The sequence below is a fragment of the Peromyscus maniculatus genome, chromosome 5, assembly GCF_049852395.1.
Source record: "Peromyscus maniculatus bairdii isolate BWxNUB_F1_BW_parent chromosome 5, HU_Pman_BW_mat_3.1, whole genome shotgun sequence".
Taxonomy (NCBI): Eukaryota; Metazoa; Chordata; class Mammalia; order Rodentia; family Cricetidae; genus Peromyscus; species Peromyscus maniculatus.
This window is the reverse complement of record NC_134856.1, coordinates 20,919,668-21,040,256: the sequence shown is the minus strand read 5'-3', so window position 1 is coordinate 21,040,256 and position 120,589 is coordinate 20,919,668. Positions and strand designations below refer to the sequence as shown.

Here is a 120,589-nt window from a genome sequence, read left to right as displayed (position 1 = left end):
TCTACTCTCCTCCTCCTCTCCTCTCTCCCCCGCCCCTGTGTAACAGTTCTAGCTGTCCTGGAACTCGCTCTGTAGACCAGGATGGCCTCGAACTCACAGAGCCCCGCCTGCTTCTGCCTCCCGAGTGCTGGGATTAAAGGCTTGCGCCACCACCGCTAGGCTAAAGAAATTGAGTTTCTCTTTCTTTAGGTGCTCTAAGGCTGAGCCTTGTCAGAGTTCCTCCTCCTCCTGTGCTGGGAATCAAACCATGTTCTTGTGCATGCTGGTTAAGTGCCCAAGGCTGAGCCTCTGTAGTCAGACTTTCCTGTGGGCCGCCAGCTCACAACAAACAACACAGAGACAACTTATTAGTTAGGAAAGCTTGGCCTTAGCTTGGGCTTTTTCAAACTAGCTCTTATAACTTAAATTAACCTGCTTCTATTAATCTACATTCTGTCACGTGGCTCAGTTACCTCGTCTCTGTACTGTACGTCCAACTTCAGTGCCTTGCTGGCGTCTCTGCACACTCAATTCTTCCCGAGTTTCTCCCTCCATGGAAGTCCCACCTATTCTCCTGCCCAGCTATTGGCCGTTCAGCTGTTTACTAAACAAATCACAGTGACACATCTTCACACAGTGTAAACAAATACTTTCCAATAAGCCACTGTCACTGGTGGATTCTAGGCTGACAGTCTACCTGCAAAGCATGTCTCCTACTCGCCTTTCATGGGTTTATCTCCATATAGCTCTTGAGTTTATTGTGGGCACACCTTGCCATTCATTTTCCTGCCTCTTCACACACACACACACACACACACACACACACACACACACACACACACACACAGAGAGAGAGAGAGAGAGAGAGAGAGAGAGAGAGAGAGAAAGGAGAGAGAAAGCTCGACCCAGCACAAGAGCTTGAGTTTGGCAAACCTGTATGAATAGATGGGCCAGGTAGACCTCACCTGCCATCAGGTGGACTCAGGTTCAAGAACAAAAGTCACAGATGTACCTGGAGACAGGACAGGTGAGATTTCATTCTAGTTCAGAACTGGCCACTCTGCTGGGGCTGGGACCGGCCCCAGGGTTCTGTGACTTCTGAGGATTGCAGTTCTCATTGCTGGGGGAGCCTAGCAGAGCTTTATTGAATTACTAGTCTTTGCAGCTCCCTGGGAGAGCTGGGATGGCTCCCAGCCTCAGCAGGACTTGCAGAAGGGCAGAGTGGAAGGAGAGCTAGGTCTACGGAGCCCCACCCAGCCAGCAAACAGTCTGCCATGGCCGGGACAGTGAGCATGGATGCTGTCCCCCCCATCTTGTTGGCCACCCCCATTGAGCAGGCCATTGCCTTGGTTGGGCCAGTGACCTTTGGTTGGGCATAGCCTTGCATGAGTTTGGCATGGAATCTAGAGAAGGTCAAATGTGGGGCCCAAACTGAAGAGTGCTGAGCCTCAATCCACTCTCTCCTGGACTGATAAGAAAGTGCTCAGGGGCTGGAGAGATGGCTCAGAGGTTAAGAGCAGCCAGTGCTCTTCCAGAGGTCCTGAGTTCAATTCCCAGCACCCACATGGTGGCTCACAATCATCTATAAAAAAAAAAAAGGAAAAAAAAAAGAGAAAGTGCTCAGAAAAGAGGGTCATGGTATTGCCCAAGGAACAGGGCAGAGCTGGGCATCTTCCCAATTTTATAGCTCAGGAGGCATGCCTGAAACAGACTGGGAGACCAGGTTGGAGAGGGACGCGGAACCAAACATCAAGTCTGCCCTCTGTAAAAACATAAAGATAGGGGCAGGTACAATTGCTCAGTGGGTGATGGTGCTTGTTGGCAAGTGTTACTGCCCAGGATCCATCCCTGGGACCCACGTGGTGGGAGAGAGAACTGGCTCCTGCGAGATGTTATCCAACCTACACATGCAAGTGATATCTGACCTACACACACACTTTAAAAAAATAAAAATGTAAAAGATAGAAAAGTCCCTATTATGAAATACCAACTAACATACAAAGAAGGAATGAGGAGCAAGAAACCACCACACAGGCCGGACGGTGGGACACGCCTGTAATCCCAGCACTTGTGAGGCAGAGGCAGCCTGGTCTATAGAGCTAGTTCTAGGACACAGAGAAACCTTGTCTCTAAAAAATAAACAGAAAAGACACCATGACCAAGACAACTTATAAAACATTTAATTTGAGCTTACAGTTTTAGAGGGTTAGAGTCCAAGATAGTAAAATGAGGACATAGTGGCAGGAACAGCTAAGGACTCACATCTTCATCCACAAGCACAAGTCAGAGAGGGAGAAAGGGACAAAAGGAGGGAGTGTCTGGGGACAGTCTGAGTCTTTGAAACCTCAAAGCCCCCCAGTGACACACCTTCTTCAAAAAGGACACACCCTAACCCTAGCCCTGATCCTTTCCAAACAGTTCCACCAATTGGAGACTTTTTTTTTTTTTTTGCTATTGTTGTTTTGTGTTTTGAGATAAGGTTTCTCTCTATAACAGCCCTGGCTGTGTGTTGGAACTTGCTTTGTAGAACAAACATCAACCTCAGACATCCGCCTGCCTGTGCCTCCCGAGTGCTGGGATTAAAGGAGTGTGTCATCATGCCTGGCAGTGAGGGAACCAAATATTAAAACATGAAACTATGGGGGTCATCCTCATTCAAACTGCTGCATCCCATTCCCTGGCCCCTATAGGTGGCCATATCATAAACAAATGCATTCAGTCCAATTCAAAAGTCCCTATAGTCTTTCACAATCTCAGTACAGTTTAAAAATCCAAAGTTTCTTCTGAGACTGAAGGCAATCTCTTAACTCCTACACCAAACCCTCTGTAAATTCAAAAAGCAGATTACAAACTTCCAGCATACAATGGCACAAAATATACATTACCACCCAAAAGGGAGGAAAGGGACATAGAGAGGAAACACTGGACCCAAAAGACCAAAACTCAGCAGGGCAAACTCAAAATCCTGTAGTTCATATCTGATGTCAAAGAGTTCAGGTAGAGCTGGGCGGTGGTGGCGCACGCCTTTAGTCCCAGCGCTGGGGAGGCAGAGCCAGGCAGATCTCTGTGAGTTCGAGGCCAGCCTGGGCTACAGACTGAGTTCCAGGACAGGCTCGAAAACTACACAGAGAAAACCTGTCTCGAAAAACAAACAAACAAACAAAAAGAGTTCAGTTAGATCCACCCTTCCAGCTTTGCTGCCTGCAACAGTAATTCTAAATCCAGTCAAGCCGACAAGGAAGACCAGCACAACTCCATCTTTTCTCAATGTGACACCAAATTACAGCACACTAAGTAGTGACAACTCCACCCTTGGCCCCTAAGTCTCCTTCATCTCATATTGCAAAACTTATTTAGTCCATCTCTAAAAGGCCCTTAAACCTTCAAAGTTCCAGCTCTGTTAAAAAGTCCAAAGGGTCCTCTAGGACTGAAGCCAGTCTCTACTGTGAGCCTCTTGTGGTTTGAATGTGAAATGTCAGCCATAGGCACATGTGTGTGAACACTTGGTCCCCAGCTGGAGGTGCTGTTTGGAAAGGTGGTGGGACCTGGCTGAAGGAAGCATGCCACTGAGAGCAGACTTGGGATTGGGTAGCCTAGTTCCACGCTCTCTGCTGCCAGACCAGGGCACTGTGACGGCCAGCACATTCCTGCTGTCATATCTTCCTGACCATGATGGAGTGGAACTGTGGGCCACAATAAACCCTTTCTCTCTCAAGCTGTTTTTGACGGGGTGTTTTATCACAGCGACAGAAACTAAGACAGAGCCCCTGTAAAATCCAGTCAGTACGTAGGATGCACGTTAGCACAGCGTGAACATTGCCCTTCCAAAAGGGAGGAATGGAAAGGTAACAAGCAAAGACTGGCTCAGAGTGAATCAAACCCAAATCCTGCAGCATCTGGGCTCCGAAGGGCTTGGGTAGCCCTGCCTCTTCAGCTCTGCAACCTCTATCATGCACCCTCTTCTATGGGCTAGCCCTGCTCCACACTTACGGCTTTCCTTGACTGACGTCCCACAGTCCTGCCGTCTCCCATATTCTGGAGTCTCCACTGCAACTGAAGCATTACTTTCCCAGCTTTACGCAGTGGCCTCTCAAGGCTTCCTTGCAGAGAACCAGATTGTGCCACACAGTTCCTGCCCTCGGTAGCTTTCTGTGACCTTGGTCAAGCCTCTGTGACCCACTAACTACTATATTTTGCATAACCATTAAACCAGCAGCATGTTGATAATGCTGCCAAGTTCCAATGCCAGCTTTATATGCCGCCTGTCCCTACACCGTGGCTAGACCATGATGACCACAGTTGCTTTGGCCTCTATGCGCCCTCCAGGCTGACTCTGAAGGAACGCTTCCCTGTGTGGCCATTTGGGAACAGGGAACCCATGCGTCTTAGTTACTGTTCTATGAATGTGAGGAGACACCATGACCATGGCCATGCTTACAGAAGAAAACATTTCACCGGAGGCTGGCTTACAGTTTCAGAGGGTTAGTCCATTATCATCATGGCAGAGGGCATGGCAGGCATGGTGCTGGAGAAGGAGTTGAGAGCTACATCCTGATCTGCAGGCAGACAGAGCGACTAGGCCTGACATGGGTTTTTGAAAGCTCGAAGTCCACCGCCAGTGACATACTTCCTCCAACAAGGCCACACCTCCCAATCCTTTAATCCTTCAAATATATGAGCCTATTCAGACCATTCTTATTCAAACCACACAGTGAGTGGCAGTATGGGCTCTCTCTTTCCAAAAGAATTTGAGTTTTCAGAAGTTGAAGCTTTCCGTTGATAAGGCCTTTCCCTGAAGGTCTACCAGTTGTCCCGGTGTAGACAGGAGCGGCTCTTCAACAGTGCTAACCTCTTTCTACGAAGAGCTACAGCCGTTTCCTCTGCCTGCCTTACGTGGGACTTTGAAACCACTCCACTCCCCGTCAAAACGACAGTCCTTGTACATTTCTGCTCTGCTTCCTGCTCTTTCTCACTGTAATGCTGGGTAAGAGCAGTGAACGGAACCACGCTAACCACAGCGTGGACGCTAGCCAAAGCGTGGACGCTAGCCACAGCGTGGACGCTAGCCACAGCGTGGACGCTAGCCACAGCGTGGACGCTAGCCACAGTGTGGACGCTAGCCACAGCGTGGATGTAGTGTGATGTTATCCTGGCTTGACATTTTTTCAGCTAAACACATTAGATGATTACATTTTAATTCTATCTGGGAAAGCACAAAGCCAGGCAGAAGGCCGTATCCAGAGTCAGGATGCACCGAGGACAGCACTCTGCGTGTCCTTTCACCAGACCGGATTCTATAGCTGTGTTCTGACATGCAAGAACAGTATAAGGAACAAAGTGCACTTGGGGTAAGAGGCCCACTGCCCTTTCTCCTGGAGCCCCTCTAAATCGAGAAACCTATGGAGTCTGCTTAAAGGGCAGAGGAATTCATTAGGGGAGACAAACTCCCTGTGCAGAACAGAATTGTCGCAGGCTCTGGAGTGCTGGGTCACAGTCTCCACTGTTCTGGCCATCTGAGTCAGTCCCGCATCCAAGGCCCACGAGGGAGCGAAAAGAGACTGCCTACGTGCATCTCAGGTCTGAAGGGTAGCCTCGAGGCCACGCCCCAGGGGCATGTGCTTCAAGGTCATAGGACAGCTATCCACTGCGTCTCTCCTACAGTTCCCCAAGGCATTGTTCAGCATGGGTCATTCTTTTGACCATGTCCTCACAGTTGGTCACCCCCACAGCTTTTGCGCCCCTGTTGCACCATCGTGTCCTGCAGGCAGATCATCATTGTAGGTCAAGGGGTTTGAGTTGGACTGGTGTTCACCTTCCTCCTCTGGTAGCACGAAGAGTACCTTCCACTGCCATGAACACCTGTCACAAGGGGTAAAGGATCTAGTTGGTACCAGCTCAACTTCTCTGTGTTCAATGAGATGTGAAGGTGTTGTCTTCAGCAATAAGGTCTTCTCAGTTTGTGGACAGCAACCAAGAGCCTTGGCAATAGCCTGATTGTTTGGGGGTTTCCATGGGACCCTTTTGGTTAACGACTCAATTAGATAGAACCTATTTCTGGCCCTGGAGATTTCACTTGGTGGTGAAAGATGTCTAGCTGGGACATTGCTTGCCCCATTATTTGGTGACTCCATTTAGATTTTGTTTGTTGTGGGATAATCTTTTTAGTACACTGAAAGATGTGTCTCTGCCTAAGGCACCTTCTGATTGGTTTAACAAAGAGCAGAATGGCCAATAGCTAGGCAGGAGAGACTAGGCAGGGTTTCCAGGGAGAGAAAGGAACTCGGGAAGAATTCAGGCTTGCCAAGACACTGAAGAAGTCAGACCTACGATACAGAGGAGGGAGAGGAAACCGAGCCACGTGACAGAACATAGATTAATAGAAACAGGTTCAGTTAAGTTATAAGAGCTAGTTGGGAACAAGCCTAAGCTAGGGTCAAGCTTTCATAATTAATAATAAGTCTCTGTGTCTTTTTTTGAGAGCTGGAGGCCCAAAGGGAAGTCTGACTACATTTGTTCATATGTGTATATATTTTCAGAAGCTTCTACAGTAGTAGGTTTCTCCCACAAATGGCCCTTAGTGTACGTTTTTCCTTCCTGTGTTCACTCCCTTAGCTTCCTCTTCCCTCCCAATTTAATCTTGCTGCCCCAGTCTCACGCCTGTCTCTCCATAACTATATGTTCTATTTCACTCTCCTGGGGAGATCCCCACTGTAGTCCTTTACTCTGTACATAACCTCTGTGGTTATATGGATTCTAGCATGCCTATCAAAGGCTTAACAGCTAGCATCCACATATAAGAAAACACACAATATTTGTCTTTTGGGTCTAGGTTACCTCACTTACAATGTTTTCTAGCTCCATCTATTAGCCTGAAAAATCTTGATTTAAAAAAAAAAAACATCTAAATAATAAACCATTATGTAATTGTACCACATTTTCTTTATCCATTAATCTGTTAATGGACATCTAGGTTGTTTCCAATATCTGGCTATTACGAATTGAGCAGCAATGAACATGAATGAGCAATTGTCTCTGCATTAGTATGTAGAGTCCTTTGGGTGTATGCTCAAGAGTGGTGTAGCTGGATCTTGTGGTAGATTGATTCCCAGCTTCCCGAGGAACTGCCACACTGATTTCCACAGTGGATGTACAAGTTTATAGTTCCACCAGCAATGGATGAGTGTTCCCCTTACTCCACATCCTCACCAGCATGAGTTGTTTTATTGATCTTGGCCATTCCAACTAGTATAAGATGAAATTTCAAAGTACTTTAAATCACATTCCCATGATGACTAAGGATGTTGAACATTTCTTTAAGTGTTTCTCAGCCATTTGTGTTTCATATTTTTTTGTGTGTGGTTTTTTGAGACAGGGTTTCTCTGTGTAGCTTTGGAACCTATCCTGGAACTCGCTTTGTAGACAAGGCTGGCCTCGAACTCACAGAGATCCGCCTGCCTCTGTGTTTCATCTTTTGAGAATTCTCTGTTTAGATCTATACACCATTTTTTAAATTGGGTTGTTTGTTTTCTTGCTGTCCAGTTTTTTCAGTTCTCTACATAATTTAGATATTAGTCCTCTATAAGATGTTTGGCTCCTGAATCGTGGAATTGCTTTGAGTTTCTCTCTGTTTAGGTTGGTGTTTGCGTGGGCTTTCTGTAAATTGCCTTTAGTATGTTGAGGTATGTCTCTCCAGGACTTGTTACCCTGAAGGGATGTTGGATTTTGTCAACAGCCTTTTCTGCATCTAATTAGATGATTTGTAGTTTTGTCTTTAAGTTTGTTTATGTGGTGGATTATATTTACCGATTTACGTATGTTGAACCACCCCTGTATCTGTGGGATGAAGCCTACTTGATCATGGTGGATGTTATTGGATTTTGTTTGCAAGCGTTTTGTTTCTTTGTTTTGATTTTTGAGACAGGGTCCTGGCTGTCCTAGAACTTGCTCTGTAGGCCAGTCTGGCCTTGAACTCAGAGATCTGCCTCTGCCTCCCGAGTGCTGGGATTAAAGGCAAATACCACCACCACCAGTGGTTTGCAAGTATTTTATTTAAAAAAAAATTGCATGTATGCTCATAAGGGAAACTGGTTTGTAATATTTTTTTATTTTTTATTTTTGATTTTTCGAGACAGAGTTTCTCTGTGTAGCTTTGGTGCCTTTCCTGGAACTTACTCTGTGGTCCAGGCTGGCTTTGAACTCACAGAGATCTACCTGCCTCTGCCTCTCGAGTGCTGGGAGTAAAGGCATGCGCCACCACTGGTAGGCCCTTAATTTTTTGGGGGGGAGGGTTCTCGATAGGTGCCCTTAATTTTTAATTATTTATGTGTGGTGGGTGTGGGTACATATGAGTGCAGTGCCCAAGGAGGCCATAAGGGGGCATCAGACTCTTTGGCTCTGGAGATAGTTGTGTCATCTGATGAAGAACAACACGTGCTCTTAACCCCTAAGACATCTCTCAGTGAACCCCATGTTGTTTATGTTTAAGATGGGTTCTCACTGTGTACCTAGGCTGGTCTCTAAATCCTTAGCTGAAGCAATCCTCCTGTCTTAGACTCTTTGGTAACTGGGATTTCAGATGGGTACCACTCTACTTGACTGGAAGAAAATTCTCTCTCCCTCCCTCCCTCTCTCTCTCTCTCTCTCTCTCTCCCTCCCTCCCTCCCCCATCTTTCTCTTTCTCTCTTTCTTTCTTCAGTCAGTCACTCTGTCTGTCTGTCTTTATTATGTATGTGCACATGGGCACAGTGCATGTTGTAGGGAAGGGGCAGAAGTCATGGTGTACATGTGGAGGTCAAAGGACAACTTTTTGGAATCCATTCTCTCCTTCCACCTTAACGTAATGGGGTCTGAGAACAGAACTCCAACTCCAGGCTTGTGCAGGAATCATCTCTACCTGCTGCTCCATCTCCACAGGTGTGGAAGGAAACTTGTGATTTCAGTGTAATGCAGCTCATGTATTCCCTGGTTTGAGCCACTGAGAATATTCCCGGCTAGTGGGGGCTGAGGGACGGGCAGCAGAGCGCGTGCCCTGTCGGCACAAGGTCTTCGGTTTGATCCCTAGAACCCACATGAAAGCCCCCAGGCTTGTGAGCAGTGGTGGCGCACACCCTTAATCCCAGCACTTGGGAGGCAGAGCCAGGTGGATCTCTGTGAGTTCAAGGCCAGCCTGGTCTCCAGAGCGAGATCCAGGACAGGCACCAAAAGGAAAAAAAAAAACAAACAAAAAACAAAAAACAACCCAGGCTTGGTAGTGAAAGCTTGAAATCCCTGATAGTGAAAGCTTTGAAATCCCAGCACTGGGGAGGCAGAGACAGGCAGAGCTCCAGAGAACACCGCTGGACTGCTATACACCTTTCCCAGACCCTGTGACCTACCAATCAGTTAATTTGTGAGTTATGCCATTAAATAAATATTCATGTTGGGCGCCAGATATTGGTGAAATTATTTTGGCCACTCCACGTAGTTAAAAGGATATTTATTTAATGGCGGTGTTCTCTGGAGCTCTGCTCAGTCCAGCTCCACCGTTCAGCGTCCCCCCACAGAGAGCACACAGAGAGAGTGCTGGCCCATCCAGCTCTCAGGTCTCCAGGCGCCTTCCCTGGCCCTGCCTCGTAGGCGTGACAGTTGCCAGAGTCTCAATGGGGTTGGAACTTCCAGATCCAAGCTGGAATGGCTACCCACTACAAGACCCAGCTGCCAAACTGGGCTGAGGGCACAGTAAAGGCTGTCATCATGCTAGAAACCCAGTAGACGGCATCCGGTATCGGGCCTCAGTCTGTGCCAGGCTCCATGCTGGCCGCTTCTCACGAATCTTCCCACAGAAGAATCCCAGACTCCTTAGGGTATGACCTGCCTCCCTTGAATTACACAGAGAGGGACTCGGAGACTCAGAGTGAGTAAGACACACGAGCGTGGCCTCACTTCAGTCCCTGCACCAACAGGGGCCGCTGAGGAGTGAGATGGACCCAAACTAAGACACGAGGATGGTCCAAGAAGGGACGATGCCGAGGGATGCTGCAGTGCGGGGGTGAGCCCACGCCCACCAGTGCTGACAGCAGAACCCGAACTAAGGCCTGCTCAGTGTATTCTCTTCCGTTGAGCTGCACTCCCACCTAACTACGGTTTCCGTGCGCATCACAGCTAGCTAGCGTTTGCTTGTGACTGCTGGTTTTAGGAAGCCCTGGGAAAACCCGGCAACAGTGGAGTCCACACTGTCTTCTGCAGAACCACGGGAAGTGCAGGTAAAAATGTTAGTAGAGTGGCAGGCGTGGCTTAGTGGTACAGCACTGGCCTAACATGCGTCAGTCACCTAGGCTTGATCCCTGGTCACACACACACACACACACACACACACACACACACACACACACGACAAACAAAAACACCCCACAAACAAAGAGAATATATATTTCAGTGGTTAAAAACAAAACAAATCTCATCTACTCGGGAGATTGAGGCAGGAGGATAGTAAGTTAAAGGTCTCTTTGGACTACGGAGTGAGTTCAAAACCAGCTTGGGCTATTCAGTACGATCCTGTCTCAAAATAAAATGGAGAGACGATTCAGTGGTTTAGAGCACTTGCTGCAGGTGTGTGTGGTGTGCACACCTTTGATTCCAGCTCTTGGGAAGCAGAGGAAGGCAAATCTCTATGAATTCAAGGCCAGCCTGGTCTACAGAGTTCCAGGACAACCAGGAGAGAGAGAGAGAGAGAGAGAGAGAGAGAGAGAGAGAGAGAGAGGGAGGGAGGGAGGGAGGGAGGGAGGGAGGGAGGGAGGGAGGGAGGGAGGGAGGGAGGGAGGGAGGGAGGGAGGGAGGTTGAGATGGAGGATTTCCACCCCTCACATGCCCCCCAGCTCATCCCAAGACTCCCATACACACATCTTCATCTCAACTTCATGTCTCTTCCTCTTCCTCCTGCTTCTTCTCAACCCACTGAGTACAGTTGCCGCTTTCAATATGTGCATGGATGTGGGGTCATCGGTATCCTACCATGGGCCACATCCCTGAAGAAAACTGACTCCAAACTGCCGGGCCAAGCTGAACGGTGCTGTCTCCACAAAGGAAAGGTATGGCCAAACCCCGGGCCTGTGGATAAGGGCTGCGGCTTATAACCCACCAAAACCTCTTCAATAGGGTTGGGACCTGGGAAGCCCTCCTCTATTCACTCCCAACTATTCAACAAGACTTCACATATCCTTTCTTAATCCTTGATTACCCCCTGGTGCCCCTCGATTCCTGCTGTGCCTGGGCCGGCACAGCCTCAGTGCTTTCCCCGCGGCCACGAGAGGGCGCAAGGGAGCACCTGCTTCTCGCCCGTACTCCACCCAGGTCCTCCCGAGCTCACACCGGCCCAGAGCCGGTCTCTGCCCGCCACCCTCCGCGCCCGTGTGTCCCCGATGTGGTCGCGATCTTCCCCAAGTCAGAGCACCTAGTCCTACCGCTGCGCAGCGGCAGCCGCCAGCCCGGCGGGTAGTTGTGAGTCCTGTTCTTTGTCCAGGCCTGGCCACCCACCCACCTGTCATCGACGCGGGGCAGCGTGGGCCTTGCTGCCTCTGTGCCCTTTACGGCCAGAAGCCCAAGGCTTAGAATGTCAGGGGCCATTCTTGCACCCTGAGGACTCTGTCTCTCTGCCTGAATACCTAGGCCTTTTCTCTCTCAGATCCCTCACCCCAGGGCCCGTGGATAAAGGCCTTGTCAGACAAGTGCATCATTCATGCAGTCATGGAGTTGTGAATTGGATGTGTGTGCACATGTGCGTGCAGGTCAGAGGATACTTCCAATGTCAGTCCCCATGCTCCATCTATGTTGCATTTTGATACAGGGTCTCTGGTGTGCTGGAACTTCCCAGGTGAGAGTGGCTGACCATGGAGCCCAGAAGGCCTCCTGTCTCCCAGAACCTCAAGACAAGAAATTCAGTCGGTGCTGCATGTTTTTGTTTGATTCTGGGGTGTGTGTGTGTGTGTGTGTGTGTGTGTGTGTGTGTGTGTGTGTGTGTGTGTGCATGTTCATGTGTGTGCATGTTAGCGTAGGCCAGAGGCTTCCTTGACTCTGAAGATACAGCTCAGCCCTTACTTTTATATTTTTGGGGATAGAGTCTCAACATTTACGCCAGTCTCACCTTAAACTCCCCATTCTTCTCCCTCAGCCTTTGTGCTCTACTGAATCAGGTCCAAATTTCTGCTTTAAAAATGGTTCTTTGTTGTTGTTGTTTTTAATCATGTGCATGTTTAATAAATGTGTTTGCAGGTCCTCTTGGAGGCCAGAGGTGGTGGTTGTGAGCCACCTGAGTGGGTGCTGAAAGTTGAAATGAGGTCCTCTGCAAGAGCAGTACATGCTTTTAACCAAGCCCGATCTCCAGCCCCTGAACTTCTGCTTTTCATACCTATTTTGTGAGAATTTGTTGTAACTTTGGGAGACTGAAGCCTCGGGGCTGACTGGACGATTCAGCAGGCAGAGCACCTAAGGACCTGGATCCCTGGAGCTCCATAAAGGTGGAAGGAGAAACCCCATTTCATAAAGTTGTCCTCTGACCTCCACACTGTGCCGAGAACTCCAGCACACACATCACACTAACAATAAGAAGCAACTAAACCCTTGTTTAATCCCGCAAGTCTGCATTCACGAGACACCCCAAACCACCAGGCCACTAGATGTGCCCCTCAGGACCTGTTTCCTGACGAAACTCACAAAGCCCCTAGGGTGAGAGGCTGTCCTGGGGCCGGAGCAACGGCCCACCTCACCCTGGGGACGGGGAGACAGGCCCTGGGCTGCTGTCCCTCCGCGGCACCCTCCATGACGTGGGAGGCCGAGGGACAGACGCACATGCTCTGCTCTGAGTCATGAGGTTATTTGGTCACTCAACAAACACTCAGGGGTCAGTTCTAGGCCAAGCACCAGTGAGCCCGTAAATGCGTGGTTTATTAGATGGCATGGTTAGTGACATCATAGACATGTGGTTGGTGACATCATAGACACGCGGCTGGTGACATCATAGACGCGTGGTTGGTGACGTCATAGACACGCGGTGGTGACATCAGGCATGCGGCTGATGACATCATAGACACGCGGCTGGTGACATCATAGACGCGTGGCTGGTGACATCATAGGCACACGGCTGGTGACATCAAGGGAAACCCAGTTTGCTCCAGGAGGGGGAGGGCCTTTCTGGACTCTCCTGAGTGCCTCTCTCTGCCCCTCAGGCCAAAGAAGCAGGTGTTTGCTAGGTGACGGTGGCGCACGCCTTTGGGAGAGCAGGTGGATCTCTGAGTTTGAGGCAAGCCTGGTCTACAGAGCGAGTTCCAGGACAGTTAGAGCTGTTATTCAGAGAAACCCTGTCTCCAAAACAAACCAAAAAAACAAAAACACAAAAACAAAAAACCCAAAACCAACCAAAAAAAAAAAAAAGAAAGAAAGAAAGAAAGAAAAAAGCAGCAGCAGCATGTATTTGGCTGAGCAACTACAGAGTGTGAGAACTCAGAGAAAGTGGACTCCAGTCCCCTGGAGCAAGCATGAGCTTGGCAGGCAGTGAACACAGGTATGGGCCTGTTTGAGATGAGTGCATGAGCTTGAAAGCCTACATTTCCCCACTGGGTGTGTGTACGTGTGTGTGTGTGTGTGTGTGTGTGTGTGTGTGTGTGTGTGTGTGCGTGTGACGGCCAGAGGTCAACCTCAGGAGTCCTTCCTCAGCAACTGTTCACCTTGGTTCTCGAGTCAAGGTCTTTCAAGGACCAGCGGCTTGCTGATCTGGCTAACCTGGCTGGCCAGTCAGCTGTAGGGAGCCTCTTGTCTCTGCCTTCCTGGTGCTGGGATTCCAAGTGTGTGCCACGATCCACAAAAGCCTACTACATTAAACATTTTTTGCTTATAATTTACATATTTAAAAATAAATTTTAACTTATTCTGTGTTTGTTTTGTTTTGTTTTGGAGACAGGGTCTCACTGTGTAGTACTGGCTGGCCGGCTAGGAACTCACTCTGTAGACCAGGCTGGCCTTGAACTCAGAGATCTTCTGCCTTGAGAGCGCTGAGATTAAGGGTGTTCAACACCATGCCTGGCTTTTTTCCCCCTCGCTTTCCTTTTTTATTTATTCTTTGTATCTTTCACATCATGCATCCCAATCCCACCCATCTCCTGTCCCCTCCCTCTGCCCTCTGCCCCCGAAACCTACCCCTGACAAAATAAAATTTAAGATAAAAAAGGGGGAAAAGGAAGACAGGGAAAATCTCATCAGGGGAGCTGCAGCGTGGCACAGTGAGTCATGCATAAAGCCCTTTATCCACACATCTTTACATGCAGGCACCCCCGAGGCCCCTGCTCTCTGCTACAGGGTAGACACTGGACCCTCACTGGGACTCTTCCTGGACATCCCCTTGCTGCCTTGTGTTGTGGAGATCCTGTAGTCCTGGGTCCACAGGACCACCCCCCCCAACACACACACACACACACACACACACACACACACACACACACACCGTGCTCCAGCGGATCACAGATGGGGTGGATGTTGGGGTGGGCCAACACATAGCCCTGGCTCTGGGCCTGGGTAGTTGCCTTGGGCATGCTTGCCACACCTGGAAGCCTGTATATTAAGAAAATAGTCTGCATTCTGCTATCATGATTTCAAGGTTCTGATGACATGTTTCAAAGACCTGAAGTTAATACTGCAATAAAAAAAACAACACCAGGTAGGGTGGCTCAGTGGGTAGAGGTACTTTGGACCAAGCCTGAAGATCTGAGACCTACATTGTGGGTAAGAGAGTACTGGCTCCCGGAAGTTGTCCTCCGACCTTCACATGCGCATTGTGCCATGCGCCCCTGGAGCCCCTGCCACAAGCCAATGAAACCTGAAACAATTCCTAACCGTCAACCCCAGCAAGCTACCTCCTCACAGGAAGTGCCCAAATCTGTCCCGCAGCCCACTAGGACTTCGTCATATGCCTGTACCCTGCAAGTCTCCCTCTGCTCTGCCCCCGCCCCCATCCTCCTGTCTCAGGGCCTTTGCACAGCTGCTCCTCTGCCTGGGTGCTCTTTTCTGTGTCCACACAGCTCCTCTGCGCTCCCCTGGTCTTTGCTTAAATGTCACCTTCTTGGCAAGGGACGCGCTGCTTTTTAAAAATGTACCCGACACCCTCCACCCACTGCTCTCTAGCAGCTCGGCGCTCGTTGATTTCTGGCATATTGGATGCTTTATTTATATGTTCTTGCTTTCATCTGCTCCCACCTGACCACCAGCCCCACAAGGATAGGGATTATTAATTTCTTTATGGTAGTGCTGGGCGTGGGGCCCAGGGTCTCACGTGTGCTGATGGAGTTTTTCTTTCCCGTCCTCTTCCCTTTCCCCTCCGTCCTTCTTTTCCTTGATGGATCTGGAGCCCAAAGCTTCCTAGGTGCTACACAGACGCTCTGCCACTGAGCCAGAGCCCAGCCCAAAGACAGACACTTAAAGTTTTTAAATGTTTATTTTTTATTTACTTATTATGCTTGTATGTGCATGCCATGGCACTCTAGTGGAGGCCAGTGGACAGCTTGAGGATGTTGGTTCCCCTCCACCATGCGGGTTCTGGGTGTCAAACTTATGTGGACAGGTGTGGGCACGGGCACGTCTACAAAGCTGAGCTTTCTCACCAGCCCAGCTCCTGTTCCCAGCACCAAGCTCAGGGTTGGAACACGGTGGGTGCTCACCATGTGACTGTCACAGCGAGTGACAGTTAAAACAGAAAGCAGCCTTCTGCTCAGCCTGAGGAACTGTCTCCTTTCCTCTGGCTGCCATGCTGGGGATCACAGCCACGGCCTCTTGTGTGCTAAGCACATGGCTCTCATTGACCTTCAACGTGACCGAGGAGCTGGGTTGTGTTTTTTGACAGAGTAACAGGCCCCCAGACCTTAGGATAACTAACTCGGTGATGGAAGGTACCATTCAGGCCACGGAACCCAGCATGTAGACAGCACCACCTGCCAAAATTCGAACAGAGACCTAATCCATCAAAGTCCATAGTTCTGGGAAAGTCCCTAAATGGACTAACCTTGCTTTTTGGCTTCTGTAGTTTTGCTTCTGGCTAACTGTTCTTGTTAACTGAAGTGTGTCAACTTAGGGTGTGGTTTTTGTGTGCTCACCCTGAGTAAGGCTCAGGACTCCATCAGGGTCCCAAACACCCAGTGTGGTAGCCAGCCAGCCAGCCAATGAAGACTTCTGTTGCCTTGAACCTGTGTCTGAGCAGTCTTCCCTGGTGGATACCTCATAAGATGGCCTCATCATGTAGCTAAGGGTGTCCTTGAATTTGTGTCCTTTGTGCCTCAGCCTCTGAACGATGGGGATTGTTTTTCCTTTTGCATGTATGTGGTGTGTGTATTTGAATGTGTAGGTGTATGTACATGTGTGTGAGTGCAAAGGCCCCAGGTTGACATTTCTCCACCAGAGTCTTTGGCTGAACCCACAGTTCCTAGTTTTAGCCAGTGTAGGCAGCCAGTTTACCCTAGGTATCCACTAGGTTAGAGGCAGCCTGCCATTCCCCCAAACTTTTATGTGGGAGCTGGGAACCAGAAATCCAGTCCTCATACCTGGGTGCCAAGCACTTGACTGACGGAGCTAACTACCCAGTCCCAGAGTTCAACTTGTTTTTTTTTATTATTTTAATTCATATGTAAGGGTGTAAGAAATAATGGATGAATCTTCTCTATCAAAGGCTTAGGAATTAAAATCTTTATCTCTCCCACCTTGTAAACCTTTTGTGCAAATGTTTTAATCCCCCTCACCTGATAAAACCTTTGTTTATACAAAGGCCACCTGCTGCATCCCAGGAATTTGATGGCTGAAGTGACTCCTGTGTCCCCTTCCTCCTTCATTACCAGTCAGCTAAGTCTTTTCAGACTAGCCAGTAGGATAAGACTGTGAGGATGGGTCCCAACCAACGGGGAGAAGATGCAGTCACAGAGTAGAATAAAACCAAGAGCATCCTGTCTCTTCTGAGCTGACCCTCTTGGTCAAGCACCGTCCTCCTGTCCAGTTGTTGGAGTGGTGGCTTCTTTCTTTGGGTCCCTGAACCTTCTTACGCTGGCTGTTTTGCCTGTCTCTATGTCTGTGTCCCAGGTGCTCAACTGGTGCCCACTGAGGCCAGAAGAGGTCCTCAGATCCACCAGACCTGTAACTAGTTACAGCTAGTTGTGAGTTACAAGAGTGCTGAAAATCAAACCTGAACCCTCCACAAGAGCAGCCATGCTCTTAATCACTGAGCCATCTTTCCAGTGTTTCCTCGACCTTTTGGGAGAGGGTCTCACTATGTAGCCCAGGCTGGCCTCTGCCTCCAGAGTGCTGGGATCCAGTCATTTCTTCCATTTTTCAAAGACCACTGAGAGGAGCAGAGAGTGGAATCACTATGCAACAGCACACAGAAACAGTGTTGGAGCTAGGATTCAATCCCGGGGCTGCCCAGCCTTGGTTCCTATTTTCTGCTGCTTGTCCAGAGGTGGCAAGGGAGCAGGCCTACTTTAGCTGTGGCACCTGCTTCAGTAGACCTCTGAGGTCAGCAATACATCTGGGTTTGGTTCCTGGCACTTGGCAACAGCACTGATGCAGGAAGTCTGTCTTTGGGAAGGTGTATGGGTGGAGCTGACATACAATACCGCTCTGTCAGTACCTGCCTGCGGTGTGTGCCACTTACACATGGGGACATCTTCACATACCTAGAAGAGAGGCAGCTACACGATTTTATACTTTTGCAGTACAGGGAATAGAATTCAGGTCTTGTGCATGCTGGAAAATCACCCTATTGCTAAGCTACACACAACCTTTTTTTTTCCCCCCTATGGGGGCCGGGTGTCTCACTATGTAGCTCTGGCTGTCCTGGAACTCACTATGTAGGCTGCTGGCCTCAAATTCAAGAGATCCATCTGGCTCTGCTAAGTACTAGGATCAAAGGCATGTGACACTATGCCTGGCCCCTTTTTACTTTTTAAGGATTTTAAACTATGAGTGTTGTGTGTGTGGGTCTGTGTGGGTATGCACATGTAAACACAGGCACCCTCGGAAGCCAGAGGGGGCTTTGGATCCCCTACAAGGGACCTGACATGGGTGCTGGAAACCAAACTTGGGCTTTCCACAAAATTTTTAAATATATATTTTAAAGATTTATTTATTATGTATATAGTGTTCTGCTTTCATGTATCCCTGCACACCAGAAGAGGGCACCAGATCTCATTACTGATGGTTGCTAGCCACCATGTGGTTGCTGGGAATTGAACTCAGGACATCTGGAAGAGCAGCCAGTGCTCTTAACCTCTGAGCCATCTCTCAGCCCCTGGCTTTCTACAAATTTATGATTCTTGACCACCGAGACACCTTTCCAGCCTGACTTTTATTTTTTGTTGTTGTTCGAGAAAGGGTCTTAATATGTAGCCTTGTCTGTCTTGGAGCTCACTATGTAGACCAGGCTGGCTTCAAACTCAGAGATCTGCCTCTGCCTTCTGAGTGCCAGGATTAAAGGTGTGTGCCACACTCAGTTCTTTTTACATTTTTGAGACAGGGCCTAAGTTTCCTAGGCTGGTTTTGACCTTGCAAGTAGCTTAATGTAAGACACCATGCTCAGAAAAAGGTCCTATTGGGGCTGGAGAGATGGCTCAGAGGTTAAGAGCACTGGCTGTTCTTCCAGAGGTGCTGAGTTCAATTCCCAGCACCCACATGGCGGCTCACAACCATCTGTAATGAGATCTGGCTCCCTCTTCTGGCCTGCACGGATACATGCAGACAGAACACTGTATATGTAATAAAGAAAGAAAGAAAAAGGTCATATTATTATACCCATTTCACAGCTAAAACATTGGCATAATGAGGTTAGTTTCCTTGTCCAACATCATACAGCTTGAAAAAGGTATGGAATTCAGACCTGGAAGCAAAACTTCGAGCTGGAGGTAAGTCATCCAGTAACTGGAGCTTTATAACTCCACCTAGTTGGAGCTAATGAGATAGAGACGGAATTTTTAAAACAAAGCAGCTCTACTGCCCTGCTATCCCTAGGAAGGGGCAAAGCCTTGAAGAGATAGAAGCATTCTGTGCAGCATCTCAGAAGCCCTGATAGAACAGAGCATTTGGTGGTGGTGGGTGAGGTTCTGTGAGCCCTTTCCAGTTTCCTAGTGTGCTAATGGCAGCCAAGAAAGCAAACTGAAAACTCAAACTGCACTTACTTAAGCACAGGCACAAGCTTATGAGTTGTGCATGTTTGATGCCTGACTTCAGCCAGAAGAGGGTGTCAGATCCCCTGGAACTGGCGTTAGAGGTGGATGCAAACCACCACGAGCTGCTGGAACTGAACCAGGGCCCTACACAGGAGCAAGTGCTGACTACTGAGCCCTTACAGGCGCTCTACTGAATGCACAAAAAAGCTGTTTCTATGTCTTTGGTGCTCAGGGCAGGCCCTGCTCCCCTCTCAGACCATGTCCAGGGCTCTGAGGTACAGGGCCTCACTCACACAGACCAGTCCTTTGTACTGCTGATCCATGTGCTCTGTCCTTTAATAACAATATGCACCCCAGAGAATCTCCCTCTCCCTAGGGTGCTGGCCAGACATTTGTGGGTTTCTAAAACAGTATGACTGTGGACATTGTTTTGTGGGTATAATAACACTTCCCTGCCAAGTTCCCAAGGACATGTGCAGAAGCTGATGACATGACAGGTCATCTCTTTAGCTATCATTTTTGGTGGACAGCTTGCAGCCACAAGCATGTGTGGTAGCACCTGGCAACTGGAGGAGCTATTTTAACTTTATTGAATAAAAAAAAAAAAAAAAAAACATTATGGAATTCTCTTTGGTTGTTCTGACTGGGACTAACTTGTCTTGGTGGTGAGAGAAAAGCCGCTTTTAGGTAGATTTGCATAGGCTGGACCAATACTCTTATTATAGCTTAGCCATATTCCCAGCTCTTTGTAACCCATCTGGCCTTGAACTCTATTTACTGGCTCAGTCCTCTCAGAGCTGACTTTACATCTGGCTCTTGGATGGACTTTCTATGCAATGTTATTATTTTTTTCCTGAGACAGGGTTTTACTATGTAGCCCTGGCTGTCCTAGAACTCGATCTGTAGACCAGGATGGTCTCAAACTCACAGATATCTGCCTGCCTCTGCCTCCCTGAGCACTGAGATTAAAGGTGTGCACCACTGCCAGGCAGTTTTCTTTAAAACAAGTTTTACTTTTGAGCAGTCTGTAGCATGCAGTAGCTGTAGTTAGCTTAGAGGACAAAACCCTGGGGTCCATTACCAGCACCACAGCACAGAAACAAAACCAACACACTCCTGTAAGTCTATGTCCCATCTGCTTTATATTTTATGCAGTTCTTTAAGGAGATTGAAGTTCCTAGGAAGTTGGGACAGGAAGTAGGTTTTTCCCCCCACTTCTCACAGGGCAGAACAGACCCTGGGTTACCTCCAAGCAGCTAGCCTAACATCCTAGCTCTGGTCTAGCCAGACCTACCTAGTTGGCAGTGGGGATTTGGGCACAGAGTATTTTAATCTTTAGCCCTGGTGGTCCCCAGATGTGGCCAAGAGCCTTGCAAGGCAGAAAAGGCGCTCAGGGCAGGCCCTCACCCCAACCTTCACCAGTGATGCTGGGGTTCAGAACGGGGAAACCTCCATGTTCCAGGAAGGGAAAGTTTTCTCTAGATGAGGACTCTCACCATGCCTCCCCGCCCCAGCAAAGCCCTCAAACAGAGTCCAAGGACTGCTCCCCTGAGGTTCACCATCAGTCTTTAATGCTGTCACACTGCATAATGACAAGTCACACACTTTGGTCTCGTGTTGGTAGTGGCAACTTACAATGAATCGAATGTCAGAGCACCGGGCTAGCTTCAAAGAACAGACACCTTCACTCCCAAGGTCTGACTCCATCACAGCCCTGGACAGACAGCAGAGGTTGACAGCTTTCATCTGAGTGCACAGCAGCTTTGAATGGAATTATAAAAACATATTTACAGACGTTCCACAGTGCTCCTTTCATCAGAAGCAAAGACCCTTTCATATAAAGGGATTATATCTAGGGCTGTGCAAAATTCAAAAGGATTAGATCCTTTTGAGAGTTCAGAGTCCATTACACACACACAAAAAAAAATCACCTGGGCCTGAGAAGTCCCAGGTACGGCCAAGGACTACCTTTGGACCGACTAACAAATACTGTGGCCATAAGCCAGCCATCTGACTTCAACAGAGCCAGAGGTCCAGGGGATCTCCTGGCTGTCCAGGTCCCAAACCTAGAGGGAGGTGGCAGTGAGATTTGCTCACCTGAGGCTGGCCCTGTGGTCCTGCAACCAGGTATTGCTTGTGCTGCTGGTCTGGCAGTCCTACTGAATTGGTCTCAATTTGAGATAGCCAAGACAAGACAGGGTTCTTCTGGGGAGGAGGAACAAGGCATGGGACAAATACATAATAAAACAAGAACCTCTCACACAGTGGAGACTGACTAGTTAGTGCACAGGTCTGCCAACAGAGATGCTGGGCCACTGCCACATGACAGCCAGAAACTAAGGACAGCATGGGGGGGGCGAGTCCAGTTGCAGGCCTGCCTCACACCCTTGGTCAGGAGCTGGGATGCAGAGGGTGGGTCCATTCCAGGAGGGCTGTTCTTCCCACCGCCTGCCTAGCGCTCGAAAAATCACTGTAGTCTAGTGCGCGACTTTGAAAGATTGTAATATATTCTGTGGAAAACATTCGGCAGAGCAAAAGCCCTCCCTGGGCCCTCCCGCCGTATGCAACCAGTAAATGGTCCGGAAATCTGCAGCTCTGGAGAAGTCCCTGGCTCAGTCCTTGGGGAATGCAGGCGGCTATATGGGAAGAACCTGCTCCAGGACGGTTCTGGAGGTCAGGGGAATCCTTTCGGGGAAGATGACTTCAAATTCGATAACAAGGTCCCCACGTTTCTCGGGTGTTTTGGGGAGAGGGAGGCCTTCTCCAGGAACTTTCCGCCGCATGCCAGGCCTGATGACATCTTTGAATACAACAGGGATGGTCCTGCCGTCCAGAGTGGGGACATTTACAGTGCAACCACAGAGAGCCTAGGAAGGAAAAGGACCGTGTCAGACGGAAGCTGGCTTAGGAAGCGGGACTCCTCCAGGCCACCCAGACCTGTGCAGCTGAGACCCGACCCTACATCTACCCTTGCTGCTAGCCCAGCAGAGACCCAGCCTGTCTCCCCCACTGCTCCTCATAGCAGTCATCTCCTCTCATGATTCCTCCCACCTAGTGCCTTACCTCCCGAAGGCTAATCCTGGCTGGATAAATGACATCGGAACCATCTCTCTTGAAGATGTTGTGTGGCTTGTCCTTTAAAACAAAGACGATGTCAGCTGGAATGTTGTTGGAGGTCTGGTCCCCTTCCTTGGGAAAGGTGATTTTGGTCCCTTCTTTCCAGCCCCTCTTCACTTCGATGGTCAGGATCTTATCTTCATTTCGAATGCTCTTTCCATCAGGGTTCAGCCGCTTGTGGGAGATTTTCATCTTCTTGGTACAGCCGCTGTAGATCTCTTCGAGGGAGACCCGGAGGTCATGGGTGACTGGGGGATCTTGCTTCTTTCGGGTGGGCTCTTGGGCAGGGCGGGCACGTCCGAAGTTCACATTGGGGAAGCCACCCATGCCCATGGGGAAGGCAGAGAACGGGTCATCGATGTCCATGCCTTCCTCCCCGTTGCGCTGCCCAAAAAAGGTATCAAAGGGGTTTCTGCCACCAAAGAACTCAGCAAACATAGCATGAGGGTCTCCATGGAATGTGTAGCTGAAAGAGGTACCATTAGCACCACCACTGCTGCCACCACTGGGGCCACCACCCTTCAGGCCTGGAAAACAAAATCAGAAGTCAGGGTCACTGGAGGAGAGTCAGGGCCCCTGGTTCCATTTCCAGCACTGCAGTAAATTAACATTTATAAAACATAAAACCCTTAAAATAAAGAGGCCGGCATGGTGCCGAATGCCTCGAACCCCAGCACTCCTGAGGACAGGAGCAGGTTGACCTCTTCAAGTTCCAGACCTGCCAAGGCTTCAGCACAAGGTGCTGGAGGTGGCTCAGAAGTTAAAAGCACTTGCTCCTCTGGCAGAGGAACCATGTTCCATTACTAACTCCCACATGGCAGCAGACAACTGTCCAACTCCAGTTCCAGGGGATCCCACACCCTCTTCTTCTTCTCTCAAAGCTTGTGCATGGTGCACATACATACACATATTCTCATATACATAGAAATAAAAATAAATTAAAAAGACTAAAACCTGAACTACACAGTGAGAGAGACCCTGTCTCAAAAGAATAAGATTCTGCATGTGTCACTGTGGTGCTACATAGCACCTGAGCTTGCTCAGTAGTCCAAGGTTAGCCTCGAGGCAATCCTCCTGACTCAGACATCCCAGAGCTGGGCTTGTCCCTACGTCCTGTTCTTTTGGGAACAGGAGCTCATTCTGTAGCTCAGATCTGCAGCAAATTCACAACAATGCTTCCACCTCTAAAGTGAGGGTGTGAGCTCCCGCACCCGGCTCAACAAGTTTTGCTTTTAGTAAAAAAACCCCGGGAACCGTAGTGGGAGGGGTTATATCCACATTTTTAAAGCTTGTTTCCAGTAAGTGAGAACTAATCTCAAGTCTTTAACTGCCAATGGCAGCTGGAGCAGGAAACACATCCCTCCCTTTTACTTCGTGACACCAGTAGTGAGGCCTCCGGCTGCGGGTGCCGCCAGGTCGACCTGACTGCCCCATCCTCCCAGCCATGCACAACACCTTACAAATAACTTCCTCCGCGCTGCAACCAGAAAGGCTCAACTCGGGGTTAAGCACTGAGCTTGCGGGCTAGCGGGGCAAGAGAAACAAAACACTCGGGCAATTTCCAAATTCTCACACCCTTGGCGATCGCGACCGCCGCCCTCCGTCCGCAGCGCTCCGGCGCTGTGCAGGCGGCCGGCCGGGAGGGGCTGCGACAGACGTGCTAGAAGCTTCTGTGCGAGCGGCGCGCCCAAAGCTCCTCCTCCCGTGCGAGGCCGCCGATCAGAGGGCGGAGGCGGCACGGCCGCCGGGTCGTCTGTTCCCGGCCGAGGCCTCGGAGAGGCCCCGGGTGCCTCGGTTTCCCCGCCTGTCAAACGGCGGGTCACCCCCGGCCGCGCGCACGCGTACCTTCCTCTCCGTAGCGGTCGAAAATCTCGCGCTTGCGCGGGTCGCTGAGCACGTCGTAGGCCTCGGCGATCTCCTTGAACTTCTCCTCGGCGCCGGGCTCCTTGTTCTTGTCGGGGTGGTAGCGCAGCGCCTGGCGGCGGTAGGCTCGCTTGATCTCGTCGTCGGACGCGCCGCGGGCCAAGCCCAGCGTCTGGTAATAGTCCTTGCCCATGGCCACCGCCGCCCAGCTGTCGCCGCCTCCGGCTCCGCAGCTGCCCTGTCCCGGACTCTATATACCCGTCCGGCGGAAGCTTCCAGATCCCGCCAGCCCTCCAGAACCTTCCGCCCCTCCCGCCGCGCCGCGCCACTCCGGCCAATCGCTGCTGCCCGCTCCGTGACGCAGCACATCCGGGGTGGGACCGGGCTGCCAACGGCCTTCCGCGCGGGGCCACGCCCCTTCCCGCTCTACCCTGGTCAACGCCTCCCTGGGGCGCGCGCGCCCCGCGGCTGAGGTCCCGCCTCCGCGGCGGAGACAGCCAATCGCGGCCCGCTTTCACTGCCGGCCGGTGACATCACGAGGGAGGGGCGGGGCCACAGGGGCCGGTCCCTCCGGAGCGCCGCACCCTGTCCCTGGGTGCTGAACCGGCTGGGCGGTCCTGCCGGTGACTCGTAGCTGCCTGACTCGTACGTCCAAGTTCCCCTGCTGTAGCCGCGGGATAAATGCACGCACCCCGCCCTCCTCTGCCAGGGGTCCCCGTACGGGCCGATACTGTAAAGCGAGGTGAGGCTGATCTGGCAAGAGATCGCCCCAGTGCGGCTACCCAGGCTTGTCTTCCTTCCTACTAATTCCTACTGGAATCAGCTGTGTTCTTGGCGTCGGTGGTAACTGTCACCTCCTTTGCTGTCTGAGTTTACCGCCAGAGCAGGGATCAGATTTTGCTGCGTGGGTTTGCATCGCTTTCTAGACCCACTAGGTGCTCATAAATATTTCCAAATTCCTTGACGTGGGTGTTTTTTGCTGGGGGACGACGACGGAGGACCTCTGTTACTGGAATCTTTGGCTTTTCTAAGTCTGGGGTGATGGCGGTCAAGGACACAGCTGAGTGCGGAAGGCGAAAGTGCTTCTGGAATGGCAAAGCTTAGAAAAGGCTGGGGTAGTCGGTGGTGGTTCCTGCAGGGAGAGGAACTGCCTGGAAGTCAGAGCATGAAAGCCTGACTCTGTAGCTAGAGAATAGGCTTCCTTCCAGATCCCAGCACTTCCTGGCTGTGTGACCTTGGGCTGGTAAAGCAGCCATTCTGGCCTCAGTTGTGCTCATCTGTAAAATGGGAATGGCCAAGCCGGGCGGTGGTGGCTCACGCCTTTAATCCCAGCACTCGGGAGGCAGAGGCAGGCGGATCTCTGTGAGTTCGAGGCCAGCCTGGACTACCAAGTGAGTTCCAGGAAAAAGGCGCAAAGCTACACAGAGAAACCCTGTCTCGAAAAACCAAAAAAAAAAAAAAAAAAAAAAAAATGGGAATGGCCGCTGTATATGGGAAGTTGACATTATTCCACAGCTGTGAAAGTGCTCAAGACAGACCAGGAACGAAGGAATGACTATTCATCTTGTTTAGTGGACAACGCTGACGCCCCCTCTCTGCCAGACCTGCTGCACAAGAGCCCTGATGATCCTTGCCTTCCTTGGTTAGCCTGAGACCCCTGAGAAAGATGACCTTAGCCTTCTGTTGATGGTTGATCAGGAGTGGTTGGGGTGGGTGTTCTGGTTTTCCTGACCACACTGATCTCAAGATAACTGAAAAGGACTCCATCTAAACACAGTTGAGTCCCCCACCCCCAAGATGGATTCGGGACTAGGGAACCCAGTAGCTTAACAGAGGGTGTCCTGAACCAGTCACTGGGAAGTAGTTAATGTTACTTAGAGAACAAGAGACCCTGGCACAGTGGCACATTCCTGTAATCCCAGCAGGAAGCTGAGACGGGAGGAGTCCTGTGTGAAGCCTGCCTGGTTAACAGAGTAAGACCTTGCCTCAAAATAGGTGAATAGAAATAAAAAGTGCATAAAGAACAGAAGAGCTGTCCTAGAGGGAAAGCCCAGAGCACGAGGACTTCTTCCCATTTCCAGTATGGCTTTAGTAGAGACGTGCAGATGTGCCTCTGGATGGGCTTGCTTGTCTGGGTTTTACTAAGGTCTGTTGTGCATAGGAAATCTTTGTTTGGGGACAACCTGAAGGCTGGAAACATCCCGCTCTTTAAATGATGAGACATAGTCAAGAAGGTGTATTTTAGTTACTACTGTGAACTATTTTTTTTATTTTTTAGACAAGGTCTTACTCTCTAGCCCAGACTTGTCTTGGACTTAGGTAGCCCAGGCTGGCCTTGAACTTCTGATTCTCCTGTCTCAATCTCCTTAAGTGTTGAGCTGACAAGCACCAGCCACCATTTTATTAGGAAGTTTCAGTTGTTTAAGAACAGGCATGGAAAACAAAGAAACACAGCCTGGTGGTGGTGGTGGTGGTGGTGCACACCTGTAATCCTAGCACTAGGAGGCAGAGGCAGGCGGATCTCTGAGTACCAGGCCAACCTGGTCTACTGAGTGAATTCCAGGACAATCAGAGCTATATAGTGAGACCCTGTCTCAAAACACAAACAAACAAAAAAGACACAGGGCTAAATAATGGATTTTAAGCCAGGAGGTGAGGTGGTAGCGCAAGCTTTTAATCCTTGGAAGGCAGGGGCAGGAGGATCTAAGTTCAAGGCCTGCCTGTTCTGCAGAGCAAGTTCTAGGACAGCCAGGGCTACACAGAGAAACCCTATCAAACAACAAACAAACCAACAAAACCCGGGAGGACTGCTCCTAAGGAATAACACCATAAATCCTCTGGCCTTCATATACATGTTTACGTAAATGTGTGTACCGCCCCCATGCCTGCCTCCCTCCCCAGAGAACAGTGAATATGCACACACATACACAAAATTGTTTTACATTCATGGGGTGTGAACTTGGTATGGTGCCCATGTGGAGGTCGGAGGAGAACTTCCGGGAGTCAGTTCTTTCCATCATGTATATCCCAGAGATTGAATTTAGACTTTAAGCTTGGCAGCATGTACCTTTACCTGCTGAGCCATTTTGCTGATCCCTACACACAAAATTTTTTTATTTATTTTTAGTTTTTAACACTTCTTGCTATATAGTCTTAGCTGGCCTGGAACTCATAAGATCTGCCTGCCTCTGTCTCCTGAATACTTGGATTGAAGCTGCGTACAACCTCACCAGCCTTATACCCTACAGTTTCCTCCTCAGCCAGGAACTAAGCAGGTACATTTGGACCCAGCTGTCTATAAAGTCAAGACCTGCATCCTATACTGTATAAAATGGAGATAATAGATCTTACCTCCTAGTGTTGCAGTGTGGGTGGTGCGCAGGGGGCTGGAAATGAATGTGTCGGAGGACTAGCTCAGCTGCCTCTCGGAAGGCAGTCAGATGTGCTGTGGAATCATCCTTCTGTACACTGTGAAGATGTGTTGCTCTCATTGTTAAGAAAAAGCTGATTAGCCTGTGGCTAGGCGGGATTTTTGGGGAAGAGGGGTGGAGACTCAGGAGTCAGGAGAAGACACCATGAGAGGCAGAGTGAGCAGGATGGGAAGTATGTAGATAAGTAACCGAGCTTCAGGGCAGCACACAAATTAATAGAAATGGGTTCATTTGAGTTAGAAGAGCTAGCCTAGGCCACACAGAGAGTAAAGCATTCAAGAGCTGCTGTACTGGTGTGTGACGTGGCTCAAATGTTGGTAAAGCCTTAAAGAATGTTGCGGCATTAGTGGCGCACGCCTTTAATCCCAGCACTCGGGAGGCAGAGGCAGGCAGATCTCTGTGAGTTCGAGGCCAGCCTGGGCTATAGAGTGAGTTCCAGGAAAGGCATAAAGCTACACGGAGAAACCCTGTCTTGAAGATAAATAAATAAATAAATAAATAAAACCCATAATGTAAACTTCTAAAAAAAAAAAAAAAAGAACGTTGCTGTTGCCGGGTGGTGGCAATGATCCCAGCACTTTAACACCTCTAATCCAGCACTCAGGAGGCAGAGGCAGGAGGATTTCTGTCATTTTTGAGACCAGCCTGGTCTACAGAGTGATTTCTAGGACAGCCAGAGCTACACAGAGAAACCCTGTCTCAAAAAACAAAACAAAGCAAAAAACCAAATTAAAAAATAATAATAATAATTTTACTGTTGCTCTCCAGCGTCTTACCTGTCCATCCCAGATGTTCAAAATCATGGCAGCTCTATTAGCCACCACTGCCATTCCTGGGGGAAGTCTATGTGCAATAAAAAGTTATATTCAAGTTGGGCATGGTGGCACATAGCTTTGATTTTAGCACTAAAGAGGTTGAAGTAGGAGGATCTCTAATTCTAGGGTAACCTGGGATGCATAACAAGATACTGTGTCAAAAAAAAAAAAAAAAAAAAAAAAAGCCAAGGAAGAAACAAAACAGATACCCTATGTTCAGAGGCTGGCAAGACAGCTCATCGTGTAAGGATTCTTGCCTGAGGATCTGAGTTTGATCCTCAGGACACATGGCAGAAGGAGAGAACCGGCTCCCTGAAGTTGTCCTCTTACCCACATGCAAACTGTGACGTGTGCACCCCTCCCACACGCACACAAAGTAAGTATAATTTTGTATTTTTGGTTGTGAGCCTAGCCTTTAATGGCTGAGCCATCTTTCCAGTCCACGTAAGTATAATTTTAAAAAAGTTAAATGAACTTAAGTTTATGTAACAAACGGTATTTTATTTTTACTGAGGCTTTATGAATAATTACCAACAGCTACTAGAAGTTGAATGTCTTTCAGTGGCTGAGTGGCTATACAAGTTGTGATCCATCCACACAATGGAATATTATTCAGCCATAAAAAGAAAAGGACCATGAATACAGGAAACAATGCCAGTGTACTTCACATGCATTATGTCAGTGAAAGAAACCAGGCTCAAAAGGCTCTGTGCTTCTCTTTTCTGTGACCTTCTAGAAAAGACAAAAGTATGTGAGTAGATCAGCAGTTCCTAGGGAAACTGCTGCAAATGGGGTGCACGGGAATTCTTTGAGGACGAAAGAAATGTTCCCATTATTTTAATTTTTTTTTAATTTTTTTTTCCTGTTTTGTTCTGTTTCCAGACAAGGTTTCTCTGTGTAGCCATAACTGTCCTGGAACTCACTCTATAGACTGGCCTGGCTTCGAACTCAGAAATCTCTCTGCCTGCCTTTGCCTCCCAGTGCTGGAATTGAAGGCATGCGCTGCCTCCCCTGCCGCCAACAAAGCCTAGGCTGGCTTTGAACTTACGTTCTTACTGTTTTAGTCTCATGACTATTTGGAATTACAGGTGGGCGGGATGGGTGGGGCTAGGGAATCCATCAGAGCTCTTGACACAGCAGAAAGTGACTAACTAGCTCTAGCATGTCTAAGCCTGGCTTCACAGCTTCCTTCAGACAGCTCTGTGCCAGGATCACACACTCTGAAACAATGTGGAGCAGTCCCAGGAAGATCACCACCTGCCTTACCCTGAGTGGGAAATCCCACGGCACTGTGAGAGCTGTCCTATTGAAGTCAGATTCCTGCCATCCAAGTGACCTTGAGTTCTCCAAAACTCAGGTTAGAGGAGCCCCTGCTGCTTGGCTGCTTGGAGTTAGCAGCAAGTGACAATGGGTGTACCCACCGTCATTAGGAATGAGTCAGCCCCTGCTGGGCGGGCAAGGGCGCAGTGGGAAGCTCTGTCTACAGACAGGCCCTGACAAAGCTGCCGCACAGCGAGAGGCTTGAACAAAGTGACCATTCTCCACTCAGGGCTGGACCTGCTGTCTGCTGATGGCCTGCTTACTGGAAGCCAGGCAAGGCGGACAAGGGATTCCCAGCACCAGCAACCCTCATCCAAAACAGGAAGCCAGGCCCGGGACTTCAGCCCTGCCAGTCTAGCTGCTTAGGAGACTGAGGCTGGAGGATCATAAGACCTTGCTGAGAGTCTCCCTCAAAGAGCCCAAGCTAGGAGCTGGAGAGATGGCTCAGTGGTTAAAAGCACATACTGTTCTCAGAGAGGACTCAGTTCAATTCTCAGCACTCCTATTGGATGGGTCACAAGCACTGACACACCATGGTCCTGCCCTGCTCCCTGTCCTCAGGGACACTACTTTTAAGGACTTCGTAACCTACATCTGTGAACTGAAACAGGAAGAAGATGAGATAAAGGTCTAGTTTCTGTTTGCTCCCTTCCTCTACTGAGCTAGCTAGTCCCCTCCCGCCTCAAGCTTGTGCCAGAAATCAAACCCAAAGCCTTTCACTGGAAGGATTCTGCCACTGATTTTCTTTGTGGTTTTTCTTTTTTGTGGGGGAGGGGTTATGAGCTGGCTACCTAGCCCAGGTTGACCTTGAACTTATGACCTTCCTGTTTCAGCTGCATAACTACTTGGAATTACAGGCTGGTGGTGTGTGTGTGTGTGGCTGTGTCTGTGTCTTGTGAATAGAAGTCAGAGGTCAGCCTCAGATATTCTGGAGCTGTCCACCTTTCCCCCCCCCCCCAAATTAAAGTACAGGGTCCTGGAAAAAGTGGTTCAACTGCTAAGAGCACTTGCTGGTCTTAACAGGACTCAGACTCAGTTCCCAGCACCCACATCGTGGCTCACACTTATCGGTAACCCCAGTTGCACGTAATCCAGCAGGCATGTATGGGGTGCACCTGCATGCATACAGCCCAAACCCTCACACACATAAAGTAAAAAGTATCATTACATCATTTCCCTCCTTCCTCTCCCGCTTCCAGAATGTTGCATATCCTTCTTCTCAAATTCACGGTCTCTTCCTTTAATTATTATTGTTACAACCCACTGGGTCCATTTTTTTTCCTTTTTGTTTTTTTGAGACAGGGTTTCTCTGTGTAGCCTCAGCTTTCCTAGAACTCGCTCTGTAGACCAGGCTGGCCTTGAACTCACAGAGATCTGCCTGTCTCTGCCTCCCAAGTGTTTGGATTCAGGGTATGTGCCACCACCACCTGGCCATTTTTTTTAAATAGACTTAATTTACTTTATTTTTATTGTATAAAAACCTTTGGTGGTGGCCACAGCTGGAGCCTGGGTCCTCTGAACAGAGACTCTGGTGTGGGTTTTTACAAGATGGTTGGTGAATTCCTGGTTAGGAGACATGTGAACACTGTCTTTTTCCAGAGGTCAAGTAGCTGTAGGCTTGGAGATGGTATCAAAGTTGGCCCTGGCAAAGTTGCCCAGGTTGCAGCTCCTGGATGATGTGTAGCAGTCATCAATATCAGCCATTATTAGAAGCTTCTTCCAGGTGGTGGTGGCGCACACCTTTAATCCCAGCACTCGGGAGGCAGAGGCAGGCAGATCTCTGTGAGTTCGAGGCCAGACTGGTCTACAGAGTGAATTCCAGGACAGACTCGAAACTCCAAAGCTACACAGAGAAACCCTGTCTCGAAAAAAAACAAAACTATCGGGGACTAAGGGTGTCCAGCCCCTCGATAGTCCCCTCCCAGGGTCCGGGAAGAATCTACAACCAGCTGATAATTAATCTGTGATGAAAAGAAATGAATCTATGTACACGAAACTCCTTAGTTCATACACTTTATTATTCTGTGATAGTTCTCTCTCTACACAGCTTCTATTCTGCTCTCATGTCTAGCTCCTTTCTTGCCTGATTTCTCTATATCTACTGTCCCTTCTAGGTTCTATCTTAATTCCTTCATCTAGTTCTGTCCCTTCTAGGTTCTCATCTATCTAGTTCTTTCCCCTATCAGCTCCTCTCCAGTCTCCTTCTCTCTCATCTGGCTCTTCCTCATCTTGTTCTTCCCCATCTGGCTCTTCCTCGTCTTCCATCTCATTCTTCTAGTCCTTTATTTTAGCCCTTCAATCTAGTTCTTCCCCATCTCAGTTCGTTCCTCTCAAGTTCTTACCCATCTAGTTCTTCCATTCTCTTTTCTCTTCTCCGTCTTGTGCCTCGGAAGTCCTGGTATATAAAGGGAGGGTCCGAGCTAAATTGTGTAAAGCTATTACTTAACGTCCACCTCTCCTAGGCGGTGTCTCCTTGTGGAATTTACCGTAAGTCAGGAGACTGCATGTGGGCTGTTATCACTGTTAGTCCTCGGAAGTTGGGTGCCCCCCCCCCCCGGGTGGTGTTTCCTCTAGTCCTTGAAAGTGGCTAAGGGAGATAATCTGATTCCAGAGAAAGCCTTTCCTGAGGCTGTTCTCCAAATACCTGGAATGTGTATGTCCAGAGAGTGATCAGTCTACACTGTTAGTCCTTCTTAGGGGAAAGTCAATTGGAAAAACTATGAAGGCACACATGATTTTCATAAAAGAATACAGCTGATATATAACAAGCCAAGTAACACCAAAAACTCCTTGGAATTTGGCTTCCTCTGGAGGAATTCCCTGATCCCTCCAGGTAGTGACTTTGCCATAACCAGCTGAGTTCTTATGATATTCCTGCGGCCTGCAGCACAAAACAAACAAACAAAAAACAAAAAAAGAAACTTCTTGGGCACACAAGCAGAGACGATGCCAATGCCTCTGGGGACAGGGATGAGATGCATCAACACAGAGCCACAGCAGCCTGTCACTTTGTGGGGCTGGCCAGTCTTGTTCCCCCAAGTACCTCTCCACACAGGGACAGTGGACAGCTTGACCAAGATGATGGCTCCTTGGATGGCCATGCTACCTCCTTGGAGCACTTAACACCAAGACCAACATGACCATTGTAGTTCCCAATAGCAAAACAAACCTTGAACCTGTTTTCCTGGCCAGCCCGAGTCTGCTTCTGGACTGGCATGATCTTTAAACCTCATCCTTTAGGGATTTGCCCAGGAAAAAGTCAGTAATCTTGGATTCCTGAATAGGCAGGGAGAACAGGCAGATCTCCAAGGACTTGATCCTCATGTCCTTAACCAGGTGGCCCAACTTGGTGGCAGGGATCCATCCACTCCTTGTCTTTGGCTTTACCTCCATGAGCCCAATGGCCTTGACCACGACCAAGACTGCAGCCCCAAGATTGCTACTGAATCCTCCGAGGGAGCAACTGTGGCCTTCTAATCCTGGCCCCCCTAGGTCCTCCTGCTGTACCAGTGCCCCATTTGGTGATTTCACAAAGAAGAAACCATTGAGTCCATTTACTATTGCTTATATGTACATGATTTCAGGGTTGAACACTTAGTAGTGGGTAATCAATGAGGGGGCTCATTCCTGGGGAAGACTAATTCTCTCAGAATCTTAAGTTGTCTGTAGTTCTTTGTCTAAAGGTGTGTGTTGGAGGACCCTATGAAATTTCCTCTTCCACATTAGCATGTAGTGATGATGTCTTGGTGATGTCATTATTCAAGTCTTATTTAGGCAGCCATATTATTGAGGTACCATTGTGGGTCCCTGTCATTTCCCAGGATACACAATCACACAACAGACTTCCTGGTCCTCCGACTCATCTTTTCATTCTCTCTTCCTCAATGTGGGGGTTGTGTTTTAGATCTCTCCACTGGGTCTAGGCACCCCAGGATCAGTTGCTCTCTGCATTTGGACCAGCTGTGGCTTTTTATAATGGCCTCTGTTTACCACCCAGAGAATCTGCTTCTTTGATGAGTGAGAGCCACACTTGTCTGTGGCATAAAGATAAGTATCTATGATGCAGTTGGGAATTATGCAGGTTTAGTAAAGAGACAATAGCAGGTTCTCTAAGATCCATGACCTCATTAGCTACCTGGAGTCAGTTAGGTTTATAGTACTAGACGTGATTTCCTTCTTGCTGAGCAGGATTTAAACCCAATTAGACAGCTGCTTTTACTGCTAAGGTATAAGTGCACCTTCAGGGATCCACTGGTCACTGCTGCATAGCTTCACACACAGCTGGGTAGTGTTAAGTTTCAAACCTGTACAAATGGCTGAGGTGCCTGTTTAACATATCGAAGCAGACCTGGCCTCGGGTTCTCCCAGCGTTCCTCAGTCCCTACCTGTTACAGGGTGTGGCTGGCATACCCTGCCCTCTGCACTGGACTCTCCAGCCCAGAGACTGAGCTGCCCTTCCCCCAGAGGCTCTTTCCTATCTAATCCAGACATGTGGGTTACCCATGCCTTTTTGTACCTTTAGCCTGGCTGCTGCGCTCGGGTCCCTCTCCCCACGTTTGGTCATGTCCACTCTGGACTCTCCCAGATGTCCCTGACTCTGCCCACACTCTCCCTCTTATCTACAATGAACTTTCTCCTCCACCGCACCTAGTTCAGGTAGGACTATTGGTTTCTTCCCTCGGTTGACAGCTAGCACAGCACCTTCTGTTACTATGAAAGCTGGTCCTCAGGAGGGAGGTTCTCGGCTCAATCCAGCTCAAACCCTCTAAGTCCTGTGTCTGAACTGCATGGTGTCTTCAGCATCTCTAGCTGGGAAGTAACCAAGGGCAACAGCAATAGTCTGTATTTTGTTTTGGGAGTCTTGAAAAAGGGTTTCTGGGGCTGGACAGATGGCTCAGGTTGAGAGCACTGGCTGTTCTTCCAGAGGTCCTGAGTTCAATTCCCAGCAACCACATGGTGGCTCACAACCATCTACAATGAGATCTGGCGCCCTCTTCTGGCCCGCAGACAGAACACTCACTGTACACATAATAAATAAATCTAAAAAAAAAAAAAAAGAAAGAAAGAAAGAAAAGAAAAAGGGTTTCTCATGCCTGGCACTGAGGTTTCTGTCAGCTAGGGTATCTGTTGCAATCTTGGAGGGTGCATTAGTTTCCCAGCTGGTACAACTTCACTGAGACTATATGTACACTCATTGTATTATATATAATTTTAAGTAAGCATAATATGATCCACTATGGCTTTTTCAAACATCCTTAGAGTTATTCGTTTCTCTTCCCTCTTTCTCATTCTGTACTGACATTCCTTCCATCCGGAAATTAAAGCCACCCCCATTTCCCCATTGTATCCTTCCTATCACTTGGACCCTGTTATTCCCCTCTCTAGACCCCCCTCCTCCTGCCATGGTTCTTTTTAACTTTCCAAGTTTCTGCAATTGAGATTATGGACTCGAATCTAAAGGTTTGGAGCTAGGAACCTCAGTTTGGGAGAAGATGCGGCATTTATCTTTCTGGGTCTGGGTTATTTCATTCAATAGGATCTTTTCGAGTTCCATCCACTTACCTGCAAAGTTCAAGATTTCATTTTTCTTTACAGCAGACTAGTTCATGGTGTGTATGAACCCCATTTTCATTAGCCAATCATTAGTTGAAGAACGTTTAGGTGGTTTCTATTTCCTAGCTATTGTGACTAGAGTGGCAACAAATATGGCTGAGCAACTAACTATCTGTGGAATGGGATGGTGCCACGGGGCAGTATGGCTGGATTATATGGCAGATTTTGAGAGTTCTCATACTGATTTCCACAGTGGCTGCACCAGTTTGCGTTCCCACCAAAAGTGAATAAGGGTTCACCTTTTCCCACACTCTCTCCAGAATTTGTTGATGGTTGTTTTATTGATTTTAGCCATTCTGACTGAGGTGAGATGAAACTTCAAAGTTACTTTAATTTCTATTCTCTAACTCTAAAGGATGATGAATACTTTGAGATATACCTTATCCTTTTATATCTCTTCTACTAAAAACTCTTCTGTTTAGACCCATAGTCCTTTTTTTAATTGGGTGATTTGTTTTCTTGACTTTGTTTTTTGCGTTCTTTGTATTCTCTGGATATCAATCCTCTGTTAGATGTATAACTAGCAAAGATTCTCCCTACTCTCTGGACTTCCTCTTCACTTGTTTGCTTAGTTGTACTGAAGCTTTTAGTTTCGTGAGATCCTACTTGTCAATTGTTGGCCTTGTAGAAAATAAGTTAGTAGAGGAAAATAGTAAAACCTCAAAACAGTGAGAGAGAAAACTTGTGTTGTTTGAGAGGTTGGTACCTCCAATCCCTGCAGCTCAGTATCCAAGGATATGGAAGGATAGGCTGTTCAGGGGCTGAGAACGGTGTTTGGAGGGAGGGAGGGAGGGAGGGAGGGAGGGAGGGAGGGAGGGAGAGAGGGAGAATGAGCAAGAGAGAGGGGGGCATGAGCAAGTGAGAGCTAGAGAGAGAGAGACACTGAGAGAGACAGTGAGAGAGAGAGTGAGAGAGACACTGAGAGAGACAGTGAGAGAGTGAGAGAGACACTGAGAGAGAGACAGTGAGAGACACTGAGAGAGACAGTGAGAGAGTGAGAGAGACAGTGAGAGAGAGACACTGAGAGACAGTGAGAGACAGTGAGAGAGAGACAGTGAGAGAGTGAGAGAGACAGAGAGAGACAGAGAGAGACAGTGAGAGAGAGAGACAGTGAGAGACACTGAGAGAGACAGTGAGAGAGTGAGAGAGACAGTGAGAGAGACAGTGAGAGAGAGACACTGAGAGAGACACTGAGAGACAGTGAGAGAGAGAGACAGTGAGAGAGAGAGACAGTGAGAGAGTGAGAGAGACAGAGAGAGACAGAGAGAGACAGTGAGAGAGACAGTGAGAGAGACAGTGAGAGAGACAGTGAGAGACACAGAGAGACAGTGAGAGAGAGACAGTGAGAGAGAGACAGTGAGAGAGAGACAGTGAGAGAGACAGTGAGAGAGACAGTGAGAGAGACAGTGAGAGACACAGAGAGACAGTGAGAGAGAGACAGTGAGAGAGACAGTGAGAGAGAGGCACAGTGAAAGGGAGTGAGAGAGCCGGGCGGTGGTGGCGCACGCCTTTAATCCCAGCACTCGGGAGGCAGAGCCAGGCGGATCTCTGTGAGTTCGAGGCCAGCCTGGGCTACCAAGTGAGTCCCAGGAAAGGCGCAAAGCTACACAGAGAAACCCTGTCTCGAAAAACCAAAAAAAAAAAAAAAAAAAAAAGAAAGGGAGTGAGAGAGACAGTGAGAGAGACAGTGAGAGAGAGACAGTGAGAGAGACAGTGAGAGAGAGACAGTGAGAGAGACAGTGAGAGAGAGACAGTGAGAGAGAGACAGTGAGAGAGACAGTGAGAGAGACAGTGAGAGAGAGACAGTGAGAGAGACAGTGAGAGAGACAGTGAGAGAGAGACAGTGAGAGAGACAGTGAGAGAGAGAGACAGTGAGAGAGAGAGTGTTGGGGGACCTGGTGAAGCTAGGCCCAGAACTGCTTTTCTAGATAAACTGTTTTGAAACTGCAGAGTGGGGTACGTCAGTTGCTGCTTCAGAGCTCCAGGATGTATGAGAGGGTTAGCTGCTTCCCAGGATTCCATGGGTGGAGGTTTCTCGAAGCCTTGGGGCTGTTTTATGGCCTTGCTTTTGGGGAGGGGGTTCCCTTTTAGGCCATAATTTCTGGGTAAATGGAGTCCTGTTCAGAAAATCCTTTCTTACTTGTATCCTGTAGAGTCTGCCTATGCTTGCTTCCACAGTCTTGGTGTTCCAGATGTTCCAGCTTTCCTTCACATCTAGGTCTTTGATCATGTTGGAGTTAATCTTATGCCAGGTGATAGAGTCGAGTGTAATTTCATTCTTCTGCTTGTGGACATCTGTTTTTCCCAGCATCATTTGTTGAAAATGCTCCCTTTTCTCTCGGGTACGTTTGGGGGCATCTTTTCAGCTCTCAGATGGCTGTGGACCCGTGTTGCGTCCCACCGATCTTCGTGGTTGTTCTTGGTGCTGGTGTCAGGCTGTTGTTACTGTTCTTCTATAACATGTCTGGGAATCTGGAGTGCTCTTCCTGAACCCGCTTCGTCAGTGATTTCAAGTTTCCATTATGGCGGTCTTTCACTTCCTTGGTTACATTTGTTCCTAATTATTTTCTTTTCTTTGAGGCTATTGTGAATGGGAGTGTGTTCATCATCTCTTCTTCAGTGTGTTTATTGTTGGTGCATAGAAAGGCCACTGATTTTTGTAAGTTGATTTTGTGTATTGCCCCTTATTCTGGTCAGGGTTTCTGTTGCTATCATAAAACACCATGACCAAAAGTAAGTTGGTGTCTTTTTGTTGTTGTTTTGTTTTTATTTTTCAAGACAGGGTTTCTCTGTATAGTTTTGGTGTTTGTCCTGGATCTTGCTTTGTAGACCAGGCTGGCCTCGAACTCACAGAGATCTGCCTGGCTCTGCCTCCTGACTGGGATTAAAGGTGTGGGCCACTGCTGCCTACATAAATTGGTGTCTTAGTCAGTGTTCTATTGCTGTGGATAACATGATGGATTAACACCATTAATACCATGACCAAGACAACTCTTATAAAAGAAAGAATTTAATTGGGGCTTGCTTACAGTTTCAGAGATTAGTTTGTTATCCTCATGGCAGGAAAGATGTCCGCATGCAGGCAGACATGGTATCTGAGAGTTCAGTGTCTGGATCTGCAGGCAGCAGGAAGAGAGAGCCACTGGGTCTGGCTTGGACTCCTGAAACCTCAGTGCCCACCCCCAGTGACACACCTACCCCAACAAGGCCACACCTCCTAATCCTTTTAAACAATGCCACTCATTGGTGACCAAGCATTCAAATCTGTGAACCTATGGGGGCCGATCTTACTCAACTCACCCGGGAGGAAAGGGCTTATTTGGCTTAACACTACCAATTGTAGTTCATCACTGACGAGAGTCAGGACAGGAACTCAAGCAGGGCTTAACCTGGAGGCAGGAGCTGATGCAGCCTACTGGCTTGCCCTCCATGACTTAGCCTGCTTTCCTTTCTCCTTCTCCTCCTCCTCCTTCCTCTTCCTCCTCCTCCCCCTCCCTCTCCTCTTCCTCCTCCCCCTCTTTTTTCCCCCCTCAAGATAGGGTTTCTTTGTGTAGCCTTGACTGTCCTAGAACTAGCTCTGTAGACCAGGCTCACTTCAAACTCACAGAGATCCACCTGCTCTTCCTTCCAAATGCTGGGATTAAAGGTGTGCAGCACCACAGCGGGCAGCATCCTGTGTCTTTTTTTTTTTTTTTTCCGAGACAGGGTTTCTCTGTGTAGCTTTGCACCTTTCCTGGAACTCACTTGGTAGCCCAGGCTGGCCTCGAACTCACAGAGATCCGCCTGGCTCTGTCTCCTGAGTGCTGGGATTAAAGGCGTGCACCACTACCGCCTGGTGCATCCTGTGTTTTAATGAGCTTTCCTAAGAGATGGAATGTTATATCCTAGAGGAAATGGCTACACAACATTCTCTCAGGCCCACATGATGGAAGGATAGAACCAACTTCTGTAAGTTGTCCTCCCCACACATGTACATACATATGCATAAACACACAGCCACACACTAAAACATAATAATAAAAAAGATTAAAAAAAACAAATAAAAATCAGTCAATCAAACAAATACCTCAAAGGGCTGGGTGTGTCATGGAAACCCTGTGTTTAGTCTCCAGAAGCACAACAAAAATAACCAGGGCAACTGTTTTTTTTTTTTGTTTTTTTGTTTTTCTCTGTGTAGCCCTGGCTGTTCTGAAACTCACATTGTAGACCAGGCTGGCCTTGAATTCATAGAGATCTGCTTGCCTCTGCCTAGGTTAGAGTGCTGGGATTAAAGGCATATGCCACCACTGTTCAGCTATTTTAGTGTTTTATCAGCAAGAAAGGTTGCAAGTTTCTTCTTCTTCTTCTTCTTCTTCTTCTTCTTCTTCTTCTTCTTCTTCTTCTCCTCCTCCTCCTCCTCCTCCTCCTCCTCCTCCTCCTCCTCCTCCTCCTCCTTCTTTTCTGAGATGGGTTGTTCTGGAACTCACTCTGTAGACCAGGCTGGCCTGGAACTCACAGAGATCTGCCTGTCTCTGCCTCCAGAGTGCTGAGATTAAAGGTGTGCACCACCCACTGCCTGGCTATTTTCTTCTTCTTAATGTACACATTGTGTGTGTGGTCCTGAAGATGCAAGCTAGACAGGCACTTTAACAAGTGATGATATTCTCAGCCCTGAATTGTATACTCTTTATTTATTGATTGATTTTTGTTTTGTTGGATTTTTATGAACATAATTTTTTATTGATCCTTTGGGAACTTCACATCATGCATCCCAATCCCACTCATTTCCTAGTCCCTCTGTATCTGCCCTTCCCCCCCATAGTGCCCCCCACCAAAAGAAAAATAAAAAACAAATAATAAAAGTAAGATAAAAATAAAAAATGCAGGCCGGGCGGTGGTGGCGCACGCCTTTAATCCCAGCACTCAGGAGGCAGAGCCAGGTGGATCTCTGTGAGTTCGAGGCCAGCCTGGGCTACCACGTGAATTCCAGGAAAGGCGCAAAGCTACACAGAGAAACCCTGTCTCAAAACAAACAAACAAACAACAAAAAAAAAAAACAAAAAAAAAAACCCCCAAAAAAACAAAAAAAATAAAAATAAAAAAATAAAAATGCACATGAGAATGTGAAAACAAACAAACAAAAACTAAATAAAGCAAAAAAGAAAAGAAAAATCCGCTTCACTCCTCCATCTTTCCCGCCTCTCCATCCCCTCTTCATTCGTCTTGGTGGGGCTGGGAGCTGCTGTGTGTCATGCAGCACACCCTTCTGTCCACACAGCTTTCCTTGCAAATGTTCATTGTGTAGTGTGTTGTTGGTCAGGTTCAAGACCTCTGGCTTCTGGTACGTCATCAATGCTGGACCCTCATCTAAACTCCTCTCCAAAATCCTGTCGTCGTCTGAGTCGTGGGGACTCTGGCTGTGGCTCCAGAGGACCAGTCCTTTATGTGCCCCAGCAGGTCACAGGTGGGGTAGATGTTGGGGAGTGCCAACTCAAAGCCCTGGATGTGTGTCTGGGTGGTATCTGGGTTGTTCTGGCCCTGACCAGGCAACTGGGACCACCCCCTTTTGGTGAGTGGCGGAACCAGCTTTCCCAAGTGCCAGGTGGGGGTGAGGGGGGAGGCGAGGAGCACAGCTCTCATATCAGGGGGTGGTCTAGCTTTTCTCTGCCAGGGTCATGGGGGTCCATTATCCCAGGGCCCTCGAGGGGAGGGTCAGCACTCCTGTGAGGTGGGACGGCTCTTCCCAGCCAGTGAGGGGCAGAGTCTGCTCAGTGCGGCCCAGCCCTTGTGCTTCAATTCGGGTTCAACACATGGTCCACATGGGCCCCTGTGGTAACTTGGTTTTTAGCGGTGCTCTTACCCTGCGAGGAAAAGTCACAAAACACGACAGAATCCACTAACAAGAGTTTTATTTTATTTTTTTTTTTAAAAAAGGGGTTTTATTAAGATGCGGAGAATAGGATAGATGTGATCGGGCCTGCTGAAAGGACAGGTGTGAGAAGGGGGGGGATGGGGGGCTTTTTTTTTTTTTTTTTTTGGTTTTTCGAGACAGGGTTTCTCTGTGTAGCTTTGCGCCTTTCCTGGAGCTCACTTGGTAGCCCAGGCTGGCCTCGAACTCACAGAGATCCGCCTGGCTCTGCCTCCCAAGTGCTGGGATTAAAGGCGTGATTTTTAAGATTTATTTATTATGTATACAGTGTTCTGTCTGCACGTATCTCTGCAGGCCAGAAGAGGGCACCAGATCTCATTACAGATGGTTGTGAGCCACCATGTGGTTGCTGGGAACTGAACTCAGGACCTCTGGAAGAGCAATCAGTGCTCTTAACCTCTGAGCCACATCTCCAGCCCGGGAGTCGGCTTTTAAAGACCAAGCAGCACCTGCCACACAAGCCCACATGGCTACTCCACGCATGCACATAGACCACGTGTTTGCACTGTGTGCTTTATGCAACCACGCAGCCATGCAGCCATGGGGTCATGAGTCATGAAGGAAGTATGATTTAGAAATGGCAAAGTGTCCCGCCGGGCATGCGCGACCGTGGGGGGCGTGGTGGGAATTTCTATCAGTAACAGGGGCAATGGACATCAACACAGACCCCCAGCTGCAGCAGGACTATGGACCACAGCTCTGAGTAGCAGCGCAGATCTCTCAAATTGGCCTGGGCCCAGCAACAGCATGGTCCCTGGCCTCCAACGTGGCTCCAGGTGGCGGCCTAGGACCCACCCCCTCTCTGCAGTTGCAAGGCTTTTCAGTGGTTAACAGGCGCCGTGCATATCAACAAATCGAGGCTGTGGCAGGGCCATGGACCCAAACATGGCCTTGATAGCAGCCCAGGACTGGATGTCACCATGGCCTCTCACATCAGCCTGTTCCTCACTGCCTTCAACTCTTCAGATCTTCCCCTCTCAGGGACAGCACCCATTTGGCCTCTCTCTGTCTCTCTCTCTCCCTCCCTCTCTCTCTCTCCCCCTCTCACATACCCCACCATGTATTTGCACCATAATGGCACCTGACTGCCTTGGTGTCTCCAGGCAAATGCAAATGGCTCTGGGCGGTTGTGTGTGTGTGTGTGTGTGTGTGTATGTGTGTGCCCATCTCCACCCACTCACTCCTCCTGCCCCTGAGCAGTCTTGTGGATTCTCCCCCATTTTGTTTTTTTGAGACAGGATCTCTTTACGTAGCCCTGGATGTGGCTACGTACATCAAGCTGGTTGGAATTACGAAGTACTGGGACTAAAGGTGTGTGTTGTCACATTTGGCTGCAGTCTGCTTTTTTAGCCAGGCGTGATGGAGCACATCTTTAATTCCAGCACTAGGAAGGCAGAGGCAGGTGGATCTCTGTGACTTTGAGGCCAGCCTGGTCTACAGAGCGAGTTCCAGGCCAGCCAGCACTGTTACACAGAGAAACCCTGTCTCGAAAAACAAAACAAAATAAAAAGTTACATTTATTTATGAGTGTGTTTGCACATGTGCCATGGTGCCTGTTGGAGGTCTGGAGAGAACTTGCCCAAAGTTGTCCCGGCCTTACGTTTTGTGGGTCTCTGGGGTGAATTTAGTTCGTTAGACTTGGCAGCAAGTATCTTTCTCAGAAAAAGCCATGACATCGTCCTCTGCGCTGTTCTCTGATGTCATGTATTTTAGACAGGCAGCGCCTGTCATTTTGTATTTCAAGGGCTCAGTAGCTACGTGTGGCCAGTAGTAACCGTACTGTACACCATCACATAGGCAGAGACAAACGTGGTCTTTGCTCTTAGGGCCAGCTCCACTGACCCGGGCTGTCTGAGGAAGGGCAGTGAAGCCGCTGCAGAATGCGGTGCAGGCTTTCTTTCCCTTCCTCCAGAGTCGTGCTGCTGATATCTGAGGTCTCCTCTCTTAGGCGTCTCAGCCTCTCAGCACCTTGGAAGTCCCCCCGAAGTGCTGCCAGCCCTGTAGCCACAGCCCTGCAGGTCCCTCGGCGCTTTGCTCTGGTTCTGGTGCATTGACCTAAGCCTGGCTTTGCTGCATTTCCACAGCGCCACTGCAAGGGGCGGGGCCAGAGGGCGCGCTGCGCCGAGGCTCCCTCTTGATTGGTCGGTGGCCCGGTTTTAATCTTGCCTGCCGGGATGAGAGAGGGGGTTAACCCCCCCGTCGCTGAATCTCGGGCGCTGATTGGTTAGTCATGTGGCGCGAGCGGTGGGTGCACCCCGCGCTGATTGGCCGGCGGGACGCGCGCGTACGGAGGGGCGGGGCCGCAGCTAGGGGAGCGCAGCTCGCGGCGTGTGTTCCAGGCCAGTGTTTCCTGCGGCAGGGCGGCACCTGAGCTGCAGCGGAGCGGCGCCATCCTGTGGGGGAGCCATGAAGCACTACGAGGTAAGCAGCGCGGGGCCCGAGCCGTGGCTGCGGCAGACAGACCGCACAGTCCCCTTCAGGGCCTCGGGACTTTTTTTTTTTTTTAATGGTCTGGCTCCCCGCCGATGGCGCAGGCGCAGTGTGCCCGGGGCCTGCTGGTATATCCCATTGCGCATGTGCAAGGAGATATTTATGCTACCCAGGGCTTTTGGAGGGGGAGGGGGATGCCTTTTCTTAGGGTCTTGCAGGGCCTGGGAGAGGCTTGCAGCTTTTTTGCAGCATCCTTGGTGGCCCGAGTGGCAGGTGTTCAGAAGTGCAGTGCGGAACACTTGTTCTTGGTGCGAGCGACTCTCTTGCACAATCCTTGCACAATGTCAGCGCCTGGGGCTCAGGAAGGGGCTCTGCAACTGGCCTGCCTCTTCCGACCTTCGCACCCACTCCTCGCTGTAGACGCCTGGGCGGAGTTGGTTCCACTGTCAACAAGCCCGTGATCGCTGGGGAAGAAATCTGAACGCGCAAGATCATTCTGGAGCTTACGTCTTCTCACTCAATCTTGGGTCCCTTTTCCTCTAAAACGATGCTCTTTTTGACCAAACTGATTATTAGTTTCGTTATTGCTGACTTTTAAGTAACTATCATAAAACAGTAACCGATTGCACACATTCGTAGTAAGAATGCGTTAGTGAGGGCTGACTGACGTTTTCCTGAGGTTCTGTTATCTTCTCCTCGAACTCATGGTCCTGCTGAGGTAGGATGCTTACTTAATCGCTTCCTGATGATGTATGTGAAAGTCAGAGATATCAAGTGAGTCGTCGAAAGATCCCAGCTAGTATCTGCAGAACACAGAGGGGGAAGGAAGATACCACGAGCCATGCAGTTCTGTAAATGAAAGCTAACAAACTGAGAGATTGCTTGTATTTCTCCCCAAATTTTAAATTTGTAATGAAATTTCCCCAGTTTTCCTCGGTAGTCATTTTCACTCTATAGTTCAGTGTTATTAAGTCTATTCATATTGTTCAGATGTCACCACTGTCCATCTCCAGCCTTTTTAGACTAGAGTGAGGTTAGGTTGTTTTCTCCTGCTCCCTCCCTGCCTCTGCCTCTGCCTCCTCTACTTGTAGAGCCAGGGATGGAGCTCAGGGCCTTGCTCCTGCTAGGCAGGCCTCTTATGACCTCCATTACACAGTATCTCCTTATTTCCCACAGTCTTAGCCCCTGGCAACCACTGATTGTCTCTGCAAATTGCAATACTTTAGGAATCTCCAATGTGTGGGAGATAATTTTATTAATTTATAATTATTTATTTGTGGTTTTTCAAGACAGGGTTTCTCTGTGTTGCAGCTCTGGCTGTCCTAGAACTCACTCTGTAGACTAGGCTGACATAGAACTCACAGAGGTCCGCCTGCCTCTGCCTCTCCATTTGTCACCAATTCCTGGCTGATAATTTCATTTTTATGACAAGTTGAAGCCAGATGGCGGTTGCACACACTTAGGAAGCAGAGCCAGGTGGATCTCTGTGAATTCGAGGCAGCTCTGGATCTGCAGAGCCAGATCCAGGACAGGCACCAAAACTACACGGAGAAACCCTGTCTCGAAAACAAACAAAAAAACAAAACAAGTTAAATACCGCTACTTCTGCTCATCATCTGTATTTTGATTATTTTTTTTTTTTTTTTTGGTTTTTCGAGACAGGGTTTCTCTGTGTAGTTTTGCGCCTTTCCTGGAGCTCACTTGGTAGCCCAGGCTGGCCTCGAACTCACAGCGATCCACCTGGCTCTGCCTCCCGTATTTTGATTATTTTTATATGTAATAAGTATAATAATATAAAATTAAAAAATATTAAAAAATAATAATACTTATTTCCCCAGGTCCTTTGAAACCTTTAATCTAGAAATTATCCTTTTTAGCCTGGTGACAAGAACTAGGAGGTGGGGATCTAATCCTTATGCCTCCTTCAGCTTTTTACTTTCAAAAGGAAGTTTTTTTTCTGGTGTGCTTTCCCCATTCATACCTCCTCTCTTGTCCTGAGGAAAAAGCCATGTTCAGTTTGAAAAGCAGAGGTAGAAGATGGAATTTTCAGTCAGTCATTTTGGTGTGCGTCAGTCTTTTCCTTGCCGCAGTTCTCAGAGCCCCATGCCTGGGGGTAGTCCAGTGTCAGAGCCCATGGCTGGGGTAGTCCAGTGTCAGAGCCCATGGCTGGGGTAGTCCAGTGTCAGAGCCCATGGCTGGGGTAGTCCAGTGTCAGAGCCCATGGCTGGGGTAGTCCAGTGTCAGAGCCCCATGGCTGGGGTAGTCCAGTGTCAGAGCCCATGGCTGGCGTAGTCCAGTGTCAGAGCCCCATGGCTGGGGTAGTCCAGTGTCAGAGCCCATGCCTGGGGTAATCCAGTGTCAGCCCTAAGAGCCCTTGTTGAGCATGCAGGGAGGCTCTGGGTTCATCTCAGCATTGCACAGCAAAGGCAGAGAAGACCCAACCTGGGGGACGGAGATGCAGTTCATTTGGTAGAGGACTTTCCTAATGTGCTTGAAGCCCTTCTTGGATCCCTGGCACTGAGTAAAGCCAGGCAAGCTGGCACATGCCTTTAGTTCTGGCTCTTGGGAGATGGAGGCAGGAGGATCAGGACTTCAAGGTTATCTTCAACTACATAGTGACTTTGATGCCAACATGGGCTAGAGATCCTGTCTCAAAAATCCAAACCAAACGAAATAGACAACAAACAAACAGAAAGCCAAGGTGACCTTGGAGGGAAAAGTTGTTTCCCAGTGTTTTGTTATTCTCTGTTGACATTTGTCCAGTGCCCACTGAGGTCATCGTTTTAGGATGGGAGCATCTATTGTCCTCTAGCTCAGTTTGCGGAACTGTTGGTGCAGACCAATTAAAGTGGAAGCGATCCTTTCACAGTTCAGCTCTGGGGGAAGTGTCGGTTCTCCACATCAAAGAATAGATTTCTGAAGTGTTTGACTGGCATGCGGGCGGCCCTGGGCTCCATCCCCAGAGCTGCAGAAGCCAGGCCTGGGGGCTCATGCTGGGACTCCAGGACTTGCAGGGAGGCAGTGGGATTAGAGGTTCAGAGTCATCCTTGGCTACCCGGCGAGTTCCAGGTCACCCTGGTAAGACGGCTTCGTGAACCAGCGCCCACCAGTTGTCCTCTGACTTCCACACACGTGGTAGTAGCACCAGTGTGCATGTAGTACAATAAAAAAAAATGTGATTTGTTTGAGACAGGGTTTCTCTGTGTAGCCCTGGCTGTCTTGGAACTTTTTCTGTAGACCAGGCTAGTCTCAAACTCAGAGATCTGCCTGTTACCCCAAGAGCTGGGTTTAAAGGCATGTGCCACCATGCCTGGCTAAAAATGTAATTTAAAAAAGCAAAATAATAGATACCTTTGAAGGACTGAGTCCATCCTTTGCCCCCAGGCAGCATTCAGTCCACTGGAAGGCCCCCCTCTTTCAAAAGACTTCCTTGGAGACAGATATCTCATCTGGTAGAGGCACTTTTTGAAGGCCTGCTTGAGTTTGATCCCTAAACCCCACAAGGTGGCAGGAGAGAACCAGTTTCTGGAATACCTTGAATTAAAAAAGAATGACCTTTTACCCATAGACAGATACCTCAGATAGCGTGATGCACACTGATTGTTTTTGGACTTCGTGGTGCTGAGATGGAACCCAGGATCTTGTACATGCCAATCCAGCTCTCTGCACTGAGCTGCACCTCCAGCCTGAGGGGCAGTTGACGGGATAGACAGACTTGGTGCTCAGGGGCTGGAAAGATGGGTCAGAGGTTAAGAGCTCTTCCAGATGGTCCAGGTTCAATTCCCAACACCCACTCGTGGTCTAACTCATCTGTAACCCCAGTTCTAGGGGCTCCAGCACCCTCTTCTGTCTTCAGGGCATTGCATAAACTAGGTGCACATAATAGATATGCAGATCAAGAACCCTAAAATGTCATGCTCAGAAAATTCAGGTCATCCTCTTTGTCACATGGTCAGTTAGTGTCACAGGGAAGACCCAAGGCACAGTGGACAGGATTCCGCCTGGAGGAGAGATTGTGGCTTTTTGATAAGTTATCAGCTCAGTTCATAGCTTATTTAGCAGGTAAGAGAACCCCTTCCAAGGCCTAGGCCTTGGAAACTTCTAGAACAGGTTGGCCATGGGCTTGGTGTAAAGTCAGCAGGGTTGGTGTGAGAGCTGCTTGTCCTAGGCTCAGGTCTTTTTTTATTAGTGTTTTTCCACTGGAGATGACATTGGAGATGATCCCTGTGGTAGCTGTAGTCGGCTACTGTGCCTTGTAAATCTGCCTATGAATCTCACGAGAGTCTGTCCGTGTAGAGAGATCCTCTGTAGCCCCAGGCTGACCTCAAGCTCATGGAATGGTGTGAATCACTATGCAAGCTGTAAAGGTACCCATCTTATAGATCATTCTAGACCAATTTATTACCTCAGGCAAGTTCCTGCTTGGCTGGCTCCCTCTAGGGATTTAGTATGAAAATTCTGAAAGTAGAGTGTTGGTCAAGAAGCATTAAAAATGATTGTTTTTAATGTTAGACATTGGAACCCAGGGCCTTCTTATTGTGCTGAACAAGTGCTCTACCACTAAGCAGCTCCTTGATTTAAAAATTAAAACAATTATTATCATCATTGATATTATCTGTTTGGTGTACATCACACCTGTGTGTGCATGGAGCTGTGCAGAGGCCAGAGGAGGGTGTCAGTGCACTTTATTATTATTGGCCTGAGTTTTGAAGCAGGGTCATTTCCTGAACCTGGAGCTAGGCTGGAGGCCAGCAGTACCTAGGACTGCTTCTCTGTCCATCACAACTTGGGATACAGGGGTGTGCTGTTATGTGGGTTCTGCCTGTAAACCACTGTGCTGTTACTCTGCCTCCGGAGTGCTGCTGCTGTCTTACCACGCTCAGCTCCCCCTTGGATTCTTAGACAGGGTCTCACTACGTTACCTAGGCTGACTTAAATTTGTTCTTCCTGCCCTGGCCTTGATTATTGGCATTACAGGCATGTGTCATCATGCCTGGTGCTCTGAGGCAATTGTTCAGAGGCAGAAAACTGGTAGGTGATAGGTGAGAAGAAAGTAGACCTGTGTGCAAGCACTGAGGCCAGGCCTGAGGCTGAAGTTTGGCATGGCCCTTTGATGAAATGGTGGATTGGCTAACTCTAGCTTGTCTGTGCTTGCTCCTTGGAACAAAACCTGCTTGATGGTGAAAGACCGTGAATATTAGTGAGCATTCTGATGAGGCTGGAAATAATACCATCAAGGCTGTGTGTGCAGGAGAGGGTTGTGTGCAATGCATTTAGGTTTTGTTTTTTGTTTTTTTGAGATACTGCTCTTAGTCAGCTTTGTCCTGGAACTCACAAGAAATCTGCCTGCTCCTGCCTTCCAAGTGCTAGGATTAAAGTCACGAACCTCTACGCCTGCCATACTTCTTTTTAGGTTTGTGTGTGCACGCGCGTGCGTGCGTGTGCGTGCTGGTACAGGTGTGTGCTGTTGGGTCTGGCTGCTGTGAGCATTTCACATTTTTCCTGGCTTAGCATGCCTCAGACCATGATCACGGGTGTGGCTCATGCCCTGGGCGGGGAGTGGCTCAGTTTACACATTTTCCCTCCAGAGTCCTTAGCTGTGCCTCTGCTCAGCATACTGGGGCAGGTGACAGCATTGTTAACAACTGCACTACACACATGGGAACTGACCCTGGACAGGGGCTTGCCTGTATTTGTGCTGATTCTCTGTCCTGGGAAGACAGCAAGACTTTCAGGCTTTGCAGCAGAGCTGGATTGAGATCCTTCTCTGCCTCTGACAGGGGTGAGAATTAAAAAAAAAAAATTATTTTATTTTATTTTATGTGTATAGGTATGGGTGTTTTGCCTGCATGTATATATTTGTGCACCACATGCATGTTTGGTGCCTTTGGAAGCCAGAAGAGGGCATCAATCAGATTCCCTGGAGTTGGAGTTACAGACAGTTGTGAGCTGACATGTGGGTGCTAGGAATTGAACTTACTCCTCTGGAAGAACAGCCAGTCCTTAAACTGAGCTCTCCAGCTAGCCCTCATGGACATATTTTTTAACTTCTCTGGCCTTCTCATCCTGAAATGACATAATGGGTTTGAAGAATGTGTATTGGCTCTTATTGCATTTTCAGGGACATCAGGTTGGCAGCTTAATTGGCCACTGTGGGGCTGTTCATGCCTTGAAAAGGGGCTGGTGCTGCAGCCAGCTCCCTACCTCCTTGCCTGCCCTGACTGCACATTGATGAGTACCAGGATATTGATCTCTACCTCCTGCTCAAGGCTTTGGAGTCAGGCAGAGCGGAAAGAAGAGAAGGGAGGAGGCCGAGACACAGGAGCTGAGCTGATGGTGGTGATGTGCACTTGTTAGCTCAGTTACTCTGTGGGCAACTTAGAGCCCCCCAGAGCCCAGCAGAGCCTTGCCTCACTGACTCCTGAGTAGAGAGAGAGGAGCAAGTGGCCTGCCCACACTGGCCACTGCCTAGAGCTGGTTCAGAAGAGACTTCTAGTTCTGATAACATTGTTGGCTTTGGTAGGGAGTCCTGCCCTTTGACAGGCAGGTCTGGCTGGGTGGGAAAGCTGGTTGGTCAAGTTCAGGTCTTAACACCTCATGGTGCTATTGATAGTGACAGATGAGAATGTCTTAACAGCTGGGGATGCTTGCCCCAGCTATGAGAGTGTAGCTTGCCATCATGATCATGGTAAAGCTGTGCTAACGTGCGCATGTGCTCAGTGCCTTTAGCCTCTCTTTTGTGCCGCCCTCCCCCGCAACCCCTTTTAATAGACAAGGTTTCGCTATGCATCCCTAACTAGCTGGAACTCACCGGATAGACCAGGCTGGCCTTGACCTCACAGAGCTCTGTCTGCCTCCTGAGTCCTGGAATTAAAGGCTTGCACCATGGCATCTAGCTTACCTTTTTCTTTCTTGGTACTGGGGAGGAGCCCGGGGCTGGAGCACACAAAGCTCACTCTTTCACTGTTGTCCACTCCGGTTCTGCCCGCTCTGCTGTGGTCTAGCTTTAAAATATGTGAAGCAGGTATGGGTCTTATCCTCGACATATGCGGAAGCTGAGCTGTCACGTGGCAGAGTTCAGGTCAGCCTTGGTGACCATATACCGAGGAAGGAGTGGGCAAGTGATCGGAAAGGACATGGCCTGTGGGGCCTGCCCTGTCCTAGGGCACTTAGTTTACTTAACGTTTCTCACGTAGGAGGCCGGGCTGAGGGATGGTGAGGTGCTGGGCACTCTTCCTGGCTGCAGCTAAGTTCCCGGTTATAAATGGTCAGGTAAAGGCAAATTGTGTCCCTGTGTGCTGCCTGAAGTGCCACCTACCTGTGCTCCATGCCCTTTGTGACATTGGGAGCACACCCAGGGCCTGGAACAGCCATGAAGGTTCTACAGCAGCACCCTGACTTTTAATTTTTTATTTTTGGCTTTTTGGGACAGGGTTTCTCTGTGTAACAGCCCTGGTTGACCTGGAATGCACTCTGTAGACTAGGTTGCCTTGAACTGACAGAGATCCACTTGCCTCTGCCTCCTGAGTGCTGGGATTAAAGGCTCTGTCACCACTGTGCCCCCCTTTAAAATTTTGATTTAGTTATTTATGTGTATGAGTGTTTTGCCTGCATGTCTTTATGTCCACCACATGTGTGTCTGGTGTCTGTGGAGGCCAGAAGTGGGGGTTGGATCATCTGGAACTATAGTTACAGGTGGTTATGAGCCATTATGTGGGTGCCGGTGTATTATTTTTATGTGATTGTGTGTTATGGCTCACATGCTGAGGTCTGAGGACAATTTTCAGAAATTGATTTTCTCCTTCCACTGTGGGATCCTAAGAGTGAACTAAGGTCACCAGGTCTGCCGTGGAAGTGCTTTTACACTGAGCCATTTGCTAACCCTTTTCTGTGTGTGTGTGTGTGTGTGTGTGTGTGTGTGTGTGTGTGTGGTGGGTGGTGTCAAGACAGGGTTTCTCTGTGTAGCCCTGGCTGTCCTGGAACTTGCTCTGTAGTAGACCAGGTTGGCCCCAAACTCACAGAAATGATCTACATCTGTCTCCCAAGTGCTTAGAGGTATGCACCATCATGCTACAGTTTTCGTAAACAAAACACAAAGCCCATCTTTCTTTATTTATGAGTGTCTGTGCACATGTGTGTGGGAGCCAGAAGAGGCCATCAGACCCCTTGGAGTTGGAGTTACAGATGTCTGAGTTACTTGACATGGATGTTAGGATGCAGATCAACTATTGACCAAGGGGCGTGATCAAACAGCGATTGCTCTCAGTCACTGAGTTATTTCACAGTCATCTCTTTCCCTCCCTCTTGGTTTTTTTTTTTAAAGACAGGCTGTCACTATAGCCTTGTCTGTCCTTGAATTCACTGTGTAGACCAGGCTGGCCTTGAACGTACAGAAATCCTCTTGCCTGTCTCCAGAATGCTGGGATTAAAGGTGTGGCACCACATCTGGTCCTTAGGTTTTTTTTTTTTTTTTTTTGCCTGCACTTCACTGTGAAGCTCTTACCAGCTGGCTGGCCTTGAACTCACAGAGCTCCTCTTGCCCTCCTGTCTGAGGTTAAAGGTGTGGCCACCAAGTCTGGCCTATTTTTTTTTTTTTTTTTTTTTTTTTTGTCATTTGTACTTTTGAGAAACCACCTTTTTATTTCCCTTTTATTGACTGGATGACTACTAATTTTGGAGTTTGCGTTCTTTATATTCTCTTAAGTGTCAGTGCCCTGCTGGCCAGCATCCTGCAGTACTCTGGCCCCAGGTTTGGGATTGTCATCTCTGGCCTGTCCTGTGGTCCCAGTCCTTACTCTGAGCCCGCTGAGACCGCAGACACTGTCTAGGGCCGGCTTCCCTTGTGGGAGGCCTGTGCTGACAGGATGGCCGGGCAGGGCGTGATTTTGTAGCTTCCCTAGGGACCTGTGGACTTTATGCCAGGGATGATGAAACTCTTTTACCTGTTGATTTTGTTTAATGTGTTACTATCTGAGGGCAGTTTATTTTTAAGTCCTTGGGGGCCCTCACCTAACCATTGTATTGGAGAGGCACAGGGCCACTGTTCGTTATTTTCAGCCTCTCCCAGCCTTGCTTGCAAGAGAGAAAAGTACTGGAAATAGCTAGGAGGCTTGCATAGCTTTCGCTGCAAGCAGAGCTTATGTCCTTTTACAGGTAGCCCTGGGGAATGCAAGGGCCTGTGTCCTTCCTGGTGCCTTCAGAATCCTGTTGCCCAGGGAAGGGAATACAGCTTTGGCTGGGGTGTGGGGATCTTGGTCTGTCAAGTCAGGTAGGGAAGGAAGGAAGTATGGGCATCAGGTAGCCTCTGGTGCTGGAGGACCCTGCCAGAGTCTGACCCATGTGTGCATGTTTGTGTGTAGATGGTGAGTGGAGCTCTGGTGAGGAGGAGGATGGGGAAGGTCACTTTGAGGGGTGCTGTCAAAACACAATATCAGGGCTGGAGAGATGGCTCAGCAGTTAAGAACACTGGCTGTTCTTCCAGAGGTCCTGAGTTCAATTCCCAGCAACCACATAGTGGCTCACAACCATCTGTAATGAGATCTGGTGCCCTCTTCCGGCCTGCAAGGATACATGCAGACATTACACTGTAAATATAATAAATTTAAAAAAAAAAAAAAAGATTTGTTTAAAAAAAAAAAAAACACAGTATCAGAGCTGGGCAGTGGTGGCGCATGCCTTTAATCCCAGCACTCGGAAGGCAGAGGCAGGCGGATCTCTGTGAGTTCGAGGCCAGCCTGGGCAACAGAGTTCCAGGACAGGCTCCAAAGCTACACAGAGAAACTCTGTCTCGAAAAACAAAACAAAACAAACAACAACAACAACAACAACAAAAACCACAACAAAACTAAACACAGTATCAGAATCTTTAGGGCTAGGCATAGCAGAAGCATTACTCTGTCACTTGGTGTCCTGGGGGATTGGTTCTAGCACCCCTGAGGGTGAAGAACAAGTATTCTCAAGTCCCTTCTAAAGCTGGTGTGATCTTTGCATGGGGAGTGTGCGGGTTTTCTGTAATGCCAGGGAATAAGGACAAGGAAAATGTGTCCGTGTTCACTGTAGATGTGAAGTCAGGCTGTTGCCTGTTCATGCTCTTGAACTTGTGATTCTGTCTTGGGCTCCTGAGTGCTGAGATTATGTCTGCTATATACACATGCCTTTTCACACAGGCTTTCATGTAGCCCAGGCTAGCTTTGAATCCATTTTGTAGCTGAGAATGACTTTGAACTTGTGGTCCTCCTGCCAGTGACTTGTGTGCCTCTGTGCAGCGTTTGTTTGGTGCTGAAGATGGAGCCCTGGGTTTGTGCTAGGTAAGCACTCTGCTGAGCCACATTCCCAACCCAAATGGTGTCATGTTTTAGAGTAACCCTTTTTCTTCTCTCTCTTTCTCTTGATCTTTTTTTTCCTCCCTAGTGTGTGTGTATGTGTGTGTGTGTGTGTGTGTGTGTGTGTGTGTGTGAGAGAGAGAGAGAGAGAGAGAGAGAGAGAGAGAGAGAGAGAGACAGACAGACAGACAGACACTGACTGACTGACTGACTGACTGTATATCTGTGTGTTCTGTTCTGGCTCCCTGCTAGTTTCCAGCTGACCTCAGAGCTTTGGGATCTCTTGATGATGTGAGGGTCTGTTTCTGGCCACTGACCCACAGAGCACAACAAAGGCGAGCTCTGTTGGCAGCCACGTGATTCTAGAAGCCCACCAGAGAGGAGAACACACCCCCTTCTGGCCTCAGAGGGTATGGCTCAGGGTTGGGGTGCGTGGCCGCGCTGGCTCCCGCCCCTGTGAAGACAGTTACGCCTTGATTCAGTGCTCTGTGGTTTGCCATTCCTCCCGGTTTCTTTCCTTTCTTGCTTTTCTTTTCATTGTTAGAGCTGGAGGCCAGAAGGGGACATTGGTCCCTCTGGGGTTGGAATTACAGGACATTGTGAGCCGCCATCGTGACTTGGACACTGGGAGTGGAACTCTACAGGAGTAGCAAACTGTTTGTTTTTTGAGACAGGGTTTCTCCATGCAGCCCTGGCTGTTCTGAAACTTGATCTGTAGACCAGGCTGGCCTCGAACTCACAGAGTTCCACCTGCCTCTTCCTCCAGAGTGCTGGGATTAAAGGTGTGTACCACTGCCCGGCTGCATAAAAGTTTTAGTGTTAAATTGGGAAGCATCTTATAATCAGCTTAACCTTCCTATTGATGAGGCTTTCCTGGAATTTGGTATCCCAGTATGGCCTTGAACTCATGCTGATTCATTGTCTCAGTGTCCTGAGTGCCAGGATGACAGACATGCTTCACCTTGCTTAACTGACATACACACTTTGTTTTTTTCTGAAAACTGGTGGCATGTACTAACTAGTTAGTGGTGTCCCAGAAGCCAGGAAAAAGGTACCCTTCCCCCAACTCCTCCTCTATACCCTCTTAGTCCAGGGCCCCTGATCCTTTCACCCTGTCTTTGTAGCTACACTTGCTCCACTGTTGTCCTCCTCCCCAGATCCAGAAGGCTCCTAAGAACCACACCCGTCCAGGTACTACAGTAACTTGCTCCCGATAGTCCCAGACTGCTGTGCTGCCCATCTCCATACTTCTCCCAGGGAGCCGCCATGGCTCCGAGCTCAATTTGCAGACCTGGTTCCCCAACCCTGTGGCCTCTGGTTCTCTGCCCTCTCTGGTCTGCTCTCTTTCCCCTGCTGAGGGGAAGGGTCTAGCTTCTGGGGCTGTGGGGTTTTTCTTGCCTAGAATTATCCTGAGGAGCCCTGGAAATTAGGTTACTGAATGAGGCCACTGCAGTAAGCCTCAGACAGCTGAGTGGTGCAGTACCAAACACAGCCTGCATGGCCTGGCTGACCCTGCAACTGCCATGGGGCTGGACTGGGACTTGAGCCCAGATTGCCCACTATGGCAGAGTGATGTCATCCACCCACCCATCCATCCATCCATCCATCCATCCATCCATCCATCCATCATCCACCCATCCACCCATCCACCCATCCACCCATCCATCCATCCATCCATCCATCCATCCATCCATCTCTATTTCTTTTTCTTTCTTTTTTTTTTGAGAGAGAGTCTCAGTGACCATCAGGTGACAATCCTGCCTATACCTTAGTGCTGGGATTAAACTCCTGGCTTTCCCCCTGTAGTCTTAAGTCAAACTCAGGTCCTTGTACTTGCCAGCCTCTTAGGTTAGTTCTTGAGATAGGGTCTCACTATTGTTACCTAGGCTGACCTGGCAATCCTCCTGCCTCAGCCTGCCAAGTGTTGGGATAGCAGGTGTGCACCCGTGGCCCTGACTGTGGACATCCCCATCATAGATGAAGCAGGGCATCCTGCAGCTAATGCAGCATTCTGGGCTGAGGAACTGGGGTAGTTCATTCAGCTCTGTTTTCTTTCCTCTCCCTCCCCATTATGCCTGTGATCACAGCTAGTGTTTACATTAAGACAGAGAAGACCCTGCTATGGTGGCAACATCCTGTCGTCTCTGCACAGCAGAGGCAGGGGGTCAAGGGCCTGAGCAAGCCTGGCCTACAGCAGATCCTGCCTCACTTCGCAGCCTCCGTTTGATCAGCAGGGAAGGCTGGCCTCTAGTTGTGACTTGCTGCAGGGTGCTGGGGTGGAGGGAGAAACTCAGCCTCAAGGCAGATTACAGTAGCTTCTTTGGAAGCCACTGATGCTACTGCCTTAACCTCCTGAAGTATCCACACCACACCCATTCCTGGCTTAGGTTTGTTTTTTTCAAGACAGGGTTTCTCTGGAACTCACTCTGTAGACCAGGCTGGCCTCAAACTCAGAGATCTACCTGCCTCTGCCTCCTGAGTGCTGGGATTAAAGGTAATGATGTATTAACTTACTGTTTAGCTGTTATAGACTAATAGAATCCCATCAATGTTTACATAAAATGTTCAGTGCAGTAGTCTAGAGATGATGTCATTTACAAGTAACTTCATTCTGAGGTAAAAATAAGTTACATGTCAACTTTAAATGGTGCTGGTGGTGGTAGGGGCTGGAGAGATGGCTCAGCATTTAAGAGCACGTGTTGCTCTTACAGAGGACCTGAGTTTCGTGTTCACAACTATCTGTGATTCCAGTTCCAGGGGATACACTTACACACACACACACTAAACAACTGAAAATGAAGACAACTCCCAAACTACCAAAACAAAATAGTATGTCCAAACCTGAGTCCCACCTTCAGCTTCCCTCCCAACCTCAGTGTCCTCTCCTGTTTAATGGCAGGCCGTGCCTTTGTGCCTCCCTCTCCTCGGCCACTTTACTGTCCCTCCTTGTCAAACGTGAGCACGCCCCTTCCCTCTGCCCGTCTGGCTGCAGACCTCCCAGAGTGGTAGGCTAAAGCCAGGCTGGCATGCTTGGTCTGAAGAGGGCCAGGATCAATCTGCTAGGCTTTTTGGGCCTGGCCCAGCAGCCCTTCCTCAGGTGGGCTCCTGAGGCACAGGAGCCGCTGGGGTGCCAACTGGCAGGCCTGGTGGGGTGTTCCAGAAGTCGGCGTGTGGACCTAGATGTTGGAATTCCACTTGCATACATGTGTCTTGAAACAAATCAGTTAAAAATGTAAAATTCAGCTAGGCAGTGGTGGTGCACACCTTTAATCCAGCATTCCAGAGGCAGAGGCAGGCGGATCATTGTGAGTTCGAGGCCAGCCTGTCTACAGAGTGAGTTCCAGAATAGCCAGGGCTGTTAACAGAGAAACCTTGTCTCGAAAAACAAACAAACAAAAAATGTAAAAGTCGTTCCTGATTTTATAAAAATGTGCAGTGGGGCCAGGTGTAAGCAGCCTGTCATCCCGGCACTCTAGACGGAGGCAGAAGGATGGACATTTAAGGCTAGCCTGGGCTATATAGTTAGGTTTTTGTTGTTGTTGTTGTTTTGTTTTTGGTTTTTTTCCCCCACAAGAACAAAAGTAAAACAAAAGCAACAATGAAACCCCAGTAGTGGCCAGAGCTGGCCCGTTAGCCAGTTTCTTCACCAAAGCCATCATTTCCCACCCTAAGCTGAGGGAAAGATTTTTTTTCGTTATTATTTTCTTCCTCATTGCTGGGATGGTACCCAGAGCCTTGTGCCTTACTCTTGAGCTGTACCGTCAAGCTCCAAAGTAATTTCAGGAACACACATGCATAGGACTTGAGGGAAATACAGTGTAAGAGTTTTGAGATGTGGTTTCTCATCTGGAGTTACCTCTATGTACTACCATGCCTAGCACCATTGGAATTTTGAGGGAATTATTTTCTCAGCCTTGAGCTGGACTCTGTCCCCAGACTGATTTTCAAAAGGATCCTTTAAAAACCCAAGCCAGAGCTGGGGGTGGTGGCGCAGGTCTTTGATCCCAGCACTCAGGAGGCAGCAGATCACTACAAGCGTGGCGTATAGAGTGAGCTCTTAGGTCAGACAGGGCTACACAGTGAACCCTGTGTCAAAAATCAAAACACAGCATGCAAAATAAACTCAAGTCAGGCCCTACCCTCTTCTGCCCAGAGCTCTTCAAAGCTCCCACTCACAGTAGAAGACCAAATCCTCACCAATGCCTTGGGCCCGTCTGCCACGTCACCTCCTGTTCACACCTCTCCATTCTCTCGTGCACATGACTCTAGGCCACAGTGTGAGCACCTGCTAGGCTTCATTTCAGGTCTGTGCACAGCTGCTCTTCCCTTGAGGATGGCCGCCTTTAGGCTCTTTACTCCTTCGTTATGGCAAGGGAGGCATTTCTTGACCACTTTATGTAAAAATCTACACTTGCCTCATGCACAAAACACACCCCTTTCTCCTTTTCATGCTTCATTTTGGATGTCCTCTTACCTTCTTATATATTATATAGAACTATTTACTATATTCATTTTCCTGCTGCCTCTCTTTTATACTGGGGTTGAAACGAGACCTTATATATACTCAGCAAGCTTCTCTCTTTCCATGGCTGAATCTCCAGAGACCTGAATGTGCTGTGGTTTTTCACATACAAAGGGATCACTAGTAAAGAAGAAATCTTTCTTTAAGAATGAGTTGTGAATAAGGATCCTAGAGGGCTGTTTGGCAAGCTGAGCTCATGGACAGACTCACCTGCCTGCTGGCTTGGGTGGAGTCAGCAGTGGGCACAATGGGCAGTGGCCGATGAGTCAGTCCTTCCTCAGGTTCAGCGTCTTTGGCTTCCTTAAGCTTCCTGGCTTGTCAGAGTCTTCCTGTAGTGGAGAGAGGCCTGCATTAGATCACCAATTGCAAGAGGGTAATAGGTGTGAGGGCCCAGGAAGAGGACAGGTGCACCTCTGGAGGAGGGCAGAGGGTACCCAGGCTGCTGCTCCCACAGTGAGGGCTCATCCATACTAAGGAACAAACTCAGGCGAGGTCCAGCCCTCTGAGTCCTCAGCCTTGTCCTGGGGCTGGAGACAGCTCCCCAGCTGCAGTTTCTGCTCACTAGGGTGACAGTCTCACGCCAGCAGCCTTGTGAGAGCAGCAAGGCAGATGTGCATACTGCCTGGCCATGCCCTTGAGGGAAAGAGGAGGAGAGCAAGGGAGTGACTTCTGGGCTTGGGGAGACTTCTGGGCTTGGGGAGACTTCTGGGTGGGCCACATCAGCGTGACAGGGGTGTTTGGAGATGGCTGCCCCATCCGGCCCTGGGAAGTGCTGAGGATAAAATCCCTGGCCTTGTACACAACTAAGCTCCTGCTGTCCACGGAGATATAGCCCAGCCACCAGAAAGATTTTTTTTTTGGGGGGGGGTAAGAATTGAGTTCAGAGCCTTCTGCAGGTGAAGTCTAGGTCTCAGCCCTTCCTTTGAAACCGTAGATGCCAGGCAACTGTTAGACTTCCGGATTCTGGCAACTAGGGCAGGGTTCTTCCTGCCAGTCCACTGGGTGGTGCTATAGCAATCTTTTTATTCTTAATTTTATTTGAGACAGTATTTTGCTGTGTAGCCCAGGTTAGCTTTGGATGCAGCTTCCTCTGCCCCGTGACCGCCACACTTGGCCCACAGCAGTCGTTGTGAACATTCCCATTTGCCTGTCCGACCTTACCTAGTGTTGGAGACAACTCTGCTTTCCCAGGCGGGAGGGTAGCCTTCGCCTGCCATTGGAAAACATGGAGTTGTTGCTTCACCCTGCCTTTGGCTTCTCTGGTTTTAGAAGGTGGTCTGGCTATAGCCTCACTGTGCCAGGCTGGGTTAGCAGAAGTAGGTACACGGGGTTCTGGTTCAGCCCTTGGCTCCTCTGTAGCACCCACATGTCCTGTGTAGGCAATACATTCTGCATGCATTTGAAAATGGAGATTGGCCCTTGCAGGTAAGCTGTGTTGTAGTGCTGGTGTCCATGTGTGTGACTGTGTGAGTTGCCTTCTGGATAACTGGGTCGTGGGTGTCCCTTTCTTCCTTCCTACCTCTGTGCCATGCTGAGGATGTAACCTAAGAGCCTTGTATATACTAGTCAAATGCTCTACCATTCAGCCATACCTCACTTTTGTTTATTTTTATTTAATTCTTTGTGATGCTAGAGGTCAGTGCAGCTTTTTGTTGCTTTTTGAGATAGGCTTTTACTCTGTAGCCCTTGCTGGGCTGGAACTCACTCTGTAGATTAGGCTGGCCTCAAGCTCACAGAGATCTATCTTCCCCTGCCTTCAGAATACTGGGTTTAAAAGTATATACTGCTATACCCAGCACAAAGAAACTTAAAAAATGTTGTTGGGCAGAAGCAGAGGCAGGTAGATCTTTGAGTTCAAGGCCAGCCTGATCTACCTGGCCAATTCCTGGCCAGCCAGGGATGTACAGTGAGATCCTGTCTCAAAAACAAAACAAATAGAAATCCCCAACAGAAAAAGAAAATGTGTGTGTGTGTGTGCACGTGCACGTGCATGTGCGTGTGCGTGCTATGGTGTGCATGGACATCTGTGTGCTTGCATGGTGCAGTCAGAGTACCTTGCAGTAATCTGTTCTCTCCTTCCACCATGTGAATCCTGGGGGTAGAACCTTGTCATCAGGCTTGGTGGCAAGCATCTACCTGCTGAGCTGTCTCTCCAGCCCAGTCTTCCCCCTCTTCCTTCCCCTCCCCTCCCTATGTCTCAAGATGTCAGCTGTCAGCCAGTGCTCCCCACACCCTTCCCTCCTCCACTTCACTGCTGTGGCCTCTGCACTTGGTGCCAGTCCTGACTTGAGAGCCTGTGGACATGGTGTTCAGACCCTGGCTCCTGTCATGTTGCCACAGGGACTGGAGACAAGGCCTGGTCACAGGCCAAGTATAGGTGGCCAGTGTCTGCTGTTCCTGCCCTGGGCAGCCTGTTTCCCACTACTGTCCCCGAGAGAGCCTGGTAGGGAAGGAATGCTCCCTTGCCCCTGGTGCGCCTTGGAGAAATGAAGTCAAATGCCAAGACCGCTAGGGAAGGGCGAGTTTGGGTTATAGCAGGTGCAGTCTGTTCTGGTTTTCTGGCAGCTGCGTCCCAGTCATCAGCTATCATAACATTATTAGGGTTACTGGGTATTTCTGGAAAGTAAAAGGGAATGGCAGCCAGAAAGATGAGCTGGAGTCAGGTGAACACGGGGAAGCTGTCTGTCTGTGACTGGTAAGCTTCCTGCACCGTGCTTAGGCCAACAGTTGGGCCAGGTCTCTGTTCTCTGGGCTCAGCAGTAACCCTAAGAAGAATGTACATGCCCTTATGCCTTATGAGTGCTTGCAACAGCTGGCTGAAGGACCACAGAGGTTCTGGTAGCATTGAGCAGAGAGAGCATGCTGCTCTGCCCCATGGAGGTGCTGGCTTTATGGCTGGGTTGTCTTGCTCTCTGCGTCGCTGTGAACTCATGGCCGGCTTTGGAATTGTACATGGCTGACATCCTGGCTCAGGCATTCATTCCCAGGTGACCTGGTTGTGCTTCAGAGCTTGTGGACCTTGCTTCCTCATCTGGGATGTGAATGTGAAGCCTGCTGTGGTTGTTTGAATGACAGTAGCCCCCACAGAGTTACATATTTTACTACTTGGTCTCGAGTTGGTGGAACTGTTTGGGAAGGATTAGGAGGTGTGGCCTTGTTGGAGGTGTGTCACTGGGGATGGGCTTGAAGGTTTCAGAAAGCCCTCATCATTTCCAGTTGTCTTTCTCTGCCTCATGTTTATGTTTCAAGATGTGAGCTCTCAGTTACTGCTCCAGTGCCATGCCTTCCTGCCTCCTGTCATGTTCCCTGCCGTGAGGGTCATGGACTCTAACCACTGGAACCATGAGCTCCAAATTAAATGCTTTATTTTATAAGAAAGCCCTGGGCATGGTCTTGGTCTTATCACAGCAGTAGAAAAATAGCTAAGACACCTACAGTTCCTGCTTCCTCGGGCTACTGGGGCTTGAAAGGAGAGGCACTTGTGAAGCGTTTGTGTCAGGCAGGGTTGTAACAGCCAGTGTCCCCACCTAGAGTCACTAAGCAGGTCCCATAGTTGAATAATACCCAGAGTTGTAGGTGCATGAGTGAGTGGCTGACCTGGAAGACTGGGTGGCTGCACCAACCTGGCCTATGACGTGAGGCCTGCAGCCATGGTCTTGCTTATCGGCAGAGAACCTTGAGGCATCAGGGCCCGCACATTTGTGAAGAGGGGCATGCATCTTGAGTCCTTGTGGCATGGAGACATTGCAGACCCCACTCTTCCAGCCTGGCCTTCATGGGGCTGCTCCTTCCTACTGGGCTCAGCAGGTCACACTTGCTCCTTCATCCCTACTTTGAGACTATCTTGAGTCTGTTGTTTCCCTGTCCATCTGTCTAGAATCAACCATTAGGCACCCTCTCCCATCCCTCACTATCTCCTAGGCTATGTCTGCCTCATCCCCTCACACTGTTCCACCAGCACTTGAAAGAGACTGTGTCCCTGCTCTGCTCAGAGACTCTCTGTGAGTCCCATTGGAGCCCAGGTCAAAGCCAAGGTCCTCGCCATGGCCACCAGGCCATGTACAGCTGGGGCTCTCCCTGCTCTGGCCTCCCATTCTTGCTCATGTTGGCCTCCTCCCTGCTCCTCAGGCATGCTGCACACAGTGCAGCCTTAGGGCCTCTGTATTTGATTTGCTGTTGCCTCTGCTTGGAACTTCTTTCCCTAGATGGGTGAATGGCTGTGTCCTTCCCCAGTGGCCCTTTGCTCAGGCAGGTCTTTCTCAGGGAGGTCTTTGCCCGCCTTCTCGTTCCTTTACCTTGTTTTTAGCTCTCTTTCTTCTTCTTCTTCTTCTTCTTCTTCTTCTTCTTCTTCTTCTTCTTCTTCTTCTTCTTCTTCTTCTTCTTATTATTATTATTATTATTATTATTATTTTATTTATTTTTTTTTTGAGATAGGGTCTTTCTGACTAGCCTAGCCTTGAACTCTGGGTGGTCTTCCTACCCTGCTTCATGAGGGCTAGGATTACTGGCATGAGCTACCCTGACAGCTGCAACTGTCCCTGTCCTCTGCTTCTCCATCTTGGTTTCCTGCAGCTCTTGGTGACAATTTGACAGGTTGCTGTGCTTTGTTCTTCCCTTAGACCCTGCTCCCTTGACGGAGGCTAGAAGTGAGAGAAAGGTTTGGTAGTGTTGTTCCCATGTCTGTACTTAGAGCAGTGCCCGAGGCCTGGGGAGGGAGAGAGAAGAGAGGCAGGTGGTAGCTCCCCAAGGTCTCTCTGATGCAAGAGGCGGCCTCGGGCTTTCTGGGTTCCCTCCTGCACCCCAGCTGTTTACTTGGCCGTGATGGTTAGGACTGTGCGGCCTATCCTTCCCCCTGCTGGCACAAGGGGGCAGTGGAAAGTACTGCAGCCTCTCCTGGCTGTCACCGCCCCCTTTCCGTCCCCTACGCCCACATGGCCCCTGTTGCTTGTGTCAGGCTCACTGCCACCAGCCGGGTGGGGCATAATTCTCACAACCCTCTGACCTTGGGTCCTTCATGGATACAGTCAAGGTCGCAGGGCCAGGGGCCCGAGTGCTCAGCCAGTGCCTGGCTAGCTGCCTTGCACATCTGCCACTGCCCGTCTGCTGCAGTCAGTCCACTAATATGGTATTCTCGTGCGTTCCTTTTTTTCTGAGACAAAATGTTGGTTTGTAACTCCCATTTTCTGATCCTCCTGCCTCTACCTCCCAGTGCTGGGGTTAAAGACCTGTGCTGCCATGGCTGGCCCAGTGTTTGCTTCTGGTAGCATTTACTCTGGATGGGGGATGTTTAAGTGTTCCTGTGCTTTGCTTCCTTTCTTTTTTTGTTATCTCGAACTCCTACACTAGCAATGGGAGGTGGCAGGTGGAAAGAGCCCCCCCTGCAGCTGAGGAAGTGTCAAGGCCACATACATGGGAAGTGGTTTTTTTTTTAAAAGCTTAGTGTCCAGGGAATGTGTGTTGCTACCTCTAGGCCACGCAGAGCCTATCAGCTCTTGGGTCACCATTGAGGGATACCCCCGTTTCTTTGGGGGCTGGAGCCTGGTGAGCTGATCCATTCTCTCAGTGTAGGGTGCCTCAGAACCAGGGTGCTGTATAGGTTCAGAATCATCCAGGGAGCAGGAGGCTCCTACCAGATGGCCTTTGATGTGGTTTTTGGAGAGACAAAGCTCCTGCAGAGGTGAAGGAGCAGCCAGGGCGGGGGTGGGGGGGTGGGGTGGGGTGGGGTGGGGGTGGGGGTGGGGGGGCTGTGCTGGGACCTCAGGCCTGACCCTGGTGACTTTTCCCTAGGGTTATTGCTGAGCTGTGTCCCCCCTGGGGTCACTCTGGGGCTAGAAAACAGCCAGGCCCAGGACAGGTGATGAAGGGCTTCTCTGTCTTTGTGCTGCCCGCCAGGCTGGGACAACCTCAAGATTGCTACCTCCGAGTCCCAGAATAAGGGACAAGCGTCTCTCTATTGCATCAACCTTGATCTTGCCACACAGTGGAGTGCCAAGGCCACCCCCCATCCTTTAGGGTGGGCTTCTTCCTGCCTCTCAGTCTGCTTTGCTGTCCTTGACCTTGGGCTAGCAGGAGCTGCTGTTGGCTGGGTTGGCCTTGTTATCTCAGTCTCTGGGTGAGAATTCTTTACAGACTAGTGGAACTGTCATCGCAGAACCATCATGGGCGCCCTGTGCCAGGGCTCCTGCCCTTGTCTTTGACCCTGTCCATTGCACATGCTTTCAGCAGCAGGGGGTCCCCCAGCCTGAGGACTCAGGTTACCCTCCTGGACTACCTTATCTGTAGCTGTCCTGTGGGGTTCCCTTCCTAACTCAGCTGTGCTGCTTTCTCCCCAGGAGGGGCCAGAGCCTGCTGGCTGCCTGCCCTCAGGGTTCAGGACCCCTGTCTGGGGGGCTGCCCGCCCTCAGGGTTCAGGACCCCTGTCTGGGGGGGGTGCCTGCCCTCAGGGTTCAGGACCCCTGTCTGGGGGCTGCCTGCCCTCAGGGTTCAGGACCCCTGTCTGGGGAGCTTGCCTGCCCTCAGGGTTCAGGACCCCTGTCTGGGGGGGCTGCCTGCCCTCAGGGTTCAGGACCCCTGTCTGGGGAGGCTGCCTGCCCTCAGGGTTCAGGACCCCTGTCGGGGGGGCGGGGGCTGCCTGCCCTCTGTCTGGGCATCTTTCAGTACCCTGCTGTGCTCTGACTCCAGACCTGGGTGCCCCTCAGGGTTGTACTTCAGGCTGATCCCAGTGTGTGTGTGTGTGTGTGTGTGTGTGTGTGTGTGTGTGTGTGTGAGAGAGAGAGAGAGAGAGAGAGAGAGAGAGAGAGAGAGAGAGAGAGAGAGACAGAGAAGTACAGGGTAGGGGTAGCAGTGATTGAGGGGTGCAGTGTGTGTGTGTGTGTGTGTGTGTATGAAGTACAGGGTAGGGGTAGCAGTGATTGAGGGGTGCAGTGTGTGTGTGTGTGTGTGTGTGTGTGTGAAGTACAGGGTAGGGGTAGCAGTGATTGAGGGGTGCAGTGTGTGTGTGTGTGTGTGTGTGTGTGTGTGTGTGTGTGTGTGTGTGTATGAAGTACAGGGTAGGGGTAGCAGTGATTGAGGGGTGCAGTGTGTGTGTGTGTGTGTGTGTGAAGTACAGGGTAGGGGTAGCAGTGATTGAGGGGTGCAGTGTGTGTGCGTGCGTGTGTGTGTGTGCGCGTGTGTGTGTGTGCGTGTGCGTGTGTGTGTGAAGTACAGGGTAGGGGTAGCAGTGATGAGGGGTGCAGTGGGGACCGAGGTCTAGGGTGCACATGGATTTCCCCCGGTCTCCTTAGTCGGGAGAGAGCAGATCCTATCCTACCGCTCCCTAGAGCTATGTTGTCTTTCCTTTTTGCTGGACACTTTGTCTGTCTGTTGCTTGTGGGGGCTGGGGTGTAACTCTGGTACAGTACCTGCCTCACCATGTGAGAGCCCCTACTTACAACCCCAGAGCTTTTGGAGTTCCTGTGACTGTAAATAAAAGTGCACCGTTCGAGTGGGTGTGGTAGACAACTAATTCCTCAGCACTTGGGAAGCTCAGACAGTGTTCGAGTTTAAGGATATCATGGGCTAAAGAGTCAGAGTCTTGCCCCTGAGTGCCACCCCCACCCCCAAAAGTACACACCCAGTGCCATTCAGCACATTCCATTGTGCAGCCCCACCTCTGTGTCCGTACACCTTGGCATCACTCACAAAGAGCATCTCCCCCTGCTGCCGCCCCCTCACCCCGCCCCGCAGGGGGCACCAGCAGGCTGCTGTCTGCCCTGGGCTGGTCCTGGCCACTCTCAGCTTGGAAGTCTGGCTTCTTTCACCCAGCCAGCCTCTTTGTACACTTAACATAGCTTTTATCCTGCTTTTGATTTTGAAATAATTCTAGAGGCTCAGGGAGTTGCAGAAACCGCATCTAGAATGGCCTCTGGCCCACTGGGAGAAGACGGCTGTGGGGACCTGGGGCCTGGGCTGGACGAGGCAGGCCCTTGACTCACCTGGTTCAGGCACTCCTGTCCTTGTCACAGGCTTGGGAACCGCTGTTCAGTGTGGCCCCTCTCCATGCTGCTTTCCTGCCACCCACTTGCAGCCAGTTGGTGCACAGGGCTCCTGGCCTTGTTGCAGAGTCCAGCTGGGGGAGAGTAGGGTTTCAGCCCTCCCCGGCGGCTGGCCCAGTAGGGAGAGGGGCTGGTTGTATTTTAAGCTATTGAGTGGTTCAGCAGGAACTCCGTGGCCTTCTCTCCCAGTGGACATTGTGCTGCCTTCCTGGGATTCACATGGACTCTGAGCATGTGCACAGTGCTCATGGGGTCCAGCAACTATTAATACATCTGCAGCCCAGAGCCCTGCCGCTTAGCCCCTTCTAGCACACTCCTCAAGTACTCATTCCCTCTCGATTCTCTTTAGTGGGGTCCAATGTATGACTCTTGGTCTGGTATTGCTCTTGTGGGGTTCCGTCACCTGCCCCTCAGGCCACAGGGTAAGGCAGAGTTTGCAGCTGATAGCAGGTGATCTCTGTGCACTCTCCTGTGCTGTGTCCAGGGTGTAGGCTCTGGCATCGATGAGCAAGCCGGCTAGGGTGCCACTGGCCGGCATAGGAGCCTTGCTCTCCATTCAGGCCCTGGCCCTGCAGGGCTGCCTCACTGTGTAGGGTCACCTTCGTGGGGCCTCCCACCACATACATGCACATACTTCCCTCTGCCAGCTTCATGTGGGTCCAGGCACATCCACTCAGGGACCCCTAGCAGGCCAGGCTAAAGGACGGGCCCTAGGACTCTGCTGTTGGGAGCGTGCAGGTGGCAGTGGGCAGCTTCTCTGTCCCGTGATGCCCCCTCCTTCAGGATGAGAAGTCGTGGATCCCCATAGGGCCCTCAGGCCTCTTCCAGCCAGCGTGGGCAGTGCCCAGCACCATGCCAGCCAGCAGCCTCCTCTGACCTTCTGGGGCAGATGGCTCAGATCCCCTGGGTCTGTGTCCTTACTCTGTTCCTGTGTACCACTGTCTAGCTCTAGTCTGGGGGTTTCTCCTTTGGGGGCTGTGGACCCCAGGGGTACAGGCAGGCCGCCTGGGTTTTGTGTTGAAGGCTTTGGAGCAAGACTCATTCATGGGTGAGCACATTGATGTTAGCCTGATTTGGTAGACTGCCGTGTGTAGGTGGTTTTGAACCAGGTGTGGGTGGAACCGGTGAAAAGTGAGGTGGGTGGAGAGAGGGGTGGAGGGCTTTGCTCACTCTTTCCTCTCCATACTTAGGATGGGTATGCTTCACCAACAACTCCGGAATTTGTCACCTCCCTGGGAACACAAATGCACAAGGGAAATAATCCAGTGTCTCTTACAGCTTAGAAGTGGAAATGGAAGCTCTGTCTCACAGATTCTCCAGATAGCTGGCATTTCCCCAGGCCCAGTAACCTGTCCTCCAGAGCTGGGCGCTGGCGCTGGGGCTGGGGCTGGGCTAGCCACCCCCTGCCACTGCCTGGGGTGATCTTCCTTCTCTAGGAGATCTTCCTGCCCCTGGCACTTTTGAGGACCTGTGTCCACCCAACTGCCTCTATGAGGAGAGCCCCCAGGGGAGGACTGTGGTGTGGCTCCTTTGGGGGACTCGGCTGGGATGGTTTTATATTTAGCCGGGCCTGGCCCTGGTGCCACTCAGGTTACATTGGCATTGAAGCTGGCTGGGCCTGGTCAGACACAGGCTTCCTTCCAGCACCGCGGCAGAATTTGATCATGCTGCCCAGCCCAGCTCAGAGCAGCTTTTGTGAGGGGAGGTCGGAGGTGTGGGGGCTGGCGGCTGGCAGTGGGCATCACAGCCTGGTAGGCAGAGCAGAGGCCGGCAGTGGCATGGATATCAGCTTGAGCATGGCGGCCCAGGAGGCCCACCAAGGCCTCGATGCTCTTCCCATGCCCATGCCCCACAAGGTAGCCAAGAAGCATAAAAAGGCGGTTCTCTTCTTTGAGGTGGAGATTCTGGATGCGAAGACAAGGGAGAAGCTGTGCTTCCTGGACAAGGTAGGACTGTGACCCTGGTGGTGAGGCGCCAAGAGCTGTAGGGCTGTGCAGACAGGGGCAGCCCCTTGTCCTTCAGAGGGCACACAAGGGGTGTCGCCTTCATCGACAGCTGCAGTTCTCAACCTGTGGGGCGCGACCCTGCATACCAGACATTTACCTTAAGATTCATAACAGTAGCAAAATTACAGTTACGAAGTAATAACGAATTAACTTTATGGCTGGGGTCACCACAACGCGAGGAACGGTATTAAAGGGTCACAGCATAGGAAGGTTGAGGACCACTGAGCTAGAGTGAGCAGCCATGGCCCTGCATGGGGCTGGAAGCTGGCTGCCTGGTAGGGAACGGACAAGGTGCCTGGAAGGGCCCTGTGTCTGTGAAGGAGGTGGAAGCTGACGATATACCCACTGAAGCCAGCCGGCTTGATCCTGACCAGCCTGTTCCTGGCACCCCTGCCCCAGATCCTGGGTTTAGGCTCCTGTGGGGCTGATTCTGTTTTCTCTTAGGTGGAGCCTCAGGCCACCATTGCTGAAATCAAGAACCTCTTCACCAAGACACGTGAGTCCAGGCACCTACACTTCTGTCCCCATTCCTGTCACCCTTCTGATGGGACCCGGGCTTCCTTAGGGGCTTGTAGAGGCGGCCTGTCAGCACACTGGAGTGTAGCCGGGCCGTCGGACTGCGCAGGCTGCCCCCGTGTGGCCACCAGCAGGAATGCTCTTGTGTTATCCAAAGGACAAAATCCTCTTGCTGTTTGGCCCTGTGTCCTTGCACAGGGTGGGAGGAGCCGGGGGTCCCAGAGTTAGGGTGGGCAGACTGAACCCAGCCAGACTGGGTATTGCAACCCCTCACCTTCTCCTAGCAGACCCGCAATGGTACCCTGCCCGACAGTCCCTCCGCCTGGACCCCAGTGAGTACAGCTGTCCACCAGCCTTTCCCTTGGGCTCCTGGGGTCCAGACACCAGGGCAGCCCCTGAACACTGACTCATTTCTGTAGAGGGAAAGTCGCTGAAAGATGAAGATGTCTTGCAGAAGCTTCCTGTGGGCACCACAGCCACACTCTTCTTCCGGGACCTGGGAGCCCAGATCAGCTGGGTGACGGTGAGCTCTGACCCCTTCCCTGGTCTCTGCCTTCAGCCGCCCTGGGTGGCTCCTCACCTTGTCTCTGGGCATCCCCAGGTCTTCCTGACTGAGTACGCTGGGCCTCTTTTCATCTACTTGCTCTTCTACTTCCGGGTGCCCTTCATTTATGGCCACAAATATGACTTCACATCCAGTCGGCACACGGTGGTGCAGTGAGTGGGGTCCGCAAGAGGGGGGAGAGGGGAAGGGGAGGGTGGCCCCAGCCCCAGCTGAGTCCGCTATCTCCACTAGCCTTGCCTGCATCTGCCACTCATTCCACTACGTCAAGCGGCTGCTGGAGACGCTCTTCGTGCACCGCTTCTCTCACGGAACCATGCCCCTGAGAAACATCTTCAAAGTGAGCACCTTACTCTGCTCTGCCCACCAGCAGCACCTGCCCACCCTAGGCTAACACATCTGCTCTCTTTCAGAACTGCACCTACTATTGGGGCTTTGCTGCATGGATGGCCTATTACATCAACCACCCTCTCTACACACCCCCTAGTAAGTGGTCTCAGACAGTGCCCTCACCCCGCGACCCCATCATGAACCTTCCTCTTATGGGGCTCTCCCTTTTCTGCAGCCTACGGAGCCCAGCAGGTTAAGTTGGCGCTGACCATCTTTGTGGTAAAGAGGCTGGGATGGCAACCACGTGTGGTGAGGTGAGGTAGCTGGGTGGGTGAGGCCAGGGGCTCTAGACTGACCCTGTTCTCTTCGATAGATCTGCCAGCTTGGCAACTTCTCCATCCACATGGCTCTTCGGGACCTTCGGCCAGCTGGTGAGTGGCCTGCTGGGGCTGGGTGAGCTGGTAAGGAAGGAAGGGGTCTGACTGACTCTCGTCCTGCACACCAGGGTCCAAGACCAGGAAGATCCCATACCCCACCAAGAACCCCTTCACCTGGCTATTCCTGCTGGTGTCCTGTCCCAACTACACTTACGAGGTGAGGGCCTGCCTTCTTCCTCCCAGGTTTGAGTCCTCCATGAGGTAAAGGGTGGGTCGTGGGGGAGTAAGACAGCCTGGATTTGGGGAGACTGCTGCCTCCGTCCCCAGGGATACGTGTGACCTGGGCTTGCCTCTGCCCTCACCCTGCTGTGCTCTCCACAGGTCGGGTCCTGGATTGGCTTTGCCATCATGACGCAGTGTGTTCCAGGTGAGTCCTTGTTCCTGTGCCGTGAGTTCCTGGCTCCCTTCCGGCTGGCTGGGCGTCCCTATTCTGATACCCCATTCTGCCCGCAGTGGCCCTCTTCTCCTTGGTGGGCTTCACCCAGATGACTATCTGGGCCAAAGGCAAGCATCGCAGCTACCTGAAGGAGTTCCGTGACTACCCACCCCTGCGCATGCCCATTATCCCCTTCCTGCTCTGAGCAGTTCCTCGTGGGCTCAGCCTGGTAGCACTGTCTACCCACTCCCCCTGACCTGGGGTGACCGTGGCTCTCCAGCAGCAACAATAAACCTGCTTTTCCAGCTGGACTCGGGCTTTGTGTGTTCTTTAGGGGTACAGGGGGCACACTGTTCCTCCCACCCTTGAGGCAGTACACACGAGGGTTAGGCAGGTGACCCAAAGCTTTTATTTCACTGTAGGTCCAGAGGCAGGTGGGTTACCCCTAGAGGGCCATCTCAGGGCCCACCTCTCCTTCTCCCTGGCCTTGGGCTATCCGCTGCGCCTTCTCTTCCCTCCGCTTCTTCCTCTGGAGCAGTCGCCGTTCACGTTCAAACTCCTTCATTCGCTTCACATAGCTGAGGGCAGAACAGAGAGGGTCTCAGTGCCACAGGCCCTGGCCCGGCTCCATTCCCAGCCACCAGGAAACCCTCCCCCCCCCAGCTGGAATTCTGGCCTGCCCCTCAGGTGGCTCCAGCCCCTCGCCCCTCCCTGTGGGGTGCCCGCAGGGGCAGGGGCAGGGGCAGGGGCAGGGGCAGGGGCAGGGGCAGGGCAGGGCAGGGGCAGGGGCAGGGGCAGGGGCAGGGGCAGGGCAGGGCAGGGGCAGGGGCAGGGGCAGGGCAGGGGCAGGGGCAGGGCAGGGCAGGCTCACTCCAGGTGCTCGCAGTAATCCCAGTCGTGCTGCTCATGCTTGCAAGCCACGAAGTTGGGGAAGCTGTCCCGCTTGCACTTCAGCAGCCGGATGAGGTAGTGGGCGCAGTAGTCACGTTGCTGCAGCGTCAGCTGGGCATCGTTCATCTCCTGTTGCGTGGCCACCATCACTGTGGGGAGTGGTGAGGCTCTCAGCACCAGAGCCAGCCCCCAACTCCACCAACCCACTCCACCAACCCCCAGGGTGCACATGGCACAAATGAGGCCACATACCAGGGTGTCCCTCATGGGCTTAGCAGAACCCATTCGGATTATGGCCAGGCCCTGGCAGAAGGGAGGGTGACTGTTCCTTTTGGGCATCTAAACAGTACAGAGGGCTCTCACATCCCTTCCTCCAGTGACGCTATCTTCCAAAAAGTCCCGAAGGAGGTGGAGCTCAGTGTTCACCCTCAGCCCCTGCTTCCCCACCACAGAAAGATGCCAGTTCCAGCATGGACATGCTGCCAGGCTGTCAACTAAGCGAACAGAGCTGTGGTGACAAGTGTCTCAGGAATGCATCATTAGGTGGGCCAGTGCAACCAGCATAGTGTACTTGAACAAGATAGGTTCGTCACTAGCTTACAGGACTTGGAACTGTCATTGTATGGGGTCTGATGCTGACATAAACATCACCATGTATGTGGTGCACATTGAGTATCCAGCTCGGGGCTGGGATGTCCATCACTGGCTTAGGAATAGTTGTCATATCCCAGCCTGTACCCACTGTGCCCCACAATCCCATACCGTCAACTCAGCAGGACCCGATTCGCTGGGTCTACAGGCCTGCCTCTCCACCTGTGCCTTGGTCCTAGCCCTTTGATTGCATTAAAACATGTTCCCACAGAAGGCCTGGTGGTTCCAGGCCTGTCACCTCAGCTACTCAGGAGGCTGAGGCAGGAGAGCTACAGAGTGGGTTCAAGGCCAATGTGGGCAACTTAGGAGGAAGAACTCATGTTGAATCAATATACAAAAGTTGGCCAGCTGGCTAGAGAAACGGCTCAGTGGTTACGAGCTCTTGCAGAGAACTGGGGTTTTGTTCCCCAAACCCATGCTGGGCAGCTCATAACCACTGCTTGTAACTCCAGCTCTAGGGGATCTAATGCCCTCTCTGGCCTTGTCTGGCACCTGAACTCTTATGGCCGAATCTCTATACAGACACATAATCAAAATAAAATAAAATAAAGTCAGTGGTAGAGTGTTTGCCTCGAATGTGTGAAGCCTTGGGAAGTCTTCACCACTGCACAAACACCACCACATCCAGTCACTGCCGGTCTTCCTCTCAGGGCTGTTGTCCCACTCTGCTTCCAGCTACCGGCCTCTTTCTCACATGGGCTCAGGTCCTTGTGCCCTTTTTGAGCTTCTAACCTGGTGCCCAGTTGTGACTCAGGGCACCTGTCAACCTGGGCAGGTTTTCCTGTCTTTGTTGCACCCTCCCCGGATCTCCTCCCAATTCTGTTTTCCAAACCCAAACAGTAAGCATCTTCTCCACAACGTCACAAGGTCTGACCCTCACCTCTGATTTGTTACCCTAGTTGGCTGATGAAGTTGGTCCCTCCATGCTACACCTCTACTCCAGGCCCAGGGGCTCACTTTGCAGGCAGGCAGGCTCTTGCTGGAGCCACCCAACCTGGAGCTCAGGTTAGCAACCCAAGCTCCTGCCTCTCATCTCCAGTTTACAACAGGCTAGCAGCAAGGTTTCAGCACACGGCTGCCTGCTAAGTTAAGGAATGTAGTCCGGAGCCAGGCGGGTAGATGGTATCTGTCTTCAGAGGGAGACAAGTAGGTAGAATACACTCATTGTCTGGCAGCCTTACTGACTGGGGAGAAAAAACATAAAACCAAAAACCAAGGGTAGGGAGTGCTGGAAAGGGGGGTGTGGGGGACCAGCCCCCACACTTATTTACCCCAGCACTCTTGAGGGATGAGGGATAAGAGACTTGGTTAGAAATAGGGGAGAGAAACAGAAAAAACACAGGATAGACTCGGGTGGGCCTGCATCCTTATCCATCGGCCCAGAACTTTATTCCAAAGGTCTGTTTATAACAATGCCAAGGGGTGGAGCAAAAGACCTCCCCCTTGCTAGTTACAAAACACCTGCACTCAGGCCCGTGGTCCAATCATCCTCTCTATGCAGACCTGCTGGAGAAAGCCACTAGGGAACCTGAAAATGGGCTCCCACAGTGGGGCCATGAGAAGACGCCTGTGGAAAGAGCCTTCCAGGTAGAACGGTGACAAAGCCTTGAGGCGATAGGACTGGGGTTAGGGCTTCACCTGGGTTTGGGCCTGAACCCAAGGAAGGTGGAACTGTCCTTTACAGTGACTGGGCAAGTGAGGGGAGGGCAGAGCTCCAAGACTGCAGAGGGGTGCATACCAGGAACCTAAGCACTTCAGAGGCTGAGGTAAGAGGCTTTTAAGTTTGAGGCTAGCCTGTGCTATATAGCAAGATCCTATCTCTAAAGCAAACAAAATTCTGGCTGGGCCTGTTGGCTTTCTCCTATGATCTCAGCACTTAAAGAGGCTAGGCGGAGGGGGATCTGGAGTTTGAGGCCAGCCTGTGCTACAGAATGAAACCCTGTCTTAAAAATTAAGGTGGCAGTGGAGGGTGGTGGTGGTTCTGGGGAGAGAGAAGGTGAAGAGTGATTTGAAGAAAAAACCCTGAATGCGGACTTCTGGCCAACATTCATGGGTGCGTACACGTTCACACACTACAACTAACACAAACAGCAATAAAAGAGAACAAGCCAGCAATGTCATCCCAAGTTCAAGGTTAAGGCTTCCCTTGGAGATCAGTTTGGCAGTACTGCTGCACACAAGGTAATTGTGAGCTGTCTCCAGGACAGGGCCTCAGCTTCAGGGCATCCAACAGGGAGCTGAGGAAGAATGAGTGAAAGTCCAGGGAGATGGAGGTGATCAAGGTAGAACCGAGGAATGACGGTAGGGCTTAGTGATCTGGCTGGGGAGCTTTGAAGAAGCCCTTCAGTGAAAGGGGAAGCCGGAGGAGCTGGGCCAGGATGGGATTTTACACGTGTTTCTGAGACGGACTGCTGTGTACTCCAGGACTCATGATGTCCCTCCACCATGTCTGGGTCCAGGAGGATGTTAACTATGGATAGGCAGTGTGTTGGCATGCCCACAGGAGACTGCAGGGATTCCAGAGCAGAGTCCTTGCGTTGTAAAGGGGGATGGAGGATATAAGGGGGTTCACCTGAAATGGGGGCTCTGCCAGGCCAGGGTGAGGAGGAGTTTGAGGACGCATGGGAAGGGGAGGGAAGCCGTTCCTGTTTTCCTACAGGAGCATGCCCAAGGTTCAGGGAGAGGCTTAAAGAACTGTGGAGGTGTCCAAAGGCTGGTGTCACTGAGCACACGGGGCTGTGACCTCCGTGCTCCAGAGGCTGAAGGGAAAGGCTGTGAGTTAAACCAGTCTGACTCCACAGCAACCAGGAAGGGGTCCGATGAGGGAGGAACCCGGATACTAGGGCCATAGGGCTGGCTGAGTTAGTTTGACCAGGGTTTTGGTTTAGCCAAGCCGGAGGTAGGGAGTGCTGGTTATTTCCAAAGCTGACTATGGGCAAAGCAGGCTGTCAGGTGCAGTCAGGTGGATAGATGGGTTGCAGGCTCAGTTGGGGCTGAAGGACTCCATGGGTCAGGACCCTGAGTGATTACACTACCTCCCAGCATACCCAGATGCATGTCCTTGGACTCCATCCCTCGGAGGGTTCCTTGTCTACAAGCCATCACCTACTGAGTAGTCACTAAGACTGTGTGTGTTTGTGTGTAGGCCAGAAGACAGAGTTAGATGTCTCCTCTAATTATTCACCCACCGTATGAGACAAGTTTTCACAGAACTTAGAGCTCACTTACTAGCTAGACTGACTGGCAATGAGGTCCCCGGAACCACCTCTATCTCCCCTGTACTGGGAGCACACGGATAGCTCCACCAGCCTTTGACATGTGTGACAGTTTTCTCCCACATAAAACCTTTTTTTTTTTTTGTTGTTGTTGTTTGTTTTTGTTTCAAGTCAGGGTTTCTCTGTGTAGCCCTGGATGTCCTAGAATTTGCTTTGTAGACCAGACTGGCCTGGAACTCACAGAGATTGACCTGCCTCTGCCTCCTGAGCGCCAGGAGTAAAGGTGTGCACTACCAAGCCAGGGAGCAGAGCTTCTTAAACAGGAAGTAAACAACAGCTTTAGGAAACCCTGAAATGGACCCGATTCACCAGGCCACTCCTTCCCCAAGCTTAGACCAGCTCAGCTCAACCAAGCTCCCTGGGGGAAGCAGATTAAAGGAGTGGTCCCTCATGCTGGGTAGGCTTTTGGTGATGGCAGCTGTCTTTGTCATCTGCTCCTGTGACTGCAGTAGAGCTCACTGGTTCACCAAGCTGGACTTCAGTGCTACCCTTACCTTGCTCTGTCATTGCTTCCCTCCCTGGGGTGAGAAGACAGACTTTTGCTCACGGTTCCACAGGGGACTCGGGTCCCCATGCTTGCATGGCAAGCACTTTCCGGACTGAGCCATCTCCCAGCCTACACCACAAACCTTTTGGCAATGCAAATTTGTGTCTTTCTTCTGCTTACAAGTGAGGGCTCCACCCGTCCCTGGAGCCAGCCTCATCAGTTCCATATACATGCTTCTTTTAGCCTTGGCTTCCACACCTCAAGTTTTGCTTCTGTCAGATCTGCTTGCCCAGTGGGCTCCCCGAAGACCGCGCCAGTGTTTCTCTGCTACCATGGGGCACCCCAAGTGCCAAAACGGGGCTCTGCCCAGAGCTGTCACTCTGTAAGCCTGTGATTTTCCCACATAGGAAGAACAAGAGCCGTGCATGTACACAAAAGGTCCTGGGTTCCACCCCCAGCACCATCCCACTAGACGGGACAGATGCACGGCATGACCGTCCCACCCCGACCTTGTACTCTTGTACGTAGCCAAATATGAGCGACACCTGTATGGGGATGCAAAGAACACGTCCCTATGCTCCGCGCTGTGCCCAGGACGAAGAGCACCTGCGCAGCCTCGTTTTCGCGCAATCGGCTGTCCTGTCCCAAGCCTTTGCTCCAGCCATGCACGCAAAGCCTCCACGTTGAAGGAGGTCAGGCGCCCTCCCGACCCCACCGACCCTCTGCACACAGGCAGCACCGAGTTTCGCGGGGTCTGCAGTCGCGCCTGCGCTCTGAGCTCACCGCGCTCCTTGCGATCCGGGAAGCCGTAGTCCGGCGGGAAGCTGGGCATCTGCAGGGGGTCAGGCTCCACCGAGGCGTCCCAGACATAGCGCCGGGCTAGATGCGCCCCCATAGCTGCTCTGCTTCACCCTCCTTTGGCAGCCGGGGTCACCTCGCTCCTACCTGGAAGCACTGTTCCTTGGCTTCCGGGTCATGGAGATGAGCGGTGGGGGAAGCAGTCCTGGCCTGCTGGCACCCCCTGGCGGTGTGGAGGAGACAGGGCGGGTGTGGCGGACGCCGGTTGGCTAGACTGCCTGGCTGTCCAGGGAGCTCCAGGGGCGCCCGTCTGTGCTCTCTCTGCTCAGTGCTAGGATTACAAATGTGTGCCACCAAGCCTGCCGTTTACATGGGTGTTGTGGACCCTCTGTTCCACATGCTTGCATGGCAGGCATTTCATACACGGAAACCATCTCCCAAGCTCATTCTTTTTTTTTTTTTTTTTTTCTGTCTTTCAAGACAGGGTTTCTCTGTGTAGCTTTGGAGCCTGTCCTGGAACTCACTCTGTAGCCCAGGCTGGCCTCGGACTCACAGAGATCCCCCTGCCTCTGTCTCCCGAGTGCTGGGATTAAAGGCGTGTGCCACCACCGCCTGGCTCATTAATTTTTTTTCTTTTCCTTCTTTTCTTTTCCTTTTCCTTTTTTTTTTTTTTTTTTGGTGTTGGAAGAGACCCCAAAGCCTAGCACATGGTAGACAAGTGCTCTATCATTGAAGTACACCACCACTTCCAACCTCCCAACCTCCAAACACTTTTCATAGGAGTGCCGGTGTGTATGCACATGTGTACGTGTGCATATGAGTACATTTGCTGGTCAGAGGTCAGCTTTGGATGTCATTACTCTGGCATGGTCCATCTTGTTTGAGACTGTCTCACACTGGCTTTGAACTCCCCAAGTAGGACAGGCTGGCTGGTCAGGAGGTCCAAGAGATTTAACTATCTGCCTGTCTGGTCCTGGAATTGTAAGCATGTGCCACCACACCCAAATTTTTCTTTCGTGGGGCTTGGGGACTGAGTTTAGAGCTTAGGTCCTTGGGTTTGTAAAGCAACCATGTTGTGACTGAGCCTTCCTCCCAGCTGTCCCCAAAACAGTACCTTTGTGACCCTGGGCTAGAACACGGTAAGGGAGTGCTCTCCCCCGGCACCCTGAGAGCCAAACCCTGATGAAGGCGAGCAGACCTGCTGCTCTTCCCAGGGTCTTCCTAGAGCTTCTGAAGGAACCACTCTCTTCCTTGCTTCCAAGGAGGGATGGAGTCCTTCTTCTGTGCCACCTGTCAGGGTGAGTCCTCCCCTGCTCCGTGTCTTGCTCTGTCAGGGACAGCATATTTGACTCAGACTGAAGTGAAGTCCTGAACCAGGGAAGCTTCTCTTTTCAGAACGTCTCCTTCCTGAGTCCAGACTAGGTCCCCAGGCTGGCTGGTCAGCTCGCCTCAGGGGGCCTCCTGTCTTTGCCTCCTCTGTGCTGGGTTTGCGAGCATGCGCTGCCTTGCCCAGCGTCTTTTTTACACGGTCTTTTAGTTTTGGTTTCCATTGCTGTGATGAAACACTGCAAACAAAAGCAACTTGGAGAGGAAAGGTTCATTTTACAGGGTGTAGTGCACCATGCAGGGAAGTCAAGGCAGGAAGACAGGCAGGTCGAGAACCTGGAGGCAGGAACTGATGCAGAGGCCACGGAGGAGATCTCTTTACTGGCTTGCTCAACCTGCTTTCTTATAGTGCCCATGGCCACCACCCCAGGGGTGCCACCACCCACAATGGGGACCTCCCACACCAATCAGTAAATAAGAAAATGTATTGCAGGCTTTCCCACAGGCCAGTCTGGTGGGGGCATTTTCTCAACTGAGGTTCTCTATTCCGAAATCACTCTAAGCGATGTCAAGTTGACATAAAAACCAGCTAGTGTACCCTGGCTTCTTGAGGTCAAACATAGGTTCTTGTGGTTCCAAGACAGCACTTTAAAATTGACTGAGGCATTTCTCTCTCTCTGTCTCTCTCTCTCTGAGTGCTACACACAAACACACCCACACTTTTCTCTCTGTGTGTCTCTCTCTACACATATACATGCACACAATACTATCTGTATCTCTATTTCCCTTTTTCTTTTTTTTTTAAGCTTTTCTATTTATTTATTTTTGTTTCTTTGAGACAGGGTTTCTCTGTATGGCCCTGGCTGTTCTGGTACTTGTTCTGTCAACCAGGCTGGCCTCGAACTCACAGAGATCTACCTGCTTCTGCCTCCCAAGTGCTGGGACTCAAGACGTGCACCATCATCATCTGGCTTGTTTTTAATTTTTGAGCTTAGAATATAATTATATTTCTCCCTTCCATTTTCTCCCTCCAAACCCTCCCATATACCTCCCCATGCTCTCTTTCAAGTTATTAATGGCCTCTTTTTTCATGAATTGCTATTTCATGCATGTATGTATATACATATATATTCCTAAGTATAGCCTGCTCAGTCTGTATAATGTTACTGGTATGTCTGTTTTCAGCACTGACGGTTTGGCACTAGACAACCAGTTGGTGTCTTCCTGGGGAAGACTGCCTCTCCTGCTCTCTGCATTTCTTAGTTGCCTATAGTTCTTTGTGTAGTGTCGAGGCCCTGTGGGCTTTTCCTGGTCCTCTGTGGCAGGTCCAGATGCCTCTACTCTCAGCCATCAACTGCCTGTAGCTCTTTATCTAGTGATGAGACCTTGTGAGCTTTCATAACTAGTTGGCACCAACTAGTGTTGTTGTGCTGGTCATGTTGAGATCTTATGTGAGCAGATTGCATGTTGTATATAGAAGACGCCACCTCACAGCAGAGGTCCTGGTCCTCTGGCTCGCACAATCTTTTTTGGCTTCTCTTCCACAGTGTCCCCTGAGCCTTAGATGGACAAGTTGCATTGTAGATGCATTAATTTAGATTGAGCATCCCATGGTCCGTTGTTTTCTGTATATTGACCAGCTGTGGATTTCTGTAATGGTCTTCGTCTGCTGCAAAAAATAAGCATTGCTGAAGGGCGAGAGCTTCACTTGTCTTTGTGTATAAGGATAACTATTTAGAATGCAGTTAAAAACTTACACTGCTTTAGGAGAATCTCAGTAGGAGGTTCTCCTCTAGGGTCGGTGGCTTCCCCAGCCGTGGGTAGGGGGCTAGGTTTACAGCAGCAGGCCTGAAGTCCCCCCTGCTGAGCATGCCTAGAGACCCATTAGATGGCTGCTGGCTGTCCCCTAGGCCTAGCATGCACCTTGCCACAAGAGCGTTGCGTGCTCCACGGGCACTCCAGGCACGTAGTCAGCTCTTTAATGTTTTTTCTCCTGTGTGAGGTTGTGCAGTCTCTTCAGATATTAGGGGGTAGTTCTCCGGGAGGAGGCTTCCAGGTCAGCTCCAGCTCCATTCCTCCAGGTTCCGTGTCTGAGTGTGTGTTTCCAGAGTTAGGATTTTCTCTGTCTCTGTGTCACACACATCCTCTTTGTATCCTTTCTCTCTCTGTCTCTTCTAGTGTCTGCCTCTCTGTGTCTCACACACTGTCAGCCTCTTCCCGTCTCGGTCACAAATACACAGGTTCTCTTTGTGTTACACACACTGTCTCTGTCTGTGTGTCTGTCTCTGTCTGTGTGTCTGTCTGCCTACCTCTGCCTGTCTCTCTTTGTCACACAGGCTGTCTCTCTCCGTGTCTCTGTGTCTTTCACACTCTCAGTCTTTCTTTGTATGTCTTACTCTGTTTCTGTCACACGCGCATTGTCTCTGTGTCACACGTAAACACACTGCCTCTGTGTCACACACACTTCTCTCCCTGTCTCTTTGTGTCACTTACATCCCTGTCTCTGTGTGTCTCACATAGATATACTGTCTTTTTCTTTCTCTGTCACACATATGCTCTGTCTCTATTTGTCTCTGTGCCACACAATTCTGTATCTCTCTCTGTGTGTCTGTGTCACACACATGTTTTCTGCCCCTGCCTCTTTGTGTTGTGGAGTCTGAGAAAATGCTGACGACTCAAATAGCAAAGAGTGTTTATTTACCAGCATATGTGGAGTCCTTCGCCTGTACAGAATGGCACTGCTCCCCCTCCCCCACAGGAGTGTGCAGGCTCCTTTTAAATGCAGCTAGGGGAATTTCAGGGACGGTTAGGTCACCTCAAACATGATTGGTTAAGCTAACAGCAGTTACATTAGTATACTTTTAATTGGCCAAGGTTCTATCTTTGGACATCCTTGGGTAAGTCTCAAGGGGGTTGCAGGAACTGTCCTTGAGACCTTGTGGGGCTCACTCGGGCCTTGTTCGAGCTCTCCCTCGTCCCTGAATGTAATTTGTTGATAAACGGCCCTTTATTGGGAGAGACACCTGTTTGTCCCACTCGGAGAACTGAAACCTAAATTCAGTTGTAAAAGTGGGAAAGTTTAAGCCCTTCAGTGTGTCATACCCGTGCTCTGTCTCTCTCTGTCACACGCACACACTTTTTCTGTCCCTCTATGTGTGTTATACACACACACACACACACACACACACACACACTCACACACACACTCTTTGTTTCTTTCTGTGTCACACACTCTCTGTCTGTGTCTCGCACGTAACTTCGGTTTCTGTCTCTCTGTCCCTGACTCTCTGTGTACCATACACATGCTCTCCGTCTCTCTTCTCCTCTTTGACTCTCTGACTTTCCCTGTGTTTTATGTGCACTCAAGCTCCCTATCTCTCCGTGTGTCTATGTTTCTTTTACACACACACACACACACACACACACACACACACACACACACACGCTGTCTCTTTCATTCAGTCACACATACCCTTGCCTGTCACATACAGCACATTGACTTTCTGTCTCTGTCTGTATTATATACTCTGTCTCTCTGTCACACCCCTGCTCTCTGACTCTGTCACACACACACTTTTTGTGTCTCACACACATTCAAGCTCCCTCTTTCTTTCTCTGTGTCTCCCTGTGACACACATACTCACATTAATCTCTCTCTGTGTGTCACACACAGAGTCTGTCTGTAATGGCCAATCTTGGTTGTCAACTTTACTACATCTGGAATCAGCTAAAACCCAAGCAGATGACTACACGTGAGGAATTTTTTCCTGATTGATCATTTGAAACAGGAAGACCCATCCCAAATCTGGGCCATACCTTCTGGTGGCAGCCCACATGAAAGGACATGGAGTAAGGAAGCTTTTGCTTTTTGCCTATTCGCCCTCACTCAATGCTGACAAGTTCATCTGTCCTGTTGCTGAGGCATCCTTTTCTGGCATTGGAATCTACTTCTTTGGGATTCCAGTATAGACTGAAGACCAGTAGCTCTGTAGGACTCCAGCACCAGACTGGGGCTGCTGAGACATTCAGCCTCATGGACTCCAGCACCAGACTGGGGCTGCTGAGACATTCAGCCTCATGGACTCCAGCACCAGACTGGGACTGCTGAGACATGCAGTGTTAGAATTCCTAGCCACTCCCCCAGCTACATGACTGCACATGTGATGTCCAGTAGCCAGGCAAGATGCTTAGTCATCCCAGGGCCTTACGTCCTACAAAATCTGTGCACTGCATGATCACATAATTTGCTTGCAGTGTGAGCATGTAATCTATGCGCATGCATGACCTAGCTATGTAAGCCCAGATGTGCATGTGCGGGGGCAGAGGGGGGGGGAGTGGTTGCGGGGTGGGGGTGGGGGACCTATAAAAGCAAGTTCCACCTCTTCCTTCCTTCTCTTCCTGCACAGTCATTCCATAGGCCTATGCACAACCCCTCTCTATTCCCTTAATAAACTCTTATAGTGGGTTTTGTTGTGCCTCATGGCTTTTCTCGCATGGTAAACAGTGCCACTTAACTAACATTGTGCTCCGTAATAAATGACATTGGTGACATGACTTGGACCCATAAAGTGGGCCATGCCACAGTGTCAGACACTGGGGTGGTAGAAGCACAGGCATCACCCACACACACCACTAACCAACAGGCTGAGCTGATAGCCCTCACCCGTGCCTTCCATTGGCACGGACAATCCCTAAATGTTTACACAGACTGCAGATATGCTTTTCATATCCTCCTGTCCCACGCTGCTATTTGGAGAGAGCGTGGGCTCCTTACAGCCAAGGGAGGATCCACATCTAACTCAGGCCAAATAATAGCCATGCTAAAAGCTTCCCATCTCCCCAAGGCTACAGGATTTATCCACTACCGGTCTCATCAGACTGATAGCTCCATCATCTCTAAGGGAAATAACCAGGCTGACCAGGCAGCCAGGACAGTGGCCCTCCAGGGCCAAGACCCATCCCACTCACCACAGGAATCCATACAGTGCAACCCACATCCTCACAGGGAACCCCTGACACTAGGCAAATTCTTTCCTATCTACACCAGCTCTTTCACCCTAATAGTCTTTCTCTGTCTCAATTCATAAAAACCCACCTGCAGCCCACCTCTGAGGACTTACAGTTCTTAAGAACTATTACTGCCTCTTGTGAGATTTGCCAAAAACCAGATCCCAATACCAAGTACAGAAGTCAGCTTTTTCCGACCCACCAGGCTAGAGGTTCCCTTCCAGGGACCAACTGGCAGCTCGACTTTACCCATATGCCCACTGTCAGGTGAATTAAATGTCTCCTTGTGATGGTGGACTCATTTTTGAATTGGGTGGAGGCATATCCAGTTTCTTTCTTTTTTTTTAAGATTTATTTATTTATTTATTTATTTATTTATTTATTTATTTATTTATTTATTTATTTATTATGTATACAGCATATGTGCCTGCAGGCCAGATGAGGGCACCAGATCTCATTACAGATGGTTGTGAGCCACCATGTGGTTGCCGGGAATTGAACTCAGGACCTGTGGAAGAGCAGTCAGTGCTCTTAACCACTGAGCCATCTCTCCAGGCCCTGTTTTTTTCAAGACAGGGTTTCTCTGTGTAGTTTTGCGCCTTTCCTAGAACTCGTTTTGTAGCCCACGCTGGCCTCAAACTCACAGAGATCCGCCTGCCTCTGCCTCCTGAGTGCTGGGATTAAAGGCGTGTGCCACCACCTGGTTTGGGATCCCTGCCTCTCTAGAGTCTGATAATGGTCCAGAGTTCACCTCCCAGATTTCCCAGACAGTAGCTAAGGCCCTTAATATTCATTGTCATTTTTATATCCTGTACCGTCCTCAGTCCTCAGGGAAGGTGTGATACACCAATCTGTCTTTAAAATCCATTCTTACTAAGATGTCACAGGAACTGCACCTTGACTGGGTAAAATCATTGCCTCTAGCCCTTTTCAGGCTCAGGGCCCTTCCTAAGTGGCCCCTTCCAATTTCGCTGCTCAGACTCACGTGTGGGAGACCGGCTGTAACACCGGGTCTCCTATCCAAACCGTCACCTCTCCCTGACCACCTCTTAACCCCCTTACCCTGTCATCTTCGTTCTCTCCTGTGGAACTTCGCTGGCCATTCCTTACCTCAACCATGTGATAACCCATGCCCACCCCAAATCCACACTGGGGATCAGGTCCTTCTTTCCCCTCCAGGCCAGTGCCCCTCACCCCTTCCCCCTAAATGGCAGGGACCCTTCAAGGTAATTCTTGTAACCCCCTCAGCTGCTAAGCTCGAGGGCTTTCCCCACTGGATTCACCTGTCTCACATGAAGCCTTTTATTTTACCCTCACCCCAGGAGAATTCCTCCTCATACACAGTGACACAGACAGGGCCCTGCTCTCTCGAGTTCCAGAGACACCAGGATCCACTGCCTTGTCACCAATTCCAGAAGAATGAGGTTTCACCCCACAAGTTTTTCCTTCCTGGTTCCCTCTCCTGTCTCTATTGACCATATTCTGGTGCATCTATTTCCCTCTGTGTCTCTAATAATATACTCAAACGTCCAATTAACTACTCAGCTAATTGTTACAGGACCACTATAGAGCCGGAGGCCAAGGATCATCAAGTACACCCAGACAGTAAGTAGCAGTAACAGTCCAGAAGCATTCACACCTCCAGACTCAAAAAGGGTCTAGACTCTGCAAAAAACAGACTTTAATATAAAAATCAATTACTGTTAAATGCCCTCTGCAATTGGTCACCTGTATCTCCTGGATGCTAAACTAATAAAGGAAACAGGGAGACGGGCCCAGCAGTGGCCCACAGAGGAAGACAGGCCCGGCGGTGGAGACAAGCAGACGCAGGTAGGCCTGTGGAGGTGGCCAGCAGTGGTAGACAGGCCCGGCGGCAGCGGCCGACAGGGACATTCAGTCCCGGAGGGAGCCGGCAGAGACATTCAGGCCCAGCGGCGGTCCACAGAGGTAGACAGGCACGGCGGTGGAGACAAGCAGATGCAGGTAGGCCCGCGGAGGCTGCCCACAGAGGTAGACGGGCCCGGCAGTGGTGGCCGACAGGGACATACAGGCCCAGCGGCAGCCGGCAGAGACATACAGGCCCGGCAGCGGACTGCAGAGGTAGACAGGACCAGAGAATCTCTGGCACTGAAGACACGGTAGAGAAAATAGATTCGTCAGTCAAAGAAAACAATAAAGACAAAAAAGTCCTAACACAAAACGTCCAGGAAATTTGGGACACCATGAAAAGACCAAACCTAAGAATAATAGGGATAGAAGAAGGAGAAGAATACCAACTCAAAGGCACAGAAAATATATTCAACAAAATCATAAAAGAAAACTTTCCTAACCTAAAGAAAGAAATACCTATGAAGATACAAGAAGCTTACAGAACACCAAATAGGCTGGATCCAAAAAAAAAGTCCCCTCGCCACATAATAATCAAAACACTAAACACACAGAACAAAGAAAAAATATTAAGAGCCGCAAAGGAAAAAGACCAAGTAACATATAAAGGCAAACCCATCAGAATAACACCAGACTACTCAATAGAGACTATGAAAGCTAGAAGATCATGGACAAACCTCATGCAGACACTAAGAGACCACGGATGCCAACCCAGACTATTATACCCAGCAAAACTCTCAATCACCATAGGCGGAGTAAACAAAATATTCCAGGATAAAACCAGATTTAATAAATACCTGTCCACAAACCCAGCCCTACAGAAAGCACTAGAAGGGAAAATTCAACCCAAAGAAGCTAAACACATCCATGAAAAATCAAGCAATAGATAATCCCACACCAACATACACCACAGAAGGACAACACAACACAACCAAAAAAATAACAGGAATTAACAATCACTGGTCATTAATATCCATCAATATGAATGGTCTCAACTCACCTATAAAAAGACACAGGCTAACAGAATGGATAAGAAAACAGGACCCATCCATTTGCTGCATACAAGAAACACACCTTAACTCCAAAGACAGACACTACCTCTGAGTAAAGGGCTGGGAAAAGGCTTTCCAAGCAAATGGACCTAAGAAACAAGCTGGTGTAGCTATCCTAATATCTAATAAAATAGACATCAAACTAAAATCAATCAAAAGAGACCAGGATGGACATTACGTATTTATCACAGGAAAAATCCACCAAGATGAAGTCTCGATTCTAAACATTTATGCTCCAAATACAAAAGCACCCACATTCATAAAAGAAACACTACTAAAGTTTAAAACGCACATTAAACCCCACACATTAGTAGTGGGAGATTTTAACACACCACTCTCACCAAAAGATAGATCTACCAGACTGAAACTTAACAAAGAAATAAAGGACCTAACAGATGTTATGACTCAAATGGACCTAACAGATATCTACAGAATATTCCATCCTAACACAAAAGAATATACCTTCTTCTCAGCACCCCATGGAACCTTCTCAAAAATTGACCACATGCTTGGACACAAAACAAATCTCAACAGATACAAAAAAATTGGAATAACCTCCTGTATCTTATCAGACCACCATGCCTTAAAGTTAGACCTCAATAACAACAAAAATTATAGAAAACCCACAAACTCATGGAAACTGAATAATGCCCACCTGAAACATCAATGAGTCAAGGAAGAAATAAAGACAGAAATTAAAGACTTCCTAGAATTCAATGAAAATGAAAGTACAACATACCCAAACTTATGGGACACTATGAAAGCAGTGCTAAGAGGAAAATTCATAGCTCTAAATGCACACATAAAGAAGATGGAGCAATCCCATACCAATGAATTAACAGCACAACTGAAAGCTCTAGAACAAAAAGAAACAAACTCACCCAGGAGAAATAGACGCCAGGAAATAATTCAATTGAGGGCTGAAATCAATGAAATAGAAACCAAGAGAACAATACAAAAAAATCAATGAAACAAAGAGTTGGTTCTTTGAAAAAATCAACAAGATAGACAAACCCCTAGCCAAATTAACCAAAAGGCAAAGAGAGAGCACCCAAATTCACAAAATCAGAAATGAAAAGGGAGACATAACAACAGACAATGAGGAAATCCAGAGAATCATCAGATCATACTTCAAAAACCTGTACTCCACAAAAATGGAAAACCAGGAAGAAATGGACAATTTTCTGGATAAATACCACATACCAAAATTAAATCAAGACCAGATAAACCATTTAAACAGACCAATAACCCCTAAAGAAATAGAAACAGTCATCAAAAGTCTCCCAACCAAAAAAAGCCCAGGACCAGATGGTTTCAGTGCAGAATTCTACCAGACTTTCAAAGAAGAACTAATACCAATCCTCTTCAAAGTGTTCCACACAATAGAAACAGAAGGAACACTACCAAACACTTTTTATGAGGCTACAATTACCCTGATACCCAAACCACACAAAGATGCAACAAAGAAAGAGAACTACAGACCAATCTCCCTCATGAACATTGATGCAAAAATACTCAACAAAATATTGGCAAACCGAATCCAAGAATACATCAAAACAATCATCCATCACGACCAAGTAGGATTCATCCCAGGGATGCAAGGATGGTTCAACATATGGAAATCACTCAATGTAATACACCATATAAACAAACTGAAAGAAAAAAACCACATGATCATCTCCCTAGATGCTGAAAAAGCCTTTGACAAAATCCAACACCCCTTCATGATAAAGGTCTTAGAAAGATTAGGAATACAAGGAACATTTCTAAACATAATAAAAGCAATTTATAGCAAGCCAACAGCAAACATCAAATTAAATGGAGAGAAACTCAAAGTGATAAAACTAAATTCAGGAACAAGACAAGGCTGTCCACTCTCCCCATATTTATTCAATATAGTACTAGAAGTTCTAGCTAGAGCAATAAGACAACAAAAGGAGATCAAAGGGATACAAATTGGCAAGGAAGAAGTCAAACTTTCACTATTTGCAGATGATATGATAGTATACATAAGTGACCCCAAAAACTCTACAAGGGAACTTCTACAGCTGATAAACTCCTTCAGTAAAGTGGCAGGATACAAGATAAACTCAAAAAAATCAGTAGCCCTCCTATACACAAATGATAAAAGGGCTGAGAAAGAAGTCAGAGAAACATTACCCTTTACAATAGCCACAAATAATATAAAATACCTTGGGATAACACTAACTAAACAAGTGAAAGACCTTTTTGATAAGAATTTTAAATCTCTAAAGAAAGAAACTGAAGAAGATATCAGAAAATGGAAGGATCTCCCATGCTCATGGATAGGTAGGATTAACATAGTAAAAATGGCAATCTTACCAAAAGCAATCTACAGATTCAATGCAATCCCCATCAAAATCCCAACACAATTCTTCACAGACTTGGAAAGAAAAATACTCAACTTTATATGGAAAAACAAAAGACCCAGGATAGCTAAAAGAATCCTATACGATAAAGCAACCCTTGGAGGCATCACCATCCCGGACCTCAAACTCTACTATAGAGCTATAGTAATAAAAACAGCTTGGTACTGGTATAAAAACCGACATACGGACCAATGGAATCGAATTGAAGACCCTGACATTAATCCATGCACATATGAACACCTGGTTTTTGACAAAGGAGCCAAAACTATACAATGGAACAAAGAAAGTATCTTCAATAAATGGTGCTGGCATAACTGGATGTCAATATGTAAAAGATTACAAATAGATCCATATCTGTCACCATGCACAAAACTCAAGTCCAGGTGGATCAAAGACCTAAACATAAATCCAGTTACACTAAACTTAATAGAAAAGAAAATAGGAAGCACTCTTGAATGCATTGGCACCGGAGACCATTTCCTAAATAAAACACCAACAGCACAGACCCTGAGCACAACAATTAATAAATGGGACCTCTCAAAACTGAGAAGCTTTTGCAGGGCAAAAGACACAGTCAATAAGACAAAAAGACAGCCAACAGATTGGGAAAAGATCTTCACCAACCCCACATCTGACAGAGGATTGATCTCCACAATATATAAAGAACTCAAGAAACTAGACATCAAAATACTGAACAGCCCAATTAAAAAATGGGCTAAAGAGCTAAACAGAGAATTCACAAAACAAGAACTACAAATGGCTGAAAGACATTTAAAGAAATGCTCAACATCCTTAATCATCAGAGAAATGCAAATCAAAATGACTCTGAGATACCACCTTACACCTGTTAGAATGGCTACGATCAAAACCACCAGTGACAACCAATGTTGGAGAGGATGTGGAGCAAAGGGAACACTCCTCCACTGTTGGTGGGAATGTAAACTTGTACAACCACTGTGGAAATCAGTATGGCGGTTTCTCAGAAAATTAGGAATCGAACTACCTCAAGACCCAGCCATCCCACTCTTGGGCATATATACCCAAAGAATGCTGATTCATACCATAAAGATACATGCTCAGCTATGTTCATAGCAGCACTATTTGTAATAGCCAGAACCTGGAAACAACCTAGATGCCCATCAACGGAAGAATGGATGAAAAAAATGTGGTACATATACACAATGGAGTACTACTCAGTAGAGAAAAACAATGAAAGCATGAAATTTGCAGGCAAATGGATGGAACTAGAAAAAATCATCCTGAGTGAGGTAACCCAAACCCAGAAAGACAGTTATGGTATGTACTCACTCATAGGTGGATTCTAGATATAAAATAAAGAACAATCAGACCACAACCCATAGAACCATAAAGGCTATATATATAGCATGGAGGTCCCTAGGACGACTGCGGCATATAATAAATTTCAGTTTTACTCAATTATTGAAAAAAAAAATAGCCAAATGAATGGAAACACATGAACTATGAACCAAAGGCTGAGGGGCCCCCAGCTGGATCAGGCCCTCTGAATAGGTGAGACAGTTGATTGGCTTGATCAGTTTGGGAGGCAACTAGGCAGTGGGACCAAGTCCTGTGCTCATTCCATGAGTTGGCTGTTTGAAACCTGGAACTTATGCAGGGACACTTGGCTCAGTCTGGGAGGAAGGGACTGTACCTCCCTGGACTGAGTCTACCAGGTTGATCGCAGTCCTTGGGGGAGGACTTGTCCTGGAGGAGGTGGGAATGGAGGGTAGGCAGGGGGTAAGGGGAGGGGGTGGGAGTGGGGAGAATAGGGGAACCCATGGCTGATATGTAGAACTGAATGGTATTGTAAAATAATATATATATTAAAAAAAATCCCCCCCCCCAAAAAAAAAGAAAAAAGAAAACAGGTGCCTCGAGGTTTGTATCAGATAAGGCTTCTCTCAGGTGAAAATTAAAAGCATGTTCCAGGTCTCTCTCTGTCTCTCTCTCTCTAACACTAACCAATAAAATTCTGACAGAATAGTAAAGATTATAATATCATGGCTACCTGCTCAAGATTTTTTTTTGAGACAGGGTTTCTCTGTAGCTTTGGAGCCTGTCCTGGACTAGCTCTGTAGCCCAGGCTGGCCTCGAACTCACAGAGATCCACCTGCCTCTGCCTCCTGAGTGCTGGGATTACAGTCATGCGCCACCACCGCCTGGCTCCAGCTCAACATTTTAAATTCCTTGTGGCTGCTTCTTAATATGTTTAAAAATCTTCTGAGCTCCAGAGCCAGCTTGAATCCACCTGGACAGGTCAGATCCACTTCAGAGAAGTATAATTCAAACTTTCCTGGTCCCAGGACCCCTCTCTCTCACCCTGGGACCTCTTGAGGACGCCCTCAAGGTAAATTTTTTTCTAAACTTCCCCTTCTGCCTTGTCAGACCCAAACAGTCATAGAGCCTGAAGCAGTAGAAGGCGATGGACGATTTCCAAAGCAGCGGAGGACAATCCACTACCTTAGGATGCCTGGTACCTCAAAAGCTTCCTTCCCTAACCCCAAAAGTTAACTGACACCCACTGAGTCAGCTGGAAGCAGTTTTGGGAGAGATGGCACCACCATTCCCCCCACTTTTTTTAAAAATAAAAACAAAGAGTCTGGAATGTTAGAATTCCTAGCCACTTCCCCAGCTACATGACTGCACATGTGATGTCCAGTAGCCAGGCAAGATGCTTAGTCATCCCAAGGCCTTACGTCCTACAAAATCTGTGCTCTGCATGATCACATAATTTGCTTGCAGTGTGATCACGTAATCTATGCCCACGTGGTGTAGCTACAGAAACCCATATGTGCATATGTTGGGGGACACCTATGAAAGCCATTCCTTCCCTCTCTTCCTGCATGGTCATTCCGTAGGCCTATGCACACCCCTCTCTATTCCCTTAATTAACTCTTTTTTTTTTGTGATATATATTTTTTTATTTTACAATACCATTCAGTTCTACATATCAGCCATGGGTTCCTTTATTCTCCCCCCTCCCACGCCCTCCCCTTACCCCCAGCCCACCCTCCATTCCCACCTCCTCCAGGACAAGTCCTCCCCCGAGGACTGTGATCAACTTTGTAGACTCAGTCCAGGGAGGTCCAGTCCCTTCCTCCCAGACTAAGCCAAGTGTCCCTGCATAAGTTCCTGGTTTCAAACAGCCAACTCATGGAATGAGCACAGGACTTGGTCCCACTGCCTAGATGCCTCCCAGACTGATCAAGCCAATCAACTGCCTCACATATTCAGAGGGCCTGATCCAGCTGGGAGCCCCTCAGCCTTTGGTTCATAGTTCATGTGTTTCCATTCATTTGGCTATTTTTTTTTCAATAATTGAGTAAAACTGAAATTTATTATATGCCGCAGTCGTCCTAGGGACCTCCATGCTATATATATAGCCTTTATGGTTCTATGGGTTGTGGTCTGATTGTTCTTTATTTTATATCTAGAATCCACCTATGAGTGAGTACATACCATAACTGTCTTTCTGGGTTTGGGTTACCTCACTCAGGATGATTTTTTCTAGTTCCATCCATTTGCCTGCAAATTTCATGCTTTCATTGTTTTTCTCTACTGAGTAGTACTCCATTGTGTATATGTACCACATTTTTTTCATCCATTCTTCCGTTGATGGGCATCTAGGTTGTTTCCAGGTTCTGGCTATTACAAATAGTGCTGCTATGAACATAGCTGAGCATGTATCTTTATGGTATGTATCAGCATTCTTTGGGTATATGCCCAAGAGTGGGATGGCTGGGTCTTGAGGTAGTTCGATTCCTAATTTTCTGAGAAACCGCCATACTGATTTCCACAGTGGTTGTACAAGTTTACATTCCCACCAACAGTGGAAGAGTGTTCCCTTTGCTCCACATCCTCTCCAACATTGGTTGTCATTGGTGTTTTTGATCTTAGCCATTCTAACAGGTGTAAGGTGGTATCTCAGAGTCGTTTTGATTTGCATTTCTCTGATGATTAAGGATGTTGAGCATTTCTTTAAATGTCTTTCAGCCATTTGTAGTTCTTGTTTTGTGAATTCTCTGTTTAGCTCTTTAGCCCATTTTTTAATTGGACTGTTCAGTGCTTTGATGTCTAGTTTCTTGAGTTCTTTATATATTGTGGAGATCAATCCTCTGTCAGATGTGGGGTTGGTGAAGATCTTTTCCCAATCTGTTGGCTGTCTTTTTGTCTTATTGACTGTGTCTTTTGCCCTGCAAAAGCTTCTCAGTTTTGAGAGGTCCCATTTATTAATGGTTGTGCTCAGGGTCTGTGCTGTCAGTGTTTTATTTAGGAAATGGTCTCCAGTGCCAATGCGTTCAAGAGTGCTTCCTACCTTCTATTCTATTAAGTTTAGTGTAACTGGATTTATGTTTAGGTCTTTGATCCACTTGGACTTGAGTTTTGTGCATGGTGACAGATATGGATCTATTTGTAATCTTTTACATATTGACATCCAGTTATGCCAGCACCATTTGTTGAAGATACTTTCTTTGTTCCATTGTATAGTTTTGGCTCCTTTGTCAAAAACCAGGTGTTCATATGTGCATGGATTAATGTCAGGGTCTTCAATTCGATTCCATTGGTCCGTATGTCGGTTTTTATACCAGTACCAAGCTGTTTTTATTACTATAGCTCTATAGTAGAGTTTGAGGTCCGGGATGGTGATGCCTCCAAGGGTTGCTTTATCGTATAGGATTCTTTTAGCTATCCTGGGTCTTTTGTTTTTCCATATAAAGTTGAGTATTTTTCTTTCCAAGTCTGTGAAGAATTGTGTTGGGATTTTGATGGGGATTGCATTGAATCTGTAGATTGCTTTTGGTAAGATTGCCATTTTTACTATGTTAATCCTACCTATCCATGAGCATGGGAGATCCTTCCATTTTCTGATATCTTCTTCAATTTCTTTCTTTAGAGATTTAAAGTTCTTATCAAAAAGGTCTTTCACTTGTTTAGTTAGTGTTATCCCAAGGTATTTTATATTATTTGTGGCTATTGTAAAGGGTAATGTTTCTCTGACTTCTTTCTCAGCCCTTTTATCATTTGTGTATAGGAGGGCTACTGATTTTTTTGAGTTGATCTTGTATCCTGCCACTTTACTGAAGGAGTTTATCAGCTGTAGAAGTTCCCTGGTAGTTTTTGGGGTCACTTATGTATACTATCATATCATCTGCAAATAGTGAAAGTTTGACTTCTTCCTTGCCAATTTGTATCCCTTTGATCTCCTTTTGTTGTCTTATTGCTCTAGCTAGAACTTCTAGTACTATATTGAATAAATATGGGGAGAGTGGACAGCCTTGTCTTGTTCCTGAATTCTGTGGTATCGCTTTGAGTTTCTCTCCATTTAATTTGATGTTTGCTGTTGGCTTGCTATAAATTGCTTTTATTATGTTTAGAAATGTTCCTTTTATTCCTATTCTTTCTAAGACCTTTATCATGAAGGGGTGTTGGATTTTGTCAAAGGCTTTTTCAGCATCTAGGGAGATGATCATGTGGTTTTTTTCTTTCAGTTTGTTTATATGGTGTATTACATTGAGTGATTTCCATATGTTGAACCATCCTTGCATCCCTGGGATGAATCCTACTTGGTCGTGATGGATGATTGTTTTGATGTATTCTTGGATTCGGTTTGCCAATATTTTGTTGAGTATTTTTGCATCAATGTTCATGAGGGAGATTGGTCTGTAGTTCTCTTTCTTTGTTGCATCTTTGTGTGGTTTGGGTATCAGGGTAATTGTAGCCTCATAAAAAGTGTTTGGTAGTGTTCCTTCTGTTTCTATTGTGTGGAACACTTTGAAGAGGATTGGTATTAGTTCTTCTTTGAAAGTCTGGTAGAATTCTGCACTGAAACCATCTGGTCCTGGGCTTTTTTTGGTTGGGAGACTTTTGATGACTGTTTCTATTTCTTTAGGGGTTATTGGTCTGTTTAAATGGTTTATCTGGTATTGATTTAATTTTGGTATTTGGTATTTATCCAGAAAATTGTCCATTTCTTCCTGGTTTTTCATTTTTGTGGAGTACAGGTTTTTGAAGTATGATCTGATGATTCTCTGGATTTCCTCATTGTCTGTTGTTATGTCTCCCTTTTCATTTCTGATTTTGTGAATTTGGGTGCTCTCTCTTTGCCTTTTGGTTAATTTGGCTAGTGGTTTGTCTATCTTGTTGATTTTTTCAAAGAACCAACTCTTTGTTTCATTGATTTTTTTGTATTGTTCTCTTGGTTTCTATTTCATTGATTTCAGCCCTCAATTGAATTATTTCCTGGCGTCTATTTCTCCTGGGTGAGTTTGTTTCTTTTTGTTCTAGAGCTTTCAGTTGTGCTGTTAATTCATTGGTATGGGATTGCTCCATCTTCTTTATGTGTGCATTTAGAGCTATGAATTTTCCTCTTAGCACTGCTTTCATAGTGTCCCATAAGTTTGGGTATGTTGTACTTTCATTTTCATTGAATTCTAGGAAGTCTTTAATTTCTGTCTTTATTTCTTCCTTGACTCATTGATGTTTCAGGTGGGCATTATTCAGTTTCCATGAGTTTGTGGGTTTTCTATAATTTTTGTTGTTATTGAGGTCTAACTTTAAGGCATGGTGGTCTGATAAGATACAGGAGGTTATTCCAATTTTTTTGTATCTGTTGAGATTTGTTTTGTGTCCAAGCATGTGGTCAATTTTTGAGAAGGTTCCATGGGGTGCTGAGAAGAAGGTATATTCTTTTGTGTTAGGATGGAATATTCTGTAGATATCTGTTAGGTCCATTTGAGTCATAACATCTGTTAGGTCCTTTATTTCTTTGTTAAGTTTCAGTCTGGTAGATCTATCTTTTGGTGAGAGTGGTGTGTTAAAATCTCCCACTACTAATGTGTGGGGTTTGATGTGCGTTTTAAACTTTAGTAGTGTTTCTTTTATGAATGTGGGTGCTTTTGTATTTGGAGCATAAATGTTTAGAATCGAGACTTCATCTTGGTTGATTTTTCCTGTGATGAATATGTAATGTCCATCCTGGTCTCTTTTGATTGATTTTAGCTTGAAGTCTATTTTATTAGATATTAGGATAGCTACACCAGCTTGTTTCTTAGGTCCATATGCTTGGAAAACCTTTTCCCAGCCCTTTACTCGGAGGTAGTGTCTGTCTTTGGAGTTAAGGTGTGTTTCTTGTATGCAGCATATGGATGGGTCCTGTTTTCTAATCCATTCTGTTAGCCTGTGTCTTTTTATAGGTGAGTTGAGACCATTGATATTGATGGATATTAATGACCAGTGATTGTTAATTCCTGTTATTTTTTTGGTTGTGTTGTGTTGTCCTTCTGTGGTGTATGTTGGTGTGGGATTATCTATTGCTTGATTTTTCATGGATGTGTTTAGCTTCTTTGGGTTGAATTTTCCCTTCTAGTGCTTTCTGTAAGGCTGGGTTTGTGGACAGGTTGATTAAATCTGGTTTTATCCTGGAATATTTTGTTTACTCCGCCTATGGTGATTAAGAGTTTTGCTGAGTATAATAGTCTGGGTTGGCATCCATGGTCTCTTAGTGTCTGCATGAGGTTTGTCCATGATCTTCTATCTTTCATAGTCTCTATTGAGTAGTCTGGTGTTATTCTGATGGGTTTGCCTTTATATGTTACTTGGTCCTTTTCCTTTGCAGCTCTTAATATTTTTTCTTTATTCTGTGTGTTTAGTGTTTTGATTATTATGTGGCGAGGGGACTTTTTTTTTGGATCCAGCCTATTCGGTGTTCTGTAAGCTTCTTGTATCTTCATAGGTATTTCTTTCTTTAGGTTAGGAAAGTTTTCTTTTATGATTTTGTTGAATATATTTTCTGTGCCTTTGAGTTGGTATTCTTCTCCTTCTTCTATCCCTATTATTCTTAGGTTTGGTCTTTTCATGGTGTCCCAAATTTCCTGGACGTTTTGTGTTAGGACTTTTTTGTCTTTATTGTTTTCTTTGACTGACGAATCTATTTTCTCTATCGTGTCTTCAGTGTCAGAGATTCTCTGTTCCATCTCTTGCAATCGGTTGGTTATGCTTGTTTCTGTAGTTCCTGTTCGTTTTGTCAGGATTTCTATTTCCAGCATTCCCTCAGCATGTGTTTTCTTTATTGTCTCAAGTTCATTTTTCAGATCTTGGAATGTTTCTTTCATCTGTTTAATTGCTTTTTCTTGGCTTGATTTGATTTCTTCCCATTTTTTGTTCGTTTTTTCTTCCATTTCTTTAAGGGAGTTTTTTATTTCCTCTTTAATGGAGTTTTTCATTTCCTCTTTAAGGGAAGTTTTTATTTCCTCTTTAAGGGAGTTTTTTATTTCCTCTTTAAGGAAAGTTTTTATTTCCTCTTTAAGGTAGTTTTTCAATTCCTCTTTAAGGAAAGTTTTTATTTCCTCATTGAGGGAATGTTTTATTTCTTCTTTAAGGGCCTCTATCATCTTCTTAATGTCATTTTTAGGGTTGATTTCTTCTGTTTCTTCTGTCATGGTATGTTTAGGTCTTGCAGGTGTAGAATCACTAGGTTCTGATGTTGCCATATAGGTCTTTATGTTGTTGTCTGTATTTTTGCACTGGCGTCTACTCATCTCTTTCTCTGTGAGGTGCAGGTGGTGTCTGTGTCTGAGAGTGCCTCTCTTGTTCTAATTTTTAGTCTTGGTTTAGTAGTGGTTCTTGGTTAAATTGGTGCTATTGGGCTATTTCTTCAGGGGCAGCTGATTTCGATCGGTGAATTATATACTTATGATTCTGGTGATCTGGTTTGGTGTCTGGGTAGCGCCTTCTTCTGTGTTCTCAGGTCACTTTTTGTTCATTTGTCAACTCCTCAGCTGATCTTGTTTCTTCAGACTTTAAACTGTAGGCATCTGAATCCTCTCCCAGATGGGTTTCAGCTGAGCAGGGTAGTCTTACCAACACCTCCAAGTTGTTGGGTTTCACAGGATCAGCAGCTGGGCCCTGGGTTGTCCTCAGACGGAGTGTTCAGATTCGTTCTGGTTCTGACCCACGGAGATAGCTTCTTCCCCAGATGTTGGTGTTAGGGGTGTCCCTGTTCCAAGCTGCGTCTGCTTGTCTCCGTCCCTGGGCCTGTTTACCTCTGCGGTTCGCCGCCGGGCCTGTATGTCCCTGTCAGCTGCCGCTGGGTCTGTCTGCCTCTGGGGGCCGCCACCAGGCCTGAATGTCCCTGTCGGCCGCTGCCGCTGGGCACGTCTACCTCAGCGGGCTGCCGCTGGGCCTGTCTACCTCCACAGGCCGCCGCCACAGGCCTACCTGCGTCTGCTTGTCTCCGCCGTCGAGCCTGTCTACCTCTCTGGACCGCCGCTGGGCCTGAATGTCTCTGCCGGCTGCCGCCGGGCCTGAATGTCCCTGTCGGCTGCCACCGCTGGGCCCGTCTACCTCAGCGGGCTGCTGCTGGGCCCGTCTACCTCCGCGGGCTGCCGCCGCAGGCCTACCTGCGTCTGCTTGTCTCTGCCGCCGGGCCTGTCTACCTCTGTGGGCCGCCGCTGGGCCTGAATGTCTCTGCCGGCTGCCGCCGGGTCTGAATGTCCCTGTCGGCCGCTGCCGCCGGGCCCGTTTACCTCAGCGGGCCGCCGCTGGGCCTGTCTACCTCTGTGGCCCGCCGCTGGGCCTGAATGTCTCTGCCGGCTGCCGCCGGGTCTGAATATCTCTGTCGGCTGCCGCCGCTGGGCCCATCTACCTCCACGGGCCCCCGCCGCAGGCCTACCTGCGTCTGCTTGCCTCTGCCGCCGGGCCTGTCTACCTCTGTGGGCCGCCGCTGGACCTGAATGTCTCTGCCGGCTGCCGCCGGGCCTGAATGTCCCTGTCGGCCCCCCTTAATTAACTCTTACAGTGGGTTTTGTTGTGCCTCATGGCTTTTCTGGAATGGCAAACAGCACTGCTTAATGAATAACATGCAGCCTCACGGACTCCAGCACCAGACCGGGGCTGCTGAGACATGCGGCTTCATGGACTCCAGTACCAGATTGGGACTCTTGTCCTCTCCTTCAAGAAATGTTCATTGTTGGACTACTTACTCTAATAAGTCTCGTACATATTAGTGTTGATTTTCCTCCCCACATTCTCCCTGACTTCTCTCTTCACTCCCCCTCCCCATTTAAAATCCTCTTTCTAGTCTTCTTCTTAATCTTCATAAAAATATATTCTATTTACTCTGCCTTTGGAGATATTTTCTTCCAAAAAGGGGGCAATGTGTGATATTTTGATTGTGTTCTGATAATAAAGTTTGCTTGGAGTCAGAGGGTGGAACTAGCCACTAGCTGACCAAAATTAACCACAGATGTTTGGAGGACTTTGGACAGATAGGAGACAGGAAGTAGTAAGGTGGGGCTGAGAGAGGATCTCGGCCCCCTTTTGAAGGAAGGAATGGAGCTGGTAGGAGGTGACTGGTGGCTTCTCCATTCTCTGATCTTTCAGGTTCTTACTCACTCACTCACTATGTAACATTGACTGGCCTATAACTTACTGCATAGACCAGGCTAGCCTCAAAGTCAGATCCTCCCAAGTTCTGGGATTAAAGGAGTGAACTGCCCATCAGCATTTTCACTTTTTATATACTTTAAAATAAAATTATATACAAATTCTCCTTTTAAATACCACAACTCAGTGGTTTTAATACTCTCACAGAATTGTGTAGCCGTGACTACCTTCTGATTTCAGGAACTTTCCATTATCCCTGAAAGAAATCCTGTATGGACTATTGATCATCCTTCATCTCCTCTCTCAGCCTCTAGCAGTTCCTAGTGTCCTTTCTGTCTTTGTTCTTCACACAGTAGAAAATGAATACACAATATATCGTCTTCCTGTCTACTTTTCACTTACTATTTTCAAGTTTTGTCTATATTTTATATGGTATCAGCACTTCATTTATTTATTTATTTGGTTTTTCGAGGGTTTTTCTGTGTAGCTTTGGTGCCTGTCCTGGAACTCTCTCTGTAGACCAGGCTGGCCTTGAGCTCACAGAGATCCGCCTGCTTCTGCCTCCCGAGTGCTGGGATTAAAGGTGTGTGCCACCACCAACCCAGCAGCACTTAATTTTTATGGCAAAGTAGTATTCCATTGTATGGACATACTGCATTCTGAGTATGAACTGATCAACATTTCAATAGTGTCTACTCTTTGGCTGTTATTCATAAGGCTGCTCTGACAATAATGTATAGATTTTTATGTGGAGATGTGATTGTTTCTATTGGTTGAATATCTTTCAGTCAAATTTCAGGACCTCACATTGACTCTGTGTTACAGACTTTGAAGAACTATTTGTTTTCTAAAGCAGTGGGACCATTTTCCATCCACATCAACAGTCTATGAGGCTTTACAAGTCTGAGCTTTCAACACATCTTCTCCGAAGGCTCAGGGAGCATCTCAGAAAAGGAGGTGGGAAGGCTGCCAGAGCCAGAGGCCCAGAACATCTGCAGTTAGGTCGTGTCCTCAATACATGGCAGGGAAGCTGCACCCTTGGTGTCCCAACTAGAATCACCTGAGCATGATCTGAAGAATGACAGCCCCAGTCAACATGCTGCTGTGGATGGGAGAAACCTCATAGAAATCTCATAGCTCTAATAAGGAGCTACAAGCAATTATCGGCTGAGAAAGGGGGATTCAGTCTTCTCCAGAGACAAGCACCAGATAGGTTACCCAATCCCAAGTGCTCATTCCTAAAAAATACAGATATGAGCAACATTAAATGGACTCAGTGGGCCGTGTGTGTGTGTGTGTGTGTGTGTGTGTGTGTGTGTGTGTGTGTGTAAAACCATATGAAAGAGGAAGAGGTTATGAATTTTGAGAGGGAGTGGAGGGGACATGAGAGAAGTTGGAGTAAGGAGAGGATGGGGTGGCAACAGTGTATAGAATTAAAAAAAATAACTTAAAAGGTTTTGAGTTTTAGTTCATTGTATTTCCTGACAGAGATAAGCCGTGCCTGCAAATGCAGTGTGTTAGTTGTATGTTTTCTCTAGTCCTGCTCAGACTAATGAGTCCTAATGAGAACAGACTTCCAACTTTGCAAGTTTGTAGCTGCTCAGACCCAAATAAACACACAGAGGCGTATATTATTTATAACTGCTTGGCCGGCTGTTAGCTCAGGCTTATTACTGACCAGCTCTTACACTTAAATTAACTCATAATTCTTATCTATGTTTAGCCACATGGCTTGGTACTTTTTCTCAGTTCTGCCTTGTCATCTTGCTTCCTCTGTGTCTGACTGGTGACTCCTGACTCCGCCCTTCCTCTTCCCAGCATTCTCCTAGTCTGCCAGCCCTGCCTATACTTCCTGCCTGGCTACTGGCAATCAGTGTTTTATTAAACCAGTGTACAAGGGCATTCCACATCAGCAGTGTGTGTTGTAAGTCTAACATCCTGAGCATTTGCCTGCAAATGCAGTGTGTGTGTTGTAAATCTAACCATCTGACCAGCACTCCCACTTTTTACGGTAGACACAAAGTTCCTTCTTTTCACCTCGCTGTGATTTACACTAACAGTTTCCCATTTCACTCCAGCCAAGGCGAGATGACAGAAGTAATTAAATACCTGGAAAAGGTTGTGAAAATCGCAAGGAACAACGTCCAGAGCCTCGACGTGATCCGAGCATCCACGATGCTTGGTGACATCCACAATGAAAGAGTGAGTCGTGTGCCCCTGTTTGTGGAAAGGCTTGCAAAGTTGGAAGTCTGTTCTCATTTTATGCTCGCTCTCTCACAAGTCAATGTGGAAAAGGGCTGAGACTGCAAGATGGAGCACAGACAAGGTGCAGAACTAGGAATACCTCTTTCCCACTTGTCTGGTGGTGTACAGGCCCCACCAGCAGTGACCACGGCCATTCAGTATTCCAAGTGACTGAGTGTGAGCAACAATGAAAAGAGGAGCTTTTCACCCAAACAGAGGCACACGACTCACTCTTTCATTGTGGATGTCAGCAAGCATCGTGGACGCTCGTATCACATAAGATCTCATAAGAACTCATAAGATCTGGGACCTGGGACAAGTTATTTACACTTCTAGGTGCTTTGATTTTCTCATCTCACGGGGTTATTGTAAGGATTATAATTAAGCAACAAGAAAGCAGAAGGAAAGAACCCTTTGAAGAAAGAACCCTGAGAGGGTGGGAAAAGAGGGTGTGGGGGGGAAGCAATCATGAACAGGATGCAGTGGTGTATGTGTGTGAAAGTGTCATAATGAAACCCAGTATTTTATACACCAGCTACAATGCTACTTTTTAAAAAATCAGCGCTAGGGGCTGGAGAGATGGCTTGATGAGTAAGTCCTTGCTCCTCTTGCAGAAGAGGTTTGCTTCCCAGCACACTCACCAGGATGCTCACAGCTTCCTATAACTCCAGCTCCAGGGGATCTGACGCCATCTTCTGGCCTATGCAGGTAATACACATAAATGCACATAGACACACACACACACACACACACACACACACACACACACGGTAAATAAATAAATACTGGTGGGTTGGGGAAATGGCCACATCATTAAAGTATCTTTTTTGCATACAAAGGGACCTGATTTCAGATCCCTAGCACCTGTGTTCAAAAACAGTGTGTCACACATGACTATAACCCCAGCAATGGTAGGGCAGGACCGGTGGAGCTCTTTGGGCGGCCATCCTAGCCAAATCAGTGAGCCCCAGGCTCAGTGAGAGAGATCCTGTCTCAAAAATACAATGTAGAAAGTGGTCAAGGGAGAGACTAGTCCTTGACCTCTGGCCTCCATACATCTGTACATACACATGCATGTATACACACATGAGCAGGTACACAGTCCATATGAACACAAGCATGCACCATGCACAGAGTAAATACTGAGGAGTAAGGAACTGACTTAGTGAGGGCAGCACCTTGAACTACTGCTGTGTCTGGCAGGGAAACAGGATTGGTATTGCTACGGTTGTGCCCCACCACCAAACAGTTCTCTCTTCCAGACCCTCCAAGAGTTTGCCTCACTTCCAGTCTCCCAGATTCAAAGCAGCTGGAACAGTCCAACCCACACTCTTAGCCACTACAATATTTTTTTAAGAAAATGACTTTGAAATTAGTACAAATGAGTGAAAGTAATGTTTTGTTTTGTTTCTGTTCTGGGAAAATCCTGCAAGCAAGTCATGACCTCTCATTTCTCTCAGCTTCCTGCTGCTCCTCTGGCTCCTTTGCCCTTCCCAGGAGAAGAACCCACCATCCCAAGAGTGACTCTAAAAGGAAATTTAGAATGGGTTTTGCACAGCACAAAGACACCAGAATTAGTCTGTGTGCCGACCATAACACCATTTCTTCCCTTGCCCAGAGTGCTTTGGAGACCCTGGGGAAGGCTCACAGTCTTAAGGTCTGCGGTTCCCTTGGTTTCCCACTCTGCCCCCTTCACCCCTCCCCTGCTTTCCTGCCTCCTCCCTCCAGGCCCCCACCCTTGCCCTCACCTTGGCTCTGCTCCCTCTGTCTCCCACGGTTTCTCTCTTTCTGCCCCCCACGTCCACCCCCAGGACCCTCCTCTCCTGTGCCTCCTCTGCTGCCCCCACCTCCTGGACCACTTCTGCTCTGCTGATCCCCACAGTGGGAGTTTATTTTCCAGATAAAGTGGTGGTGGGCAGGGATGCCAAGACTTGCCCTAGAAAAGCTTGCTGTCAAAGAGGGGACTGCGCCCCACAATAGCTGGATTGACAGACACGCTGGACTGAAAGACACAGACTGACCCTCTGAAAGGACGGCTCTGCAGAAACACAACCAAGCACACACTGCTATGGCTTTCCCATCCCACCAAACAGTACGCCGAACACCGATGTTCCATGTGACAGGAATGCCAAGTGTCCACCATTTCCCTCATGACAGAAAGATACAGAAAAAGAGAAAAACACTAGAACTAACTTCAGGATTTCATTTTCTCAAGTTTTGCCAAGTGTTTTTTAATGTCACTAGTGTGATTTATTCTCTGGTGTTTGATTCTTGAACAGTTTAACATACAAAGACCGCGTCTACTACTAAAAGTTAATTTTTACCAATTTAGCCTCATTATAAAATTTGGAGGATTCTGGACATTCATTCCATCTTTATATATATATATATTTATATATATGTATATATGTTTTATACATACATATATCTTTATATGTTTTATACATATATATCTTTATATGTTTTATTCACAGAGACAGACAGACAGATAGACACTATGTTAGTTACTTTTCTATTGCTGTGATAAAACACCATGACCAAGGCAGCTCACAGAAGGAACGGTTTATTAGGGGTTATGGTTCCACAGGGCTATGAGTCCATTGCCATGGAGAGTAGGGAGGCATGGCCGCAAGCATGTGTGGTGACTAGATCAGAAAGTTGAGAACTCATGTATTAAACCAAAAGTAGGAAGTGGGTGTTAGGATTCCGGCCACTCCTCCAGCTGCATGACCACACATGCACAGTTCGGTAGTCAGGTAAGGGGTCTTACGCCTACATCATCTGTGCGCTGCATGATTGCACAATGTGCGCAGCATGGTCATGCAATCTGTGCATGCGTGGCGTAGCTCTGTAAGCTCACGTGCATGTACAGGGGAATCGTTCTTAAAAAGCCAAACAGACTCCTCCTCTCTCTTCTGCTCTCTCCTCCTTCCTCCTGTCCTCCTTCTCTTCCCCACTCTCTCTCTCTCTCTGCACGTGTCTTCCACAGGCCGGGTTACTCTCGTCTGTCCCTCCCCTAGCCCTTCTAATAAAACTCTGCTCTGATAATGGGTTTTGTCGTGCCTTGTGACTTTTCCTTGCAGAGCCAAAGCACCACATTTAAAACCAACAGCAGGGAGCAAACTGAGAATTGTGTAAGTCTGAACACTCACTACCATGGTAACGTACTTCCTCCAGCAAGGCCACGCCTCCTCTAAGCCTCCCTAAACAGCACCACCAATTGGGAACTAAGTGTTCAAATGCCAGAGCCAATGCTGGGGCATTCTCATTCAAATAACCAGTGAAAGACAGACAGACAAACAGATGGTTCAGATATATAAGTTGACATCAATACTTTGATGGGTCCAGTAGTAAATAGTCTTAATGACAAATAATGTAACATTGAGTACATGATTTTATAACCACACACACTTCAAAACAAAGCTTGATTTGTTTCTCAAACTCTTAAAGCGACATTTAATCTTTGTGCATCACCGTTCTCCACCCTGTCATCATTTAAAAGTGTCTGCTGACAGTGGCTCAGGCTAACTGAATTGTCCGTCATTACTTCTCAGTGCAGTCTGAAAGGCAGTCGGTATAACGAAGGAGATTAATTAGAACTGGGCGGTGGTTGCTATTTCTCTAAGTTCTGCAAAATCCCTTCCTAAGAAAACGTTGACAACAAATAACTTGCCACCTCTGCTCTTGAGTGGCTGAGGACAGTTCCTGTAGCTGAAAGTTTTCCTGTGTCCCGCCTGGTCCTCAGCCACTCAGACCCAAGTAAACACACAGAGGCTTATATTAATTAAAATTGCTCGGCCATTAGCTCAGACTTACCACTGACTAGCTCTTATACTTAAACTCAGTCCATTTCTGTTAATCTGCATGTTGCCACGTGTTCCATGGCTTTACCTGTGTGCCATTACATGCTGCGCCCTGGACAGCAGACTGGCCTCTCCTCTCTCAGCCTTCCTCTTCCCAGAATTCTCCTTGTCTGCTTATCTCACCTATACTTCCTGCCTGGCTACTGGCCAATCGGCATTTTATTTATCAACCAATCAGAGCAACACATTCACAGCATACAGAGTGACATCACCCATCAAGTTCCCAGTTATGTTGAGTGCTGCCATACAAGTTGCCCAGCTGGACAGTTCCATGAGTTATTTGCACAGGTAGGAATTGACCCCTTCCTGGAAGGAGGTTAGAGCAAGGCTGAGAGTAACTAGCTTGGGTTTTGTCCACTTGGTTTGAACTGTGCCCAGCTGCTAATTAGTTAAGACATTGGGCAAGTTAGTTCTCTGCTCAGTTCCCTCACCTTCCAGATGTCAGTAACAAGAAAACTCAAAACTTGTGGCAAGTACCTATACCTGTGATGCCGTCTCACCAGCCCTACTTCGAGATTTTCTACATATTTAAGTCATCTAGCAGAAAACAGTACTTAAAATGTTAGTATGTTATTATATTTGAAGTCTCTTAAAACTTACAATTTGCACACAAACATTAAAACGATAAATGATTAAATGTTTACTGTAGTATTGACACAAGCTTTGAGCAACCCGAGTGTTGTCAATATTCAGAAGAACGTATGAAGGGGTGTACTAAGGGCAGAGAGATAGCTTAGTGGTTGAGTACATACTGCTCCTCCAGAGGATATGAGTTAGGTTCCATAAGGCAGCTAGCAAACACCTGTAACTCCAACTCCTGGGAGATCCAGTACCCCTGGCATCCTCATTCATGTGCTCACTTTGCACCTGCACCAGGATTCCTAGTAGACACATCAAACAAAACATAAAAATAAGCACTGCATTAACCTACCTATCCATCACCCCAGTCGTTCAAGCCAAAAGTCCGCCAGCCATTGTCACCCCTCCCAAACATACCCTCTGCAATAAGCCTGTCTGTGGCAGAAGACATAAGTTATGTTCATGCCCTGTACTGAATTATGATTGGCCCCACCTGACCTCTGACCTCAGTGCTCCCTGTACTCTCCTTCACCAACTCCACCACAGCCAAGGAGACTTCTTGATGGTTCTTCACACATTCCAAGCTAGTTCTGACTGAGCATGTGTGTCTCAGCTAGAAGGCTCTCTGTGGCATGTTCTCTGCTCTCAATGTCACATTGCTGGCCATTTCACATCCTTGCCATTTGGAACTCTGTACAGTTCCATGTTCTGCCACCCTTGGTGGCCCAAATGAAAGTGATCACTAGGAAACTTCGTCACTGCTGTATTTTATATTTTTGGTTGTGAGCCTAGCCTTTAACGGCTGAGTCATCTCTCCAGCCCATCACTGCTGTATTTTAATAGCTTGTGTTGTGTGTGCTGTGTGGTTTTCTTGCCTGCCCTGCTTTCTTGATATTGTTCTGACTAGAATGTAACTTCTGTGAGAGCCCAGACCCTGTCTGCAGTTACTGTTTTAGTGCCCTGTCTAAGAAACACCCCTGCTGTGACGGGGAAGCAGAACTGCGTCAGTCCACTGCACAGATTTGGGAACCAGTTTCAGACCACTTGAGAAAGCATTCTCTCACTCCTGAAATCCCACACTTTCATTTTCCTAAAGTATCATATCACTTGGAAAACTTGTCCTGAATCCTTAAAAACAAATCGAATGTCGCCGCCACTCATCAGTCCTGTACCTGTAAGACCCTTGTGCTAACTATGGTTTTTGCCAATTTGACACAGCAGGGCCCTCTGGGAAGAGGGAACCTTAATTGCCTCCATCGGACTGGCATGTAGGCGAGTTTGGGTGATTGGTGTGGAGGAGCCCTCTGTGGGCAGTGCTGCCCGGGGGCAGGGCTAAGTGAGACATGAGCAACAGACCAGTAAACAGAGTTCCTTCCTGTCCTCTGCCTCAGTTCCTGCCTGGAGTTCCCATCCTGGCTTCCCTTCATGATGGACTGCAAGTTGTAGGGAGAAATAAACACTTTGCTCCCCAAGCGGCTTTTGGTCATGGTGCTTAATCATAGCAATAGACAGCAAGTGGGGGAGCTCGCCGCCAGCCACCACATCTCATCCTTTCTGCCTCTGTATGGCTCAGGCCACTTATTTTAATGGTATTGTTAGTAATAAGTTTCAAAATATAACATTGTGAGACAGAAGTTACAAGGCAAAACTGTTATCTGGAAAAACACTGGAATTGGCATATTCTATGATTATGGTAGTGCTTTTTTTATTTAAATTAGTGCATCTTAAACAAACATAGTCTTTATCTTAGTTAATCTTTTATTATAAAATCTGGGAGAATGGGCCTCCCATGCCACTCTGTAGATGTGATCTTTTGATGGAATGTTAATTGAAAATATATAATTACTATAAAGTGTCCGAAGGAGAGTGTTTTAGGGGAGATAATCAAGTATCTGACCTTTATGAGACTTCTCATTCCTCAATAAGATAAAACAATAATCACAGTTAAAAGAATGGTAATTCTTATGTTAAAATAACAGAAAAGGGCCAATGAGATGTCTCAGTGAGTCAAAGCACTTGCCGCACAAGCCTGATGACTTGGGTTCGATCCCCCAAACCCACAGTGGAAGAAGAAAATTGATTCTTGAAAGTTGTCCTCTGACCTCCACAAGTGTGCCATGGCATGTGCAAGCCCACATTCACACACAGAGACACATACACACACACACACACACACACACACAGAATGACTTACCCTTAGAAAACACTCATTTATTTTGACTTTGCTTATTGGATCTGTAAGAAACAGAATAGGCATGGAAATTCTGTTACAAGCTCTGTTTCAGGTCTATGATGTCACTGAGATCTTATTTTGGAACTGCCAGGTATTGCAGAACACTGGTTGGGGTTGCCTTCTCGTGGATGGACTAATGTACGTATAATTTGTTGCGCAACCTCAAGCTCCTATTTAAGATTGTCGGAAGTGATTTCTAGAATCATTAGAAATTTATAATAGAGATGACTTGAAAACAAAGATGAACTTTAGAAAGTTATACAGAATTTTAGAGGAGATTACATTTGCATAGTAAGCTTTTGTAAGAATGAAGAATGTGGAAACACTATAGACACTAAGGAAAACTCACTCCCAGAAGGTACATTTCTTAAAAAACGATAGCATCTGAAAAGAATGAATATTGATTGTGTTTACTTGACAGTGTTTTAGAGACATTTTCATTGGTAGTAGTTCATGACAGACAGTTGTCAGTTTGAAGGGAGGACAGCTAGTTAAATAAGGCCCAGGCCCACTCCAGGCATTACTGCCTCCTCTAAAGCGGGCACCTGCCCCTGCTGCCCTTGCTGCTGGGTGCCACTGGTGCCATGCAGCCCCACACACAGTGGCTGCCCCATGACTAAGCAGATAAATGCACGAGTTCATTTTAACACATCTTTAAATAATGCTGGACGTTTAAATGTGTGCCCATTTATTTATAGCCCTGGATTTGCCAGATTCAAACTCTCAGCTTAAATCAATGAATAGCCTTAGGCTCAGAAATATAACAGGAGCAGTTAGACACTTCAATTTCAATTTCTGTTTTTTTTTTTTTTTTTTTTTTTTTTAAAAGGCTATCCTTGGCCAAATTGTGCTTTTTCGTGAAGTTTGTCTTTTCTTATTGGTATCTATCAGGATAATCATAGCAGTTATTGCATAAGAAGTTTACAACAAGAGACAGCCAGTTCATTCAAAAGGCAGTAACTCCATAGCGCCTGTGTGATGGTTTCCTCTAACAGAACCCTCAGTTCTGATAGGTTGACCTTCTGAACTCTACTTGTCACTGCTGTATACTCCATGGACTTTTGCTACCAGTGGCTCTCAATAGGATTAATTTGACTTAAAAAATTTTTATTTGCATGTGGTTTGTGCGTGTGAGCATGTATGTGCTTGTGTGCACACACAATATATATACACGAATGCTGAGCCCTGAGTTGACACTGGTGTCTCTCTCACTCACTCTTGATTTATTGAGGTGTGTTCTCTTGCTGAAGCCAGAGAGCACCAATAATGAATAGTCTCATCTAGCCAGTTTGCCTTGGGGATCCTGGCTCTGCTCCAGAGTTTGGGGATTACAGAAAATCACCACACCTCTCTGGCTTGGATGTGAGTGCTGGGGTTCAGTACCCTATCCTGCTCCTTGTGTGGCAAGCACTTGATCCACGGAGCCATCTTTCTACCCTCTGATCTTTGACTTTACATCTAGTAGTTTTTATTTAATGAGATGGTGCACACATACTGGGTGCACAGAGGTTTAGAATTGTAATGTCCTCTTGATAGAGTGTTGCCGTCGATAAAATGACTTTTCTTATACCTTTTGGCTGTCTGGCTCTTGTTTATAGTTCCATTTCTTTGGAGTACCTTTTCCACCCGCTCAGCTCATGATACCATCTGTTTTTATGGTACCATCTGTTTATACTGGTGTCACATTTCTTGCAGACAACAAATAAACGGATCCTTCTTTTGACCCCAAAGGGCTGGTCTGTGTCTTTGTGGAATTGGGAACATGACTGTTCAAGGTTGGTATTGAGAGGATACACATTGATCCTGTCACTCTGTAGTGTTTGATATTCTTCTCATCTTATTTATTTGACTACAGTCACAGTATCTGTATTGTCCATAGCCTCTTGGGTGTGTTTGTTTTCTTCAGTCCAAAAAATTCTTTCTAGTATCTTCTGTTAACCTGACTTAGCAGTCTTGGGAAGCCAGGTCTGTCCATGTTGTGTTGTGCAATACACTCCTCCCCCTACAGCAATAGCATTCTGACTTCTGTCTTCGGGTTCCTATTGCTGTGAAGAGACGCTGCCATATCACGGGAACTCTTATAAAGAAAAACATTTAATTGGGACTGGCTTAAAGGTCAGAGGTTTAGTTCATTATTGTTGTACTGGCTGGGTTTGTGTGTCAACTTGACACAAGTTAGAGTCATCAGAAAGGAAGGAGTCTCAGTTAAGGAAAGGCCTCCATGAGATCCAGCTGTAAGGCATTTTCTCATTTAGTGATCAATGGGGGAGGACCCAGCCCATGGTGGGTGGTGCCATCTCTGGGCTGGTGGTCCTGGGTTCTATAAAAAGGGGAACTGAGCAAGCTGTGGAAAGTAAGCCAGTAAGCAGCTCCCCTCCATGGCCCCTGCATCAGATCCTGCCCTGATTCAGTTCCTGTCCTGACTTCCTGCAGTGATGAACAGCAATGCTGAAGTGTAAGCCTAATTAATAAACTTTTCCTCCCCAACTTGCCTTTAGGTCATGGTGTTTGGTTGCAGCAATAGAACCCTAACTAAGACAATCATCATGGCAGGCATGGTGCTGGAGAAGGAGCTGAAAGTTCTGCATCCTGACCCATAGCAGCAGGAAGAGTGAGTGAACCACTGGGTCTGGCTTGAGCTTCTGAAACCTCAAAACCCATGCCCAGTGACACACTTCCTCCAATAAGGCTGCACCCACTCCTACAAGGCCACCTCTCCTAATTTTTTCAAATAATTCCACTCCCTATGAGTCTATGGGGTCTATTTTCACATCAGCAGACTGGAGATAGTAGTCAGAGATGGAAGTTACTGTTTTTCAGACCTTGAAATACTCTCCTCTTTTATAATTTGTTAAGGAATGTGCTATTTTGATAGTCAGTCTTTATAATGTTACTTTTTTTTTGCAGCTTTAGATATACTTCCTCTGTGTATGTTTAGTGTTTTGATCATAAGATAACATGGGAGGTTTGGTATTCTAAATGCCTCCAGTACCTATATGAGCATCTTAGATATGATGCAGTTTCTTGGGGTAATTTTATGGAAAATGTTTTCCTGTGCTTTTGACATGAAACTTAATCTGTCCATGATTCATAGATTTGGTGCTTTCATAGTTCCTCATGAATCCTGCATGTTTCAAGTGTGCACACCCACACGCACACATGCACACATATGTACACACATATATTTGGTTTCTCAGGAAAGGATTTCTTTGTGTAGCATTGGCTGTCCTGGAACTAGCCCTGTAGACCAGGCTGGCCTCAAACTCACAGAGATCTGCCTGCCTTTGCCTCTGAGTACTGAGATTAAAGTGCTGGGATTAAAGGCAGCACCACCACTGCCCAGCCCAGGCATATTTTTTAAATTAATGTATCTTTGTTAATGAACATCTAATTTCTCATTGTCCTCAAGCCTTGGTATTCTTGTCCTCTGCATGGTCCTTTGTGTTGCTGAATCTTTCCACGGATCTCTATTTGAATTATTGGAATTTTCATTTCCGTTTGTTTGGTTTTTCTTCAGTTTCTTTTACTAGTTTCCATTTTCATATCTTATGCTGACCTCCTTCTTTCACTCACTCTGCATATTCTCCTGGAATTCAGGGTTTGTGTCTTTTTTTAAATATATTCATAATCATCTTTTGATTCTTGAGATTTCATTTAATGTGCTCTCACCAGGTGTAGTTACTGTGGGTTTGGTAGGTTTTCACAAAGCTGTATTGTCTTGGTATTCCAGTTTCCTGTGCTTTTGCCCTGAACTTAAACCTCTGTTGTTAGGTTGTTGGCTGATGGGGCTGGAGACATGACTCAGCAGCTAAGAGCACTGGCTGTTCTTGCAGAAGACTCGAGTTCGAATCCCAGCACCTACATGGCAGCTCACAACAGTTCCAGTTCCCAAGGATCTGATGCACTCTTCTGGCTTCCGTGGGCACCAGGCATGCACACTGGTGCATAGACTTACACTCAGGTAAAACATCCATACACACAAAAAGTAAAGTACTAACTGGAGAGATGGCCTAGGAATTAAGAACATGTGTTGCTCTTGCAGAGGACCCGAGTTTGGTTCCCAGCACCCATATGTAGCTCACAACCACCTGTAACTCTAGTTCTGGGGGATCTGACCCCCTCTTCAGATCTCAGGCACCAAGCACACAGGTAGTGCACAGATGTACACTTAGAAGAAATTTTTTAAAATTATGTTGTGGGGGGCCATCACCCCTTCATTTCTCCAGAGTACTCTTGAGTAGAAGCAGCAAGAAATATTAGATAAAAGTAAAGAGGGGAGAGAAACAGATAGAAAATACAGGACAGCCTCAGGAGGGCCTGGGTCCTAATCCATCTGGACAGGACAGTCCCTGCCCTAGGGTTTTTAAAGGAACGCCAAGGGGTGGAGCAAAAGACCTCCCCCCAGCACAGCCGAGTGCAGACCATCTCCGATGCCTGGTACTCGGCCCGTGGTCCAGTCATCCTCTTTTTGCAGACCTGCTGGGTAAAGCCTAAGTGGGCTCCAACATTACATCACCTTTATTCTTTCAGTGAAAGTGTTGCAGTGTTAGAGGGATAAGGATGTGGGTGAGGTGTTGTTTTCTTCTGCTAGATTGCTGTCCCTGGCCTGGTCCCTCTACTCCTCTGACAACAGCGTCTGCAACAATCAACACTGTCAAGGGTAGGTCAGCTGTGAAAATACTGTCACAGCCAAATTAAAATGAACCATCCCTTAAACGCTATTTCAGGAAGTAAAGGAGCACTGATCGTACCTTGGGCACCAGGTAGGAGGGGAAGGAGGAAAAGAGTGAGACTAGTGTGTAGCTAGAGTTTTCCGCCTTGCCCACAGTCAGGACAAATCTTTGTCACCCGCCAGTCCCACAGCCGCTCAGACTCAACCAAGTAAACACAGAGACTTATTTTGCTTTACAAACTGCATGGCCGTGGCAGGCTTCCTGCTAACTGTCCTTATCTTGCTAACTGTGCTTTTATCTTAAATTGATCTATTTCCATACATCTATACCTTGCCATGTGGCTGGTGGCTTACTGGCGTCTTCACATGCTGCTGGTCATGGCGGCGGCTGCAGTGTCTCTGGTCATGGCGGCGGCTGCAGCGTCTCTGGTCATGGCGGCAGCTGCAGCATCTCTGGTCATGGCGGCTGCTGCAGTGTCTCTGGTCATGGCGGCGGCTGCAGCGTCTCTGGTCATGGCGGCGGCTGCAGCGTCTCTGGTCATGGCGGCGGCTGCAGCGTCTCTGGTCATGGCGGCGGCTGCAGCGCTAGTGTTTAGTGTTATCCCGGCAGAGAAGTGGGGAGAGGAGTGCTGAGGACGAGAGGGGAGATACAAAGTATCAGGTAATAGACCAGCGCGGCAGAGAAGTGGAGAGAGGAGTCCTGAGGACGAGAGGGGAGATACAAAGTATCAGGTAATACACCAGCGCGGCAGAGAAGTGGGGAGAGGAGTGCTGAGGACGAGAGGGAGATACAAAGTATCAGGTAATACACCAGCGCGGCAGAGAAGTGGGGAGAGGAGTGCTGAGGACGAGAGGGAGATACAAAGTATCAGGTAATACACCAGCGCGGCAGAGAAGTGGGGAGAGGAGTGCTGAGGACGAGAAGGTGAAAGGACCAAGCAGACGCCATAACAGGCTGTCAGTCTTCTCTCAGAGATCAGGCCTCAATTTCAGTTTCCTGAGGCTTCAGCAGCAGTTTCTGGAAGGGCCATGACATAGTCCTTGCAGTAGCTCCCTTTCTGCACGTACTCTGACTGCTCAAGGTTCAGCCAGTTGTTTACTGTCTGGGAACCCTCACTTAGAGCTACGTGCATGGTCAATGTGAGCGTGCAAGGCCAGTCAGCCCCCAAGGCAGCTCAAGGACAAAGCCTGGGTCTTGTTCAGGCCCACCCAAAAATAGTAACTGTAACCCCCAACCAGTAAAATTAAAGGTTACACACCCTCACCCAATCATATGACACCAAGGCTTATACCATCCTGCTTGTGGTTTTTCCCTTTAAAAACCCTCACCCTGAGAGCTCAGGGCTGTTCTCCTCTACCTGCTGTGTTGAGTGTTGGACACGGAACAAACCTGGGCTTGCTTATTATCAATAAACCCCTGTGTGTTTTGCATCGGATATTGGTTGTGTGGTGGTCTTGCTTGGGGGTCTTGCGATGTGGCCACAACATTTGGGGGCTCGTCCAGGATTCTCCATGACCCCCAGACTCAGATCTGAGAGGTTCTTAACTGGCTGGTAAGTTTCTGTGTGTCTTTTTTTGTCCTTGTCTCTGTGTGGCTCTATATGTTCATTTTCTGAGGCGCGCTAAGATCTGTGATGTGATCAGGTAATGGACAGTGCCTGTGGCATGCAGCCAGTGGAGGTGTTGGTGAGCCGGGGTCACAGGGGTCTCAGGAGACGTTCTGGGCCCTGGAGGTGGGGATGTGGAAGCCCCTGGTAGATGTTTGATTGATGGGGATGTGGAAGCCCCCAATATCTGTTTAATTGAGGATAGTGAGCCTTGAGTCTGGACGGTTCTTGGTGTGATTGAGCCTGGAGGGTCGCTCTCCCCAGAGCACATCAGGCTGTCATTGTTCTTGGAGCTTTGTTAGTTGTCTCATTGGGGCAAGGTTTTTTTTTATGTCCTTGGTCTTGTGTGTAGTGTGTTAACTGTTTTCATTGTAGACTTGACTGTGACAGAGGCCATGTGACAGCCCCCCTCTTCTCCCCTAGACCTTTGCTTAGCCCACTGGAAGGATGTGTGTGGGAGCCCACAACTGACTCAATTTCCAAGTTTGGATCTGAAGTCTATTCTGAGTCAATAGAGTTCAAGCTTGTGTGCTCCAGGGCTGTGAGAAAGTTTTGATTAGTGCACAGAGCCTCCTTTAAGGGCTGTGAGAAAGTCCTGATTAGCCCACAAGAAGGAACACACTATCTAGCTAGATGCAGGCTGCTGATGCCAGCCAGAGGTATACTGAGATAGAAAATGAAACTGCCTACTCCTTGACGCAAGGCAGGATAGATTGTTGCTGAATGCCTGTGCTGTGCATTGTTCTACCTCTGTCCTTCAAGACTGTATATAAGCTGGCTGTGAAATAAACTCAGGGCTGTCCGGCATTGACCAGCAGACCTCTTGACTCTTTTCTGTCTTCTTCATTGTCTCTTCAATCTGCAAGCCTCTACCCAGCTACCCAGCTGACTGTCAGCAGGCCTGAGAAGTGGCGCCCAGTGAGGGGGCAGGTACAGAGGAGTCCGCGGTGGACACCACAGAAGGAAAAGGAATGCACTCGAAAACAGTGGAAGCTGTGGTGAGTTAACTCGAGAGTAAAAGTAATAAGTGTAAATAAAAAAAGCAAACACGGTAAAAAAAATTCATGAATAAGTGTAAAAATAAGTATGGGCCAAGGAAATAGAAAACAGCTGTTTGTACATTTACTTAAAGATATTTTAAAGGCTAGAGGTACTAAGGTAGGACATAAGCAGTTGTGTAAATTTTTAGAATTTGTAGTGTGTATTGGAGTTAAGATACAGCAGTATTATGATAAGCATGGTCCAGAAAAACTTACAACAGATATTTTCAGTCTCTGGACACTCATTCAGGACAACTTAGACCTCTGTCCTGAAAGGCATAAAGTGTTTCCTGAATGAATTAAAACTGAAACTAAACCTTCTGCTCTGTCAGAGAGACCGTTTTAAGTGGATGCTTTTACAAAGTTATTTGATGATAATGACCAGTTAGATTTTGGGAATAAGGCAGAATTAGAGGAAGAGGCTGCTAAGTATTATAATGAAGATTCTCTCACACCTCAAGATTCTCCCCCACCTCCATTCCTGACTATGAATGGTTCCTCTGGAGAGATTAAGCCAATCATGACCACAAACCATTAGCCCAATGTCTCACTTTCAGCTCTGTTCACTGTGGCTGGTAAATGTTCTGACTGTCACTATGTTACTGTTCTGTTCCACGTGTTTAAGGGGACTGGGTCCCCCCAATGAACTGAGATAAGCAGGTAGCTCCTGCCAGGTGTGGCTTATGTATAGCAAGAGAAGTCATCTGTTAGACGGGACTCGTGAGGCCATTGTCTCAGTGCTGATGTACAGGACTTATGTCTCTGTCAGTGTTACTCATTTCTGCCTACTAATCTTCTTCGTTCTCCTGGAAGAGAAGGAGGGAAGGCATGTCAAGGGCCGCCTCCCTCCGTCTTGCTATGAGGCCTGCAACATGAATGGAGCTGGTCTTGGCCAGCAGGAGAAGCCTGCAGCCAGCCAGCAGCTCTCAGAGGGTGAGGGTGTGCATTCTTGGAGCAGAAAGGGCAGAGACAGAAGCTGCAGATGAAGTGGCAGGGAGTTCGTTCCTACTATTGGCAAGCTGATCAAACGTTGAAAAGAGAATCTGATGTTAATTGGTAATTACTATAGTAAGAAAAGTTAACAATTTTTTTTTCAGTAGCACTGGCAGCCAAGGATACACTCTGTACCTCCTTTCCTTTCTAAGCCAAGTTCTTCACTGTGATAACATCAAGGTCTCTTCTGCTGGCCAGCAACTTCCAACTTTAACCCACCTTAACCCTTCTCTGTCCTGATACTGCTTGAGAAAAAAAAAATGTTCAATTACCAGCCTGCATACTCTGATGTTTTGGAAAAAATTATGCTTTTGCCTCCACAGGAAAAGAAAAAATACATGGATTCTGGTCATTTGAGTTCAATGGGTTACAAATACTTGTCATCATTTAAGAGAATCGATTACAAATTATTATTGATTAAGATAAGAAAAACTTCTGCTAATCTGAAATGTTTCACATTGATACAGGTTTTTAATATATTAATGCAAAAATAAGGTTTTTGTTATGATATATGCATATATCTACATGTTTCTATTCTTGTTTGAAATGTTATACCTATGCAATGTTCTAAACTGCTGAAAAGAAACCACAAGAAAAAGAACTTTGGTGGAAATTTGCATGTTGTTTGAAAAGCAAGGAAGGTGAAAGATTGGAATAGTGGTAGGAAAGGGAAAAAGGAGTTTGTCTATGTCAGGCTGAACCAGAAGAGCAAACATAGGGAAGGGCCTGACCTGAAGGTACATGCTAAGTTGTACAAGGTCAGAGGGGACGTGAACTGTGCTGAATGTGAAGGGAAACTGTAAGATATATGTGGGATTTAAACATAATGTTAATTCTGGTTTTATTTTAAAAATAGCTGATGATTCTTCATTGAAAAATGTTTATGTTAAAAATGGAAATATATACATGTGTGTATATATGTGGACTTGTATGTGATTTATGGGTATGAATGAAAGTTGGATCCAACTGTGTGTATGTGTGCATGTAACTATTGTTTAATTTTAAACAGCAACCACATGGCTTTCCTCCATCTTGGCTGGTGACCTCATCATGAAGTGGGCAGCCACATGGCTGGCAACAATCTTTAAATAAAGTTAAAGAGTCTGTTCATTGTATCTCCTTTTAGACTAAGGAGGCAACAATCCTCAAATATTTTGGATTGGGATAGATTTCTATATGATATTTCATGTCATAAAAAATAAGCTTTAAGCTGGGCGGTGGTGGCACACGCCTTTAATCCCAGCACTCTGGAGGCAGAGGCAGGAGGATCTCTGTGAGTTTGAGGCCAGCCTGGTCTACAAAGTGAGTTCCAGGAAAGGTACAAAACTACACAGAGAAACCCTGTGTCGAAAAACCAAAAAAAAAAAAAAAAAAAAAAAAAAGGTTTAATAAGATAGGCTTAAAGCAATGTTTAATAAAATATTAAAGCTGCACCTCAATGCTTTTATACACAAGAATGCACCTTGCTCTGACAGGTAAACCTTGCAATTTAAGAGTCTCCCAAATGATAATGGTCTTAAAGACATGAAGTGATCATGAGAAACAGCTGAGGGTTATGGATCTTAACAGTTATACCAGGTGTTGGCCATGAGAAGCATGAGTCACAGGAAAATGGAATGGGCTTGATTCTAGAAGATATTTTGGAAAGGAACCAAATGTAATAAATGTTCCATTTCCTAAACAACGAACTGGTGGGCTATTTCAAAATAATGGTTCTTGGGCAATTCCTTTTGCGTCCAATTGATAATCATTATCCTGCTGATCAACTATTACAGTTTGCTCAGATGCATTCTTTTACTTTTCCTAAAGTATTAGTATATACTCCAGTGAAAGATGCTGCTTTGGTTTTTACTGATGGTTCTTCTATTGGGAAAGCAGCTTATTAATGGTGATTAAAGGTGAAGGACATGTAGTTAAAACTATTCCTGATTCAGCTCAAGTTGTTGAGCTGTTGGTTTTTCAAGTTCTTAAAAAAGATAATTTATTTAATTTATATAGAGATAGTCAATATATTTATAGAGCTTTTCAAGCTATAGAAACATTCTTATATTAAAACTATTAATGAGCAATTAAGAATGTTATTTCAACAAATTCAGGATACCATTTATTTAAGAAAATTGCCATATTTTGTGGAACATATAAGAACACATTCAAATCTTCCTGGTCCATTGGTTAAAAAAAATGCTTTAGCTGATAAATTTATTCAGTTCATCGCTTATCAGTTGATCGCTTTATCTGAAGTTGAGCTTGCTCAGTGATCACATGGCTTGCATCATCAGAATAGTAAAGCTTAAGAAAACAATTTGGTTTAACAAGAGGAACTGTTCACCAAATTGTTAAAGAAATGTGGTACATGTCCTCAATATTTGACTGTACCTCACTTTGGAGTAAATCCTCAAGGTCTTCTTCCTAATCATTTATGACAAATCGAATATAAAACAGGCATTCCTTATAATCCTCAAGGACAAGGTATTGTTGAGAGAGCTCACAGCAGCCTCAAAATACATCTTCAAAAATTAAAGAAGGGGGAGTTATTACCCCAGTCACCACATAATGCTTTAAATCATGCCTTATTTGTTTTTTAATTTTTTAAAATGTGGATGCTGCTAGAAAATCTGTAGCTGATCAATTTTGGCATGAAGGCACCACCACAAAATTTGCTCAAGTTAAATGTAAAGATCCTTATACTGGCTTGTGGAAGGACCCCAACCCTGTTTAATATGGGGACAAGGGCATGTTTATGTTTTCTCACAGGATGAAAATGAAACTTGTTGGTTGCCTGAAAGATTGGTGTGGTGTATGGAGCAGAGAAATACTGATCCTGGTGTTGCTGATGACCATCCAGAGATGCCAGAGTGAAACCTATTGGGCCTATGTTCCTGATCCATCAATTTTACATCCTGCAACTTGGGAAGGAAAAGAAATTGTGGTTGCAATTAATGATACCAGGCTTTTAGATCCACCTGCCACCCAAGAGTTCCAGATTGCTCACAATTTTCTTGTTTTGGATATTGGTAAAGGGATTCCTGTATATTTTACAAAAAATATTACTTTGGAGGGATGTCTTGGATTGCTTCCTCAAGGTAAATGGATAAGTAATATTTCACCCCCTCAACAATTTCCTCCATGTACAAAAGAACTGCGAGAACCTAACAGAACTTTGTTATGGAGATGATGTACTGGCATTATTCCTTTAAAGTATAATATCACATGGACAGAAGTATATTCTTGATTGGTCTGGAAATCAGGACATTATAGTGACTCTTATACAGTGTCTACAGAAGAATCTTGGGACCAAGGATTGTCAGCTGGAATTTGGTATTCCAGTACTAGATCTCCACAAACATCTGTTTGGAAACTTGCTGCTGCCATGGGAACAGTTGCAGGACACTTCAGTCACTTTAAACCTGTTTGTTCTTTAAAAGGAACTATTTTAGCTTATGTCAAAATGCCCTATGTTCTTTTAGTTGGTGAAGCAAATATTTCTATAAATGGTTCTATGTTCAATGTATCATGTCTTAATTGTATTTTAACCAATTGTATGTCTCAAATGGATAACTGTATTCATGTAATGGTATAAAAATAACTTTCTTTTGTAATATTGTCAGTATATACGAGTGATCCATGGTTTGAGGATAAAAGGTTACAAGTGATTGAAGAAATCAAGAAAGCTTTAAGCAGACAGAAGCATATTGCTGGATTAGTTATAGCAGGAATTTCAGCTTTTGTTACTACTACAGTGGTTTCAGTGGCTTTGTCTCAAACCACTCAGACAGCAGGGTTTGTTCACAAATTGTTTATGAATGTCTTTATGATATTAGAGATTTAAAGAGATATAGATGTGAAAATAGAACATAAATTGAATGCTTTTTAAGATGTGATACAGTTTCTGGGAGATGAGCTCCAAAGCCTGAAAACTAGAGTACATTTGAAATGTCATGCTAATTATGAATGTATTTGGGTTATATCTTCTGTGTATAATGAAAGTGCTATTGGATGGGAAAGAGTTATGGTACATCTTAAAAGGAATTTGGCATGATTCTAATGAATCCTTAGATTTGGCTAAATTACATCAAGAGATTTACAGAAATGAAAAAGGCTAAATTGAATTTTGATGCAGTTAAAACAGCTGAAGATATTCTAGAACAATTCAAAAGGGCTATCCCTTCACGGTCATCATTTACTTCACTTTTAAGTAGTGTCGTAGCTATTGGAGCATGTAGTAGGCATAATCTGTTTGCCTATGATTCTTGCTCTGCCTGCAGGGCTACAACGGGTTCTTGACCACCCTAAGGAGGGAATGTAGGGACAGGAGATACAAAGGAAAATACATCAAGTCTGGATTCTGATCAAGGTGCCACTTTATTTTCTCCAGAAAGGTTTATATAATGCTAGTCATCCGGCTATCCAGGTACTAGTTTAAAGCATGTACTGTTAATTCTTA

At 47.9% G+C, this 120,589-nt stretch overlaps 3 protein-coding genes and 1 long non-coding RNA gene across 15 annotated transcripts; 1 reads left to right on the top strand and 3 right to left on the bottom strand.

Moving 5' to 3' along the window:
* Positions 1 to 20,694: 20,694 nt before the first annotated feature.
* Dnajb1 (DnaJ heat shock protein family (Hsp40) member B1) lies at positions 20,695 to 24,548 on the bottom strand. Of its 2 annotated transcripts, none has more exons than XM_006993065.4 (3): positions 24,108 to 24,548; positions 22,209 to 22,789; positions 20,695 to 22,012 (listed from the first exon to the last, which is right to left on the bottom strand). In XM_006993065.4, the coding sequence occupies exons 1-3, from the start codon at positions 24,316 to 24,318 to the stop codon at positions 21,782 to 21,784; spliced, it is 1,023 nt and encodes a 340-aa protein (XP_006993127.1). In that variant the 5' UTR covers positions 24,319 to 24,548; the 3' UTR covers positions 20,695 to 21,781. The 2 variants fall into 2 exon arrangements, with proteins under 2 accessions (XP_006993127.1, XP_042133397.1); XM_042277463.2 differs by having other exon boundaries at positions 23,838 to 24,117.
* An 18,935-nt stretch (positions 24,549 to 43,483) lies between these two features.
* Tecr (trans-2,3-enoyl-CoA reductase) lies at positions 43,484 to 71,057 on the top strand. 8 transcript variants are annotated; one of them, XM_006993062.4, is made up of 13 exons: positions 43,484 to 43,633; positions 68,415 to 68,465; positions 68,970 to 69,021; positions 69,326 to 69,373; positions 69,461 to 69,564; positions 69,643 to 69,758; positions 69,838 to 69,943; positions 70,017 to 70,089; positions 70,169 to 70,212; positions 70,307 to 70,364; positions 70,439 to 70,527; positions 70,692 to 70,737; positions 70,824 to 71,057. In XM_006993062.4, the coding sequence occupies exons 1-13, from the start codon at positions 43,619 to 43,621 to the stop codon at positions 70,949 to 70,951; spliced, it is 930 nt and encodes a 309-aa protein (XP_006993124.1). In that variant the 5' UTR covers positions 43,484 to 43,618; the 3' UTR covers positions 70,952 to 71,057. The 8 variants fall into 8 exon arrangements, with proteins under 8 accessions (XP_006993124.1, XP_006993125.1, XP_006993126.1 ...); XM_006993063.4 differs by having other exon boundaries at positions 43,485 to 43,633; positions 69,329 to 69,373; XM_006993064.4 differs by lacking the exon at positions 69,326 to 69,373 and having other exon boundaries at positions 43,485 to 43,633.
* On the bottom strand, positions 43,630 to 67,723 carry LOC102927372 (uncharacterized). 4 transcript variants are annotated; one of them, XR_013051196.1, is made up of 4 exons: positions 66,460 to 67,723; positions 58,697 to 58,815; positions 45,624 to 47,371; positions 43,630 to 44,445 (listed from the first exon to the last, which is right to left on the bottom strand). It is a non-coding gene; the product is annotated as an uncharacterized LOC102927372 (long non-coding RNA). The 4 variants fall into 4 exon arrangements; XR_013051197.1 differs by having other exon boundaries at positions 47,219 to 47,371; XR_013051195.1 differs by having other exon boundaries at positions 43,630 to 48,100.
* Positions 71,058 to 71,132: 75 nt separating the features above from the next.
* Positions 71,133 to 77,014, bottom strand: Ndufb7 (NADH:ubiquinone oxidoreductase subunit B7). Its single transcript, XM_006993058.3, has 3 exons — positions 76,834 to 77,014; positions 71,618 to 71,786; positions 71,133 to 71,324 (listed from the first exon to the last, which is right to left on the bottom strand). The coding sequence occupies exons 1-3, from the start codon at positions 76,943 to 76,945 to the stop codon at positions 71,192 to 71,194; spliced, it is 414 nt and encodes a 137-aa protein (XP_006993120.1). The 5' UTR covers positions 76,946 to 77,014; the 3' UTR covers positions 71,133 to 71,191.
* Positions 77,015 to 120,589: the final 43,575 nt, after the last annotated feature.

Excerpts from the sequence above, each read along its gene's own strand:
- Tecr (XM_076571833.1), top strand. The coding sequence starts at position 68,184 with ATGCTGCCCAGCCCAGCTCAGAGCAGCTTTTGTGAGGGGAGGTCGGAG. Across the intron at positions 68,466-68,969 it reads AGCTGTGCTTCCTGGACAAG|GTGGAGCCTCAGGCCACCAT; the intron begins GTAGGACTGTGA and ends GTTTTCTCTTAG. Across the intron at positions 69,759-69,837 it reads AGTCGGCACACGGTGGTGCA|CCTTGCCTGCATCTGCCACT; the intron begins GTGAGTGGGGTC and ends TATCTCCACTAG.
- Ndufb7 (XM_006993058.3), bottom strand. The coding sequence starts at position 76,945 with ATGGGGGCGCATCTAGCCCGGCGCTATGTCTGGGACGCCTCGGTGGAG. Across the intron at positions 71,787-76,833 it reads CCCGGATCGCAAGGAGCGCG|TGATGGTGGCCACGCAACAG; the intron begins GTGAGCTCAGAG and ends CACTCCCCACAG. Across the intron at positions 71,325-71,617 it reads GATTACTGCGAGCACCTGGA|CTATGTGAAGCGAATGAAGG; the intron begins GTGAGCCTGCCC and ends TTCTGCCCTCAG.
- Dnajb1 (XM_006993065.4), bottom strand. The coding sequence starts at position 24,318 with ATGGGCAAGGACTATTACCAGACGCTGGGCTTGGCCCGCGGCGCGTCC. Across the intron at positions 22,790-24,107 it reads CGACCGCTACGGAGAGGAAG|GCCTGAAGGGTGGTGGCCCC; the intron begins GTACGCGTGCGC and ends TTTGTTTTCCAG. Across the intron at positions 22,013-22,208 it reads CCAGGATTAGCCTTCGGGAG|GCTCTCTGTGGTTGCACTGT; the intron begins GTAAGGCACTAG and ends TTTCCTTCCTAG.